At 44.2% G+C, this 114,581-nt stretch overlaps 3 protein-coding genes, 2 long non-coding RNA genes and 1 pseudogene across 9 annotated transcripts; 4 read left to right on the top strand and 2 right to left on the bottom strand.

The window, feature by feature from the left end:
* The first annotated feature begins 23,476 nt into the window (after positions 1–23,476).
* LOC137468520 (zinc finger protein 286A-like) lies at positions 23,477–26,487 on the top strand (annotated as a pseudogene).
* A 746-nt stretch (positions 26,488–27,233) lies between these two features.
* Positions 27,234–32,210, top strand: LOC137468655 (uncharacterized). The gene is made up of 2 exons (XR_010996084.1): positions 27,234–29,765; positions 29,814–32,210. It is a non-coding gene; the product is annotated as an uncharacterized lncRNA (long non-coding RNA).
* Positions 32,211–38,480: 6,270 nt separating this feature from the next.
* On the bottom strand, positions 38,481–75,726 carry ILDR2 (immunoglobulin like domain containing receptor 2). Of its 5 annotated transcripts, none has more exons than XM_068180530.1 (10): positions 75,568–75,726; positions 66,426–66,758; positions 65,226–65,345; positions 54,754–54,810; positions 50,264–50,410; positions 49,340–49,516; positions 44,107–44,223; positions 42,496–42,706; positions 40,862–41,555; positions 38,481–40,025 (listed from the first exon to the last, which is right to left on the bottom strand). In XM_068180530.1, the coding sequence occupies exons 1-10, from the start codon at positions 75,611–75,613 to the stop codon at positions 39,990–39,992; spliced, it is 1,938 nt and encodes a 645-aa protein (XP_068036631.1). In that variant the 5' UTR covers positions 75,614–75,726; the 3' UTR covers positions 38,481–39,989. The 5 variants fall into 5 exon arrangements, with proteins under 5 accessions (XP_068036631.1, XP_068036628.1, XP_068036627.1 ...); XM_068180527.1 differs by lacking the exon at positions 75,568–75,726 and adding an exon at positions 73,495–73,577 and having other exon boundaries at positions 44,107–44,220; XM_068180526.1 differs by lacking the exon at positions 75,568–75,726 and adding an exon at positions 73,495–73,575.
* LOC137468654 (uncharacterized) lies at positions 57,123–66,772 on the top strand. Its single transcript, XR_010996083.1, has 2 exons — positions 57,123–58,401; positions 64,511–66,772. It is a non-coding gene; the product is annotated as an uncharacterized lncRNA (long non-coding RNA).
* A 10,588-nt stretch (positions 75,727–86,314) lies between the features above and the next one.
* Positions 86,315–97,716, top strand: MAEL (maelstrom spermatogenic transposon silencer). Its single transcript, XM_068180513.1, has 12 exons — positions 86,315–86,479; positions 86,890–86,976; positions 89,050–89,152; positions 91,063–91,218; positions 91,696–91,737; positions 92,368–92,495; positions 93,233–93,287; positions 93,625–93,766; positions 94,383–94,445; positions 95,068–95,200; positions 95,416–95,494; positions 96,267–97,716. The coding sequence occupies exons 1-12, from the start codon at positions 86,342–86,344 to the stop codon at positions 96,380–96,382; spliced, it is 1,242 nt and encodes a 413-aa protein (XP_068036614.1). The 5' UTR covers positions 86,315–86,341; the 3' UTR covers positions 96,383–97,716.
* A 4,959-nt stretch (positions 97,717–102,675) lies between these two features.
* GPA33 (glycoprotein A33) lies at positions 102,676–111,709 on the bottom strand. The gene is made up of 7 exons (XM_068180511.1): positions 111,530–111,709; positions 108,174–108,325; positions 107,077–107,287; positions 106,375–106,533; positions 104,036–104,149; positions 103,461–103,584; positions 102,676–103,027 (listed from the first exon to the last, which is right to left on the bottom strand). The coding sequence occupies exons 1-7, from the start codon at positions 111,576–111,578 to the stop codon at positions 102,946–102,948; spliced, it is 891 nt and encodes a 296-aa protein (XP_068036612.1). The 5' UTR covers positions 111,579–111,709; the 3' UTR covers positions 102,676–102,945.
* Between the last annotated feature and the right edge of the window lie 2,872 nt (positions 111,710–114,581).

Below are 114,581 nucleotides of genomic sequence, written 5' to 3'. Positions count from 1 at the left end.
CACCCCAGCTCTGTTTGGAGTGCAGATCTCAGAGATGAGACCGAAAAGCCAATCCTGAAGAAACACTGTGAGCCAGTTAACTGGAGAGCCAGGTAGGGCCAGACACTTGGCACTTTTTGAGATGGCTTAAAGCGCACTGGGCATTGCAGCAAGCGCCACGATGGGTTACACAAACAACACAGGAACAGCAGGAACTGTCTCACTCACTGGAGGAAGTACATTGGTATGGCATTAGAGCCAACATCTGGATGCTTTCAGATGCTTAGCAGATGTGCTGGGGAATAACTACAACAGCTGGGTTCAGGATGCAGCTGGGAACCTCATATTTTTGTTTCTCTGGACACAGATATAGACACAGCCCCTTGAGGAAGCTCCACACAGTGGGTTCACATGTACACACACATTCCTTAGACGTGGGTAAACCCCTTGCATTGTGGTCTGCACTATTTTTCAAACAACCCGGCTATGCTTGAAAAATTCCACATTTTAGCCACTGGTTTGGCCACTCTTGCTTCTTATCAATGACAGCTGCACCTCACCTCCTGCTCTCAGTGTCCCAAACTTACAAATCTGGTTCAAGGCTATCACAGCAATATGCTGTCTTTATCCTATGTGCACAGGACAAGCCTAAATTGATCTAAGATGACACAGAAATAGACTTTTCTGAGAAAAGCAGTGAACTGAGTCTTCAGACACTCACAGTGCAGAGGAAGGGAGAGAGAAAAAAGTATTTACAGTAAGAAACACTTTCATTTCCTTCTGTGCTGCTGAAATAACACAAAGAAAATCTCTCTCAAATACCACTGCAAGACTGGGGCTAACCATCTGCCTCGGATGTGCACATTCAACTTCATTTCACCTTCATGCTTGAAGGGCAAGCTGGTAGAGCTTAGGGTTGCAGTGCTGTGGTGGAGACACGAGACAGAACAGAGAGCACATGCAGGGTCACTTCTGAACAGCACCCCAAAATGTCCCGAATCTCAGCAAAACAAGATGCAAAAGGGGTCTGCATAAAGACTAGGCCAGCAAAAGTTCACCTTCACTTCCAGCCAGCGAGAGCAGAGCCCATTTGCACATTTGCAGTAAAATCCCAGGAAAATACAGCCTTTCTGCTGCTGCTCTGTTGTCACAGAAGTGACTCTGCATGACTGTGACATTGCAGTGTCCTGCATTTTGTCTCCTTCTCAGTGACTCCAGGGCAAATGAGTACATTTATGAGTTCAATATTCCTGACTGCAAGTGCCCCATACATCACACAGTATATGAAGTCCCATTAGGCTTCTTCTGTCCCTCACATCCTCACTAGCTAAAAAAAAACCCAAAAGGAATCACAGCCAAGATAAAGATGACAGCACACACACAGTCTGTGTTGTCATCAATCAGCAGTCTCTTATAAGAGCAACACTCTCAAATTTCACATATAATGAAACTGTTAGATGAGATCTGGCATTAATTTCTAGCATTGGCTAATGAGTGCTCGCAGCACCCTTGGCTAGGCAGAGAATTCAGTTCCCCTTTTTATATAAAGACACAGAGTTTTGTGTGATTACTGCAGACAAAAAACACCTTGTAATGCTTAACAGAAATCACAAGTAGGAAAAGGGGGAAGGGAAGGTGAACCAAATAAAAACCCCAGGAATTTGTAGTTAGAAGGTGAACTAAAACCTTTTTTACTTGGTCAGCTGCAAGCTCACAGGGTCGTTTTGCCCCTTCATGCTGAAGGCTTCAATGAAGGGCAATGGAGATTCATTCCATAGATGGCATGAGGCCTTGATGGAACATGGGAGATGGGAAAACCTGAGCTAGCAAGTAAAGCAGGAAATAACCCGTGAAATATTATGGTGAAATCTGTACATATCAACTCTGCACATCTCCCTTTCCACAGGCTGGTAAGCAGAGGCAGCACACCTATTTTTACTGTCATTAATGTGTGTCAGTGCTCACTGGGGAAACACACAAGCCCAGATTCACTCAGAGGTAGCCAGCAGAGCTCAGCCCAGAAACTCAACACATGCAAACAGAAAATAGGCCTGCAGCTTCAGCAGTGGACCTTCTGTCCATCCATCCAAGGCAGGAATGGGGCACACACCTGAGAAATGCTTCTGTGTGGGGCAGCAGGACCCCAGAGACTGATGAAGATTCATATGAACTCTTCCTTTGTTACATGAAAATAAGCATAGCTCTCTGGCTAGTTTAAAGATCTTTCTTGATCATAGCAATAGAGATAGCAAGCAAAAATAAAAGTAAATGCTAATGTCAGAGCCTCAACTACAGATGGTATCTCCATGACAGGGACATCTTAAGAAACCCACAAATTAAGAAAAGTGACATTGCAGAAACATACTGAGATCAGAAAGGCTCCAGACCTAATTACAGACAAGGTACATGTGGTTTTCTCCATCCTGTAGTACCTCTGGGGAAGGCACAGTCCAACACTTGCAAGAGTCAGGGCCAATAGGAATGCACTCTCTTCTTCAGAGCACCCATGGATATATTCATCCTTCTCTTGCTAAGAGATGGAAGGAATGTCCAATATCCTACAAACACATACAGCTCCTCTGACATGGTTCTCCCAGCCTGCCCCACAATGACAAGTGAAAAAGAAGAGCCCATATATGGAAAAACTTCTAGAAATGAGACAATTTATATTTAGCTGTGTGCAGGGTGAAATGCTTTGCATTTGCTTGAAAAAAGAAAGGAAAAAAAAAGACCCAAACCAAATGGTTTATTATTTCAGAGCTATTCAGACATATGTGTTCAATCCTGTCACTACATGATCAACACTTAACTGCAGGAGCACATGGAGCACATTCCTCTTCCTCCCTGCTTTGTCTTGTCTCATTTTGAGGGGAAAGCAGACCTTGCTAAACCCCAGCTTGGAAGATGAACTTGGGAAATTTCACTAATGTTGCCACCTTCAAACTAATCATATGAGCATTATTTACAAAGGCAAAGAGATTTCACAGGTTAAAATTCTCTGCAAGATTCACTGAACAGTCTGAGCATTACATCTGCTGTGGTTAGGAGAAGATTAACGCCAGGCTCATTTAAAAAAAAAAATCTTCAAATACAGTGCAAAATGGGGACAAAAGCCACCAGAATAGCTTTAAAACCACAAGATTGCAGGTAGTTGTGACAAGGATTCCCTATCTGTCACATTCTAGCACATGAATAACCCAATGTGACAGTCAGAAGACTTGAAAAAGCAGCAAAAAACACACTTTGTGCCTTTTCCTGAAGCTTTGCTACCACACACAAGAAACTGCAGCCACTGATACCTGCAGCAAATTAAAGCATTCAAGAGCTTTTAAAAGTCTCCTTTAAGCAGCAGAGAATATTCTTTGGTTAAAAAAAAAAAAAACAACCAAAACCCCCGGGTCATTTAACTTTGTATTGCATTCTAGAAGTGCTTAGAAAATGCAGACATGTGGGATAATGGCTGTCGTGACAACAGACTGAAATTCATTGTAAAGGCACCAGAACAGCACTGAAAAAAAAATTTAGGAGATCCATAAACTGAAAGAGGCTGAAAAATAGTGTTTTATAGGATCAAAGCTGGAAACACAGCTTCAGCATGCCAAGTAGGACTTAAAAGAGAGATTGAAAAGTTCTTGGTCATGATACTTTTTAACAAGGTAGCTCTGGCTGGGGCCAAAACAGCAAATAATTGAGGCCTTTTATGACTAGATTAAATTTTTGCATACCCTGATATTGTGAAATGAGTAAGATTTTCAGAAAGTGCAAGCATGGAGGCATGAAATGAATGTCTGACCATGCTCTGAGAGCAACCCCTGGACCCACAGATCCAGCTGACACTCACCCCTGGTTCTTTCCTCTAGAACCCTTCTGAATACATATTTCTTTTTACCTCCTTAGAGACTGAAATCCGTGTGTCTTTATCAAACATTTGGATCTCAGGGTCTCCCCAGTAACACAAGTCATTAAAAAAAGGCAACAAACTGGAATGCTTTTGCAGCCAAGATTATGTTCATAATTGTGAATATTCCAGCCACATAACACTTGTGCTCGGCCAGTCTCAATTTATTTGGCCTTTACACCTCATATGCATTAAAGCAACAGGACTACAGGTACAGCATCTGGTCATTTAAGTCTCTGCACAAATCTTTGTTGTCTTTAATGCTTCAATTCATTCTTTCTACTTTCCCTAATGATTGAGGGTGGTACAGAGAACACAAGTTTTCTCTATTTGTAAGTTGTAGGCTTAGACATATCTTGGAGAGGTTTTGTTCAGTCATGTAGTGCCTTCCTGCCTTCTCCTGACAAAAAACAATCTCCCAAATACCCTCCCTTTTCTTTACAGAATTGTAATTTGGTTGGGCAGGCTTGATAGCCTTTAGCTGTCAAAGCAACTGGCATGACATGTGTATTCCAATTTTCCCTATTTGTACTTGCCATTAGCACATCATCCACACACTGCATTAATACAAAGTTATTGGTAAACTCTCCTCTCAATCTGCCTAGGATTTTCAAAAATAAAGTTGACCATCCTGCAAACCCTTGAGGAAATCAGGCAGACTTTTACTGTTTTCCTTCCCAGGTGAAGACAAAATTAAACAGATTCTGGATGCACCATTATACTGAAACAAGCTGGGCACAAATCAATGACTGTAAACATTTTGCATTAGCCAGTATCATGTTTATAGTTGTTGAAGTATCAGGAACTAGAGTCAAGGACAAATCTATAAAGTGATCTTCCATCTGGGCTTAATTTAGGGTTTTTTTAATCAGCAAGACAGGAGTATTACAAGGAGACTCACATGGGAGAAAATCCTCAATTATTTGTCTTATGCTTTCCATTACTTCCCAAGATAACAGGTACTATTTTAAGGAGAGAGGTTTGCCTCCCTGCATTTTGAGCTGTACTGGATTAGCTGACCTTAATAACCCACAGGACACCTCTGAGTTCCTGGGGTATTTCTTTCCCCCTTCAGTCACATAACCATCATGTTTTGGTACATTACCCACTGAGAGTCAGGATGTGAACGCACAAATTCCTTGTGGTGAGCACTGCAACTGTGCCTGAAATTGCGTAACAAATACCTCCTCACCAAGTCTGCTGGTGCTGATTCCAACAGCAGGAAAGGAATGATTATCAGAGTGTGGATGTATCTGTGCCATCGTGTCCTGGGTACAAAGGTACCTTTACCTTCTATTCATACAACATTTACTTTACCCTTAATTGTTGATCCTTCGTGGGGGCTTGTTAATGTCACATGAACTGTGCTGGTATCTAACAGACATGCCTTAACTTTCATCTCCAATTTTTTAATCTATAACTGGTTCACTAAAGTCCCCCAAGGTGATTACTTTTGTATCTCCTTCCACTGCTAGGGCTTGGGGGTCTGGTCTGATCGTTGTTCATTGCTTTCATTCAGCTCCCGATTGATTTGATTTTCGCTTTGTTGCTCTCATCGTTCCTGTCTCAGGATCACAGGACATTCTCTTTCCAGTGTCTTGGTTTTATTGCAGTAATCCTTTGGACTTCTCCTATTTAAATTTCCATTTCCCTTATTTCAATTATTACCCCTTTGTCCTGTGAAATTCCTGCCTTGCAAAGCAGCTCCTAACAAGCCAGCCTCCTCTTCCTGCTGTTTTCTCTTCTGCCTTATCTTAAACTCATCCCTTACATCACACACAAATGTTTCAATAATTAATGTCTCCTCCATGAGCTTCCCATGCCAGCCCAGAAAACATTGGTTAAAATGATTAACATCTGGGATCACTTGAGCTACAAATAAGGAGACAAGCAAAGACCCATTCTGCAGGGCTTCTGGGTTAATTTCACCACCAAATGAATGCCTTGCCAGCATTATTTTCCCTTTGTCTCATTAACCATTTCTTTAATCCTCTTCAGCAAAACTTTAAGGCATCTGATCCTGCCTTGGTCTGGTAATAGGAACTGTCTGGCTCTGCCCACACAGAGTCTGCCCATCCAGCAGACTGTTCTCTATTTTCCTGCATAATCAACACTTTCTCTTTATGGGGTAAATAGAGTTTCCAGAAACCATCAAACATCTGAACAAGAAGGGTCACATGCAGTAAAAATTCCCCCAAATGCTTACTGAGCCTTTCACTCCACACTCCTTCCTGGAGCCTGGGCATTTGCTGCTGCCAAACCACCAAATCTGCCAGACCAAATGGCACCATTGCTTCTGCCCCCACTGCTGCAGAAGGAATGGGGGACTTGCACAGCTGCTGAAGGGAAAGCAGAAGGTGCAGAAAGAAGAACAGAAGGAGTGATAGAGCAAATGGGAAGCAAAGGAAACAGAGACACATCTGCAGCTGCAGCAGCTGTCTGAGCTTGTATGCATAGCAGTGACTAAGGAGACGCCTTGGTTTTGTTCTCATTCTTTACCTTACCTTGTAAGACCAGCTTGTATAATGGCCATAAGATCCATCATGTCACCAATTACCCCAAACATGCCAAAAATCAGTCTGAGCTGGGAAATGGTCTTCAATATTAGCATTAAACAGGTTATGCGGTCACAGTTAAAACTGCCCACTGATGGTCCCTTTTGGTCTCTGCTCACAAATGCAGCCACAGCCAGACAGGTGTCTCGACACAAATCCAGAGTCCTTTTTCTTGACAACCCATGGGTACCCACCAATTTTGCTACAATTACTTCAGCTCTCTAATAATTAAGTACCTCTCATTAAGCCTTGTCTCATTTCCAAATTGAATGAATTATATAGAATTTCAGAAATTCAACTTGCCACCACCTCACCTCTTTCTAGTTGAGTCCCAGCACACTTCCTGTGACTGAAGTAGATGAACTCACCTGTCCCACAGATCAGACACTCCCCATGAGATGCCACAGTCAAACAGGGGATGAGGGGGTTCCATCTGGGTTAAAAATTCTGCTGCAAATTTGATTTGAGATGTTTGTCAGCTGAGGAAGAAAGGGACACAAGAACAGAACTACAAAGTTTTTATTTCATTATCATAAGACCCCCTCCTTCATCAGAAGGGATTTTTAAGGACTTTATAAACAACTAGAAAAGAAAGACTAAGCATGGTCATCTGACAGCACACACACTTTTGCCCTCTCCCCTCATGCTCAGGAACTTTACAGCACTTTCAGACATGCAGTTCTGCACTGCCTTTGCCACCCTGTGGTTAACACAGGCACAGCTCCAGACCTTCCCCTTCAACTGCCCAACACAAGTTGTTCTTTATTAATCCCTCTCTTTAGAGCAACCTGCCAACATTCCAACTCATGGCTGTTACTACCTCAAAATTCAGCAAGGATATTGTGGTCAGTTTTGAAAAGCTCAAAAGGTAAGAAATCTCAAAATAACACAGTCACCCTCCAAATCCTCAAATCCTGGAGGACCGCAGTAACTGAATTCTGCAGGAGAACAGCCATCAAACACCAGCAAGGACAGTTTGTAACCAGTACCTGCAGTTCTAAAGCATTTTCACCCAAACATCATTACAACTCCCCCTGCAAAGCATTCCCATAAGAGTCTAACTTGTTTTCCTCGGGTCCTCATTGATCAGTCTGGTGTTGGCAGGAAAATAATCAGTATGGGGACTTACATGATTGTAGGGACTAGCTACAGGATGCTCCATAAGTAATTATGGAAATCTGAGCTGAGTAACATCCTCCATGAGGAAGTATGTTGTTTAAAGCAGAAAGCAAACAAAAATGTCTGTTCACAGCTGAAGCCAAGTTTCCACAGTTACTAGCTTTGTCTATTTACTGAAAACTCAGAAAAAGTGTAAATTGAAACCTCAGTCTTTGCCACGTCTCTCAAGCAGAACATCTGAATTTCACTTCACTTTACCCACTACCTCCATCACTTCCTAGGACTACAAAACACAGCAGGAAAGGAGCCCAAGAGGACACATCTGTTCCCTAGACAGCCCAGCTCACACGTGATGCTCTAGTGTTGCAGTGCTCAGCACTCCCATGCAGGAATCTCTTCTGCCCACACCTCACACAGCCACCCGAGGGTGCCACCAGGGCCTGCTCCCTTTGCTTCCTGCAGATCACATCCTGGGGCTGAAGGGGGAGGCTCTTTTACCTCTGAGGTATCTGCCAGTGGCAGATATGAGGTCATTTACCTCTGTAGAGTATCTGCCAGTGGCATGTTCCTGCATCCTGCCTAGTCTGAGATGGTCTAGAACAGTCTCAGAACTCTTCCCATATCCCTTGTGGTATCAAAAGCATGAAGTATTCATCCAAGCTATTTCTGTGTTTTCTTTTTTCAAGACCATCTGAAAGAAGTGTTTCAGCTTTGTCTCTGTTAGATTCAAGAATGTGGATTCACCAATAAGTTGTGTAATTCCTTTAAATGTTTATGCTCCCGAGGGAAGAAAAACATATCTGCTCATTATTGGGATACATTCCACAGAGAGTGACCACAAGCAGGATTATTCCTTTTATCTCTTGTTAATTGGAAATGTTCTTCCTTTACTATATTTGAAATACTAGCCTGAAACCAATACAGAGAGATTTACTGTGAGTGCTTTAATATCTTACCTTGTAATAAAATAGTTTTTTTCATTTTAACAGCTTTTTTCCATCTCACATGCTTACACAGATGTTCCTCACCACAACAAGATGTGCAGGAGGGATGTTCAGGAAACCATATATATATTTGCTTTCTGAAATCTCCTACTACCTTGGAAGCACTGCCACACAGTTTTACAAATTATCCACTGGGAGCCTGCACACAGCCAGGGCTTGCTGTTGAGAAGGCAGCAGGTAACAAATGAGGTCCCTGAACAGTTCCCCCACCATAAGAAGGTCCATTTCCTTGTCAGGCTGAGGAAGCATTTTAGTTGGATTTGATTTAGAAAGAGAGAATTCTACTGGGAGGTCACAAGTCATAGCAAGAGTGTGTTTTGAATCAGTGTCCATCAAATATATTAATGCCTAGGGACACATCTAGAATATTGTCTTTGACACTGCAAAAAACTAAACCAGTCATTTTTAACAGCTTCCCTACAAAACTGGATCCTGACATTTGCAACAGCTGCTATGTCAGAAGCAGAAACAAGCACTATCCTTTTGTCATAAGTTGAATTTGGCATGTCTGAGTTATACAATTACTGCAATCTGAATGAAAATAACTCCCATACAAATTATAATTGCTTGCTTCTAAAAATCTAACTGCTTCTGGGCCAAGATTATTTTGTTCTGACTAGCAAAGATTCTGCCCACATTGAAACCACCTGCCATAAGATACTGGAGTCTTTTAGCTATTTCAAAATAAGATAGGACACATTTCAAACAGCTTCCTATTGGTCTGTTCTGTCTTCTCATCCAAAGTAGAACGAAAAAAATTCCCTGGGTCCCATCTCCAGGAAACCACAGCCCTGAAACCACAAACAGAGGGGGGTGTTGAGACAGGGAAGCAGGAAGGCAGAACAAGGAATAACACTCAAACTTCTGTGCCAGGTAAAAACCAGTAACACCTCACAGGCCAGGATGCTCAGAATAGGGAGGAGAGTCCTAATCAGTATTTTGTAGGTCCCAAAATCTCCACATTATCCCACTGTGGGTCAGACCTCATGAAGGCTAAGGCAGTTTTCAATAAGCCTTGCTGGCCTGGGTTGACCTCAGTATCTGTGTTAACAAATATTTTAAAAATTTCTAGCTGGCAAAGTCAAGCACTGTATAAAGACAAAAAAAAAAAATACAACAAGATGTGATGTGAAAGAATTTAAAATTAGCACCCAACAATTAAACAAGGAAGCTCAGTAAGAGCTCAGCACATTTAGGAGCTTAAATGGCTGGGTTTAATAGTCTAACTGTAACATCTTGTTTTCAGTCTTGTAGCAGAAGTATAAATGCTAATTGGAAGGATAACAAACCTTAAATCAAGAATATAACATGCAAGAGTCTCATTTAAATTATCACATGAGCTCAAAATGAACTGACATGAACTCTTGCCAGGGGAGGGTCACATTAAATATTAAAAAAAAAAAAATTACACCAAAAGAGTGGACAGGTATTGGAAAAAGCTGCCCAGGGAGGTGATGGAGTTGTCATCTCTGGAAGTGTTAGAGGCATCTGGATGTGGCACGTGGGAATATGGTTTAGGAGTGATTATGGCTGGTGCTGGGTTGAGAGTTGGACTGGATGATCTCAAAGATCTCTTCCAACCCCGATGATTTTTTGGAAAACAGAGGCAGCAGCTGCCAACCTCAACATATAATCTCTACATCATAACACAAACAAGTGTCTGATCCACGCAGCCCAACACAGAAAGACAAGGACTTTAGAGTGAGAATTTCCACCCACACACACACCTGGAACTTGCCTTGGAAGAGACAAAGTTGTGAGAGCTGCTGCACACCGTGGCCATGTGCCATTCTCCATCCTCTTTCCCAAGCACACGGAGCCCTTGTGCCCCATTAGGGAAGGCAGGAATGTTCTGGCCAAGCTTGGTGTTCCTGTGCATCCAGCACTGTGAGGACCTAGTTTTTGGTGACAGCTGATCCAAAAATGCTGCTCCAAGGTCAAAAAATAACAGCCACATGCTCTCCCATCTATCATGGACACATCACTGTGAGTTGAAAACACAGCACATGGAAAAAGTCACTAACAAACAGTTCAACACAATTATAGGCATCAGGCTGAAACTCTGGTGATGATGGGGGGTGAGAACGTCACCTGGGAGCGGGGACTTAAAAGTGAGAACTGGGATTCCCTTCCAAACCCAGCTACTGAAGTGTATGGTCTCTAAATAACCACTAAAGCCTGGCTTGTCCAAGTGCCACGCATTATGCACAGAAGGCTTTGTACCAGTCTTCCTCCTTAGCAGTTTCATAAAACTTAAATGAGAAATTTCTTTTAACTCCTGTCAAGATTTTTTATGAAATAAAGCCACAAAAGGCATAAACTGATGCTAAAAGGTATTACTGACAGCTAATGAACCAGCTATTTCTATTCCCTGTAAATGCTAAGACACAGCTCTCAACTCATACTCAATTAATAATATCTAATAAGCCAACTCTGTCAAATTATATTTGGTTTATTATTATTATCTTGCTAGAGTTTATTACAGTGCTCCTTCAAACATTAAATCTTTAAGAGGAAGCTGTAAGCTTAATTAATTAATATTCTATTTTTAATTGCTTGCCTTTTTCATATTCCAAATACTGACGTAATTCCATTAGCTGAGGTCTTTTATTTCCCAGTGGAATTCATTTCAAGCAGAAGCTGCTTAACAACAGCAAGTGCAGCATGCTTAAACACTTTAGGAACATAATTTTGTTTCAACCCAGCACTAAAATGTTGTTCTGGTCCTGCAGCTAATAAACCCACAAACCTAAACCTCTAAGAACACATCCACGCCAAACGAGATATTCCAAACCAGATTAGTATAAAAACATGCTGCTACTAGGGAATTACATAAATTTGCTTACTGTCAAAAATAACAAGTGCACACAATGCAGCCTGTAATGAATAATATTTAATATTTTAATAATTATTATAATATATGAATAATTATGAAATCATTTTAAAATAGGTAACACTTCAAAAGTGACCTTTTATTTGCAATTTTGTATACATTTCTTCATGGGCTTGTTCATCAGGTAACCTTCAAATCTCATTAACTTAGATCCCGTATTCTTGCATGCTAATTATTTCCTTACTATCATCTGAGCAGAGAATTTTTAGATAGAATAGCTTAATTTTTAGATAGAATAGCTTTCATTAAAAAAAAAAACACCTGCAGTTTCATCAATTGCCAGCAGTGTCTACTATGAACTTGTGGATGAGTTTCCCTTTTTTCCAGGCCACAAGTGTGACATTGGAGATTCGCATCGTCAGGCAATTTTTCAGAGCCAAAAGAAAACCAAAGGTGTAGCTGCAGGTCAGCCAAGTAAGATTAATTGCTGGAGATGGACTTGCATGTCTGGACTGGCAACTGCTCCTCTGGCCCTCAGCAAAAATCCTCCAACACTGCCAAAGCTCCTGTTTGTGTCGGGTCTTTAGCATCAAAAGCATGGAGATGTCTCAAAAAACCCTACATTACAGCTACCTGCAGCATCAGAGCTTCCCCCAAGGAAACTAAATTTATGTAAACAGTGTAACCTCACAAACCCAAAGCAGTGCCATGCATCCTCCTCAGCTTCCAGTTTTGCCTCCGGATGTGACAAGCCATGTGAAGCCACAGGAGACAGTGCTTTGCACTCCCTGATATGCCAAGGGAGCATATGTGAAGAAGCCAAACTCTTGCAAGTCTCTAGAGAAGCCCGTGGTTCCAACGCCTCTCTGCCAGCTGAGCAGTCACCTCAGGAAGTAAATTTATTTCTGGAGTTCACAGAATCTGATTCCCCAGCCTGACAGGCAGCCTTGCAGGAAGAAGTTTCCCTTTGTAGTACATGCACTGCACCAAGACTGCAACTTGAGCAGCAAATTATTGATTGAACCCGCCTTTGCTGCCTCCTGGTTTTGCACAAATCACTACCTTCAACAAGGAACAAGGCAAACTGCACGCAGGGCAGGGCTGGCACTCAGGATGAGCACCAAAACAGACAGAACTCCTGAGGAGGAGAACAGGCTGTCTCTCTGCTTGTCAAGCAATGCATTGAACACCAATCCAGCATGTTCATGGTCAGAGAAGAGCACACTTACAAAAGCCTTAAAATGAAACAAATATCAGCTGCGTCACAGTGACTATCCAAAAAAACCTACTTACTGTTGTTTACAGACACGGAGAAATGAGAGACAAATCTCAAAGGCAACCATCTGAAAGATTTCAGCCTGACTAAAAATATGTGTTACAATCCAATCAACAAGTCAAGCACCTCTCACATGCTGACTTCACCACAGCCTCCATAACTTTCATTGCTACCTTCATGGGATGTGTTTGACCACAGCTTTGTGGGTCTCTTTACTGCCTGATTTCTGCAAACATGGAGACTGTTGTGAAAACCACAGCACTTGGAAAACAAACCACCTATGATTACATATTCATAAGAAAAGGAGGGAAAAACCACAAACCAGCTCCTTTCAACACAAAAGAAATGAAATAGAATATTAAAATAGCAAGAAACAAGACAAAAAGCCAGCAAATGCAAGAAGTCTAAACCATGTGCAGCAACTGCAGAGATCTAAATGAACAGGGCAGTTTAATGAAACCAGATAAAAGCTGTATGTCTGTCAGTGCCATTGGCAGCAAATGTCATTCAGCTTCCCAAGCTCTCTGAAGGAGAGCAGCTACACCAATAATTAACATATTTTGCTGTTAACAAGGATGGACAGAGTGCAGCCTCAGAGGCACCTTCCCCAGTGTCAATCCTTGCACAACAATCTACACAAAGGCTCATGAAATGACCTCCACAAGCAGTGCATATCTCCAGAGGCACCAATCCATTCCCCCTCCTGCAGATCTGCTGGCAATGGCACAGCTCCTCTGCCTTCCTGCCACACTAAACTGGGGGTGGATAACAAAGCAAACTATCAGCAAGACCTGTTGAGCAGTGCTAGCTGGGGTTTTGGCTCCAGCTTTACACCAGGTTCAAAGTGGAAAGATGCTGCCTTGCAGCACCAGTCTTGCTAAAACCACTGTGCCCTTCATTACTGTCATGCTCTGAAGAACTGCGTGCCTGTACCCGTGCAGATGTTTGCAGGCAACCACGTCCAAGCTTCCTGTTTTAAGCTTTGTCTTGCTGGTTGGATCCTCAGGCAGGCATTGTGATTAGAGAAGGCTCAGGAGAAAACCAGCTGAGTAACTCCAGCCTCCCTTGACAGCCTCTGCTGTGCAAAACCTTCCCAGAGCAGTGGCCTCCAGTAGTCTCATAATCACTGTTAATCGTTTCTTCTCAGCACCCACAGACCACTGGAGGCCAGGTAATTTGCATGTGCTGTTACCTTTGGGCAGATTAGGCTGGTGCAGGCAATTTCAGGTGCACAGATGCACTTGGAACTTGTCAGCCCATGGGCTCCAAGTGAAATGGAGCTCCAACGGGACCCGAGGCCGCTCTCATTTTACTTTGCATAACACGATTACCCTGATGAGGCCGGGAAAATAAATATTTAAACAAATAACCATGCTAATATAGCTTAGTCCCTGGATCAGCCATAACCTAAAATGAAGTCATTGAACAACACACTGCCTGAGGAAAAAAATGGGGAAAGACTGACCCCTTCAGTACAAGAACGTCTTATTCCGCAGATATCATACAGCTTTCTTAGCACACCCCAGGACATCTATGTCCTTTTAAAAATGAACAAAGCAGAGTTAAAGCGATTAAAAACAAGTTTCAAGTTCTCTCTGGTGAAAAACAAGCTTTCAGATACAGATAACAAGCACTTCATTCGTGCTTCTCCTTCCAAGTCTCTCACAATTGCACACAACGTTTCCCTTCACCCATTCTGACAGGCTTCCCAATGCAGTTATCTGCCTGATGTCTTTCCATACACAGGACTACATCAGAAGTGCTTCGCTACTTCCCCAAAAACTGCTGGAAAAATGCATGCATACCCGTCACTTCCTTTTGCCTAACTTCTGCTGCTCAGCATGACCTTTTTGAATGTTTTCTTCTAAATACCTAATCGATGCTCTGACACAGACTGTGCATCCCCAATGAAACTGATTTCCTGATTCATTTAGCACAAAGAGAAAAGAATGAGAGAACTGACTCACAAATCAGCAAGTACAATACTGAAATCTGTCTGGGTATTACAAATACACTGGCAGACAACAGCAAACTTCATCAAAGCCAGACTCAAGGGACAATTGCAGGCCATGATCTATGATGTTTGCCTTCTACTAGAGGGTGTTTCATCCACATTCCTTAAACAAGCCTTTTTTCCTCCCACAGGCAAGTGTCAGTTAAGTAAGGGAGACCACATTATACTTCAAGCAGTCTGAAATGCCTCAGTGAAAAACAAGACTGACAACCACAGTGTTTTACTGCAAAACTTACACATTTTTAAGGGCACTTTACCCGTTATATGTTGAGTTCTCCCTCTAGACCTCTAAGATTACATTTTGAGCTTATTTAAAACTAAGAAATCAGTAGGTAGTATCATCTCCAGATACAGAAAGCTCGAGAAAGAAGCTTACTATATCATGTTCAGATATTTACAAGGAAAACACTCTTAAAAACAAATATGTAAAACTGTGATGTAAATGACAATGTAAGTTACAACATAAGAGAGCCCTGCTGCTGCAACCACACGGACACAAAGCTGGGGGGCACAACCTTTGGGCAAAGCCGTCAGGGCACAGCTAACCCCTTAGAAAGGTCTCAAAAAGGAAGCATCACTCAACAACTTGCCTTTCTTATGGGCAGGCCTTGACCTTCAGGATGGCCTTCAGTGGGACTCAGTATGACAGTCCTTTCAGTAGCTAACCATGCTTTCAGTGAAGAATTTCTACTAATATCCAATCTGAGCCTCCCCTGATGCAACTTGGGGCCCATTTAACCAGCAAACTATTTACACCTCGTCTGTCTTCTAAAGATGTAACAAAACTGAGCACCTGTTGAAAGACTTCTCAATGCAGTTTCCCTGGCTGCTTTTCTGGGGTTTCTCCAGCTTTCAGCCCTTAGCTGGTTTTGCAAGTGCATGACCAAAGCCATAAATCCAGGTAATGGGTAATTAGGCAATCAGGAACCGAGATAAGGGAGTCACTCCTGTAACAGACAAGCTTTTCTGGGGATACAAACACAGCCTCTTCTGACAAGATGCACCAGTGTGTTGGCCAGTGGTCCCAGGAGTCTTGGGAGCTGGCTCTGATGAATTCACACAGGTGTGCTCACTTGTTCTTTGTTCTCTTTAATATTTTTTTCCAGTTACTCAAAACTGGGAATGCCTTTGCTGCCTCCGGTTGATTCTCCTCCCCTAGCTGTTACACTCATTTATGTCTACAAAGGATATTTATTCCTTGAATTTTACTTAGGGGGTCTTAAAAATCACACAAGGACAGCTACTCCCTGTTCTGGGTGAGGGAAGGGTCCCTCTCAGATTCCTTACATTAACCTTCACACATGTCAGCTACAGACTGCTGGTACACAAGTGTGTACCTAGGAAATCTCCCAGTGATAAATCTCCTCAGGTTCATGTCACTTGCCAAAGTGGTGAACCCGGTGCACAAACATAACTTTGATTTTGCCTTTCATATGTAATTGGCCAAACGCAGAGTTCAGTTTCTTCACAAATGGAGCTCACATCATCATTTGGAAACGAAACAGGACATTAAAAACAGCAGGTCCATGGATGTGCACACATTTTCATCTGTTTTTATTTGGAAAATCTGCAATTTATCCAGTCTGGGTAAGCTTGAATCAAACCTAGCAAGACATTTGTGGCACCCCTTTGTTGCCCTCACCATGTGTCTGTAATCACTTTGATGGCCATCTCAGTCATAGTCTGTCATGGGTGTCCTTGAGTGTCCTGACAGAAAGCTCTTCTTTCTGCACCCATTTTTAAGGCTGCTAGTAGATTCACCTCAATGTAAGAAGGAAGCTCAAAGCAGCAGTTCTTAATCAAACACAATATGAACACCTTAAGATGGAATCCTCTCACAGTACTGGCACCTATTTCAGCGTGAGGAATGTACACCTTGAAAAATAGGGAAGGGGCCCTGAACTACAACAAAAATGGAACATGAAGTGGTGATGCTGCCAAGCATTTGGTGGTTTGCTTGTTCACTTATTTCTTCCACAAGCATATGTCTAGGTTAGGGTAGTTGCATTTTAGCATTGATACATCAACTGTTTGCTTTCTGGTTTTTCAATCAGTCTGGTGTCAGTTTGCTTTCTGCCATTTTTTTTCCCCTTAAATGCCATGGAGATGTGGAGATCCTCAGAACCTGACTGGTCATGGCCCTCAGCAGCCTGCTCTGGCTGACCCTGCTTCAACAGGGAGTTCGACTAGGTGGTCTCCAGGACTGCCTTCCAACCTGTGAGTCTGTAACTCCAATATCATAAACTACTGGGAGAGGGGGAAGATTTAATACTTCACATCCAAACCAAGGGCTGCCATTACCTGCTTGGAAAGCACTTAACTTTCTGCAGTGTTAACAAGCAATCTTCTCCAGGCTACGAAAAACTGCACGTGTTGATGGAGCCGAAATGCTTGGAATGGAGTTTCCTGTCAAACAGGCTTGAAGAAGAGTAAGACAGCAAACTGCTCTCCTTGTTTATTTCTCTTTTAGCAGCTCTTCAGAGAGTTGGTGCTCTCTGCATATAAGTGATTGATGTATCACTCCATGCCAAAAGTTTTTCCAGTGCAGGTGAAAACGGTTGATCAATACCTAAGTTTAAGAAACAATCTTCATTGGGCAGCCACAATTCTTCAAATGTCTTTATTAAACTTACTTCTTTCTATTTAGATGGCAGTTTTGTTCAGTGTAAATGAATTTCTATAAAAGCTGCTGGGTAGGTACGGTGTTCCTTTCAGTGCTACAATACCAAGAGAAATGCAAAGGCTAAGACTAGCTAGAGCTTGCTGCAAAATGGAAAAACAGTTCAGTACTTCTCCTTACTCTGTCATTCCCACCAGAGTTTTTTCATTGCTTTTCTCCAACATTGGAGTTCAGTCATTTCAATTATTTAAGCATCGTGAACTTTTTAGAGACAAAATACTTTTAACAATAAAAGCATAGAGATTTTTAAAACTGATATATTGGCCTTGTCAAAACAAAACCAAAAATAAAAGAAAGGTGATTGTTAAATCACTAGCCAGCTGAAGTTCAAAGTAATCAAAGACTGAAATTGCTCTGATGTTGTAAAAAAATGGAGCCAAGGCTTGATATGGTGGTGTTTCTGAACTATTACAGGTATTTTGAAATGCAAGATGGTTTTGTATTCCTTCTGTCTAGATTCAGGCAGTTTTATTTTAGTAGTGATGTAGTAAATGCTGGCTTGTCATTTATACCAACCAAGAGTTACTTTGTTTCTTTCCCTTTTCCTTGAAGTAGAGTCACATTACCCATTTGATACACTTCATTGCTTTACACATTTTCAAGACAGCCAAATCTTTTTCTGAAGATTTCTCCCAAATTACCAACTTTTAATTACTGCACTGTCTGCAGGACGGAGACAGTATGGTATAAAAAAAGTTCTCACATTTCAAAATATCTGGAATTGTTCAGAAACTGCTGAAATAATACACAGAATGCTGATTGGAAGAAACCTCTGGAATCCAAACTCCTGCTCAAAGCAGGACTATCACCAGCACCAGATCAGATTAGGCAAGGCCACACTCCAAAAACCTCCAGTGATGTAGATCCAGTAACGAGCCAGCTTCCCCTCTTGTCCTTTTGCATATATCCATACTTTGTCTGTGAACACAGTGATCTCCAACCCTCCACACTTCTAAGTAAATGTGCTGTATGGCACAAGCACAAAGAGGATACAGCAATGTGCCTGTCAGTTGTAGTGTTTTGTAAATTGATGGGGTTATGTTTTCCCTTTCATTCTATTTCAGTATTCCCATCTTATTTTGTTGATGACTGTTTCTCCATCTGCACACAGCCATGGCATCTAATGAGCCTGTATCAGTCATCACTTCTCCAACAGAACAGGTCTTTAATGCAAATTGATATTTTAACCTTAACAAACAAAGCCTCAGCAGGACAACACTGAACCCTGTCCATTTGTCTCTTACTGCAGTTCCCATACACTTCAGGGTACACAGTGACTAAGGTTGCTGACTAATTCACATCGCTCATGCCCTGCTAACAATAGCTTGAAGTGAAAAGGGAATCTGGAGGCTTCTGAATATTTTTCTCTTTGTTACCAGGAAAGATTTTCAGATTCCTGAAAAAACACCTTTTTTTTTTTTTTTTTTTTGTCATCCTGTGGGGCCTCAACTCATAGCCAGCCTGTTTTGTACCCCTGCTAAGCACAAACAATGCACCTGCGTGTTTTAGCTCCTAGAAAGGCTGGGTAATTTTCTGTATTATAACCTGGGAGCAAAACCATCACCCATAAACGCAGTGTATTCATCAGCTGGGACACCGAGGTCAAGGTGAAAAACGGCTTGTTTTTTTACAGCTTTGGGAAACCCGGCTGCTGCCTCATGCCTGTGGCCACAGGGTGGCTTCCTCTGTCTGCAAACCTGCTCACGGTCCTCGGGTAAGGTGGCAGGGAAACCCAAGTGTTACCATGCCTAAGCAAACCCTTTCCCACGTCACCTCCCGTGTAGGGAGAACAACTTCAGCATCAGCGTGGGAAGAACTCAAGCAAACGCACCCAAGCTCTCACATTTTCCACCACATTTCATGGAAATTCGCAGAGTCAAATTCTTTCTTCCCTCCAGGTATGTGTTACCTGGAGAAATCAAGAAGAGCAGGCACCACAATGTAAAAACATGTGTGAAAAATGCAGATTATATGGCTCTACGCAGATATTTACTATATGTATTATGCTAGGTTGGAAAGTTATGCTGTAGTAACATTTTAATAATATAGTAAATGTAGTTTTGTAATTGAAATTAAGCTTTAGTAGTTAAAATAGAAAATAGGTGTGTGTGGTATTCTTTTTGCTCAAGAGAAGGAGAAGATAATCAAGAAATTCTTCACACAGAGATAACAATTACAAAAACCCCTAAATCTTCCAGAGGAAAGGAATTTATGGCTTTCTTTATCAACAAAAAACCAAACTTCTCCAAACTCGACTTAGACTTCAAGGCGCCTGGGATTAACAGGAATTCCTCAACAAGTACCGGACGAACTTCTTGTTTTAAATAAATATATGCATATTCATGAAGTGATTTGTGTATGCAACAGGTTACCCCTCTTAAGGAGGGAATTCTTTTTTATCGGGGTCCTTCTCCTGGCTCACTTTTGTCCAGAGAGAGGTACCCAGCCCGGGCTGTAACTTTTTGCTGTTATTGTCTCTTTAAATGTCCTAACTCTAATTGTTTAATCTTTATTACTTTACTTGTATTAATTTTTTTTTCCAATTTATTTTTATTAAACCTTTATAAATTTTAAAAACCAAGTGATTGGCGTTTATAACACATGTGTACATTTCCTTCCACTGAGGAAACAGTGGCAAATATAAGGCAAATAATTCCAGAACAATGACTTGCTATATCTTCTCCCACCTTGCACAGCATGGTGTCCTCACAAGGAGCTCCTGTGTGTCCTGTTTTCTACCACTGATTAAGTACTATGCCCCCCCAGATCAGCTGCTTTCCTTTCTGCCCTGAAGTTAAGCCTGGCAGTAAGATGTCACAGCTCCTGCTTGTTCCGTGGTTTAAATCCAGTTGGAAATGAAACACCACACAACCTCTCGCTCAATCCCCCTCACTCCTCTTCAGCCCGGGGGAATGGGGAGGAGAATCAAAAGTAAAACTTTTAGATTGAGATAAGAACAGTTTCATGATTGAAAACGCAGTCAAATGTAATAATTATGGTAAATAATAATCATAATATAAAGGGAAAGGAAAAAAAAAAAAAAAAAAGAGTGAGCACTTGTTCACCCCCTTCCTGAAACCAGATTGGTCCCACTTCCAAGTAACCTTCCAAGTAACCAAGCTTATACGCTGGGCATGAGTTCTATGGTGCGGAATATCCCTTCAGCCAGTTCCAGTCACCCATCCCGGCTATGCCCCCTCCCACTTTGCTTTCGTGCAGCCCCTCACTGGCAGAACATCACACACACACGTCAAAAAAGGGAAAAAAAAAGGGGGGGGGGTGGGGGAAATTCCTTGACTTGGGATAAAGACGACTTAGCAGAAACCAAAGCACCAGTGTGCCATCAACATTATTTGTCACGCTGAATCCGGGTGGTGGGGCTGCGGGGCGGGGTTATCCCGGCAATGCGGGGGGATACCCGGGGCAGCGGGGGCTTATCCCGGGGATGCGGGAGGTTATCCCGGGGCTGGGGGGTGGTATCCCGGTGCAGAGGAGAAGCCCCCCAGGACTCCCCGGTTCCCGCCCCGCCCAGGAAGCGCCCTTTGCCCGCGGAGCAGGATCCGGGAGCAGCCCTGCAGGTAGGCTGGGCGCTGTCCCCGCCCGCCGGGATCGGGGTCGGGGCCGGGAGAGCCGAGGCCAGGCTTTGAACACCTCCCAGCGCAGAGCCTTTGTGTGCCGGCCCTGCGGAGCAAGGAGGCAGGAGACAGAGGAGGAGCAGCTTGTTCCTTCTGAGGCAGAAGACAGAGGAGGAGCAGCTTGTTCCTTCTGCCGCTGCCATCCCTGCCCGCTTGCGTCCCTTGCCGAGAGCGCAGTTCCCCCGTTCCCATCCGCCGCACAGCAAACGCCTCGCCCTTCCCAGCGCCCAGCCAGTGCTTCTGATGGCACCAGCTCCGCTCCCCGGCTCGGTGGGAAATCCTTGTCCCCCCCGCCACTTGTCATGGCCTTGCCGTTCTGCCTCCTGTTCCCCAGCCCTAGTGTATGATCAAGTGTATAACCGAGTCTGACAGCGCAGGGAAGGGGGCTCCCACCACACCGATGGGTGCAGCTGCATAATTAACAGCCTTCTGTGATTAAAAAAAAAAAAAAAAAAAAAAAAGTCGTCACCTTTTGATTGTACTGCAAGCATCATCTGTCCCAAAAAGTAGCTGGGGATAGGAAGATTTGGACGTGCCCGGCACGACCATGGGGAGAGCACTTGGCTGCTGGTGGCACATCAGGAGCACGGGAAGCTGAAAGGGTGGAGCTCTGCACTAGGATGAGGCCCATGACCCCCACACCTCGCTCCAGCCATGGCAGGAATACAGGGCTGAGGGGTCGGAAGAGAAATTGAGTAGCCAAGGTAAAGAGCATCCATTGTAGGACCCAGATGCAAAAACGAGCTGTGGCAACAATAAAGCCAAAGCCCTGGGAAAAATGTGATGTGTTTGCAAAGCCCTCGATGGAGGTCCAAATTGGGTACCCTTCATACCTTGTCTTAGTAAAGCTGTGGACAGGAACTTCACGCACACAGATGATCTTCCTGTTTTGGTTTTCACATTCAAGCAATAACTCAGTACACCCAAGGCTATTCTTCTGCTAGTAACAGATGAAATCCCTGCAGGAGTGTCCCTTCTGTTGATGCAGTTTGTGCCCTCCTTTCATGGGGACATGACTGGGACCCTGGGAAAGGAGGAAGTTCTTTCTTCCTCCTGACTACCCTGTCGTATAGAAGTTACCTGCTTCCTGCCATAGCAAATCTGAGCATAGCAGCAGTGTGTCTGTGACAACCTGAACTAGGAATTTTTGCAGGATCAGAAGGGAACTCTTCTTTCTACCCTGTCTGCCTGCTGAGATGCTCCCCAGTGCAGTGGTTGTTGGGCATTTGTCAGGTGCTGGTACCACCTCTGAAATGCTGATGGATTTGCTCCTCCAAAGTTCCTGTTTGTTGACAGCTTTCAGAGCAAAACCCTTCTGTTTGTGGTGAGCTGCCCAGGGGGGAATATCTGTGTGTGGACACGGTTCTGACTGCAGCTCTGGAGCGGGGGCTGCCCATCTGGTGCACCTTGCAGCATGTAAATAACTTGGGCTGGCTGTAAATAGCTTGGAGTGGCAAAATCCTGAGAGCTCCAGGGCTGCAGAAAGCAACTTCTCTTTATATATCAGCTTGGAACTGCTGGAGACAATCTGTCTGCACAGGTGGTCCACTTCAGCATTCAGCAAATACTTGAAGTAGGGACTCAGATTGAGGTGGTTTTTTAATTATTATTTTTGCTAAAGCTTTCATTTTGCTCATCTGTTTATGTTTTCCTTCATGATTCTGCAGCTCACAATTGCAGCCTTTCTCTTTTGCTTGCTCACTTCCTTCTGTTCAGCTTTGCCACGGAGAATGAAAGATTTCAAGACTGGTGGTTTTTTAATCCCTGGCATCTGAGGTACAAAACTGTCCTGTTCACCTGAGCTGTCTCCTTGATTCTGACACTATCCAATCCCTTATTCCCATCGTTAAATAGCTGCTGGTGGATGAAGTGGTCTGAGCACCCATCAGTTTGCAGTGTTTTGCCCATCTGTCCAGTAAGTCAGCTCCATCTGGAGCTTGAGTGGTTGTGCAGCATCTTTGAAGTGAAGAAAAAAAATAACCCTAAAGATTAAAAGCAGGCTGGGGGGAAGTAATGTCTTTAAAGCTTTAAAAATATTCCCATGAGTGCTCTCAGCTTTAGCTGTGGTACATGTCACTCCCTGCTCCTAGATTTATCCCCCCAGTATCCCTTCCCTGCTATCTTTGATTCTTACCTTTTAAAATAAAATGGGATCTTTATTACCATTATATTTTCCTTCTTCTTCTGCTTTTTTTCTGCAGCAACTGCTAATGCCAGCCCTCTTGATGCTAACTTCTATTGCTTACTGTTTGGCTGGTTTTGGCCTCAAAACAGTAGATACTGACAGAAAAATTCTTGTCTTGGGTGTTGGTGGCATTTGTAAGGGCAGCCTGCCCAACAGTTGCATTCATGGTGGTTGTTGGAGCTCAGCAGGGATGCCAGGCTGGGAAGTGACAGAATCCAGCTAGAGTAGACAAGACATCAAGTTGGTTTTTTGTTGGGTTTGTCCGCCTCAGCCTCAGAGTCTTGGGGGAGAAAGAAGAGATAGCAAATACAAAAATCAGGTTATGGTGTCTAAGAAGTAATCTTCTATTTAAAATACTTTTAGGAGAGTAATTAGACTTTTGGCTGTCATTATTGAAGAAATAGGTGTAAGTGTGGCTGGGTTTTGCTCTTTTCTGACACCTGTATCTATGATTACTCTCATCCAGTTCTAAGCCCAGCACGTCTGGTGCCATGTCCTGATGTGTATCACTTATCAGAAAAGGGGCAACCTTGAGTCTCCTTCAGGAAAAATATCTGACACCAGATGCCTCAGTAGTACACAAGATGTCCATAAATGTTTGTTGCTCGGTTGACTCCATTTCTTTAAGTGACCACTCTGTTTGTTCCTAATATTCAGCAGGGGCAGTAGATTTTAAGACCTCTTGCTGAATATTCAACTAAGATTGCTTTTGTTTGCTCCTGCAGGAAGAGTTCCTGGTTGCTGAATCTGATGTCACTGCACAGATGGACCAGGGAGAAGAGCGAGAATACAAAGCCTTGGAGGAGACACACATGGGTGAGGAGCAAATTATGTTAAGTTTATAGACACAGAGCAAGCAAAATGCTCTTTGGGCTGCCTCAGTGCTATTTGAGCCACTCTATTTTATGCAGGTCACATTGAGACTTGCTCTTTCCCCCTCAGGGAAGACAGCCTGCTTGCCTATGTCAGCTTGCAGGTAAGGGTGTGTAGGAAAAGGGAATATTAGGAATGTGTGAAGGTTTTTTGGGGATAAGGAGACACCTGTAGCATTGCCCTTGGCTCTGCTGTTCATGGCACATCTGCTCAGGGTCGTGTGATGAGGCTGTAGAGCCTCTCCAGCTGGGTTTCCATTTGCTCCCAGTCTTCCCTTTACTGCTTCTCCTACATGGTTCAAACAAGGCTCCCTAAGGTAACAGCTTGCCTGTTTGCTGTGCCAAATCCCAGTGGGAATCACAGCCATACTTTTTTTCCCAGGTGGTGAGCTGGGGCCCCTTCCAGATCACCTTGAAAGCGCGTATCTGCAGGACGTGTTGGCAGCGGGCTCCAGAGGAGGAGAGGAACAGTTTGGGGACAGCCATGGAAGTCAGTGTGGCTGCTCAGATGCCCGGCAAGGTGGCTGTGAGGAGGAAGAGGAGGTTAAGCTGCCCTGCTCTGACATCAGCCCGGTGAAAAGGCGGGCGAGAAGGGCGGCAGCTTCACGGTGAGCCCCTCACGTGGAGCATCCCACCATCTGCTCCGAGTGTGGCAAGGGCTTCAGCCAGAGCTCCCACCTCATCCAGCACCTGCGCTGAGTGCGGCAAGGCCTTCAACCAGAGCTCCAAGCTCCTCAAGCCGTACACGTGCAGCGAGTGCGGGAAGTTCTTCAGCGGCATCTCCTCCTGTCGGAGTCCAAGAATCCCTCTGGCTGCCCTGGCTGTCTCCAGACCCTGGCAGGGGTCTCGGAGACCCTGGCATGAAGTCAAAAACACCTGTGGCTTCAATTTTAGCCTGTGGAAAACTGCCAGCTCTGGATGAGGAATTACAAGTCACAAGGGTTTTAGTAGTGTGATATTTAAACTAACACAGGGTGGAAAAATAGAATTTTGGGGTTTTTAAGATAAGGGGTTCAGGGGACAAGATGGAGGGATTTGGGCATGTCCTGACCTTCTTCTTGTTCTTCTTGTCCTCCATGTCTTGCTGTGATAGTGACACTTTTCTATTGGTTTAAGATAGGGACACACTGTCCAACATAAATGTTAGGTATTGGTAATAAATTGTAAACATAGTGTACATAACTTTTGATATAAAAGGTAAACACCGCCCAACAGGGCAGAGCAGAATGCCATGGCTGCCTTGCTGAGAGGATCTCGGCAGGTCAGAGAGAAAATATTGTAGATAAGAAATAATAAACCACCTTGAAAAAGCAACTGGAAGCATTCCAAGACCGCTTCTGCAGCGACGTTCGGGCTAAGGAAGCAAAGACTCTTTTCGGATCTCTCTTGGGATCACTCTGACCTATAGGAACCCTGAGAGAGAAGAAATCCACACCACCTGCATCAAGCACTAGCGCATGCACACGGGCCAGCGGCCCTACAAGCGCGCGGCCTGCAGGAAGGGCTTTGGCCGGCACCACCGCCTCCCACAGCACCAGCGGGCCCACACCGGCTGGCGTGCGGCCCTATGGCTGCAGGCAGTGCAGGAAACGCTTCGGGCAGAGCTCTGACCTCATCAACCACACGCGCACCTCTCGGGGTCTGGGTGTTGGGATGACCCCAGGGTTGTAAAAGTCCTTGTTCTCCCAGCGTGTGCAGCCAAAGAAGGAGACTGAATGCGTAGGATTGGCTTCTCAAGGTTGTTTATTTTTCCTTATCTCTAACATTCTTTCTCTGACCTGCTGAGCTCTGTCTAGCAAGTCAGCCATGGCATTCTGTCCCCAATCTCAGGCGGCATTTACATTTTATACTCAAAACTACATGTGCTATGTTTACAATAATGTGCCAATATCTATCACTTATATTAGAGAGTGTGTCTCTACCTTAAACCAATAGAAAAGTGTCACCATCACAGCAAGACATGGAGGGCAAGAAGAAGGAGAAGGCCAGGACACGCCCAAATCCCTCCATCTGGTACCCTCTCAGCCCCATTCTAAAAACCCCAAAATTCTACTTTTTCACCCTGTGTTAACTCAACTATCACATTACTCAAACCCTTGTGGCTTGTAATTCCTCATACAAAGTTGGCAGCTTTTTCCACAGGTTAAAATTGAAGCCACAGGTGTTCTTGACACCGTGCCAAGGTCTCCAAGCCCCCTGCCAGGGTCTGGAGACAGCCAGGGCAGCCAGAGGGATGTCCTGGACTCCGATTCTCACCCACACCAGGGAGAAGCCGTACAAGTGTAGGCAGTGCGGCCGCGGCTTCAGCGGCAGCTCCAGCCTCACCAAACACACCCGCATCCACAGCAGGCAGCAGCCCCACTGCTGCTGCCGGTGCAGGGAGAGCTTTTGCCTCCAGCTTCAGCTGGTGCGGCACCAGAAGCACCACACAGAGTAGTTGGTGGAGAGGAGAAGGCTCCATGGATCATAGGAAGCTGGCTGGTGTTGGGAAGACATAAAGCTGCTCCCTGGACATCTTGGGCATGAATTTTGGTGGAGGAAGCCCTCAGAGCCTGTCCCTTTTTTTTTTCGCTTTTAAATTTTTTTTTTTACTTTGTGGTATTCACACGTCCTCTGGACAGAGAGAGACTTAGCTTTCTCAGGATTTTTCCTGAGAGAAGCTGTGAGAGAAGCAGAGAAAAGAATGATCAAAACAATTCGTATCTCACTTGCTGCTGCTCATTGTTGTGCACATGTGGAATGTGTTAGAGAGATTGTTTATCCAAGGTGATTTCTTAATTGGACACTGGTGAGGGTGATTGATTGACCAATTAGGTCACAGCTGTGTAGGGACTCGGTGGAGAGAGTCACAGGTTTTTCTAGTTAGTTGGTGATAGTTCTTGTTAGTGTAATATAGTTATAGTATATTACAGTATAATAAAGTAATTAATTAGCCTTCTTGTATCATGGAGTTCTGTGCATCATTCTTCCCACATCAGGCATCACAGCACCGATATTACTTTTTTGTTGTTGTTATTGGATTTATCCAAATCTGTTAGTGAGCACTGCCCAAACACTCAAGCAGGGACACCAGCCACTGCTGAATGAATTAAATGAACTAGAGCACAATCACTGTGGTGCAGTAGTTGTTGTGAGCCTCTCTTTCGGGGATGAAGAACATAAACGTACTTACACAGTATGGTACATTCAAGGACAGAGAGAACCTAGAGATGTTCCAAGGATCAGTGTCTTTTTTTGCTATGTCTAGAGAGGAGTGATTTTTATCCCAGAAAAAAACAGCTAAAAATTGTACCTGTTTTCTGAATAAGCTGCCTGTGTTTTCCCTCACAGTAAGGTCGCAGCCTGGGATCATTGCTTCCCAGAGAATCCACGTCTCCCACGTGCCAGCAGTCTTGGTTTTAGATGGTGTTTGCATCTATTTATTTGAAACCCCCGCAACGCTGTGCTGGGAGCCTCTGTGTGCATATTGTGGGCCCAGCTGATGCTGTTCTGGGACCATGTCTATGGAACAGTGTGTTAGCTGGGTTGTATCATTGTTAAATTGACAATTCCACAAATCATGCTGCTGTCTGACAGCTTAGTCCTAAGCAGCAGTTAACTAAACTAACATCCTAATAGGTGTTTCTCTCAGAGTCTTGTTTAGGTGCTTTTGTGGGTGGCACTTTATGAATGTTTTTATAAGGCTTTAAAAAGTATTTAGGATGACTTTTTCAATTGTGGTCTTTTAATTGTCTGATGAACTGAAAATGAACAGGAAAATGATGAACAGAAAAATGATGGCACTTGAAAAATAAGCTGTGTCAAACTGATTTTATATTAAATGTTAAACATTTTTTTCTTGCATAAAACTTTTGAATTCAAATACCATGGTTATGCATTGTTAATGATTACAAAAAGGTAATTACGATTTCTTGACTGATTCCGAGAATTTCTGTGAAGTTTTTGTGAGTGGTTTTGACAGTTTTAATAATTACTTTCGAAGGAACATGAGGGATGCAGGATTTTGAGAAAGCAGAAGGATCTGACCTCTGAAGAGGTCTTCTTCACTTTGAGGAGGAGAATACTACTACTGGAAGTCTGTCCTTAGTAGGAATTCTAGTTCAGGCGACTGCTTGTTACGGGGGAGGAGGAGGGAACTGGCAGTAATAACAAAGATGTTAATATCTCTAGCATGGAAGAACTCCCTGTAATGAGTGTGGCAGTATATACTGAAATGCCTGTTCCACCCACGAAGACAAATGGGAAGAAATCACTGTGTGCTTCAGGCAAGAAAACGAAGCCGTCAGATCTATTGTGCTACAGAATTTTTATTTTCAGCACCACACATGGGTCTGGTGCAAACAATGAGCTTTCACACAGGGGTGAGCTCCCAAATGGGGGAGATCACTTAGGGAAGAGAGAATGCCCAGCATGAACAGCACAGGATCCCTAGGAAACAAGCAAGCTGTGACCAGAATATGGCTGGAATTAGTGTCTGAGTAATGTGGATACATCTGTGCCTCCCTTAGCCACCAACTGCTGCCACAAAGGGCACAGCTTCTTGCTCCATTGGCAGCAGATCTGGTTTAAGTCATTTGGTCTCTACTCCTACCTTCTCCCTGAGAGCCTGAACTAATACAGTTGTGCTGAGTAAGTATTCACATGGCTGTGCTCTTAAGATCCATGAGATGATCCATGCTTTTTAATTGACAGACTTCTCAGAGTTCATTCCAAACTCGATTAGTCCAATCTAGACCACAGGCTCATGAGGAGTAGGGTATGTACCACTGAGAGGCTTGGGGTCAAAGAAAAGACAGGCCAAAAAAAAGTAAAGAAATCATATGGCCAGTATTGCAGTTAGCTCCCAAAAAAGACATCAATTAAGAGGTTTGTTGCTTTTCTTCCTCTTTTTTTTTTTAATGTTTCTAAGAAGGGCTAGACCTGAAAAGGCCTGACACATTGCCTTTGTTGTTTCTGCATTCCCAGCCCCATCAGAAAGTCCATTGCCACCAGAGGATGGAAACTACTATTAATTTTGGTGTTGTCCTTAGTGCACATGCTGTTACCAAAGCATTTATTTATTCTGAATGGTAATTCTGCCCCCATAAAGTGGCTGGAAAGATGTCTCTTGCCTCAGAGTTGGAGTTGCAGCCAGTTGTGTACATTTGTGGAATGGACAAAGCAAGCCCAGGGGGGTGACATTTACAGAGTAAAAGGTGCCAGGAGCACAGAAGCCAAGCACTATTAACCCAGGTAACTCTTCTGCTCTAATACTGTTTCTGTTAGTTTTTCAAACTAGGCACGTGGAGAAGTTGCTGATGGGCATTATCTGCACCCAGTAAGTCCTCACACAGGCACTGCTGCTGTGCACTCACTCTCCACTCCTGCCTGACAAGCCAGGGCACTTTGTGCTCTCTCTGTTCAGTCATTACAAATCCCCTGGTTCAGAGCCCACAGCACCCAGTTCAGCTTCTTTACATGTTAATTCAGTTCTCTTAGCTGGGAGCCAGGCAGAGTGGGAGAACTATGAACATCTGAGGACATTTTCTTATTCTCTGTTAGTCATTCATTGAGGTACAGGAAGAATGGGCAGCGGGCCATTTTGGGATCAGCCTCTTTCTAGAGATGGCAAACAAAACTGCTGTGAGGACTTGCCTGACTGCATGACTTCTCAGAGAGCTGGCTGTCATGTTCTAAAAATGCCAGGTTGCCACCTAACTAGTTGTGGCCTGGACAGTATGTTGGTTTTGGTTTATCTTATGCCCTGGTCTTCTAGACTTGTAGCTCTTGCTGCAAGTGCCCCCATGGACAGCCTTGTTCATCTGGCAGTGAGAGTGACTGAATGTGGGCTGTGGCAAACAATTTTACTCCAAAATATACTATATAGAGAGAATATAGGACACTAATACCTTATGCAGAGCAGATGGGCAGGGACAGCACCCAGGTTGACTCCCTGGGGCTGTATTACCCAAGGGTGAAACAACATAAGAGTCCTTATCAACTGAGTAAGATGATCGATGCTCATGGAGCACTTTTGTGTTGCCACTTGATGTGCTGAAGCACACCAGCATGTTACCCTTCCCTTTGCTTGAATTTAGTTAATCTGCAGGCAGCTGTTTTCCTCTTCCAGACTCTCCCTACTGGCTGCTTCACAAACACCAGTGTTCTCCCTCACTCACCTAAACAGTTTGTCCAGTATTTTGACCATTACTTTTTTGTTTTCCTATTAATCTGAACTAGTTTAATCATAAAATCAGGTGTAATTTAGATGCTCAAACAGGAAATCAGTTAAGCTTAGCTGCAAGGGCAGCTTTCTAATTGATTTTCTTGCAAGTAAGGTTTGAGCTTTTCACAGAAGTGTGTGGATCTCAGATGTTCCCAGCAATACTTGGGATGCTATCCACACTGCCTTTCAAAGATCTTTGAAGTAATACAAAACTAGGCTTCTGCTCTTCAAACACATTTTGAAATGTGTTCTCTGCATGCTGCACATGCTTGAGTGTTGAACTTTTATATAGACTTAGAATTCTCTTGAAATCCTCTAAAGCCCCTTGTTTTTGGGAGCTCTGTAACCCCAGGCTCATTGATATGATGAGAGAAGTTGGGACTCTTAGGAATTGTTTCATCTACAATGCAGCATCTTCTCTTAATTAAGAAGTGTCTCTCATCAGGATGACAGGCTGTCCATGGAGACCTCTTGATTACAGAGCTCTGCTACAGTAACTTTCCTTTTACAGTTATTCACAAGAACCAGCCTAGGTTGCATTTTACTGAAACTGGGGAGAGAAATTTTTCATTCAGACACCATACTGGCCTGAACAGAAGGCAGCCTCGGATCTCTCTTCTGAGGAGCAAAGACAAAAACTTATATATATAAAAATATATATTTCTATTTAAAGAGGGAAAAAAAAAGAAAAAAAAAAAAACCCCACCCAAACCCCAAACACATTTCATAATTTCCTTCCCCCAGTACTAATTGAAGCATACCTTAGGCTCAGAGGCTACTACCCACACAAATTCTGCCACTCTGTGCATGGGGTGAAGGCCTTTCAGTGCATGGGACCAAGTACTCTCCAAGCCTTGGCAGCTCAAGCTCCACAAAGATGCAGTTCCAAGTTGCATCAGTTGGTTCTGGCTGCCAGGGTTGCACATTGCTGTCTCTGTAAATTGGCTGCACTGGGGTGTGGTGTGCACTGTGGTTTTACCAATTTGAGTCGTTTTACTCTCTCAGAAATCCTGAGCACTTGATTGTGCTGAAAGCTTCAGCTCAAGAAGCTGGGACTCCAAGTTATAAAGAAAAGCATTCCAGGTACCAGGTCCAGACACCCTTTCTGTATGCACTCAGTAATTGTGGCCAAGTTCATGCATGAAGATTTGTAGGACCTGCATTTTAGACAGGTATTGCTCAAACTTTAACTGCATAGGCCTACTCTTCAAAGTCTAAGATTGCCAAAAATCTGAAAGAGAAATCCAGGGGGTGTTTACATAGCTAAGATAGCCTTCATTTTAGTGACCTCATCCTCCTTACAGAATCAGTGATGTGAAGATGAGAGAGGGATTGCAAACCCCTTGTCAGGGATGCTGTCAGCAGCAGGGCTGTTCCCTGAGGGCAGCCAAGAGCCAGCAACAGTAGATCCTGCTGGATTATGTCCTTCCCAACAGGGCACAGTCCTAGGGGCCAGAGGCCTCTGGGCATTCTCACTTGGCTGTCTTGCTTTAACCCATATTTGCCCCTACATGCTCCTGTCAGAGGTCCATTTGCAAGGACCATAGGTGTTTTTTCTGTCACTGCACATAAATTAAATAATGACTAATAGACATACTGGTCCTTAGGAAGGACACAACACTGGGCAGTGTATCTTTACACTTTTTACACACTTTACATAAGGTAAAGATTGTAGCTTTTTGTGCTACTGCTTTACCTGATCTCCACCCTACTGGATGTTAAAACTCCTTGCCAAAACTTGTAATTCCAAGGTGAGCAGGCCTGAGGCCTGTAGAAAGACACATTCTGGTTTTGCCAGGAAGCAGAGAACTTGGAGAGACTAAATTAATTAATGATGTAGCAGGCTCTTGAGTGTAAAATGCAACCAGTTGGAGCTCTGCCTCTCACTACCCTGGAGTACCTATTCAGAGACAAGTGCACGGAGTGATTTGTTGCTCAAAGAGAAGATCTGATAACTGGGACATGGAAATCACTCCCACCTGCTCTGGAGAGGCTGATGGAAACCAACATGACATGTAAGCAGAAAGGATTTCTGTCACACAGCAAGGACTAAATGAAAACACTTCACCTGCTGTAATAAGTGCTCCTGTGCTATTTGAGGCAATTTTTTTCAGACTCCTTTCTCTAATTCAGAAATGGCCCTGAATCACAAACCTGTACCTACAGCCAAGTGCTCATGGATAAGTGTGCAAGTTGCAACCAGGAATTACTGTGAGAGCTGCAGGGCACCTCTCCTTGGCTGGCACAGACACTTTCCCACCCAGAAGTGACTTCCTGCAGAGCTCTGAGCTGGGTGACCTCTCAGTGTTTCTGCTGTCAGCTATTCCTCACCTTCATTAGGCTTTAAGCTATGGATGGACACCTTTCCTGCTCCATGTTGGCTTGGAGACTTCTGCAGAGGGGGAGCATTGAGGGTCGGACAGAGGAGTGATAAAAAAGCCTGAAGAAACACTGAGCACTTTTACTGAGAGCACTGAGCACTTTTTTAGGTGGGAAAATAGAGGATGAGTGACAATTTTCAGAGCAAAGGGATGCTGTGCCTTGCACAGGGAAACACAGGGCAGAGCTGGGAGCTGCTTCTCCTGCACCTGACTGCTGATAACAGCTATCAGACACGATCTTAACATGTAAATGCTGTTTAGGTTACACTTACAAACAATGTGAGTCTTAATCCATTGTTTACAACACTGAGACAAGGATCCGAATGAAGTTGATTGTTTATGACACAAAAATAATCAGTCCAGAGTACTGCAGACCTAAGGACAAAGAGGCCAAAAGAAAAGAACATGTCTGTAATAAAAAGATACGTTTTCTGAATTTGAAAAAAAAAAAGGTTTTACATTTGCAAGAGCAGAGGAGAGTTTATCCTTTCTCTGAAGGAGTGTGGCTCCATAGGGTACCTGCATGGATTTTTTAATGAAAATGCTGGGCAGAATGTATTTTCGATGTTATCCTGTGAATGGTACGATATTTATAGAGGGTCTGCTGCTCCACTGGAAAATAATTTGGTTTATTGCCCAGTAATCAAAAAAATGGGTTGAAAACTACTCATGTAAACTGCTCACATCTTAGCAAAAATTGGGCAAATTATTTGCCTGCAGGATAATAAAAAGGCAGATTGGTGGGAGCTTTTCCTGCTTTTATTCTCCATGGTGACAACTCAAAGGCAATGACTTCAATGCTGTATGCATGGCAAATGTATAATGCTTGGTAATTGGGGATGTGGATGTCTACCAAAAAGCTATAAAAGTGTTACATTTTCATTATAGAGTATTGTTACATCCTTCTCCCCCTCATATTGAAAAAGTTCATTACAGGGAAGGACAATCTAAGTAAAATAACAGCAGCAAACAAAGGCACTCACTCAGTGTGTGATGGCTGGGAAATGGCTGTGGTAGGCAGCAACAGAGGCAGGAAAAAAGCCCAACCCATCTGTAAACAGCAAGAGAACTGTACTCCTGGGCCCCGGCTCAAGTTTCCCTGGACTGAATTTTGCTTTTAAGCCAAGCCTGTCAACTTCTAGTTCACACTTCTAACTCACATGCAAGTAATAGCACCTTGGAACTCCATTTGCTTTCTGACTCATTAAATGCTGCTCCTCTCTGCCACTGCTCTCACTAAGGACAATGAAACCTGAATGCATTTGCTCCTGCTGTTTGCACTCCACAACTCTGACTGCAGCTGCCCTGGGGTTAAAAACAATACTGACCCATTTTGAAATTATGTTCAGCCTTAATTTTTAAAATGTTTCCAGTAACACCCCTGCTTGGCCTTGAGAGACTACCTGGAGGGCTTGGGGTTTTGTTGTGGGCATTGTGTATTTTTTGTTTTTATAGGAAGTAAAAGTGCCTTTTTACAAAATGCCACTCATTCTACATCCAAACCGGTTGGAATCCCAAGGCACCACACTAAAGGCTGACTGGAAATAGCCAAAGGAAAGCAGAGGGGTCAGAGAGGCATTACAAGCATGACAAAAAATGACAGGCAAAAGGGAGAGGAGGTGATGGCCTCTCCTGGCAAAGGCCCCTGTGCAGGCAGGGGTGAACGTCAGAAAGAATTATAAAGGTCACAAGAGAATTTATATGGCAATCATGGCAGGTTCCTTCCTTTAGTATTAGCTAACTTTAGATTTCTGCTGTTTCTAATGCTGGTAAATCCAGCTGGCATTTTTGAGATCACATCAAAATGATAGCTGTTCCTTTACATTATGCAGTAGACACCTTCTCTGATCTTCCAGAAAATGAGAAAGGGACTTTACAAGCCCCAGGTGACATGAGGGTGGTTTCAACATCACAGCTTTTGTAGAAAGCAGCCAGCAAAGCCTGATGGAGATGCTTCATCACAGAGGTTTCTGGAATTGTAGGGGCAAATCTGCCACACCTGGTAGATGCCAAAGACATCTTTGCTCCTGGATTCTACTTTGCTCCAGTAAAAAAAGCCCCTTTTAGCTTTTATTTCCACATGTGCCAAACGCTGTACTTGGTGACGAAGAATGGATCCTCACCCACATCTTGTGTGAAAGCTACCTGGAGAAAAAGACAGCTCCATGCAGTTTCTCAATGATCTCCACATCATTAATATCATTTTCAGAATAGCCCAGGCATGATAAAAACCGTGATGCTGCATTTATGTACCTGGAACAGTTTGTGGCAAGGTTTGACAGCTGAAATATTTTGTGATTGCTCCTTCTCAGGGATCTCTCCCAGCAGCTGTCCTTTATCTCTCAGAGATGCAGCTCTGGGGTGCTGATGGCCACCCCTGACCCAACTCCAGTAACAAAGATGGGGAAAGTTACAACTCCAGTTCTCTGTACCATATGCCAGCACAAAGACCTGAGCAATCCTGGCTGCCTGTTTCAGCTCATAAATGTTGAGGGTTTCTCAAAAATTTAAAGTATTCAGAGTGCTAGTTTTGTTAATTTTCCATTTCAGTGGAAATGGAGTGTTCTGAGGATGTTCACACTGAAGCCACCCATTGGAACTTTTACAATGTACTTTAAAGGAATAATGGGATTGATGAGAAGTCATTACCATTGATATTTATTTTCCCATTCCATTATGTCAAAACCTTTTTTTTTCTCCAGTAGCCAAGATCACTTTTTTTGACAGTACAGCCAAATCTACTGCTAAAGCTTGATCCTGCTTTTGCTCTAGGGGCTCTTTTAAATTTTTACAGGATTGTCTCTCATTATCTGTTTTCTTAGCAAATCTCTGTTGTGATGCTGTCATTTTAAGACCACAAACCTCTCCATGTCCTTGACATGATCCAGACATTTGTATCTAGTAAGAAAAGGATTTTAATTTTATGCCAGCAATAAAAATTCATCCCTGGAAAACTTATAATTTAAGACCTCATATTAAGCAGGCTCATTATTTCCCAGTGCCAGCATTCTGCAGGTGTTCTGAAAGATGGCACAGACACAAACCATTACTCCTCTCCTGAAACAGGAAGCTCCTCTCAAGCTCTCTGTCAGTCTCTGGTCCCCTGCTCCTCTGCTGCAGGAGTCACAGGTCATTAGGGTTGCGTAGCTGTGCAGAGACTCTATTCATCCCTCACTTCTTGATTTGGTCCATTTGCTGCTGCTGCTGCAGACACATTTCTAATGGGAAAAATAAAGGTGGCCTGAGGACAGACATGATCAGTAACTGAAAATTCCTGCAGATTTGTACAGAGAGATACAAAATCCAAAATAGTAGAGCAAGGTTGCTGCTGCTCAGATCTGACTTCAGGGAATTAAGACCTCCTTTTTTTCTGCAGCTGAAACTTTTATCATCTGGTAAAACTCACAGAATCACTAGTCATAAAATCTTCAGTACTCTTCCAGGTACTTGGATTCAAGAGATGTTTCCAAATTCTCACAAACAGTTGTTTGTACAATTAAAACAGTTTTCTTAAAAGAATTAGCTTGCAACTACTTACTTATAATCTAGATACACAAATGGCAACTTCTTACACACAGTGTACAGATGCCCTAAAGTACCAGCACTGAAAAAACAAAACTGACTCAAATAAATGAATACTTGTATTTTTAATGCACAGAGCTCATTCCTGAGGGCTTGACCAAATAAACTACAGTGACTGAGATAAGGGACAGAACATAACTGAAATGAGAAGATTGTAATGCTCAGGCTTTCAGTATGATTTAAAATATAGAGGTATTCAGAGACTGTCAAACCTCTGCTTTGGCCCCTTTCTGGCATAGTCAGATGCACTTTCAAATTTCTATGTCAAGTGTTTCCTGGGTCTAAGGGAAATTATAGCAGGCTAAGCTGCCTTGGAATTCATGGCACAGGGATTGCCAAGGTTTTCAGACTAACAAAATATCAACTTACTAGAATCCTCATATGTCAGGAATTAAATGTTTGATTTAAAACAGCATGTAGTGTAGCTCTGTATACTTCCCAAGGCCTCAGAGACCTCAGATGGCAGACACCTGCCCACCTCTTGCTAACTGTGCTACAATTTTCCTAAGAACACAAAATTAATGGTAAAAAAAAGATGAAAATACTTAAAATGTTAAGTCTCTCCAGCCATAATACAGCTAGATAGTAAATGCAGTTGCTAAGTTGCTCTCCCTGTTTGAAAAGTCAAGACACTCAGGCAGTCAGATCCCCAGTGCTGGTAGAAGGGAAACATCAGACCTGTTTTAAAGGGATAAAAGAACAGGGCCCTGGGAACTCTTGACCAATCAGCCTCACCTCTGTGCCCTGAAAGATCCTCCTGAGAGCCATCTCAAGGCATATGGATGGGAGAGAAGTAATTAAAGCTGGCATGGCTTCACCAGGGACAAATCACACCTGCTTTCTTGGAGACCTTCTATGACAGAGTGATTGTGCTGATGGGTAAGGAAAATCCATCTGATGTCATGCACCTTGACTTCTGGCCTTTAACACAGTCCCACACAACATTTCATTTCTAAACTGAAGAGAGATGGGTTTGATGGATGGACTACTTGATGGACAAGGAATTGGCTGGATGGCCACATCCAGAGCATCAGTCAATGGCTCAGTGTCCAAAAGGACATCAGTAACAAGTGGTGTCCCTCAAGGGCCTGCACCAAGCCTGACACTGTTCAACCTTCCTTAATGGCACAGACAGTGGGACTGAGTGCCATCTCAGCAGTCTGTGGGTGACACCAAGCTGGATGATGCCAGGGATGCCATCCAGAGTGGCCCTGGGACAGGCTTGAGGAGCAGGCCCACGAGAAACTCATGAAGTTCAACACAGACAAGTGTGGGGTGCTACACCTGAGTCAGGGCAACCCCTGGTATTGATGCACACTGGGGGAAGAATGGACTGGGAGCCCTGAGAAGGACTTGGGGAACTAGATGATCTTTAAGGTCTCTTCCAAACCATGCTACAATTCTATGATTTTACAGTGGTGGATGAAGATTGGACATGAGCCAGCCACGTGGTCTTACAGCCCAGAAAGCCAACCATATCCTGGGCTGCATCAGCTGAGTGACCAGCAGGCCAAGGAGGGGAATTTCTCTCTGCTCCATTCTCTTGAGACCCCACACAAAGTACTGTATTCAACTCTGGGGCTGCCCACACAAAGACATGGACCTGTTAGAGCAGGTCCAGAGGAGGGAGACAAAAATGGTCTGAGGGGCTGGAATACCTCTTGTTTAGAGACAGGCAGAGGTCAGGACTGTTAAGCCTGGAGAAGAGAAGATTCTGTGAAGACCTTAGAACCTTCCAGTGCCTATAGGGATCTACAAGAAAGCTGGAGATGGACTTTTTACCAGGGCATTGATTTTCAAGTAAAAGAGGGTAATTTTAGATTACATACAAGGAAGAAATTCTTTACTGTGAAGGTGATGAGACACTGGAACAGGTTGCCCAGAGAAGCTGTGAATGTCCCATCCCTGAAAGTGTTGAAGGTCCAGCTGGATGGGGCTTTAAACAACCTCGTATGTGGAAGATGTCCCTTCCCATGGCAGATGATTGAAACTTTAAATCTTTAAAGGCTACCTCCTGCACAAAGAATTCTGCAATTCCACAATCGTATGTTCCTGCTGGCTAATTTCTCTCTGGCCATGAAAAACCCAGGACTGGCATTTCCAAAACTACAGTCATCACTAGAGGAGTGTGGGAGAAGAATGTCATCTTTTCATCAACTCACCTTCTCACATGAAAACTGTCATCAAATCTATGGAGATTATTTTTCCTCTCCCCTGACCATTCCTAGTGGTAAACTATCTGGCAAAGGAGTAACAAAGAAATTAATCTATTCTTTTTATGGAGAACTGCAGTGATGTTAATATACCTTTTGTTCCAAACAGTACTGCCAGTATGAGCATCTGAGGCCAGATAGCTTCCCAGATTCCCAGAGGAACAACAAAGATGTCATTTCAGAGGCTGATAATGTCCGTAACACAACAGGGCACTAAGTTGTTTCTAGGTGCAGTAGGGATCAAGATACTGGACCTTAAGATGATCCCATCGTCTTCCCTCACATGATGATTTTTAGCAGCTAAATAAATGACTGCATAATACCGTATGAAAACCAGAATGTCAGGCTTCCAAATTGTGTGAAGCACTCACTTCTAAATAAAGCTATTCCTGAGACAACAGCCACTAAAACCACATCCCAACCAAAGTGAATGGAATAGTTTTAAGTGAAAAGGGTGACTTTCAAGGCTGGTATCCATCCACAGTGCTTGTTCTTTTCCCACTGCTGTTACTGCTCTCTTCAGTAGTAGTTTCTTCTGGGAAACTATTCCCAGAAAGGAGTGATACCAGAGGCACAGGATGAAGGTCTGCAGCTGCCCTCTCACTGAGACTGTCCCCTTTTTGCTTCCTTGAAACAAAAAGGCCACTCACTAGAGTGGCAGAAGTGTCTGGTGGTGCTGGAAGCAGAGCACTGGGAAGGCTAGAGCACTGCTTTTAAAACAGTAGAGTAGGTACTCCAGCTTGAAGCTCTACAGGGGCACAGTTGAGCTGCAAGGAAATATAACAGCATCAAAACAAAACACACTTGGGGGCAGGGGGGAAACAAATCATGCTCTCATCACAATAAAAGCTACTTTGACCCACTTTCAAAACAATACACCAATCTCACCTTCAACTCTCATCACACAACGAACAGAACTAAATATATTGAACAAACCAACTCATAATTGTCTCTTTCCCCATTCAGCCCTTATCAAGGTAACATCAGTCATTTTCTTACAGTGTCTGAAAGGATGTGGATTTTCTTTCGTGATTTAGGGCCTGATCAGCTGGAGGCAGTCTGCAGTTGTAAGAACAAGGCCTCCTCCCAGCACAGAGGTGATACAGAAAAGGCTTTAAGTGTGAAGACAATTTTGATCCAGAGAACTGAGCAGACAGAGAGCAAGAGGTACACAGGCCTCCCTCTGCACATGGGACAGGGCAAGAGGCACAAAGGCAGCCTCACTTGTAGTTCAGGGCTGCAGGGAGGGCTGCAGGGGCAGTAGGGGTGTGGCTGCCGTCCAGTGCAGAATGGAGGGCACTGGAAAACAGGGTGCCAAAGAGAGCCCTAGCCTCATTTCCCTGGCAGAGTCCCAGAGCCTCTGAGATCGAGTGCTGTCCATGGGAGTCTGTCTCTTACAAAAGCCTCAGCTCCCCTGGATGAAACAAAAAATTGAAACAGTCCATGGCTGATGGCTGCAAAGGTTCACAGAGGCATGTCTTGCTTGTTGCTCTGCATCTTCTCCACTGCAGTCACTTCATGACATCCAGCCCATCAAAATGACAGGTCCACAACAAGTTCACACCACAAGGGACATCCTTGTTGGAAAATCATTCTGAGAGGAAAGAGAGAAGATTAAATGTCAACAGAAAAGCTCTAATTGGAACAGACAAAGGGACAGACAAGGCTTTGACAGAGACACAGCTAAACAGCAATAGCTTTGTCCACTCACAATCCAGTCCTCTCTCCCACAGCCAAGCTACTCTAATGTTAAGGTCTCCCTCATGGTGCAGCCTTCCCCAGATGAGTGAGATGGGGAAGATCCCCTTCCCCAGCAACCATGAATTTATCAGGCCTCACTAGCTTGGACTGTGGCAGGATGTTTTGCACTTGCTGGTATCCTGTGGGGAGGAATGCCTTTGGCATGAATGGCCCCCACAGGAGCCCATGGGCCCATACAGCCATGGGAGTCTGTGATCTCACCCCTTTCAGAAAGATGTCTCTTACATCATCCCCTGCTACCAGCCCTGTCCCAGTCCAGAAGAACAAGAGCCTCTCAACCCTTCCTTAACAAGGACCAAGGCCAAAGCAAAGCCCTATAATTTCTGTAAAGCCTGTGTAATTTCCCTACCACAATCCTCCTGAACTCTAGATAAACTCCCACCACCTTGGATTACCAGGCCACAGATGCCAAAGACATCCCTTACCTCCCCAGTCCCTGACATATCTGGCTTTCCCCTCCATCATGGATTCATGTGTAGGAGCTATTATCCTTTCTGGCTTCTTACCCCCCCTCAATTCTTTCCCCGCTTCCCACAGGGAGTGACACCCAGACTCTAGGTGTCACCCCCTCCTGGAAAACCCCCTTGCCCATCAACTCTGGTTAGTAACCCCTGCCTGGTGGCTCTCTGCTCAGCCTATTTGGACCAGGACCACCAGACATGGCCTCACTGTTTTCTTGGGGTCCTTTTTCCTCTTCTTGTCAGAGGCATTGAGGTAGGCCTGTTCCCTGGCCCTGTAGGAAGGGCCTCGGCTCAGCTCCCTCTCGCTGTAGGGAGGCAGGCTGTCCTCCTCCTCCTCCTCGTCCTGCTCGGGGGACGACGACTGCTGCGGCGGCGGCTGCGACTTCTCGGCTTTGTAGGTGGAGGGTGGTGACCAGGCGTAGTATGTGCTGCCTCCTCTCTGGCTGGGCTGCGAGCTCAGCTTCGAGGGGGTGGCACAGTGGTCACCACTCTCGTCATAGCTCCGGGATTTCCTCTCCAAGACACTGCTGAGGTAGGAGTGATCGTATTTCTGGCTCCCTCCGGGCGTCCGGCTCACCAGCCTGGGAAGGAGCTTCTCCTCGTGGGCCCGTCTCCGGGGCGGGCTGTAGGACCAGCCCCGATCCGAGTCCGTCAGCGGCTCCCGATTGCCCCTGCAGCGCTTTGTGTAGTATTCCTCCAGGGAGCTGTCCTGGTGGGGCAGCCCCCCGCCACGCCCGCCGTGAGACTCGGAGCGCTCAAAGCGCCGCATCTCCTGGCTGTCCGCCCGCCGCGGCCGCTGGCTGTAGGACTCTGCAAAGGCTGCCAGCTCATCCATGGACACGGCCGGCACTCCCACGGAGAAACTCTTACGGGACAGCATCTCCGACTTGGATCTCTGCTGGCTGGAAGAGGGAGGAGGTAGAGTTAAAGGGCAGGATCCAGCTGCACTTATCCCCTCGGCTGCCTGCACAGACAATGGAGGGAAACAGGCCCTCCTGGGGGCATGAATCATCTGAGCTGTTTTCATCATCTTCCATAGGAAAAGAATCTATCACATCCTTGAAACCCTGGGTTCTCTTTGCTGACTGTAAAGGCAGCTTAGTGCAGACAGCTCAGGTTCTTCGTGTCTAATGTTACCTGAGGTTATCCCCAGGGTGCACCTGCCCTGTCCTCCAATATGCAGGGCTGGACCTGCTTCTCCTTCATCCTAGAGCTTGTAGGTGTATATCCTGCTGAAAAACCCAAGAGCCCAGCTATAGAAGCTCACAGCAGGGCAGTTTTGAAGCAGGTTTAAAGACAGTAAGCTGGTACAATAGCCCAACACTGAAGGAAGAAAATCCCTGCCATTGCTTTTGGAATACTGGGCTGCTTGAGGGAAGGTTGTGCTATCTCTCTTCTAGGCACCAGAGTGCGAGTCCTTAGGCCTGGAGCACCTGTCTAGCTGCACCAAAGCAGGAGGGTGTGACTCCTATATAATAAAGCACACCAGCACTGGGAAGTGCTGGAGGCGTCAGGTACAAAGCTCAAGAGAGAGATTTGCACTTTCCCACTATGGGAAGGCTGGCTTGGTTCCCTATTGCTCTCACTTTTACATCCCACTGGGACTGGGGCTTGTACCTAGCTTTACCCAGCTGGGTAAGCTTCATCAGGCTTGTGGCAATCAGCTTCATTCTGACCTCATCTAATGACATGTCCAGATTTCCTATTTCTCTCTAGCCCCTCTCTCCTGCTAAGCAGAGCAAGGGCAGCAGGAAATAGGGGAGAGCTACCAGTCCATCTGTCCCTTCTGCTTTCTTTACCACTTTGCCAGATAGAGGTGCCCCCTGATGTGGTGTCCCTCACCTGTGCCAGTAGCTGTCCCGTTCATCCCTGTAATCAGACACGGCCTGTGCTCTGGAGGTGCTGCCGCCGCCCACGACTCCTGCCCAGTACTCGGCGTCACCGTCCATGTCCCCCGCGGGGGGCAGAGGCTTCCTCCGCGCCTGCCGGTAGGGCTGGCGGAAGTTCAGGTCCTCCTCGTGCAGCGAGCTCAGCTCAGAGACAGTGTTGTTATCTGCAGGGGAGGATGCAGGAAAGAAATGAGATGGGCATCGCCTGATGGCAGCCAGGCGGGGATTCTGAGGGTATCACAAACGGCGTGAGATGCCTGTGTTCCAGATAACTGACTTCAGCCTTCAGGAAGAGCTTTCCACCTGTGAGCTCCCTGCCCTTGCAAGGTGGTCACCAAGCTTGGTGGGACACCACTATAGCACAGAAGTTGTGCCACCTCCCCTTTTCTTGGTATGAGACACGCTGGCTCTGGAATTGGCCTGACTTGCCCAGCTAAAACAAAAGCAACCCCCTCAAAAAAAGATTAAGGAAAAAGTAAAAGTCTATCTGAATCACTGTCAGTCTCTACCCCATCAAGCACACTGACATCTGTAGGCCTGACATACCAATCTGCAGAGGTCTTTTTATAGTAAATCTTGTGGGTGGAGAAGACAGTGTGCTCAGCAGTGACTGTTTTAGAAATATATATAATTTGTTCGTTATGCCTAATCTGTACAGAGCTTTGATATAGTGTCATTCCTTAAAGCCCTTTCCTTCAATGATTTTCAGGATCCCACATGTCTGGTTGAAGTGAGCCTCTAGCAGTGCCTAACATGGGCTAGCTCCATGTGCTGCCCACAGGAGCTGAGCCCCCAGCCTGCCACTGTCCTCTGCACACAGCAGCCACAGGACAAGGAGCAGCACTGCCAGCCCTCCCCACACACCTTGTTCCCTTCTGCACCTCTGCATCCTAATGTGGAAAGATCCTCACTTGGGTTTGTATTCTGACGCACTTTAAGTGCAGCCTCAGCCTTTAAGGAAATAAAGTTTACAAGAGGCTATGGGAAGACAGTGAAGAGTTTCTTACAGAAGCTCAGTTCTGAGTTTGCACCATGTCCCTATTCAGCGCCCTACTCCTTCTGCAGGGCATCAGCCACTCCAAACAAACTTCCTGCTTCCTTCAAGCCACACTGTGGTCACTGCAGCCCACAAAAGACACTTTCAATAAAATCATCCCTCTCCTATTTTGCCATGCTGGGAATTTACTGACACCACACTCCGAAGAAATTGTAAAAACAATATCCCATCTATTATCACATCACAGGCTGTAGAAGGTATGAGTGGGACTTGGCTTTTCAGATGCTGATGATCCCAAAATTTAATTATGAGTGGACAATTTTCATGAGCTTTTCAGTATCCCTCACTTTGCTCTAAGAATGATTAGGTAAGCATCAGACCTTTAAAATTTGAACATACCTGTAGATACCTAAAATCTAGACTTTATCTGTCCCAACTAGCTTATCCTGGATATCATATTCTAGGGGCTGACCCTGAGGCAAACCAAGTGAAAATTTAACTATGAATTTCCCAGTCTTGCTTAGGTCAGTGGAAAAAGAAAAAAATCAAACCATGCTTGTTTCTCACATCGGTCTCGCATCCTCCTAGCCGGGTCAAACTGAGCCAATTCTTTCTCGACATAGTACAGCACCTTCATGGAGTCCCTGTCCTTGTCAGTCTGGATCCTGTAACCTTTGCGCACTGCTAGGGAGAGAAAAAGAAAACATTAGAGGAAAACCCATGTAAGAACAAGGAGCCTTTCCCACAACACTGCTTCTATAGTTGAGCTCACGTCTGCAGGCAGGTAGGCTGCGTCAAAACACACTGAGTCAGTCGCTGCTTCACAAGAAATTCGTCTATAGTGTGGGATGTGAAGTTGTAAGAACTTGCATCATTTTAGAAGTTTGCAGGAACAGCAAAAATGGTTTGGAAATGCCCAATTTGTACAACCCAGTGCATCCAGCGATGGACACTGAGCATGGTGGGACATCCTCACAGCACCTCACCCTCCCTCCTGTGAGACAGCCTTGCTCTGCTTTGCCCAGCTAAAACAAAAGCAACCCCCTCATTGCCACAGAGTGATTTCAACTTCCAACTCCCACAGATGATGGCAGAGAGAAAAGCAGAACTCATTTTTCCTTCCTCAGCACTACTGAAAATATTCATCATGGTATGGGAGAAGCAGTCCCAGCAGATCAGGCTTCCTCTAAGCTCTCAGTCTGCAGGAGAAGCAGGTGGCTGAGCATTTGGGAGCTGTCACTGTGCAAGACCACTCCATCCTCCCACCCCCATGAATTCTCCTCACACAGGTTGAAGAGCATGTGCCAGAAGCTCCAGAGAATATACAATGAAACACAAAGTCCCACAAAGCACACCACGCTGCTTTGAGATTTATACTGACTCCAAGGATGAGGCCAACCAGGTCACTGGCAGCTGTGAAACTGTCTGCTCTGTGATTTTTTACAAGCTTTACTTTACAGAAAGGTATATATCTTAGACATACATGAAATGCTTGACTTCTGGGAAGTCTGGACAGCTTTTTGACCTGTCCATGTGACTGTGTGTGAAAAAGAAGGCCCTATACACATGGAGCCAAAGTAGATTTAACTCTGGCAGGTTAGCTCCAGGCACACTTTACCTACTAACAACAGCTACAAACAGCCTGACTACCTTAAGGCAGGTCTATGATCAGCAAGCAGAGAACTCCACCCTTCCACTCCTTCTTTGAAGAAAATAAGGGTTTTATAGCAGATTATTTAAGAAAGGTGTCAGCCTGGAACTATTTCAGCATTGACAGAAATGCAGGTCTAGGTACAAGAGAGGACTACAACCCTCTAATGCAGCCTTATTAGAGAACCATCATAAGGACAATTCACTTAGCACTACAAAATGGAACCTGCCTGCCTTACATGGGGCTAACATGTTCCCTTGCAGGAATACTGCAGTGTTGCATGAATGCTCCTGCTGGAGAACAATTTCAACACTTGGACAGTGGTTATGAGCCAACCTGTTCCTTCTGTTTTATCCCTCACCACCACAACACATTAGGCTATTAACATATGGGTTTGGTAGTATGTCGCATAGTATGTGCTGTGTGGGCTGAGCACGGACTTGGCAGAGGTATTCTTAGGCACCTCTTGTCCCAAACTGCTGTGCATATGTCTCTGTGCACTAGGAAATAACCATGCTGTGCTTCAGGAATGGCTGTGCCATGGGTAGACTTCAGAAGCAAAGTGCTTTACTGCAGGTTTGGACTGCACACCTGTAAAATAAGTGATTATATCTTGCGATATTACCTTGTGTGTCTGCACTTGAGAATGGTATAGGATGTAAAAATATAGTAGAGGTCTATCAGGGTCCTTCTTTTAACATGCCTCCAGACAGCTCAGCTGACAGCAGTGTGTGCTTTATTATCCCTGTGAGTGAGTGAGAGCACAGTGGTGGAAATGCAGACAGTGGTTTACAGAACACAAGGAATCCTGCCTCTGCCTCCCAAAGTGGAAGCACAGCAGGTCTCCTCAAGTGAGGCTGCACTGACTGCCCTCAGAAATGACAGCTCTGGCTGCACTGCATGAGCAGCAAGGGCAGTTCTCCATTTCACCATCATGGCTGGTACCTCACTTCTGTCTGGTACTGTGCCAGGAAAGAGGCCTCTCGCTATTCTTTCTTCTAATGTGTGGACTGGGAGCTCAGCTAAGCTGCTACCTCATTTATACACAGGCCAGCAAACCACTCTGACCTTCTCATAACCTTTGGGGAACTTGAACAGGCAGCTCCCAGACTCTGTTTCCCCAGAGCCACTGCTCACACTGAGGCTGTGCCAAACATCTCTTTAGGCAACCTTTATAGCTCCTGGATCTGATGGAGAATTAGCTAGGCTTCATGCTAGCATCATACTAAACTTGCTATTGCAGCTGTGTATCAAAAGGCAAATTAATTTCTTGGTTAATTCTGCAAGCATCTAGAAATTAATTTTGATTTAAATCTGCAGAAATTATTGTGAACAGCTCATAAAAAGTATTTTCCACTACAGAGGAAGCAGTTTTGTCTCTGTGTTTGTTTATCAAATACTTCTCATAATGATACTAAATGTTCAACTTACTAAATTTCTTCATTATTCCTTCAGCTGAGAACCAAAGATATTATTGTTTCTTCCTCACATTCTTCATCTGTATATTGTCATAATCCTTTAATCGGGTCTGAATAATTTTAAGCCCATTTTAATTATAAAGAAATAAAGATGCAGAGATGTTGACCACATGTCCAGAACCACTCACCGAAGTCAAAGAGAATGGAACATTCTTTCATATTTTCTTCTCTTGAACAGTTCATAAATTTCTAATGTTTAATTTGTATTTAACTGGACACTATTTTTATTCTTCTGTGGGTGGAATCAACTCAGCCAGAACTGTAAGCCGTCTCCCTCCCCAGAAAGGGCAGCACTACTCTTTTTTCAGACAAGTATGTTTAGGAAGTAAATGATGTCTCATCCTTATACTTTTTCATGTTAAAGATCTAGGACCAAAAGCTTCCCTGTGTGCAGAGTTTAAAGGATCTATGCAAGAGCTTCTAGGTAACCACTGCATTTAAAATAGAGCATAAATCCTAACTTATGTGTTGTCAACACTCTTCTAAGTAAGAGAGCTGAATGTTTTGGGAGCTTTTTTCCTCCATTCAGCCCTAAATTTAGGATAGAGTTCCTAGGCTTAATCTGAGCTTTGTCACATGGCTTTTACATAACCCCAGGCAAATTTTCTAAATATCCTCAGGCCTGAGTTTGCTCACTAGATCCCCTCACAGGGGTCATTTATAAGCACAGAATCTATCTAGGGCAAAATATAACTTTAAGCCAGAATTACAGAATCCTCCAGTCTCTGACCTCCAGCACTTCCAATCCCATTTTTAAATGGACTTGACAGAAAGGTGGAAGTCCCAAAGATACACAGTTTCAGATCAGACCTACACCAGCTGTTTGGAGGACACAGAGCCTTTTTATTCTCCTTCTGAGAAAGGCTTTTATTATAAACTCAACCATTACCTGTTTTGTTTAGCTTGCTGCCTGGCCAACAAGCAAATAAGTAGCTTGGAAAGGCCACACAATGTTTTCTCTTCTACAGCCTGTCATTAGGGGATATTCTGGCATTGTGGAAGACCTTAAAAGAACAGAGTACAGGCTATAACATTCAGCTCCACAGTTCAAACACCTTGAACAATAGGTCCATGATCCAGACTAAGGGTTTGTCTATATTATTGCAAAAAAAGATCAATTTTTTTAAAAGCTTTTAAATTTTTAAAAATTTTTTAAAATCTCTGTTGTCTTGCTACAAAGGTTAAAGCTCTGTGATAATGTTTTTATTTGCCATATATACTATTTCCTGTCAAGTCCTGACGTGAGGGATTGAGTCCAGACACCTGATTTAGCTGCATTATATATTAAATGCATCCTTCTGTGTAAGGATCATGGGATCCTACGAGCCATTCAATTTGGCTACCAAATGTATCCTCTGTTTTTTATTCTGAACTTGTGCTCTGCTAGCAGAGACAAGACTAGGAGCTGTGATCTGACTCTTAAAAAATCCCTGGAGTTCCCACAACCAACACCACACTCTCTGTGCAATGACATTTCTCACAGGAGAAAAAAACTGAAGCATTGGGGTGTCATTCATCATTTTCTGACAAAGGTTTTTGAATTGGATACATTCTGTGTTGGATCAGTGATTGATTTATTTCCTATTTCAAAATGCTCTATTCCATAGCTCTGTTTTGATTTCAGTGACCAAAAAAAAGTATGATTGTTGAAAGAAAATACTTTTTGTAATTCCAAAAAGGTTGATATACTGACTGGGGCAGCAGAAGCATGTGTAGGGTTGTTCCAGAAGCTTAACTAATTATGCTACTTAATCTTGTCTTTTCAGATATGTTTTATCAACACACTGTCATGAGTTAATTTAACAACTGATACTTAGTGTGGTGCTTTGAAATCAGACATGTAGCTGGGTCAGTGATGACTCTACATTGGTGAGAATAATTTCTGCTGCAGAATATTTGAATTTAGACAGCTACTCTGATCCTGAAATGCATGTGGCTAAATAGCTGCCCTCTCTTCTCCTTGATGGCAGCTTCCTTTGCAGCAGCAAAGTGACCCTCCCTGAGACAAGAGGCATCACACTGAGGCTCTAGGTCTGACACTGATCCACATCTCTTTTCTAGTCAGAAGCCTTTCATCACTCACATTTCACAATTGCAAAGGCTGAACAAAAAAAGTGACCTACTGACTTCTGTAAAGTAGAGAATAGGGTCCAGCCCCAAAAGATCTTGGGCAGAAATACCAAAGGAATAGGTTACTTTGCCCAAAATGCCACAGGGACAGCAAAACATGCTGCAGCAAAAACTGCTGCCAGAGTCCAAGCAGTGCCCTACAGAGGGTTGGAAGGACAGTTTACAAAGAGAAAGAAGCTTGCAAGGCATCAGCTCTAAGGGGAAAATTGCCCCTGCCTCTGCTCTCCTGAAATCATCTTCATCCTTTTGTCCTCTGCAAGTGAACATCGGCAGCAGTAATGAGAGGGGTCCTGTACAGGAACTTGGCCTCCCATTCCATGCTGACCTAATTAGGCACCCACAAACTGACTCTGTGTTGATGGCCCTAGAAAAGTTAGACCACGTGGCCCTGCTGCAAATGTCATTGTCAGAGACAGGATTATAATGCAGTTTCCCTGTGTTTCTTCTCTTCACAGCACTAAATCAGTGACAATTGTTCCTCCCCTTCCCAGCCCTACTCCCAGTAAGAGGACTGAATGTTGTGCCTGGCACTGCAAATTACCATTTTGGCTTCCTCCACTGGCCTCACTTGGGGCTAATGGAGGAGGGTGTGACTTATCCATCAGCACAGCAGGAGATGGGACACCAGCTACAGGAACACTGGGAATGTAGTATGGACCTGGCATGGCAGAGACTGCAGGAGGGTACCCAGCTTTTGCTGCTTTGCCTGCTATATACACTGAAAAAGAAAAAGAACAAGAGTCACCATCACACACCAGCTCGCCACAGACCCATTGGACACATGGACAAAACCTGCACCATCAGCCCCACGGAAGACAATCAGACAAATAAATTAACAAGGACCAACCTGAATTTCTCTAAGCCTCAAAGGGTACTAAGGGGGGTTTAAAATATGCACTGCATATAATAATAGGGTGTGTAATAATAATGGCACTGTGAGATGCCCAGAAAGACACTCAGGGTGTTATAGCCAGCATTACTGCTGCCATGATTTAGTGGCAGTTCAGCTTGAAAAATAACTGATGACTTAAGCAGCAGGATGAGGCTCATGGAACTTGACAGATCTAACTGAGCCTGACCAGGAACCTTGCTGGGTTGCAAGGATTTTGCACTGTTGTAGAGGACAGCTGATTTGCATTGCCAGGAAGAAACCTCCCAAGATGCTCTTAGCTCTGACCCGCAACATTCACTGACACAACAACAACTTTGGAATGGGAGCATGACACTTTGGAAAAGCAGACACAGCTGCCAAGGCAGGGAGGGCTTGGGGAATTACATTCGTAATTAACTTTGAGCATTCAACCATTGAGTAATAGGTCAGATGCTTCACTCCCTAAGAACCAGTTCTTTAGCCAAGCTAAGTGCTCAGGGCAAAGGAAGCAATATTAGCAGATTCTCCTCCTGTTCTGCCAGGAAGCAGAAGTAGCAGGGCAGATTTGCACCAGGCTTGGACAGGGTCACTCACGCGCCCGGGGACAGCAGCAGGACTCAGGACAGCAGGGGCAGCGGACGTAACAGCAGCAGCTGTGTGGGCAGCACTGGCACCAGCAGATCCCCACCAGGAGGAAGAACAGGAACGCCCCCAGGATCACCAAGCCCACAAAGACCCACTCTGGAAAACAAGGGGAGAAAGGGAGATACTTACAGGACTGCACATTGCTGTGGAAGAGAACGTCAGCAACATCCTCCCAGCGGAGAGCATGGGGACAAAACACACAGGTGAATAACGGAAGTGAACAGACTCCCTGTGGGTCTAGGACTAGGTCTACTCCTCCTCTTGTGTCAAAGCAGAAATGGCACATGACAGTGAGAAATAAGCTACCAAAACGTGGTCCCTTCCAGCAGCATCTCTGGCTAGCTGAGAGGCGAGCAGCACAGAGGCAGGAGCCCTGGCTCCCCAGCCAGAAACCCTTCACCCCACAGCAGACCTGCGCCAAGGCCACAGGACGTGCTCCATTAGTGTTTGGACCTCATCAAAGACTCATTCTTCTTGGCCATGTTCATGCCCAGCTTATGTGTTTGTTCCCTACCCACATTCTGGTTTTAATGGGACGAACGATGGTGAAAAGCAGGCTATAAATAGCCCAGTAAACGAGCCAGGCCTGCCCCTTCGCAGCGAGGCCTACGCGCACAATTATTCTTTTGAATGTGCCGAACGCGCATCCTATTCAGGCACCACAGCCAGCCAGGAAACCTAACAACCACTTTTTTCCTCCCCCATTGAAGCCTCAGATTGATGTGTGCCAGGCCCCAAAAGGGAGCCGCTGAAAAACACCCTACAAGTGAAAGCACGCAGCAGCTGGCCCACAAAAACCAGGATGGGGCTTAAAGGGGAAGGGGAGGGAGAAAAGGTTTCTCCAACTTTGCTGCTGGAAAATGTGGTGGGAGCAGAGCTCAGCCTGTGCCAGGGCAGCGCCTACTGCTACACAGGAGTTGCACAGACTAAGGGAATGATCAGTGAACAGATACGGACCAAGAAATTACAAGACTCTGAGCATACAGGAGGCCTGGAGTCGGTTTTAAGTCAGAGAAATGCACCAAGCTATCTCAAAGCAAGACTGCTGGTGGGGAAAAGACTTCAGGTGTACCCAGGTGGTTATTCAACCACCTTGGAAAAATGGCAAAAAGCAAATAAAGACATGGTGGGGCTGCAGTGGGAAAGGGTTTATCCCCACTTTAGAGGAAAAAAAGAAGCAGACCATTATTTCCAAGCAGAAGTCCAGCATTCGCTAAAGAGTCTCCTGGTACAGTATTATTTGAGATGAAGAAGTATTGACACAAGGATTGCAATGTGCATGAAGAATCACACTGGAAAAAACAGTGCACTCCTCACCTGTGTTGCTAAGCTAAAATGTCAAGGAAAAATGTTTCACTTGGACCATTCAAAATAGAATTTTTCCTAAGTTCTTAATACAATGCAAAAATTAGAAGTGTCATTTTTTATCCATCCACAGTGTTCTGTTTGAACAAAAGTATGATTCTTTACTTTGCTGGAGTTTTCCTTAATTCTTTTACAAACAATTCCCCATTTTAAAAAATGCCATTTTAAATCTAGAATTTAAAATTTCCTTTGAAAAATGTCAGTCAAAGATCTGGCATCTACAAATCAACACTTCAGAAGTGTGAAGTGAATTTTTTTTAATCCTTTATTTATTTTTTGGCTGACACACATGAATTTCATTTAAATTTGCATTTAATTTTGGTTCCTATGGAATAATATTTTGGGGTTGAACTCACTATATGCTGGGAAAAATTCAGCTGACAAGTAAGGAAAATGCAGAAGGGAAGCATTCATGAATGGGAAAGCAAGAGCTGAGAGATTACTGACCCAGTCCCTCAAGTTCTGTGTCTAGCAGCTGTTTTGCTTAATATTTTAATAAATTACCTTGATATAGAAAATAAGAATGTGCTAAAATAGCATGACAGTAAGCAGTAGGGATGCATTGTCACTGAAGGCTGGGACATGTTATACAAAGGGCCAGTTGTCCTTGGGTCTAAAATAAGAAATGTGAAATGCAGTATTGTCCTGAATTTCAAAGTATGCAGCAATACTTTCAGTGTCACAGGTTCAAAGATAAGAACAATTTCTGTTCTGAACAGGACTTCACGGGTTGAAAAGAACTGAAAAACAAAAGAAATGATCCAGTCTACATAGCATTACTGTCACCACTCATGCAATACAGCCACCAAAAATGGCAAATGCAATCCTAGGCCCAATAAGGGAAGAATGTCCAGTAGTATTAAGAAAATATCAATGCCATCACACAAGGCCTTCTCTGCACTTGACTTCGTCTGAAGTTACTGATGTTATATAGCTCTGGTCACTTTTGCAGCAGAAAAGACAAATTTAGGCCAGAGCCTATGGAAAGCAGGGATTTATTTGAGGGATGAAGGGACTCTGGAGCCTGCCTGGCAGCAGGGGAGCTGAAGCCTGCTGAGTTACTCTATTAAGCAGGAGGCTGAGAGAAGATGTAGCTCCTGCCTGTAAATATGGTAGGAGGATAAATGCAGGAGGAAAAGCAGGTATTATAGTTAAAGATCTTACATAAATGGACAGAAATAGATGATCAGTGATGTAGAGAGAAGCTAAAAGAAGCCCATCAAAGAAAGTGAGCCAATGGGAAAGAGAAAGACCAAACCTTAGGTCACTCCTAAGCTTGCTATGCTTACAGAAAGATGAAATTACATAGTGCTGGGGAGAGAATGCAAGGTAGAGAGCCAGACTATCCTTTCCAGTCCTGTACTTCCTAATCTATGCCAATCTAAGCAACATCGTAGTGGCTTTTTCTTTGTTGTGTTCTCATCTTGTTTTCTGCAGCCATCATGGACACAGAGAAGGAGGTGAAACTGTACTGCTTGACACAAGAAGCCAGCCATAGCTATCCAGTGAAACTTAGATGTCAGATCTCCAGAGCTAATAATGAACAATTCACAACCACTACATAAAGGATAAAAGCCTGGTAGAGGAAAAAACAGACAGCAAGTTCATTAGAAGTGTATCTGTAGTCTCCCTGAAAATATCCTAGGAGTACAAAAGGGGTCAGATTAGTGTGTACATTGCACATTGCAGGATACTCACTCAGCATATAAAGTGGATGTTTGAAATCAGTGTCCCAACCATAGGGACCTGTGAGTCAGGATTTTACTTCACAGGAAGTTAGACCATTTCCTTTTCTGATGAGGTTAGGATAACAGCAAAAAGAGCCTGCTGGCTCTTCCTTTAACACAAAAAAACCCCTGGGATTCTACCAGTTCCCAATACAACTGTGTAATGCTGAGATTCACATGACTACCAAGCTGACATGCTCTGTGTCCTCACTGTCTGGAAACAACTGGTTTGTGCTCGCAGAAGTATCTGCTTTGCTTTACTCAGGTAACAGGCAACACCAACAGCTGTGGTGTGAGATGTGGTTTGCTGCTGCATCTTACACTTTCTTCTTGTCTACCTATGCAGTGAGGGTACCAGAAAGATAACTGGCCTACACACCATAATTTTATACTCATTCAATAAGATTCTAAATAACAGGGGGGGGAAGTGTCAGGCAATAGAGAATCAACTGTTATCTATCTATGCTGAAAAGACCAATCCCTCTCCTGCCATGCAGGAATTCTAGGGAGCTTTGGGTTACACAGGAGGTGGGTGAGTGTCTGCCTTCTCTCCATTTGCATCTCTGGGACAGGCTCAGAAATAGCTTCACACATTTATGTGGAGTTGCATTTTTGCACAAACGTGTGAAAGAAATGCTCCTCGGGCACCACCAGGGAATGATCAGATGACTCGAGGGCTAAATATTCTCACAGCTTTTCCCTTTCAAGAACAATCTGTTGCACAGCCTCTGTCTCCTCTACAAGGAGTGCCAGAACTGGTGGCTCTCACTAGTTTTGGCTAGCAAGGGATTTATCATGGGCACGGAGCTCTCACGTCAGGCCCAGCCACCTGGTGTTACCAAGAACATGGCCTGGCCATGCAGCACAAGAGGAGCTGTGGCACTGATGGGGTGCTAGCAATTGCTCTGTTCCCAGCACTTCCTGTGCTACCATCTGTGGTGATGGTGGAGCAGTAGCACAGGCCAGGTCTGGGGAGCTGAGTGACTGCACACAGAGCCACGCAGGGCTGTGGGATCTCCTAGGCTGAAGCACACTTTCCTCTGTGCTAGCAGGGGGGAAGCAGAGAGCTTGATAGAAAATGTCCCCAGAACAGCTCTGGCATTTCTGCTCTCACACTGATCCTGGCATGACATCAGCCATCTCTCTGTGCTGGCTCCCAGCATGGCCCAGAATCAGCTCTCTCAGGTCCAAACCCAGCACTTTCCCAGGAAGTGATAGGTTTTTCTCTTTAAATCCCCAGATAAAACACACGTACAAGTGAAACATACACCACATAAAGATGGTGCAGAAGGATAAACAGACAAGATGACAGAGGAATGGATGATTAAGGGTGAAATGACTGAATACCTGGCATAATCTCCACAGCAAAACTGGGCAAGAGATCAGCAAGCAGCCCTGTCCTGCCTAGAAAAGACAGAAGGAGGAGAAGAAGAAGAGAGGTTACTGCAAGAAAAACACACTCCCCAGCCCCTGCCTTAGCCTCCAGTTCCCTTCCTCATCAGCCCACTTGCACTCTGCGTTATGTGAATTCCTATCAACCACAGATGTCATCCTGCTCGATGCCTGGTGTCTGCCTCTGCACTTCTGCCATTTCTGTGTCCTTGCATTTTATCTTTATCAGCAGAGCTGGGGGGAAAGAATCTGGATCAGAGCTTCTTCAATCTAGGCACAAAATGACAAGAAAAAGGAGTCCCTTTAGCATGGTTACATGGTAACATCTTCCTGGAGTTATGCTCTACACATGCAAAAGCTCCTGGAAATGCACAACAGCCCTTAAACAAAAGGACACAGTTTATTTTTGAAATGCACTGATGTCATTTCTACGGATATGAAACATCTTTAACCCAAGGCTATTGATAAATCAGCCATGTGCTTCCAAAACTCGTGGATCCTGCTCTCCATGTAAGGCTCTGTGAGTGCACTGACAACTCCAGGAAAGGAGCCTTGAAAGAATGCTGTGCATATGTGCTAATTATTTAGAGATGCACGAGCATCTTGGTGAGACTGTGTGACAAAGGCCAACACCCAATGGAAGCAAACCAGCCAGGGAAGGATTTGTACAAAATTTGTGCGATCAGTTTGCAAAAGAAAAAGGAAACAAATAAAACAAACAAAACAAAACAAAAAAAAACCCCAAACAAACAAAAAAAAAAAAGGCAAGTCTACTTCCAATTTATAATTTACAACCAAATACAAACAAACTAACTAACAAACTCCAAGCCCAAAGGCAGCTTGGTGCCTGTTTGTTTTGGCACAGAATGTCTGGGATATTTCCAGCACACAGCCAACATCCTGCACAGTGCTCAGCTGTAATTTACACACACCTGTGCATTGGCAGAACAGCCCTAAGTGCAGCTGTGCTGTGGACTCTCCCATAGAGCCCCAGGATCATGCTGGGATTTTAAAAGACATGCAGATGGTGGGAGAGCTGCACTCTGAAGAGAGACACACATTGTGGGCATTACAACAGGAGCAGCTAAGGGTAAGCCAAAGCAGAAGTGGTAGAAAGCTACCTTTAACCTCCCCACATGCCCTCCATGTCCTGCACTACGCAGCACTCAGACACAGTGATGAACTGGATCCCAAGTTCCTCGGCCTCTAGTCTGTCCTTGAAGGTTATTACAATCAAATTCCCACCATCCGTTTTTTCTCAGTGCTTCAGCAGAGACTCTGTAGAGATCAAAAATCCACAAGGAAGCCTGCTGGAGCCATAATGAGTATACCATGGCTACAGGCAGTGCTTTGCAGCCAGTTGCAACTCATCAGAGCTGACTAGTACTCACAGGAACGCCCATCCTGATGAAGTGGTCCAGAATCCTTAGAAAAAGATAGCATGGTGATGCTTCACATAACTGCTCCCCATTTACCACTTTGAGGGAGGACTCTTGCCACCAGTTTGCTGCAACATTTTCATCTACATTTACAAAGAGTTTCATGACATCCCTTGCAGTCCATTTCCTGGAATGATCCAGTGTCCAAGCCGCTCACAACTAGCATGTTATGTTCCACGTGCATATTAAGTATATCCCTTATTTTGATTAAACAATATGCAATTCTTTTGCAGGCCTTTTGTGCATATGTGAACAGCACCCACATGAACCACATGCATGCAGAATATGGGCAGACATGAGCATGTAGCTCATCTCCCATGTGTTATTACCTCTGCACAAGCTCACATGCAGTCCTAGTGTGAGAGCAGATGCCACTGTACAAATTGCTGGAGGTACATAGCTAATTTAGGGCTTCTATTTGTGGTAAAAAAGGCAAGGAAATGACACCATTAAACGGCAGAAACTCCTTCTCAAATGGTCATTGACAAATGGGTGCCTGCTTTATTTTGAACCTACCTGGAAAGCTTTGAACCCTGCTAGTGCTGAGTACCTTCTGATCTCCAAGAAAAATAACATGTCCAACAAGGAAAAAGCATCCCTTAATATAACAGTGCCTGAGAACTTGGTAAAAACAAAGACAACCAAAGCAGCTCCTCTGTGCTACCCACAAGCAGCCAGTACTTCCCTGCTTGTGCAGCCTCACTTGGCTTGTCAGAGTATTTGCCTGGGGAATTTGCATCCGTGCCTTGCCAAGGGGACTCACAAAGCCCTGGGGGCCCCAGAGCCCCCAGCAGGGATGCACAAAGCCTGGAAAGACCCAAGGCAGCAGCAAACCCCACCACAGCTCAGCCTGAACTCTGCCTGCCTCGCCCAGCCCAGCTGGCAGCCAGCGAGCACAATGCCCACCCCTGGACTGCCATCCCCCAGCAGCTTTCCACTGCTCAGCCCCTCCCAGCCCCGGGCTGGATAAATCCCCTGATTAACCCTTCCCCACACCATTCCTTCAGGGAAGACAACAGGCTGAGGCTGCCCATGGTTGCCCCAGCAACAGGAGGCTCCCACCACTGTCCCTCATTGAGGGTGACTTTTTCCCCTCTGCTGCTGCTGCCAGCAACAAGTGGAGCAAAAATCCCCCTGTCCTGCCAGCGGGCACAGGGACACAGGGACAGGGCAGCTCAGGGGGGGCAGCGCTGCCACTGGCTATCACCTCCCACCCTCTGCAAGCCTGGCCCACACATGGGCACAGCTCAGAGCCAGGTGGTGGCCACAAAGGGGATCCCAGGGCAGTGCCCTGGTGGGTCACACACTGCCTGAAACAGAGAGCAAGGTGTCCTTTTGGACCCATGGCTGTATGAGCAGGCAGAAGGCAGTCAGAACAGCCATGGCCAGCATCCACCCATCTCTCCATGCCTAGGATGCTCCTTCCATGGGCTTTAAACTCACCTCCTTCTCTCTCATTTCTTTCAAGAAAGTTTTAAAGTGGATGCTGGGGCTAAATAGCAATTGGAGAAGAAACAATTCAGTAAAACATCCTGCCAAGAGACCATCTGGCCACACCACATCTGCACAGCAGCTCTGCCCAACCTGGGAAAGGGCTGCAGGCACTCCAAGCCATGGCTGGGCACCACTGTTGAGTCACAGATCTGTGTCCCCACCTGCAAGAGCTTTGTGTCCTCTGTGCAAGCTCCCACCACCGAGGGGATAGAGGGAATAGAGGGAATAGACAATGGCCCTGTTTTCCAGGGTTGTTCTGGGTGACTGTGTCAGAGCTAGGAGCTTGTCCTCATTCTGCAAGGATCTGGGACATGTGCCATCGCTATTCCCACCATGCTGCTGAAGGGTTTTACCTGCCCACAGTGGCCTCTCACCAGGCACCTCACACGCCCCAGGCCACAGCCAGCCTTGAAATGCAATGGAGCTTGCAAGCACCCCATCTGCACTGGCAGAGCACAGGAGGAGGAATGGGAGAGGAAAAGCTGAGGGGATGCAGAGCAGCTCCAAGAGGTGCAGACACACAGCAGAGGCCAGCGAGGACAGGAGTTAATACACAGGGAGGCAGGCAGACGACAGAGCAGTGAGCAAATAGCAGCGGAGCAGGGAAGACCTGGAGTCAAGCACACAATTAGCAGAGAGTCTGCAGAGAAGAGACACAAAAATAATTAGGGTAAGTGGTGCAGCTGAAAAGAACTGGTGGCATGAATAAAGTAGGTGCAGATGCAGTCAGAAACATGGCAATTGGGTAAATACGGGAACATGGCAAATACTGGCAGTTGCACAAATGTGATAAATATTGGGTAACTATGGCAGTAACTGCTGAAGTGTTTTCCTGTTTGAAGGCTGCTTCCACAGCCCAACCTGCTGCAGTGGGATCACAGGACACAGCAACTACAGCGGGAATTATTTCCTTCTCAGTGGTGGAAAACTTTGCCAAGCCATGCCACAGCAAGAGGCCCCTGGCAAGGGACACTGGCCTGAGGAGAGGCTGGAAAGCACAGGAGAGGAAGTGTGGCCCTTGTAAATCAGACACTTTTCCAAGGCAGCTGCTGTGAGATTTATTGGGGGAGCATGGCTCTGCAAAGTGTTCCTCTGTGCTCCCTCTGCTTGGAGTAAACTTTATCCTTTCTTCCCGTCCTTCTCTTCAATTGGACAGAGAAATAGCAGCAGTCCCTTTCGGAGATCAAAGTTTTAGCAGGCAACAAAGACCTCCAAGGAGGCTTGTTGCCATGGCTACCTTAGTAACCACGGTCTTTTAATCACACCGGTCTCCTTTGTGAGCAGCCAGCGTGTGGCTGTCGCTGGCAAATAAAGAGGAAAACAGGGGTAAAAAACCTTGGCAACAAGTAGCACTTCTAATCAGTGTGAAATAAACAACCAGGAGTAGGCTGGGCTAGGATGAGGGGGACTGGAAGCAGGTTGCAAAGGCGGCAGCACAGTGGTCTGGGGCAGTGCATCAACACTTTTCCAGGATTTTTAAGAGGAAGTGTGCCAATCACTTCCTTCGCCTGCTGGCACTACCCACCTTTGGTCACAGCTGGAGGTCAGTGAGCCCTCTCTGTGGAGCTGCTCACAGACATTTTCCCAGCTGAGATGTGGGCCAACACATCCCCAACACAAGGCCACCAGCACAACTCTGCCAACTCCTGTGACCGAGCACTGGCTCAGATGCTACTGGCAGCTTTTCAGCAAATCAGAGCAAAATCCTAAAACCAACATCATGCAAGGGAAAATTCTGCCAAGAACTTTTCAATCTCTGAAATCATGTCAAATTTTATTATACAGTCTCTCCTGGCATAGAAGAGACTCCAAACCTGGCTATATTTATACCAGCTATTGAGTCACTTTGCTGAGTAAGAACTGCCTTATTAGCATTGCACACCATACACAAGTGTCCCAGTGGAGATTTATCCTCTCTGAAAGTCAACACATGTCTCTATTAGTACATTAATTACTGTACAATATGCTGTGTGTATATGTATCTACATTCTTTACTTTACATTCTTTACTACTATTACTATGGGTGTGAGACTTTTTAAATTTTGGGTTTAGGCTATATGGATACTGGCTGATTATATAAACTGCAGAAGATGTCAGTTTACCAATGTTAGTTGCCGACTGTCTCCATAAATTAACACAAACCTCAAGTACTAATTGTTGTTATTTAAAACATAACAATGGGAGAAGCTTCAGCTTCTTACTTGGGGAATTTCAGGTCTGTCAGACTGACCTTGGTGCTCAGGAAGGTTACAGAATAGATGATCTTGAGCGTGACCACACGGCACATACAGGACAACCAGAGGATCAGAAGGATCCAGCATGGGTTTAGGAAAAGCAGGTCCTCCTTGACCAAGCTGACCTCCTTTTAGGACCAGGTGACCCTCTCAGAGGATGAGAGAAGGACTGTGGATGTGTCTTCCTGGACCTAATAAAGCCTTTGGGAGTGTCTCCCAGAGCATTTTCCTGGAGGAGCTGCAAGTGCCACAGGCTGGGGAAGAGTGGCTGGAAAACTGTGCAATGAAAGAAGACCTGGGGTGCTGGTCAACAGCAGCTGAACATCAGCTAGAGTGTGCCCAGGTGGGGAAGGAGGCCAATGGCATCCTGGTTTGGATCAGGAATAGTGTGACCAGCAGGAGCAGGGCAGTGATTGTCCCCTGTACTCAGCATTGGTGAGGCCCCTCAAGCCCTGTGTTTATGTTTGGGCCCCTCACTCTGAGGAAGGCATTGAGGGGTTGGAGTGAGTCCAGATAAGGGAACAGAGCTGGGGAAGGGTCTGGAGCACAAGTCTGATCAGGAGTGACTGAGGGTATTTAACCTGGAGTAAAGGAGGCTCAGCAGGGACCTTACCACTCTCTACAACTGCCTGAAAGGAGGGTGTGGAAAGATGGGTTGATGTCTGCTCCCAGGGAAGAAGTGACAGGATGAGAGGAAATGGCCTCAAGCTGTGCCAGGACAGCTTCAGGTTGGACATCAGGAAGAATTTTGTCACTGAAAGGGTGGTTAAGCACTGGAATGGGCTCCCTGGGCTGCTCAGGAAAGTGTTGGAGTCATCATCCCTGGAAGTGTTCAAGAAACAACTGGATCTGGTACTTCGTGCTACTGTTTCATTGAGATTGTAGTCTTCAATCAAAAGTTGAACTCAGTGACCTTGAAGGTCTTCTCCAACCTTAATGATTCTATGATTCTGTGATTAACCATCAAATAATATTTCACTGATACGCGGTTTATGTAAAATTAGCTGCTGAACTGGATGGAAAAGAAAGCTGGCAATATCTGTCTAGCAAAGTGCACGGATCACTAACCAAAGCATCAAACCAACAACTGGCATTAGTGGAGTACTTTCTGGCCTCTTCCAGAAACTCCTGGGGAATGGAGTTTTGTGAAAGAATGTCTAAGCTATGTAAAATCTCAGAATGCAAACATCACCAAGCTTGCACAGACCTATGTGTTCCAGGGTGCCCAGTTGTGCTGAACTCTATGTACAGGCACTGCTCTGTAGCCATTCCAGCTTGGGAAGGGAGCAGTGTGGCAGCTTCCATAGGTCCCTGCACCCGGTTAGTAAATTCTGGCTCTTGGGAAGGCTTATTGGGGTATATGCAAGGCCATGCAATGAAGCTGGACTGCTTCCTGATGTGAGCTGGTGACACAAAGCCAGAATGACACTGACACTGCACTGTACTTCTGGTTTGAAGGTTACTCCAGGCACACTGCATCCCTGCACTGGTACACGTGCAGTTCCCTTCAGAAAGGCTGCAATGAATTATTTTACTGAAGCGCATTGACATTCTCATATAAAAAAGCAATACACAGGGGCTACAAATAACAATATGATTAATAGCACTGTCTGTGTTTCAAGCAGGACATTAGCTGCCAGCTACTATGACAGAAATGTAGACTTTTCTTCAATTAAGGATTCAGTCTTTTAGATCCAATCACATTAAAAAGTTTAAAAAATAAAGTTTCAAAGGGATTCATTAGTGCAGCAAAGGTTCTCCTTTTCTAAAAAAACACAGGAGTGCCAGGAGTATTACTTGATTCCTGCTGTGGAATTTTAAGTTCTGCACTAGTCTGCAGCAGAAGCACAGTTCATACAGTTTCCAGCACACTACATCCTGTTTGGAGATTCCAAATGCCATCAAAATTCACATATACCAGAGAATCACAGAAAATTTTAGGTTGGAAAAGACCTCTGAGATCATCAAGCCCAACCTGTGACCAAACACCACCAGACCATAGAACAGAGTGCCACATCCAGTCTTTCCTTAAGCACCTTAGAGACAGTGATTTCAACACCTCCCTGGGCAGTGCATTCCAATGTTTAACCAACCTTTCTGTGAAGAAATTCCTTCTCATGTCCAACCTGAACCCCTCCCAGCACAGCTTGAGGATGAGCCCCCACCTCGCTACAACCTCCTTTCAGACAGTTGCAAAGGATAAGGTCTCAAATATATTTTTAAAATATAATATATGTGTAATAGTATTTTTTTTAATTTAAATTCTCTCCTTACTCTAGAGGAGGTTCACCACCAATCTGTTGTGTTTCTGAGACAGAGGTTGCCACTTCTCTTCCCTCACCGGTACTGATTCCCTTAGAGAAGATTAAAGTCCCTGACTAAGCAAAAGACACTGAAAGGTCTTTTCAGCAAAGAACATAATAAGCACATGCCTAACATCAGGTATGCTTTCCAAATCCTATCAGCTTTGCTGAGCACAAATTGATATAAATAAATGCTATTTTGTTTTTCTAAAATAAGCGTGACATGAGGACAGCACATGGGATTCTCTGATGCTACCCAGAGTTGACCAGCAATTCAGTGTGTCAACATGACACATCCAGGTAACAAAACCCCACATGCAATCCCATCATGACCCAAGCTCCCTGGCTACTTAAGAGGCCACTGAAGATCTCTTCGATCACTTCCCTAAGAAAAAAGGAAATACTTTGTAATTTGCCCAGGTTTTAGATTTTGCTCTAAGTCGTGATAAAGTGCCTTTTGATCATTTTTTCATGGTATGATTCGCTGTATAAAAGCAGGACCCTGCACTTTTAGCTAAACAAACTTCCATTAATTTATTGATGCTATTAGTATGATAGCTACCATTTTTGCTTCTCAGTCCTTTCATGATTTCAACATGATATTAAACTGCCCATTCATCCTGGCATTAATATGAAACCAATAGAATGGATATTTTCCTATTTCCGTTTCCATTGTGAATTTTCTGTCACCCCAAGATAACGTGAGTGGTAGAACCTCTGCTCTATTCAAAATTCTAATTTATGCTGAAATCAGGCAGCAACCCCAAAATAAGCAATGTAAGTTGTATCTGAGAGACCACTGTCAACAAGGAGCAAACAGCATTGTGCTCTGGGAATTGTAACTTCTCTCACACACTATCCCTCTGCTGCTCCAACCTCTCTAACAGGGAGTCTGGGTTCCACCTAAAGAGCAGCAGAACAGCAAACAAAACCCTTTTACCACACGTCCCCTAGGACTGTAAAATTGATACAACCTATATCTGTATTCAGTGTCTCCCTCCAAGCAATGGGTACAAAAAATATCCCAGAATATGCAGAGTATTAAGGAATGGTATTTTCATCACTGGCTGCTTCATCGTTTAGCCATCAATAGGGAGAGATAAAGGAAAACAAAGAAAAAATAACAGCAAAGGCAGAAGGAAAAGAAAAAGGTGGGAAGGGGAAGAGAGGGAAGGAGGAAAACAGGTAGGTAACCCTGGAATTGCACCAAAAGCTGGAATGTAGCCTCTACACAGGAAATGCAATATACAGAAGCTGCCTAACAGCATGAGGCAGAAGGAAGCCCACGACAAGTCTGCTTTCATGCTGCTGCCAAACTTGGCAGAGAACTGCATAAAGGGCAAGGTCAGACCCTGAGGCGGAACAGAAAAGCAGATCTGCTCAAGGGTGATGCAGCCTAAACTACATGTGTCCCCCAACATAACCACAAGGAATTGGGGGCAGAGACATCAAACCAGCTCCAGAGGAGGGGATTTCTGTGTTTTCTCCCCACAGTCTTCTGTACACACTGAAAAACCAATTCTTCCTGTTACCATGGTACTATTTCATCACTGGTGTCTGAGCACAGTTGTAGCTACACAAGAGGAAGACACCAAATCCTAGACAGGAAGGTGAAAAAGGGATAAAAATTCAGCAGCTCATCACTACAGAGACACAGAACCTCAGAAGAGGATTTTAACAGCTACCACTGCCACCTGCTAAAGATAACCTCACCTGAACTCACACAGGTTGATCCTGGGCATGTTACTAAGTGGCAGATGATAACAAAGTCACACTGTGGATTTACACAGGCGTGTGACACTGTTTTCTGGAGTGACCAGACTGACCTTCCACTCCAACTGTCCATTGTTTGGCTGACATTAAAGGGGTGAGGAGAGGCAATGGCACTGTGACAGCCACTCACCCATTCAGTCTGGTTTACTTGGTGATGACAACTACAGCTCCAAATATAAACACCAATTAAACTCTGACCTTTGGCAGGACATCAAGGGAACGCTTGACAGATGTGTTCTATTGTACACCTCCACAGATCACCTACACACTAGCAACCCAAGCTTTTTCATATTTCCATCACAGGAGGCACAGATCTTCACACACAAGAGCCATGGTGAGGTCTTAAGGTAAGTTGGGAAAAACTCAGCTTGGTCTCCTGGGGCATCTAGGGTTGAAGTTCTACAGCTGGCTCCAGGCATGTCAACAAAAGCCCCTGAAAGGCCCATTCCACTCTGCTTTTCTCCTCTAGCTGGAATGGCTGCTTTTCTGATCTTTACAGTGAGCTGTATCATGGAAGCCACCACTGAAAGCAAACCCTGCAAATAGGGAAGAAACCGATCCTGCTCAGCACACTGCTCAAAGGAACTTAACAGAAAAAGAGCCAAGCACACGCACCACAGAGAGGGTAGGTCCTATTAGTGGCAGTACCAGGTCAGGCCTGATTAGGATGACTGTGAAACTGCACCTCTAACTGGACAAGTGTCATCTGGCACAAAAAAAAATCTCCCAAACTGACACATTCAACACAGTGCTTCTTGACAGCCTCACAGGTCAGAAGAGTGGGATGAGGACTGCAAAAATCACAGGATCTGATGTCTTCTGGGTGTCTGCTGTTAAAAGACTCTGTCTCAAGTGCTCATTTTGCGGCAGGTTTTTTGTTTTATCCCTTAAAAACAAGGGTTCTGCCTTTCCATAGCCCCACATTCTCTGCAGTCATTTACGCCTGTGTAATGTGTGAGCAGTGTGGGTGTAAACATTACTATTCTGGTTTGGTAGCATTTGCCACCCACTTTGCCTAGGTGTGAATGACTGCACAAGGTGCAAGGCAATGGTGACAGTGCTGCAGGGACTGTTTTACATAGCTCTTACACCCATAGTAATACAGTGCATGGGGATGGAGAGACGGCAAGGAGGAAAGATGCATCAGGTATCTGCTGAAAAAGCAGCCCAACAAGAGGCCTCACCAAGAACAAGCAGCTCCACTGATTCTTCATTCTTGCCCTCCACATCATCAGGTGTGATAATAAGGCAGTAATAGAGGCCACTGTCTCCCCACATCAACTTCCCGATTTGCAGGTCTGCATCTGGAAGGCAAAAAAGAAAAGTCAGGTTTTCTCTCCAACACTTACAGGAAGAATGGAGTGTTGAATGCACTGGGTCCATCTCTGTGTCCCAAATCCATTTCCTTTCTAAGAAGAAGGGTTAACCTTATCCAGAATATCACAATATTCAGGAAAAAAAACAAGCAGTCAGGACTTCTGGCTGTAGGTGGGAAAACAGATAATGCTGCAGAGGCAGCTCACCCTGCAAGTGCCCAGAGCAGAAGGGGTCATGAATGTCTCTCTGTCCTTCCTGTCACCTAGGGCAAGGTCCCAACACTATTCATGTCATGGAAGAAGGGCTTAGACAGTGTGTCCTCTACAGCACCTCAGTCATTTGCGAAGAGGTTATACAGAGACAAAGGAAAACACTTCCTCTTGTGAGGCTGATCACACGCTTTTCACACCAAGGAGTCTCCACTTCTGGCTAGGTGGTCTCCCCAGTCAATCAGACACCTTGTACTTCCGAGGGACAAGGTCTCTCACACAGCCTTCCAGACAAAAATGTTAAGGACCTTGCCATCCCTCATCTCCACCCAACCTGACTTCAACCCACAGAAATCTCTTCCTTTCACTCTGCCCAAAGCTGTGTAGTTTTAGGTTCATGACAGAGTAAGCTGGTGAAGTCTGTGGCTGAACAAACATGAGGTGTAGGATAATCTTGGTATTTCAGAATTAGGAAAACATCAGTGGCATTTACAAGGAAGAAAAACCTATCCCGCAGAGACTGAATTTGTATCTCTTGCTGCCACCACTTTGCTAAGGAAAATCTATATACACAGCAATATGCAGAAGTCAGTAAAAAAAGCTTCCACTTCATGGAAGGGAAAGAAGGATACTGTATTTGAAGACCTACATGGAGTAAATTAAAGGGAAGTGCCAAAGTAAATTACATTTGGATCTAGGATTGGTTGGCTGAATCCTAAATGTCTGACTTACAACAGTTCCCTTCCCACAGCCTTTTCTGAGGGAGTCAAGTGAACAATTACTGCCAGACTCCAATATCCCAAATTGCTGAGGGTCCATTCCAGCCCCCACCAAGCATCACCGGGGTAGGAGAGTTACCATGCACAATGCTGACGTCTCTTTCCTTATAGAAGTCTCCTATGGTGACGGCAGATCCCTGCTTGGAGGCCACGACACGGACTGTCCTCCTGCTGTCCACACAGTCCAGGTAGGGATCCCAGTCCAGGTTCCTCTTGCTCATTGTTTGCAAACCAGAAGTCACCATACCCAGAGCTTCTCCCATCCGGTCCTGGCAGTAGGATTTGTACCTCCACTGTACCACAGCTGGTTGGGTGGAAGAAGTAGAGAAATGGCAGCGAAGCAGAGCAGGCTGAAATAACATGGCCACCTTCTTCTTCTCTGGCACAGTGACCTGCAAGCCTTCCACCTCAGCTAGAAGACAAAAACATGAGTATCATATGCCTTGGCACTGCTTGAAGAGGGAGCTACTGCATTTTATCACAGCATCTTTCTCCCCACATAGATAAAATTGTCCATCTGTTTCAGGTGCTAGGGTGCAACACTCCTTAATGTATGTAAGCACGGATGTTGGCAGCAAAAATAAGTTTGCTTTTTCATAGCTTAAAGTCACAAAGAAAAATACAGAATTATGGGGCTGAAGGCTCAAAGGTAGCATCCTTATGCTATAGAAGCCCTAACACAATGGTGTGATGATTCACAGCTTCTGAGGCAGGTTCAAACATAAGGAAGAGGTATTTTAGGGATGGCCATGCTCCACTTGTACAGCAGGTCAGCCAAGAGGCCAGATCCTGAGTTCATGACAATCCCACTGCAGAATAAGTCACCTCCCTCCCCATTTCAGTGGCATCACACCTCCTCTTTACAAGTCAGGCAACACACAGTGCGTGGACCAGCACATTCTGCACTGGTGCCCAGTTAGTGCTGCCTGCTTTGCCAAACTCCAGAGATGCACAAAGGAGTGGATCCAAATCACAGAGCTCTTCCCAGGGCTGGCAAGTAGCACTGAGACAAATTGGTCCATGTGGGAGGTGTGGAGAAAAAGGGCCCAAACTCTCAAGTTTTACACATTCCCAGGGAGGAGAGGGATCTCAACATGTAATGTTTATCTAGCAGCTGACAGGAGAGCTGCAGCCTGGACCTGATGCATTAAGACCTGATGCATTAAGAAGATGCAGGGGACTGCTGTTACAGCCCTGTGTAGCTGAGAAAAAGTCAGTGAGCAATGTCAACCTTCTAGAGAGTGAGGCACTCCATCTAGCCACAGGGATATGGCCAAAACTCCCCCGCATGCCCTTCGTTGCTTCCCTCCTTGTGCTGCAGGCAGCAATGTCTGAGAGCACTCACATTAAAACTGGAAAAAGGGAATCAGGTTCAGTATGGAAAATGCTGGTGCTACCACACACCTCACCCAGAGCAGGTGGAAAAGAGGGAATACACAGGGAAACAGGGAAAAAGAGGAAATACAAGGAAACATTCAAGACAACAAAGGAGAAGAGAAAGCGTACACATCTGCAGAAGGGACTGGTGGACTTGGAGAAGGTTAGTGAGGAATGAAAAGACTGAGGACAAAGAGATATCAAGAAGCAGTAGAAAAGAAGAGAAAATGCAAGAAAGAGGGAAAAAAAGAGTAAGGATAAAGTATCAGAGCAAATATAAGAAGCAGGATGATAAGGAGGATGACAATCAGGAAGCTTGCATTCAGTTGGAAGAAGCTGGAGGAGTCTCAGCCCAGGTCAAAATGAGTACAAAGGGCTGCAGTCAGGTTGCAGGAGATTCAGAAATAATGTAGAGAAGAGAGGAAATGGAGTCAGCAAAAATAACCCACCTACTCCAGAAAGCAGAGATGAAAAGGAGATGGAAATTGGCAAAAGAAAGTGAAATGACAGGAGATATCTTTAGAATGGAGGGGGGAAAGGCATAGACTAAAGCACTGGAGCTTGAAGCAGAGAGCAATAAATGCATCAACTGTATAACAGCAGGCATGAAGAGACAAGGTCAAGCTGGAGACAGCTGGAGACCTGAAAAGCAAGAGTGAGCAGAGATTGCATGTTCAGGATTCAGAACCAAAGGAAAGTGAAGAGGCTAATAAAACAGTGAATATTAAATTCAACAAGTTATCACTGTCTGCAGTGATACACTGTCTGCAGTGAACTGTAAAGCACAATGAAGTCTATAAATCCCAGTTGGAGAGGAAAAGACAGCATGGACAGAACCTAGGGAAATGCTTATTTCAGAGAGGCAAGGTGGTCACTGATACTAACAGTTACTGATCTAGGCAGGATTGGACCTTGGGGACTACTATGAGCACAAGGGTGCTCTGGCAAATGCTATATTATTCATATAATGAATGCAGGACACCGTGCACATTGTCCTTGTGCCATGTGGAAGTGGCACAGGAGGTTATCAGTTTTGCCAGAAGTGCCTGGACCCAACTCTAAACACTGAAGTGTGGCTGTTCTCCAGAGTACCACCAAGCACAGCTAAGGTCTCCCACAGGACAGGCAGGGAATGAGGCAGCTCCTGCACTTTCCCGAGACACAGGCAAAGAGATTATTCAGGAAGTGGCAGCTGGCACATTTCTGCCAAGCTTCCTTTACCCAGGGACCAAGCATAGGGGCCATGTGGCACTAAGGGAACGCCACCACTTGCTTCTCAAGGTGAACCAAGTGGTGATGCCTAATCCTCTCCTCTCCAGAGATTCACACTTTCTGGGAAACATGAAGAACACCTTGAAAAACCAATGGGTCCAGTCAGACCTGTGTCTGGCAGCTCCATGACCCCTCAGAGTCTGAGGCCAAAGCCAAGCATGTGGCATGAGCTGATCAAGTGACTCATCACATTACCTCAGCTTCAGGGATAAAGCAGTGACACACTGAATATTTCCATCTTTCCCTTGTGAACCAAGTATGATGCTTAGTTAACACAGTGCTCTCAGCTAACCATGCACCACAGCCCTCCTTCCCTGTTAATGAGATTAGTGAGTTTGGCAAGCCACGGACTGCTTTAATAAATGATTAGCTGAGCTTTAGAAAATTCTCATCTGACTAACTTTCCCCACCCTACCCCCATGTGAATGTCTATATCAAGAAAAGAAAAGCAGCTTTTGGGAAAATACAGGAATTATTTTTCTACCAAAAAGCATTTTGGAGATGCGCAGAAAATTATCTGACATCTTCTATATCCTATCCCAAGCTCTTTATTAACTTCTTAAGTATTATTTTCGGATTCCTTCCAGGAATAGCATTTAAGAGCAACACAGTGCCTCAGATTGGGAGACTGGAACAGAGGAAACTTTAGATCTATTTAAGTCAAATTATATATAATTATATATGGCTGAATTGGGAAATTATACACCTGTTATTTCCTCTGCCAAAAAAGAATTGCTGGAATTGATTCATGTAGTAGGTCACTGCTGTAAGAGTGTCCACCAAAAAGGCCACCAGGATGTCTGACTGCCTGAAGACAAGATGGTGGCTTTATACTGATCAGTCACGTCCAGGCACAGGAATTATAAGACTTCCTAAACTTCAAGAAGAAACCGCTGACCTCAAAATATAGTGTAGCCAACACAAGAAAAGCCTCAGATGTATCACAGGGCAGAACTCCGAGTTGTTAATACAGCAGAGAAAAAAAAATAGTGAAATATGTGAAAGATTATGAGAAGCTTAGTGACAGCACTATGGTAGCTCCCTAGTTTAATACAAATAGGACTAAAAAGAAACTGAATTGTGTTGTGCTATGTTTTGACTGATGCAGACAGAGCAAAATTAGCCTTTACTTCAAAGTCATGACGGAAATGCAATTCCTGCACTCTAGAGAAGGAACCTGTTCATTGTGAATTTCACAATGTTTCAAGTTCAACAAGAATAAAATCTAGCTCCTGGGAATTTCATGACTACATGACTGTTTTGCTTTCCTCCCTTCTTGCTCTCCTAAACCCAAAGAAAAAGGTCTGAAAATATTAATCAATTGCATCTTATAAACACTGTTATCCTTTCTCTTAGAAAATAAAAAGAATCCATGGTTTTGTGGGTCTGTACAAATATATACACACACACCCTCCCGGAGAAAGAGCTTAAAAATAATCACACTTCCGAAACATAATTGTATGGGGTTTGTCTGTTTTAATTGGCAATGTGCATTTGTCTCCTTGCTCTGATTCCTTTCCTGAGCTATCCTCAGATTATGCATTCAAACTATGCAATCAACACTACACACAAGCTACCACTAATACTTTTCACTGGTGATTAAAGAAAATTCCAGGAAGCGATTACAGAGGGGATATTTGTAAGGGCGGGTTTGAGCCTTGTGTGCCTGATCTTCCTAAGCGCCTTCCCTGAGCAAGAGAGAAGGCAATTGAGAGGTGATAACTGAGGCTTTTGGTTTGCCACTGACATCCAGAGAAGCCTATGCCTCCCTGAGATGAAACGAATCCCAGGAAGATTTAACTTCATTACACAGCCTCCAGGAACAGAATCACAGAATGGTTTGGGTTGGAGGGGACCTTAAATATCATGTAGTTAGAATAAAATTGATCTGAAGCACCAAACCCTGGAAGTAATGGCAAAGCCAAATACTGTTGTTCAGTAGAACATGTCTCAGGCTGCATCCTTCTGGAATACACAAGACTCACGTCCAAGAGAAGGAAGGCAGCACACATTATTCTTCAAGTCACATGGGTCTCCCTATCTGTGCATGTATCTCTTCTCTTTCTTTGCAATTATTTGGCTCATGCTACTGCTTGCCTGAGGTAGTACAGCTGATTCTACAAAACTACAAAAATTGCATCCTCCATTTTCATGTACCTTTACATGGAATGCCACAGGAATGGCAGTTGTGCACACAGGAGAATGGAAATCACTGGGCCCTGAACCAGGCACCTCAGGAAAGCTACTCCTAGACTTCACCTCCGGGCTTTGGCAGAAAAGCATCTGTTCACTGGTAAGCGACAGTGCCCTTAGGGTAACTTACACCACTTTCCAAATAAAATAAACTGTTGGGCAAAAGTATCGTTGGTTTTGGCATCTTGGATATTATGTATCATTTCAAAGTCCTCTCTCTCCCCCACTGCTGAATACTGGTACACCATTCATACTTTCATATGTGGATCAAGCTTGAATCAGGAAGCTATGGGCTTTGAGACCAGAAGGTCAGAAATTATAAAGAGATGTGCAAACAGATGAATGGCAAGCCAGTGGATCACTGAGATTGTATTGAACAGGTTTTTGCCTACTCATGTTGGACTACATCCAATCCATGCAGTTTATCAGCAAAAGCCATCACCATCAGATTATGGCTAGTGTTTATGGGAAATTAATTGGACGCCTTGGTCTGGTTCCGATCAGACTTGTGTTCTTAGCAATTGACCACTAATTGTCAACTTTTTTTGGAAGCAAGAAACCAATGCCTGAACAAGCCAGCTGCAGCTGAGCTGAAAGCATGGTTCTGTTTTCAACAGCTCCATAGCAAAACCAAGAATTTCAGCTCTCCAACTACTTAACCTGGAAAGGGGAAAACCCAAAGCAGCTGCAGAAGAGCTTGGCCCTGCACAGCCAGCACTCACAGCACAGAGCCTCGACACAAAAACACTCCATATAGGACATCCCAGGCTGTGCAAAATGACTACAGTAGGCATTGGATTATTCCTTGCTCTTACCCATTCTCTGTGGTGTTCTTCCCAGGCACCCCTTGCTCCTCACTTCATTCTCTTCATCAGCTTCCCTGTGCTCCTTACACTCCTTTACCACAGCCCCTTTCACACATATACAACAGTCACCCTTGATGTTCTCAGGTGAATTATCTCAGCTCTGGCCACCAGATCAAACCCACCCTGTCTTACTGCTGTCTGAAACCTGCTACAGTTGTCAGATGCCTACTGATCTAGACCTGGTTCAGCATCCCAGAAATCATTCCCAGAAATATCGCTCATCAGAAGCCTGAGAACAAAGCAAAAGAAATGTGAAGAATCCCTCCAAGCCTTGTAACACCAAGCCATAATACCCGTCCTTGGGATGGCATTGGGATTTCCACTGCTGCCAGTCTCACTCAAGGTGACCTCACAGGAATAAAAAGTAAGAAAAACATGAGATTTCTTCCCAGTTATGCTACACTTGCTATGCTCTGTGAAGCCAGGCAAGGGAAGTCAGATGAACACTTTAAATCAAGACAAGTAAAAGAGTCCGACCATTTCCCTGCCTTCCCAAGAAGTGTGGTCAGCTGGCCAGAAACAGCAAAGACACAGCTGTGCTCCAGCATGCCCCCTCTGCCTGCCCTCCTGACCTGTGGCTGGGAAAGAACAGGTACAGCAAAAGTATGCAGGGACTGAGTACTGAATTACTGGTGGAAAAGCACTTATCAGGAAGATCCCATTTTAACATGGACAGTCTTCTAATTGTATTTTTTCCATGCTTAGTCCAAGCTGTGAGGCTGGAAAAATTTGATCTGCTTGTTCTGTACTAAAACTGGAGTTCAGTCACCAGCACAGCACTATGCTCTTGTTTCAAATGCATTAGAAATTACAGTATTAATAAGAAAATGGTAAACACAAGGGGAGGATTCATTCCAGAATCAACTGCACATGGTAATTTACAAGAACAGGCTTTACACAGAGACTAAGTATACTTGGCAAATTGTATCTTCTTTTTATAGAATGAGAGCACGGTCCCACACATATCTTAACCTGTGTGACCTCACAGGAAGGAATAAAGAACGACCTGCTCTTCATCCATTTGCTGTTGTTATTAAAACACTCGCTTCAGGCACGTGGGAGAGCAAGACAGGAGGGGGAGAAGCCAAACTAAATCCATTGTACCTCACACAGGATTTTTTGAAATTTCTGTAAGAACTCACAACGGGCAAAACCAAACAAAAGATAAATGCAAGAGCCAAAAATTAAAGACAAACAAAGGACAGAGATGAATTACTGCTGTGAGGAAAGGGACTGGAAGTGCTGATTAGAAATTTCTCAGCCGACTTTGAGGAGGGAGGAGGGGAGGGAAGGGAATGAGAGCCTTCTCTTTCGTGCTCCCTTTTGTCTCCCTGCTTCTTCCCCATCTTGCACTCTGTCCCCTGGCCCCTCCACCTCCCAACCCCCACTACTCTTCCCCAGAGTGGAGTGTACCACTCTGGCTGGATTAGGGCTCCTTACCTTGATGCAGACCTTTCATTCCTTTGCACAGCCACTGGGGAGAGGAAAATCTTGAATCCATGTTTGCTAGCTAGCCCCCTCTTCCTTTTCTGTGCATACAACACACACTCACCCACCTTTGCATATTTGCTTTCTGTCGGCTGTGAAAAAGGACATCAGCACCTGATTTATGGCTGGCAGCAGTGGCTGGAGGAGGCTGGAGGGGAGCAGGCGAGCACTGACTGCCTCCATCCCTCAGCACACAGCTATGGATAACCTGTTGCCTGCCAGAAGCCTGTGCCTGCCAGCTCTCCACAGCACCAGCAGCACGCAGTCCTGTCACAAAACCACAGGGCTAGAGGAAACTGGAAGGTCTTCCCACTGCAGCCCTACCTCTCTCTCTGCATTGACCCTGCATGCTCCAAACAGTGCTCGCTGCCAAGAATCGTGAACTGCCCTCAGTGGAAGGAGAAAAGTGTTAACAGCCCGGTCTTTTAGCTCGATAAAAAAGTCCTGATTAGCCTGACGTGTCCAGATAAAGAAGCTCTTTAAAAAGAGGGAGGAATGTAATGTCATTACATTACATGTACATTAGCTACACCCTGTTCTCCTTTGCTGGTCCTTGGATGCTATTTATCAGCACACTACTGTAGATAGTACGAAAGGAGGGGCAGCTGTGGGTGCGCTGGCACTCCAGACCAACTCACTGAAGTGGGATACATTTGGAAGCAGCCAAATGACAGGGAAGGAGGAAGGGAGAGAAAGAAGGGAGAATGAGCTGGAAGCTGCTGAAGCCCCAGATGAGGCCGTGAAACCCTGGAAGGGAGCAGTAGGCAGGCACCGGTGTTGAGGATGACTCAGAGTGAAAATGCAAGGAAAGGGGTGGGTGGGTGGTGGGAGAGAGGTGTTATGACTAAAAAGCCGAATTTACTGCTTGTGAATCCTAAATCTGAATAGGAAGAGGGAAGAGGCTGAGGTCTTTCTTGTGGGATACATAGGTGACAGTGGGAAATATATGTCAACCCAAGTATGTCTGTTTCTTCTTTCAGCCTGTAACCAGCCTGCCTGGCTAACAAGGATCCTTGGCTAAGTCATCCTACTGCAGCTTTTCCTATAGCCTGCTGCTCCTGCCTGTGCTTGGTTGCTGCACCGGCTCACAGGAGGCAGATCTTGCTCCTGACCTGACACGGCTTTCTCTTTCTCTCCGGTTCCCGGCTGCCCCGCCGCTCTTACCCTGCTGTAATCCATTCCCTCTCCTTTCCTCGCTGCCCAGCTCTCAGACCCAGCCCCTTTTCAGCTTGTCCCCCCTGCCCTCTCCCCACCACTGAGCCCTCTCTGCTCGTCTCTCCGGCTCCCCTCCCCCTGCCCTGGGGGGAGGACTTGCCCGACCTTTTCGGGAGCCGGCGAGGTGAGGGGTGGGCGGCGAGCTGGGCTGGGGGGCAATCCCGTCCTGCGCTCGCGAAGGCCTGGGCGCAACTGCACCGTCACGAGGAAGGCCCCCCTAGAATTCTGCCCTCTGGAAGACGGGGCAGAAGCAGGGCAGCCCCCTCCTCTCACACCTCTGTTGAGACGGCATGTGCGGGCAGGACACCGGGTAAAGGAGAAGTTCCTGCAATTGTTCCCGGCACGGCACGGGCGGGCGGGGGGAGCCGGGGGTTCGTCGCCATCCCTCCCGCACCGCGGCCAAGGACACTCGAATAGCCCCGGGCCGGCTGCCCCTTGCCCGAGACGAGCGCTCTCTCTCCCCCGCGGCGAGCGGGGGCCCAAGCGCCGCCGGGACCACGCGGAGAGAAGAGAAGAGAAGCGCCGGGGGCCGCTCGGACCTGCCCCGCGCCCCGGCCGGGCCGGAGGCACCGGCTGCCCCCCACCCCCATTCCCAGCCCTCTCCGCGAAGTCTCCGCAAACTGCACCGCGGGACGCCCCCGAGCAGCTGCCGGCCCCAGGCCGGCTCCCTCCGAAGCATCTCCCCAAACCACCACCCCCCCACCCCCCCCAGTTTTCGCCCTCAGAAAAAGCCGCGGAGCCCGGCGGGCTGGGCACAGCGTGGGGACGTCGGGGCCACCGAGCCACCCGTGCCCCCGCCCGCGGCCCTACCTGCGATCCACAGCAGGACGATCCATCCCAGGACGTGCCCATCCATCTTCCCAGTGGTCCAGGCGGCGCGGGGCGGCGGGAGAGGCGCGGGGGCGGCCCCGCTCGGGCAGCCGCCTCCCCGCAGAGCCGGCCGGGCTGGCGGAGCGGGCGCGCCGTGTGGCTCCGCTCCGCTCCGCTCCTCCCCCGGGCCGGCTCCCCGAGGCCGCCCCCGCCGCTGTCCGGGCTCGGGCGGGGGGCGGCGGCGGAGAGGGGAGGGGGACGCGCCTTCCCGAAACTGCTTGTCTTCCCGCCCTCCCTCCCTCCGGCAAAGGCGCGTTTCGGTTGCCTCTGCCGCTCCTCAGCCTACGGGCACCCCGGCACGTCCCTCTGCAACTCCTTCAGCCCCCGGCATTGCCGCTTCTTAGCGGGGTTCTTACAACTTCTCTAGTAAGCGCTTGAAAATGTCCCCGCCGATCATCTGTCCTCCCCACATTAGCCAAATGTACACCTTGGGAAATGAGCGTAGACGGTTCCTGTTCTAAATTTCCCTGGGGTTTCCACTTCCAGCACGGGCACAGCAACTAATTATTGTAATTTTAGATAAAGGAGTATAATTTTAGATGAGGAGGTGTTCTGTCTCTTAACAATGGGCAGCCGAGTTGCGGGGTGTAAAGTTTTCGTGCTAACACGATACTGGAAAGGGATAGGAATTTTGTTTGGTTTTGGTTTGTTGAGGTGGGTTTTGTTTGTTTGTTTGTTTGGATTTTTTTTTGTGAGAAAGGGGTCACATACAGCCTTAAATGACATTTTAGAATATGGATGTTGCTTAGAAATTAAATGGTCCTGGCCGCAGCAAACCCAGTTGGATACACATTAACTGTACTTAAAACTTTTAAAGTTTCTGTGAAAACATAATAAGTCCGTGGAATTATTCATGGGCCTAAATAGCTGGCTAAAATAGCATCGTGCTTTCTTTTGTGGCTCAGCACCGGAGAGAGGCACAGAGTGCAAAATGGCACTCCCCATTCACAGCATCCAGCACAGCTTCCCTTTGAGTGTTGCTCATCCTCAGGCACTTTTCTTACGGGGTTTGGCTGGTGTTTGTAACCAAAGCTGAGATGCTGCAGGCATCAGTGATCCACATGAGAGATGGGACTAGTCTCCAACTTGGTCTCATCTGGAATCTGCCAAAAAAAAAATAAACGATTGTGATTTTTCTAAAGCAAAGTGCTTGGTTTATCCTGCTGCTGAAGGCAGGGTACACAGGGACACCTGCAGTAAATCTGCACAAGCTGTGTACATTCTAGCAAGTGTTCTTCAGCTGCTTGTAGATTCCTCATCATTTCATCTTTCTGACTGAACTTCTCTACAGGCAAGATAAGCTTTTCTTTAAAAGTGCAAATAAAAAAAGATCAATAATTTCTGAAGGAAAAACCAAACCAGCATGTTTGCTGTGATAAAAGATGTGTTGAAACATCTTTGGTTGTTTTCAGACAGGTGCAGTCCCTCTGTTACTACAGCTAAAATGGAATTAAGCAAGGAGACGATCCTTAGGCAGATGATCTGGTTTTAAGTGTTTTATTTGGAGCCATTCAATGTTATTTAAAAATATTTTTCACATGGAAGTTTATTTTTATTCAACATTGCTTTAAAAAAATACACCCCCACCCCAATTAGTGTCCTGATGTTCCTCTGACAGGATATATTATGAATTTAACTGTTATGCAGTACTAGCTAAAAGTTATTATTAAGAAGTCCCTGTTACACTAAATAATGTATACATGTGCAGCAGTGCTGTTCTCCTTCAGCACACATCTGACACTTCACTGCCTTCGTGCATACTTGCAGGTGGAAGACAAGTAGAAACTCTCATTAGGGGCACAAATTCAGCCTCCAGCAATGTGTGGTTCCAGAAAATTCAGATGGAACTATAGGACTTTGCATCAGCACAGAGCCTGCCTCACCACTGTTACCTCTCTATAGGATATAATCCATGAAAGTTTGTATGGGTTGAAGTAAGACTCCTAAAAGGTAAATACAAAGCTTTTTTTTTTCTCCTTCCCCTAACCATTTTTCCTGATATCCCCAAAATTTCAAGTGAAATCCTGCTTCCTTGCCTTTTTGTAACTTAGCTGGCCAGGATTCGGAGCCAGAGTTTCCTGAGACAATGCTGATATTGATATTATCTCATCTGTTTAACACTGGGAGCGGTACAATCCCTTATGCGTCACTATTGTTAGCTACTACTGGGGTTTTTTGTTACTTGTTTTTGTTGTTTTTTTTTTTTTTTTAATATACTCCAGCTTTTGCAAATAAATTTGGCATGCATCACTTTTGCTAAACTTTTGACTCAGGACAAAGGAAGGAAAGATTTTCAATAGAAGGAAGCACCATTGTTTCGCATGTAACGTTGGATTTATATCTGCTTTGAAATTCTCATAAAGTTATTGTAGGGTCCTTTCTTACTTAATGTGAGCTGTCATTTGTATATATCCACCTAAAATGGATGCCCAGGCCCTGAAGAGATGTTCCAGATCTCTGTAGACCTTTGATCTCCTGATTGCAACATCCGAGCTGGCTTAATAGTTAATGTTGGGATGTTGTCTTTCCTTTTAGCCCAAGACAGAAAGCTGCATGGCTGCAGTTAGCCCCACTTCACCTTCAAACGGCGGGGAAATTCCTATGCAATTAGGCAGATGGCTTCAGGCCACAGCCCAGCAGGGATTCTCTGTCCTTTAAAAAAACAACACACTGGACTTAAACCTCCATCTCCCTCAGTCACTTGACAACCTTGACGTCGGATGAGCAAATTCCCAGTGTTTGCCCTGCGTAATTTAGTCCCAGGCAGAATCGGAGGAATAGCACACTGCTACAACTGATTTCACTGCTGATCCCGTGACTCCACCTGAGGGAGTTCTCTAAGCCGTGGGATCATGAACAAATTCAGCTGAACAATGGGGAAACAAACAAACAAATTTTTACTCATGCTGTAGCAGCTGCTGGCTCTTTTCTCTCCTTGCCAAGTATTTCATTCCTCCCTCCCTCGTCCCATCTTCCCGTACCAATTTTTTATGGTCGTTTCCTCTGCTGATACGCAGAGTCAGCTTTTTAAGTTACCACCACGTGGAACGATTTACACCAGCACCCTCAGTCAGAACGGCCCATCTCGGCAACATCCCTGAAAACCCGCTGTGCTGCATGAAGATTTTCATGCCGTTCAGCCCCCTGGATTTCCCTTGTAGAAATTTCCATAGAAACAGTGATTTCCACAGCTTTTCTGGGATGCCATAATAGACTCAGCCATTAGACACTGCTCTCTTGGTTTAGTACTGAGATCAGCACGTCGCAGAACTTACTGGGTGACCCACCATCCGTTCATAGCGTTTAGTGAGTCTCTTCAGGTAGCGACTGAGTAAAACTTTTCCTCGTTTGCTGTGTTACACTAGAATCCCCTATTAATCCTTGATAGCTTCACAGCAAGACACAGTTGAAATATATTTACTCTCTATGTTGTTTTTTTCCCAGCTGCCTGGTTACATTTGATAGCGCAATAATACAGAGCTTTCACGTCCCATTAGCATCAGGAGTGAGTGATATGTATATATAAACTGCTATTGTTTTTTAATCATTATGTTTGTGCCAATAAATGTTTAGAATATTTAATGGAGAAATTTGGCTTTCTCACTACAATGAACCTTCAGGTCTGTAATATAAATTCAGCATTAGGAAGAGCCCAAGAAAACAGCACCCTCCTATAGTATTTACTCCTCTGTATAAATTTCCTATGCTGCTCCTGACTCTTTTTTAGACACCAAAAATCACAGCATGCCTTCGTTACAGAGTGAACCTGAAATTTTCATTTAAAACACTAATGGCATGTCAGCAATAATGTTTTGTGAAGTTATCACATAGATAAAGGATCACAAGTGAGTCACCCCAGCTCCCCATCTTTTGTATGTCATTATAGGCAAAAAAACACAATAGGACAAATTCTGCTTGCATATCTACAGATAACCTAGGAGGTAACAAGCTGTTAAGTCCTCTAAGTTTTTGGCTGTAGAGGAACTGTGGGCAGCACAAATACCTCCAGGGACTTGGAGTTCACAACCTGGAGTTTAGAGATTGTTCAATCCAGCTTTTCCAATAAAATAGGCCACATCACTTCACCACAGTACATCGATTAGTTTGAACTACAGCCTGTATGTTACAAAAACAGATTACTTTGGGTGGGAAGGGACCTCACCCTGCCCTGAATTTAATCTAACTTCACTTTCTAGTAGTGCCAAGTCAGAGGGCAAGGCATTCTTAAGGCACTGCTGAAGAGGTAATGGCAGGCTGTGACCAAAGCACCCTTAACATCCTCTCAGGAAGTTCAACAGATTGTTAGTTTGTTATATTCTTGAGCTAACAACAGAACTGGAGAAAGCATCCCAGGCCCAGTTGTTAAAAGCATGAAAGCAGAAGTATTGCAGCGTCATCATCCCTCCTTAATATTTATTTATCCTTCCAGGGATAATGCTGGTAGTCTTTTTGATGTAGCATCACTTAGAGAGCTCCTCTTTGGTTCATATTCCACTCTCTCACCTACCTTATTAAGTATTCCTTCAATCTTTGTATTTTTTGCAAATAACTGTGATGACTACATGTTTTGTTGAAAGCTGCCAACAAGTATTTAGTAGTATGCAGCCAAGAAACAACCTAAGAAAGATCTTAATAAAAAGTGTGTTTACAATTCCTCATTTAAAATTACATTTTGAGATGCCTTAAGGTAATGCTTTAACCAGGGAATGGATGGTCTTTGTATCATAAATCTATATGCTTGATTCAGTGTTGTGTGGTCGAGTCACATGCCTCGTGTGTCTGAATGCATTACCTTTAGTAACCACACTTAATATCTATTTGATGCAATTACAAACCAATGTGACAGAATGTATTTGCTGCAAACCCATGTTGATTGGCATTAATTACATTACTTTTCTTTCATTCATTATTGAAGCAAATCCTGTACCAGTGATTCTATACTTTTGCCTGGGATCCTTGTCAGTCTAACAGGTCTGTAATTACTCAGGTCATCCTTCTCAGGGCCAGATCCAAAACAAGACTTTGTAAAAATTTTGGTACCTAACATTTAGTACTCAAATCTAAAAAAAAAAAACCTCATTCAGCAGCAGATTGAGACTGAAAGCACACATGAACTGTCAAAGTTGCCTAAAGGCTTACAGTTTTCCTTCTCTGCATACCCAGACAGTCCTGAGCACAGAGATGTCTAATAAACACCCAAGGCAAGACTTTAATACATTTGGGATGTCACAGCCAGGTCCTTGTTTCCTACCTAAAAACCTGGTCTGATTTGATGTTAAGGATTTCCCAGACTTTGTCCAGGATACTTGGAACAATGTGTGATTTCAATGGAGCCCTGGCATTAAAGGTGTTTGAAACTGATGGCATAGAGGGGATGCAGGTGTAGCACACCTGGGTAGCTGGTTGCCATGTACCAGGTTTAGTGGTCCTGCAACTTGCTGATCAGCAGGGTTACAGCACTTGCCCAGCAGGTCCCGTGCATCCCGCAATTCCATGACCTGCTGCACTGCAACCCCCAACACAAATGCTACCATTTCTGGAGAGAAGACAGAAGCATTATCAGCTCTCATTTGAGTTCCCTGAGAAACCTGGAAGAAAGGTGCTGATACCACCCATAAGGCCTGGTCCAGGACATTCTCAACAGCAAACTCAGGAAACCCTGCATGGGAACAAGGCAAGGTGAGTTCTTGTAAAAAGACCTCCTGACTCCTAGGTGTACTAAGTTATATCCTTGATCACATAGGTGAGGTATAAGCTACCCTGCACTCTTGCAGTCGTGGTGGCACTGTTCAAAAAGAAACCCAAGATTCACTAAGTCAAAAGGTCAAAAAAGAAAGCTGGCAGCTGCAGCTGACTGGCTAAATCATTCACCTGGGGAAGGGAGGCCTGCAGGCTCTCATCCCTGAGATGTTTATGCATTACATGTGAAACAATAATAATTACTGGTCTATATTTTGTATCATCCTCCAGAGAATTTGTATGTTATAAAATCTCCATTACCAGGCTGAGAAAGAAATCAGCCGTGAGATTATGAGAAAAAAGCTAGTCTCCAAAGCACACAAAGGAGTGCAGAGGGACAATGGCACTTCAGTGGTTGGTAGCCCAACTAACACCCTGCCCTGGGAGGAGCCCACCAACACCCACCACAAAAGCTCATCAGTGGCCCATTTTCACAAGTCCAAAGAAGTACAGGGACACAATGGCTGATGGGAACCCTCAGACAGGAACTCAATAAAGGAAAACCATTCCAGGCTCTTCCTAGGGCTGTCCCAGGAAATCCTCGGCCCCAGAGTGCGGACTGGAGCCTGTCAAGATGAGTCAATACCACAGCAACTTTAGGACTGAGGGGGACTGTATCCTACAGATTTAGGACTCATTAGGGGATGCAAGGGAAGAGCATTTCAGGATTGCATAGGACTCCTGTGGGATGCTTAAGGAAAAAATCCAAGGCAAAGAAAGAGAGAGATCTAGGTGATTTGGGAAGGAACAAGTAAGAGAAATAGATGGAAAAGGGGATAGAAAGAGCCAGTTGTGTGTGAAGAGTTTTCTGAGTGATGTGCTTTTCCGTCATGCACACTGTGTTCCTGTCTTCTTATCAAATCCCTTATAACTTATTTTCTAAGTAAGCAACTCTGTTTTGGGAGTGTCCATGTGTATGGGGGTCTGGTGCCAGCCTCTAGTCTTGCCATGGGTGGGAGAGTCCATGTGCCTGGGCAGTGACTGGGCAGACAGGAGTAAGCCGACTAAATGCCAGCACCTGGAGTGGGACTGCAGGTAGATAGGGCCCCTATGTGTCCCTGGGGCCAGGAGCTGGAATGAGTGACTGTCTGGGTGCCACCAGCTGGGCCTGGACTGCAGGCACTGGTGTGGCTGGGTGCCAGCAGCTGGAGAGCCCCGAGGGAGTGACCAGGATTACTGTCCCCTAAAGCAGACCAGCAGCCAGAAGCCCTCATGTCAGCGGTGCTAGGAGGGAGGGACCATGACAGTTTCAATCCAGCTGGACTTCTCTGTGGGAAGGTGGTGTACCCTGAGAGCCAGGGAGGGGTAGAGGATGGCTCATCTCTAGAGGGAAAACCACAGGAGGAGCTGGGTTAGGCTGGGAATACATACTTGACCTCCCTTCACTTGGACTTGGGAGTGTGGAGTTGCATCAGCCTCGCCTCTCCTGGGCTGATGGATCTGGCCTGATTCCTTCAACATAAACACCAAATATTTCCCTTTGTGGGGGAGTGCTGTAGCCCCAGACCAGCAGGTAAGTGGGGAACAGCAGATGTAGTCACTGCCATGCTTTGTAGAATAACTTTGCTCATTCATTCTGACAAAAAAAAAAAAAAAAAAAAAAAAAAAAACTTCAAGGAAAGATTATAGCCTTGAATCCCAAATGAATGAAAATACCTTACTGGCAGAAAAGTTCCAGATAGTTTTTCTGTCCATACAGTACCAGGGTATATAGACCCTATTTTGAGATACTGGCAAACTCCATGCATTGATGGAAAAGCACAGGCTGGCAGAAGAGTTCTCTGGACCATTCATACTGATTTATTTTGTAAATTCCGGAGCTGTGTTTCTAAAGCCAGGTACAGAGGACTTAACGTGTTGGCATATCAATTAACTAAATTAAGTGCTTAAAAGAAACAACAAAAAAAACTCCAAGTAACTGGCACAACATTTGTTATCTGCTGGAAGGGCTCCAGTGGTACAAATGTTATTTTCAAATCAGTGTAAATGGTCCAGAATAGTCCTTTGCCTGCTAAGTTAAATGGCAGACAAATGAAGATTTAAAACATGAGTTTCTTCAGAGGCACTGGGCTCTCCTCAGGGCCCTAGGGAAGAATACTGATGGTATGATGCTCTGAAAATGATCTGTTTTTTTAATCTGACCCCCACCCCACACAGGAAAATCCTTTCTCTCTCTACTGCTTATGAATTTTATTTTCCAACCACACCTCTAGCCCTAGGAGGGCTATCACTGGAGCCTTGTGTTTTTCAAACAGTTGATGCACACATTATCTGAATTTCTTTAAAAGGAAGGGCTGCTGAAGGGTGGGTCCGAAAGCTGCACATGAGAGAAAAGAATATGATGTGAAGAAAAATAAAACACAAGTGCACAGATGCACTCCTAGCAACCACTCTTACAGTAATATAACAGCAAACACTTGCCTTTCTGCCTGAAAGAACTAGGCTCTGTGCAGATGTTTATATTTACAAGATACAAGTCCTTTCTTGCAGTCTTTCCTCAGAGACTTAGCATTAATGTATCTGGAACTAGACTGGAATATAAATTATTTTCCACAGCAGTAAAAGTGACTTTAAAAATGCTTACCGTGAGGTTACATCATGATTTTCTACATTTTTAACAATGTGATTGACTCCTTCTGTATGTTTAACAGCAAATTTCCTAAGTGGAACACAAACCAAACAGTTTCACAAGATTTGAGCAAGACAGAACTGCCTCCAGAATGAGCCAGCATTTTTTAACCCTCAGAGAAACCAGCCACCAGGGAGATGCAAGAGCATCTGGTCTTACCTGACAGCAGTTCCAGCATTGACAAACATAATTAGCTAAGTCAAAGGTTTAAGCCTGAACCTCCTTTAGAGCTGAGCAGACTGATAAAAGATGAAAAAAAATGGCTAGATTGAGGAAAAGAGGCAGATTTTTCCAATGATTTGGAAATGCATCGATGTGTTTCATCGCTGTTTTTATCCTCATGTCTAAGTTTATAGTAAATTCAAGAAGATTCTGGGATGGAGAATTGCAAAGAATCTTCCATGTCAGCGCTGTACCATTTATTTTCATGGAGACTGGATAACTCCACTGAAGATGGCTGCATGAGAAGCAGATGGATGCTGAAGGAGATTCCCCAAAAGACAGGAGAACAGCAAGGAGTGTGGGAGATATCACATGCCCTGGCCAAGAAAAAACAGGCCAGAAGTTAATCAGGGCCTATGCCAATATTACCACTTCAGTAACCCTGTCTCATATCAAATGTAGGGTCCTCTGTTCTAGGCAATCAGATTTCTGCAAACTGATTAAACTTAGATTTAAAGCCAATTGTGATTATTGCCCTGCTAGCTTCTCTTTATTTTTTTTTTTTTTTTACTATGGCCAGTGAAGATCATTTGATTTTTGAGAGAGATCAATAGAAACCTTGAGGCAGGAAGCAATTCTGTGCCAATAATCAAGATGATGCAGATCAGATTATTTCCAGCTTTTATTTCATCTGAACTGTGGTTCCCTATGCACTTTCCGTGAAGGAAGTGTCAGTTATGTCAACAAGATAGATGAAGGGAAAAAAAACCCCAACAACTACAAAAAGCAACCCAAAACCACAAAAAGAGAGTGTGAACAGCAGCCTCAGTTTTGTGTAACATGAGCTCCCAAAATAATTTTTAATAAACGAGTTTGCCCTTCCAAGTGCACACATGCCCACTTACCTCCTCCACTTTCCTGCCATATATCTCAAAACTAAACCCAGGGCTCTCACCTGAAGTTGGTCTCCACTTTTTCCCCTTTTCCTTCCTGACCCTGGTGCAAGCTCCTGCTCCCATGGGGTATTTCTTATCCCTCAGCACCCAAAGAACATTAAAAAAAATAATTTAAGAAAAGCAGCCACACCACACTCTCATCAGGACCTGCTGTGAGGTTGTTGTCCACAAAATTCAGATTCACCTACGTGGTGTGCAACAAGCCAATAATTACACACTTGAGAGAGACATTGATGATTTACTTATTTTGGAGTTGCACAAGCCTGGGTGCTTGGTGGTATTTCACAAATCAAGCATAGCCCACTGGGCTTTCCATGCCATTACTTAGACACAAAAACGCTGTGTTGTTAACCTCCCAAGTATGATTGGTAATAATTACCATAGTTACATAGCCCCACCTGACTCCTATGCGTGCTCAGGGGAAGGGCCTTCACCTAGGCTGGGATCTTTTTGACCTGGAGGTGTGATTCTTAGTCTTGCAATGAAGGTAGTTCACCTATATCCAGGTATGTTTAAGAGGCATCTGGATCTGACACTGGATGAGGTGGTTTTGTGGTTTAGGGGTTACGGTGATAGTGCTGAGTTAGACTGGCTCATCTTAAAGGTCTCTTCCAACCCTGATTTTAGGATTCTACAGGATGCATGGGCTTTAAACCTTTTGCCAAGTTGGCAATATATACATCAACACCTCGATTTACTTCATCCATAGAGCTTGTTTGCTACAGAATGTCCTTGACTAAGTGGTGCTAACCACTTACCGGGTTCTCCTGACATACAGTATCTTGTTTTATTTTATGAAAGACAGGAAACCTAGCTTGGATATTAGAAAGGAATTCCCTACTGCGAGGATGGTGAGGCACAGGAACAGGTTGCCCATCCCTGGAAAGCGTTCAAGGCCAGGCTGGACGGAGCTCTGAGCAACCTGGCCTGGCAGAAGGCGTCCCTGGAACTACATCATCTCTAAGGCCCACTCCAACCCCTTAACACTCTATGGTTCTGTGATCCTTGGGGCTTGTTGGCCACTATCTGTCCCACTGGGAACTCTCCTTCGTGGCTGGTAAGGAGCAGGCAAAGCTCAAACCCGGGAGCAGGGCGCAGGCTCGGCTGGGCCGCAGGGCGCCGCCCTGGCCGCCCGCGCTCGCCGCCGGGAGGCGCGGCCGCCGCCCAGCCCGCCCCTCATGAGGCGCCGCGCCGCGGCCGCGTGCGGGCAGCGCGCTGCGGCGAGGCCATGGCTGTGCGCGGCGGCTGCTGCTGCTGCAGCGCCTTGTCGTGGTTCGGGCGCGACCAGCTGCCCGAGCTGGAGCGGCGCGGGCTGCCCGTGGCCCATGTGGCGGACGCCGTCCCCTACTGCTCCCAGGCCTGGGAGGTGAGGGCGGAATGCCGGCGGGGCCTTTCCTGGAGGGTGGGCTCGGCGCCGTTTCAGGTGTGGCCTCAGGCGGCTGTGCCGTCCTCCCCTCAGCGCGGGGACAGCTCAGGTTCGTGTGCCGTGGCGGGGTGGTGGCACCCGGCTGGCAGGAGTAGTTCCAGGAGGTCTCTTGTTTGTGGCTTGCCCTCACTCGGAGGTACTTCACCTTCGCCGTGCTGGGTGTTTGTAATCCAGGCTTCCGGCGTTATTAGGAAAAAAGCGCCTGGGAGTGTTTGAGTCAGTCTTGGCAGCCATCGATAATGTCCTTTGGACGTGCAGGAGTGATTTCTTACACGTGGAGTTTGTTGGTTTGTGGGACTGCTAGAGGGAAGCCGTACGAACCTTTTTATAAGAGCTGATTTTCCTTGAAGTCCCTGACAGAGGAAGAGAAGGCAGTGTATGCAGAGAAGGCTCGTAAATGGAATGGCAAGAAACGCTCTCAGAAGACAGTAAAGGAGGTAAATGCTGACAATGGAACACCCTCAGTAAGAAGGCGGAGTAAACGATACCGGGCTCTGTGTGCTCAGTTCCATAGGATGTTCCAGCTGCTCTCCACATCCTCCAGCCTCTGGAGGGTATGGCTGCAGTACTGGCACATACCATTATGCGGGTTATGCAGGTAATTGTTCTGGTTTGAATTGAAGGTGAAGATACTTTATACCTCTTCAAACCATCACAGCTTGTTCCTTTTGGCTCATTTACCAAGTAAAATGTAGTTCTCTAACACCCTAGCTTTATGTTTAACAGTATTTTGCAGTGCCTGGCTTAATTAAAAATATATATACTGTAAATTGGTGTTACTTCTTGTTATAGGTTCGTGTTGGTTTTGCTTTGTGGGTGTCATTGGTTTAGGCAGTTCTTGTCTGGTGGCCTGAAAGCACGACTTAGAGGCAGCTGATTTGTTGTTCTGGAGGAGCTGTGTAGTGAACCAGGTCAATGAAGTGTTGTGGCCTATGCACAAATAGAATAATTACACCCTGCCATTATTTTTAGGTTGGTCGGATATGGGAGGGAGTAGTAATAATGTTGTGGAGAACAATATAGAAGTTGGCAGTTGGGTTGAGTGTGTGTGGTTGTGTCTGAAATGGTGCAAAACAGATGATTTCTGCTATTTACTGCTTTGAAAAGGTGCTTGTCCCTTTTGTTTGTTTCTGTCTCTCTTCCTCTCCAGCACTTCTCTGAAGCAGAGTTACTTAAGAGTTTGAATTATGTGGGGTGTCAGCTAATTTTATTTCATTTCGGTCTTTGTTGGTAGTGTAAAAACTTGTGTGTCCAAGGAAAGAAAGTCACATTTACTGTCTGAGTAAATGAATAATACTGCATTTACTTCTTAATGCTCTATTACTAGATAGTGACTGTAGACAATGAATTAATGGTGAGAGTAAATTCCAGGACTTCAAAACACTTATGTGGTGATAGAGGGAATGACAGGATGGTCGTAGTTTGGAGTAACTAGTAAAAATGGATTAGTTAAATTAGTCAGTCTAGACTAGAAGGGAGGTGTTAGCAATGTTTTCTGGTTTTGAGGGCCTGTGTGTCTGGGAAGAAGCTGTTTAAATCTTGTGTGGTTTAGCAGGCTGAGCGTGTGTAATTAGTGAAACTCCGTTTTTATATGTCAGAGAGAACTAAGTGAAATGGAAGGTAAGTCACAAATGGAGGCTTCTGTGTTTCCTTCCACAGGCTGTAGCATTTTAGAAGATTGTAATCAGGGAGAGGAATGAATAATTGCTTTACCAGAACAAAGATCACCATCCTTACTGTATCAGTGGAAGTAGGCAAATATGGATATATGAGATTATGTGCTCTCATTTTATTAATCCCAGCCCAGTACACAGACAGCCACAGTCACTTTGTTTAGTGAAAGCCCACGTTCCTCTTTTGGAGGTGGCCAAAGCTTGCTTAGATGGGAATAATTCCTCATTTTGTTTTAAATAGTTCAAACTGATAATCAATTAACTTTGGCTGAGATGGTTATCTGCAGTCTGGGTACCTGGGTGTGGATATTATTCCCAATTTGTGTTTGAGTGATCAGATTCTGTAAGGCTGCCAGGTTTCTTTTCCTATTAAAAGCTTATTGTTCATGAATGGATTTTCAGAGGAATCCAGTGACTTCCTTAAGGCTTTATCAGCTTTTAATGAACCTGTTTCCCAGTCAAAGACACCTAACACATGTGCCAGGTGCTTTTTTTCATAAAACTCATGGAGAAAAGTTTTAAATTCCAGTTTGGAGAGTTCCTTGCCTGGTGGTTGAATAATAGGAAAATACTCCTTTTTGGGTTTTTTGTATTACATTTTGTAAATTTAGCTGTAGTTCTTTAAAGCAGTAATGGTTTGACAAAGGTACTGAAGAGAAATCTTGCTTTCCTGGCCTGCAAGTATGCAGTCACTTTAATATAATAAACTTTTCCCCCTAACCACAGCTATTAGTGGATATTGCATTTTCCTCTGATATAAGGAGCTGAAGGACTTTATTTGGGAGGAGAAGACTTGTTGTGTTTTTTTTTTTTTTTTAACTTTCTCATCTTTTCTAGACTTGTAATGTGCCTGATCCAGTTCCTGCTCCTCTGACCACAAAGCTGCCCAGTGCTACTCCTTTGCCAGATGCCTCTGCTCTGTCTTGGAAGAATGATCAGGGTATGGTGATTTTAAAGCAGTTGATCCTGGTAGATGAGAGCTTGCCCTTTGAGGATGTTCTCTCAGTGGTACCTGTACAAAGAGTGTTTGCATTTTGCTAAAAGCCATTTGTGCCAGATGTTTTACACTACTGGGCTACTGCTGTAAAAGGCAGAGGGACATTAGGGAAAATGGTGTTCCCCCCTCCAACCTCCAAGAATTCTATTCTCTGTTTTTTAGCTCAGTGGGAGTATAGCCACTAACAGTTTCTTAACAGTTATTTTGAAGTTTTTAAGGAAAAGGTAATTTTTCAAGTCCTACATTTATGATTTGACAAGGTCTAATCCAAGTTCAGCATACAAGAATACTTATACTGATTTCAAAGGGTTAAGAATTGCTAGATATCAACGTTCCAAAATTGTATGATAGAGGTATTAAATAAAACAAGGGTCTGGCCTCATTGGGAGAATAAAAGAGGGAATATGCACTCTGTCAGTGCCTTTATAACATCCTGACTTGCTTCCTTATTGGAAGAACTCTAGAAAACTAAACCTTTCTGACCTGTACCCTGTCTTCAAATGGTTGTTTTAATTAGAGTTGGGTAGTTAACACATTTGTAATCTTCTACCCAATGAATATGAAGTTATTCTGAAAAATGATAAAAGGTAGTGCTTACAAGGTAAGTCAGGAAGCCAGTTCATATAAGCTGTATCTCCTGTGTGGTGAAGTCTCAGCTCCAGCTTTTTACCTCAGTCTCTTGAACTGTTTTCATGTTGTCATGGTTATGGGGGATCAAGAAACAGTAGCTCCATAAAAAGTGAAATGCTTATTAGTGCCCTCTGTGCCTGCGGTCATGCTCCCTTGTCATTGTGATGCAGATTTGATTGGGCTGATCATGCTGGCTGGCTTGAGATGGCACATTTCTTCTTTTAGCTGAATGATAAAGGATAATTGAGATACATTTCACGATGCTGCTCTTAATATTTCTCAGTTAAATTTCTGTATGGTTCCCTGGAGCTATATCCATTTTTTCATAAGGTAGGAGAGGCATCTTTCCTATGACCCCTGAGCTCGTACAGTTTAAGATCCACATAAGGGAGCATGACCATTCAGGCTTAGGGCAGCTGGTGTTAAATGTCCTAAAGTCTGGCATACAAAATTATTTATGTGTAAAGACAGTTACACATCTCTAGTAGAGCAAGTAGGACTTTTTTGATGAGGGGCAATAGTTAAGAGTAAGGATTAAATAGCTCTGTTAAACTTCACTGAGGACATTGTGATGGTCATGAATAGAAGGATTAAGGTGTGTTGTAAAATATTTGTCATAGTTGGATACTTTAATTAGTAAATCATAAATCTGTTCCTTAACATGCGTGTTGGGTATTCTTGCCACTTTCTTCGGGAGCTCATTTGGTGGAGGAGAAGCAATCCTTTTAATTAGCAGACTTCTCATCTTCTTGCCCCACAGGATTACTACCAACTCGTTTAAGTGGTGTAAGCTGCCAAATTTAGCTTGTGAGGCTGTTTTGCAGCTACTGATTTGTTTTTTCCCTAACCTTATTTTCTGAAAGTGCAAAGAGACCTATCTTGAAAAAGAATAATGGCTCCTGTTGGATTGCAGGCCTCTTAACATCGTGTGGGTTTGGATGTTGGCTTTTTTTAGTTGTTTGTATTTGTTGGGGTTTTTGCCCCATCTCTGCACACAGTAGGATCTCTGGAAGGTGTCCAGTGTGCCTGAATTCTGCATAAGTGTTGTTATCTTGTCATCTTGGATGCAGAGGAAGAGCTGTGTGTTTTGCTTGGTTGTTACCCTTCTTCACCCAGTCATAGGAGAAAGTTCACCAAAGCTTTCCCTGGATGAGGGGAGACCAGCATGGCTTCTGTAACCTCTGGTGCCTTGTCTGAAGATGGTTTTGTTCTTTTTCTTTCAGATATGGTTGCAGACATCTTCTACTTCTTGGACATTTACAGCTATGGGAAGCTGCCACCCCACTGTGAGCAGCGCTTCCTTCCCTGTGAGATTGGGTGTGTCAGATACTCCCTACAAGATGGCATCATGGCTGATTTCCACCACTTCATAGATCCAGGTGAGTTCCAAGAAAGTCAGAAGTACTGGGGTGAGAGGGAGGCTTTCTGGGGCCACTGCTGCCCAGGTTAGACTTCTGGTATTAAGCCAAGTTAAATTCTTTATAAATTATAAATGGTCAGATTTCTTAAAATATCAGAGCTGTGCTGAGTTGTTTCTGAAGAGATCTAGTGTCAGAACTTCATGTAACTCCAAAAAGGGTAGGCTAAATCCAGGAGGACCTGCATGTGTTTGTGCTTTATATTTCATGTCAATGCATGTTTCTCTTAGCTGAACCTAAACACACTCTACAATGTACTTTGTTTTTTTTTAAATGCATAGAACTGAAAAGAACTTTTCCAAAAACAGTTGTGGCACTTTTACAAGGGAAGATGAGGCTGTTCCTTTCTGTATGTGAAGCCGTGGTGTATAGTGGAGAGTTAAGGGTCTCTCCTTGGTGGTGTTAGATGATGATTGTGCTTTCTCCTCTTTTTTGCAGAAGTACCACCACGTGGTTTTCGGTACCACTGCCAGGCTGCCAGTGAGTATTAATGGAGAAAAAGAATGGTGTGCAAAGGTGTGCAGTTTTAGACTCAGCATATCTGACCTCTGTCCAAATATTTTGTAAGTCTTGATGGTCTTTGTGTGTATCTTCAGCATGAAGTGCTAATTAACAACAAGGTAACTCGAAGATACTACTTCATATTTAAAAGTTATGTTTAGCAGCTTGGCATATACTAACAAAATTAAAATATCTACACCATTGTTTTGTCTGGCTTGGCCTGCCTGTTTCCTTTCTGACTCTCAGTAATGTTTATAGACTGCAGTTTGCTTCTATTAGGACACTTCCTCTCCTTGTGTACAGAGGGAACAAACTTGGCCCGTGTTTTCCTATGTCTAATACTTGGATAATGGCCTTTTAAAAGGGGCAGGAGTGTGAGTGTTTGCTCACAGCCCAGAGCTGCTGACAGAAGCAAGGTTTTGGTAGCTTAAACACAGACCCTGTCTGTGGAGAGGAGTGTATGTGTGTGTGCATGCATATATATACACAGAAAGATAAAAAGGAGGAGGGAACTGTATCTCTTAAGGAAACTGGACTTCTCACAATTTTGTGTTTTTTTTGTTGTTTTGTTGTTCTTTTTTTCCCTGTCCCCCTTCCCCCCTCCATTAGGTGATGAAACCCATAAGATCCCTATATCTGGATTCCACCTTCCTCGTTCTTGTTATGCAGTTGTCCTACAGGAACTCGCTGAGTTTGCCCAGCCAGCCAGAGGTGCTCAGCCTCGCTTCTTCTGCAGGGTATGGCCAAGGTCAAAGCTCTAAATCTCCACTTCTGCTTTCACCCCTGTTGGATGATTAAGGCGACAGTTCACTCTAAAACCTAATCAGTGTGCATATAAGTGGGGAAAGACACTTTTTGCCAAAGTGTCCCAGTTCCATGCAGGAAGAAATGGCCTCTAGAAGCCAACCTTTTTATAAAGCAGAGACCTAATTTTCTGCCTTTTTATTTTCAGCCTGCACTTCTGGCTCTAATCTACTGATGAACAGGGTCTTTTGTTCTCTGACATTGTTATGACTTTGGTTAAGGGCTCCTAAGATTTGACTTAAATTGGATGTGCTCAATAATAGTCATAAATCCTGCTTTTTTGAAAGGATATTTTTACGTTTTCATTAGTCTTTTCCCCATGAGAATAACACATGTCTCAACTTTCATTTTCCAGGCAACAGAACAAAATGTTAGGATTCAGAGGTGTTTAAATTTCATAACAAGTTTATTATGTTTCAATTCAATTCAAACCTAATCTTAATCCTTAAAAAGTAGGGAGGGACAAGATACTGGGCTCCACCTATAAATACAGGTCTCTGAAGAAGTTTGCATTTGGGTCCTCTTCAAGATAGTCATTAGGGAGATTGCATTCAGTGCCACAAACAATTTTGGTATGGAGGTGACTTTTTCAGACCTGGACAGAAGTCATGGAGGTGTCAGAATTCTATACTGTACTCCTTTGAGATGACAGAAATCTTTTTTCCTCCAGTCTAATGACAGATTCCGAATTAACTGGTGTCTTGGTCGAATGGCCAGCAAAACAGGTAGAAAATGGATCATTTTTGTCCATCCTTTTCCTCTCCTACCCCCAGAAATAAGGGCTGTATAATCATTGACAGCTGTATTTGTCTGAAAAGCATATCTGAAAGTTTTCATAAAAGCTGGTTCTGATAGCTAGAACTCCTTTGCATGCTCCTTCCTCTTCCTTTCTCCCACCACTTTCTAGGAAGCCAGGTTTTATTAAAACCACTGGTGGAATATCTTTGTGCTTTGATGCTATGATAAGAGGCTGGGCAGTGAACAGGGACTGACTGAGAAATGAGCTGAGCAGGATATTCAGTGACTCCTGTTCTCCTGGCCTGGATTTTCACTTAACTGTAGGCATTGAGAGCCACTGGGAGCTTTTTGCAGTAGAAGACCTGATAATGAAACTGTACCAGAAGAAATACCAAAAGGAGCCATCCAAGATCTGGGTGTACAGAAAACTGGATGTCTGCCTGTGGGATTTCTCCAGTAATACCAGGTGTGTTGGGTGGCTCTTTGTGTAAATGTGCCTGCTTTCAGATTCTTCTGTGTTGGTACAAAAAGTGATATTTGCTTGCAGTACTGCAGGAGCATATTGGGCGAGTATGCAGTTAATTTAGAAATAGACCCTAGTGCTTCTTCTACTAATTTAAGAAAACAGCCAATCATTCTGTCTTAAATTTCAGTAGATTTAAAAAAAAAAACTATGTAAATTATTCCTGGAAGTCTGCTTGGAATGTGGATTTTAAGATCCATTGGGTTCGTTTGGACAGGAAAGTGAGGATGTTTATGCTATGAGGAGCTATTTCACATTAATGGGAAGCTTGAAATGGTTCAAATGGTTTAAATTCCATTTGTCTCTTAGGGTTCTCTTTTCTCCCTGCCCCCCATCTCAGCATGAAGCAGATTGCCTGATAAGCAGACCTTTAAGCTCTGCATAAACTACTTAGGGCAAAGCTATTGAACTATGTGAAATTTTAAAGGTACTGCATGGTCACTGCAACAAAAAGATACCATTTTTAATATTTGTTCCTGTTCATCTGGCCAGACCAACTGTTCTTGTTGATTAACAGTGTAGGTGCTTCTGAAGTAAGCCTGAGCTTCATTTCATGTAGGTGCAAGTGGCATGAGGAGAATGATATCATCTGCTGTGCTCTGGCATCCTGTAAGAAAATGAGGTGAGTATTGCTTGTGGAGTTGACTCCAGAATGATGGCTTTTGTTTTGTTAGCACTTCAATGGTGACAAAAGTGTTAATGACATTAGAATTCACTGTTTGACTTCAGAGGTATTCTCAGTATGCTCTGGCATATATGTACTTTGGAAACTTCTATACTGCCTGACATATAATGTAGATACATAAGATTCTGTAATCTTTTTTAGTGGGGAGAAAGGAAAAGTAAATGGTTTGGAAACAAGGAAATGCCATTTATGATCTCTGTTGGCAGTAGTAGCACTTAGAGAGACACTAATAAATAGTCTTTCATTCAAAAACCTCATCATGGACTGCTATGCCCCCCAAAAAAAAGTTGCTTTTCACACTTCTAAGCGCTGCATTTGATAATATGGGGAAGCAGTTTGTTTTTATTTCATATGTAGTTATACAGCAGACTGGTGGTCTTGGAAGGATGCAGGGATGCTGGCATAAAGTCCTTCTGCCCTCTGGTAGCTGTTCCATGCATCTCAGGCTTTGGCTACTTCCATTTGCCAGCTGAAGAGCATAAAATGCTGTGCTTCCACACATCAGCATTCCAGCTCTCTTAGCCAGACCTTTCTTGTTTTCATTTTTTTCTTGGTCTAGTTACTGCATCAGTAAATTGTTCACTAGTGTGTATGGAGTCCCACTAACAGCAGCTCACCTCCCTCTGCAAGACTGTGACTGTGATCAAAGCACAAATACCAGGATTGTGAAACAGGGTGCTGGACATACCCAGGTCAGATTTTTTTCAATTGATACCCTGATTTATTTCCAGTTGCCAATTTCACATGAGCTGTTTCGTCTGTGGATGCGGTCCTTTGTGACATATGTTGGGCAGACTGGTGAACTTGCAGGATTTTGACCATGATTCATGGGTTTGGTGGATAATGGTGTATGTTTCATGTTAGCAGATATATGTACTTTATTTTGAATATTCATTTTTTCATACAGAAAATGAAAGCTGAGAGTTCTGAATGCGACAAACCTTCGGGTTCTCTAAGAGAGGATCGATTCTTTCTCCCTTCTAATTGTGAGTTTGAAACTCTCACATTTTTTAAGCAGAAAGAGCTCTTTAAGCTTAATCCAGTTATTACTTTTTCAAGTTTCTGGGCTTAGATGTTGCCTGTAAGGGGTGTACAGCTCTGTGTGAGCTGTGCTTATTATTTGTGTGTGGATTTCACTGAATTTCTGAAGGCTCAAGCGGGAAGAGCTGGCCTTTTCTTACTGGCCATAGTCTTAGGGTCAAAAACATCTCTCAAAATTCAATTTTTCTTAGAAATGTTGCTCTCTGACTTATGCTTTTCTGTTACATGGAGCCATTCCCATGCCCAGGTGCTTTGAGGCAGGGCCATTTTTAAAATACTGTCCATAGTCTTAAATCATTGTATGTACAGACTGAGCTGGTCCTTGTTGCTAATGTTCTGTCACAACTCAGTTAAAAGTCTTCTCTTTAAAGTCACTTTTTGCAGGAAGGATTTTTTTTTAACTAGAAGGCCTCTGAGCTCAGTTCATCTGGGCATTTTGTGGCTAACTTTCAGAGGAACAGAAACAGGTTTGCAAAATAAATAAGAATTCTGAGTTTGCAGCTTGATATCTTAGGCATAAGATTCATGCCGGGTTAAACTCTGTTCCACCTGGAAATCATGATCTTGTGGTCTTGGTGCTTGTGGAGGACACAACCTGCCTGACTTTTTGTATCAGAGCTGTTGAATAGGTTCAGCTCCACAGCATGAAGAGCAATTCCATTAATTTAGGTGAGATTTAAAGCTGATTTGATGTGCAAACTGTATTTAATTTAATAGGTGATGCTCCATGTGGTGTGAAGACCTCCCCTTGTGGAGCAAGTGTTGTACAAGGAAGAGGAGTTATTCGATTGCTGAGAAGTGCATCTGTTCTATCCAAGTCTTTCAGTAATTGAAAATCTCTTTCACATCCAGGACAGCTGTAAATTCTAATTTTCTTTGTTTCCCTAAGATAACTAGTAGTTTCTCCAGACTGCAGTTTTTCATCTTCTGTGCAAACCTTGACAGTTGAAGTTCTTGTTAGAATGATAAAACTATTGGGTGGATTTAAAGAATCTTGTTCATTATCTACAGGAAGACTTACTTTGAAGGGACCTGACAGTCACATCTTTAAAACTGCCTGCTGTACTAGTTGTATTTCTTAATGAATAGAGTGCAAATTGAAGATTGATTAATCAATATAATTGAATTAGAACAATTCTTTAGTGACCAGTGTGTAAGCAACTTAAACTTTTTGCTTTATTTCTGTTTATAATAACCTTCCCATGTCCTGCATGTGGAAGATGGAATTTCAGTGTGTAAGTCTTGCTTCAAAAACTGATGCAGGGGAGAAAGCATTGAAGGTGTGAAGGGCTGCCCTAGGGGAATTAATTAAAAGTCAGTAGTCCCAAAAGTTTGCTGTAATATATCAGTTTTAGCCATGAAAAATTTGAGTGGTCTTTTCAGGCAAAAAAGCAGATTTTGTATAAAATGTCTTGGAAGAAATATTGTGGCAAATTTATCTATCTGTTCATGTTCTTAGAGGGACAGGCTGTATTATATACGTCAGGGACAAGTACAGCAGAGATTTTTTTTTTTAAATTTGCATCAGTTTTCTTTTTAAGAAATGCATGTCCCTCAACCTTAGAGACTGAAGAGAAGTGTAGGGGTTGTTTGTTAGTTTTTTTTTTTTGGTTTTTTTTTGTTTGTTTTTTTGTTGTTTTTTTTTTTTTTTTTTTTTTTTTTTTTTTTTTTTTTGTGTGTTTTTTTTTTTTTTTTTTTTTTTTTTTTTTGGTTTTTTTTGGAAAGAGTATCAAATTCAAACTGATACATTTCACAAGAGTTTAGCCCGGCTGGGTAGATACCAGTCATAATTATTTGAAAGCACATAAGAAAGTGGGACGCTGTCTTGGTATTTTCTAGGGAACTTAGATGTTCCTTTTTATGGAGGTAGTGCTTGGATTAATCCCCAAAACATTGTCTGAGCCTTGTGCTTAGTCCATGAGTCTCCTAAGCAAGTGATTCTGAGAAATAAGAGCTTTTTTTGTTGAGTTGTTCCTAGATTTTGTACCAACAGATGTCCAGTTTTGAAACACTATTTCCATAGCAACTAACTGTGTGAAGATTTCATTCCTTGTAGGTACTGAAACTCAAGATGAGGTGGTTCGTTCTCTTGAATAAGGAAAAAATCCAACAAAACAAATGCAAGCAAAACCCAAAATGCAGCCAAAATAAGAGGTTTATTTGAACATGCTGATCAGTGTGTCAGAAAAGGCCAAGTGCTGGTTTAGTTGGAAACCTGTTAGAGCTGTTGTAAGTCCAGTTGAACCCTTTCTTCCAGCGTTTTAGGATCACTGAAGCATTTCTATTCTTACCTAACTGTTCACCTTTATCACTGAATTTCCCCAATTGGTTCTGTATTTCCTTCCTTGGAGGCTGCTGTCCTACCTGCAGATTTTCACCAAATAAGGGACATTTAATCTCTAAGGCTGAAATTTACCAGTGAAGCACCCGGGAATGTTGTAACAGTCTGACAGTGTCTATCAAGTAGTACTAAAGGCTTTTCTGCATTTGTATGGAGTTGTCCACGTTCCTTAACTGGCTGCCATTACTGCATTGATATTTCATAATGTACAGAACTATTGTTTTTTTTTTAAGTATTTTCAGAGTTTACTGTTGCAATAAAAGTTTGTTTTGGTTCTTATGTAAGAGAGAATTCATTAAAAATAATTGTTAAAACACTTATTCAGTGTTAAGTACATAAACCTCAGAACATGTTTTACTAAGCTTAATGTATTACATATCAGGACTGAGATAAAGAATGTGAACGGAAGTGGGAAAATGCCGTTAGGATTCCGTGACATATCTGTACCTTACTACCTGTAAATTAAAATAGCACTTAAGAAGGAGAAGATCTAATTATGGGCTGTAGGGAGTGGGTTGTTAACTGGGGCAGAAAGTGTCTTACAGTAATAACCAACAACTCTAGAGGGGTTTTTTGGTAGTGAAAAGCATAAGATCCATGCCATTAGAATGAGTACACTAACTTTCATTATAACTGTTATGTTATCAGAGAGTGTTTGCTGTATCTAAGGTAGGATGGATCTTTATTGTGTCCTTAGCAATATGTCACTTGTCCAAATCCTAAAAGAAGCAAGGCAGCAATTTGGGGGATTTTCTGTGTGGAGGCTCTGTCAGGTGTCACTCTGGAGGAAGCAGTGCTGTGATCCTGGATCAAACAGCAGCAGCTGATAGTCAGTCCATGGGGTGTGTCCTGTGCCAGCTGCCTAGAGTGAGGTCCAGGCTGAGTCATTCCCTATTAGGAAACTTGCTGCCATTTCAGGGATTCTGGGTCTCGAGCTGTCAGAGTCAAGTGGTGGTGTGCTGAAGGTCAGATTCTTCTGAATAAGTTCTTGTTTTGAGTGAATGAAAACCTCTATTCTAGGAAACCCTGTTTGGATTTTCTTGTAAACAAGTTGTGTTTTTTCTTTTTTGAGAAGTTTTTTTAAAAATTGCATAATTTTCAAAGAGAGACTGTGCTTTTGGACCTGTTGGTTGAATTTAAAAGTTCTAACCCTTTCTGCTAGCAAGAATTTCAAACTTTGCCCAAAAGTGAAGTCACTCAAGTATATGTGTGAAACCGTGTTTATTTTCTGTTTGATAGATAGAAGTAGCTGCAGCTGACTGCAAAGACTTTAACAACATAATTCCTTTTGGCAGAGTAAATGTACTGTGGTGGAGCAGGAGAAAAACAAGTTTGTTATCTAGTTTCTGCCCTCCTGATGACTTCTGCAGGATTATCATCCCTCACTGTCACCCCAGAGTGGCCAGCCAGTAAATTTTATTGCAATGATTTAGTAAAATGAAGAAATTGGCAAACACTTCTATTAATCTAACCCTGTATTATCTCTGTTCCCTCACTTTTCCACGGTTCTGTCTTAGAGGCTCCCATTAAACTTCTCTGCCATTTTCAAATAATTCCCTTCAATCCCTAGTGAACAGGTGAAGCACAGCAGAAGTTACAAATTCCCTTATTTTGGGCTGCAATAAATTCAGTAGTAGCTCCAACACATCCAGAATTAATCTTGGAGGTTTGATCATTGTATTGTGAACCTTATCAGCCAGAACATTGCCTTGGTGTCTTTCCTGGAACAGTTGGTAGAAATAAACAGAAAAGGAGTGCAGTTGCTCTAGCAACAAGGATGGTGAGATAATTAACTCCTGTCTTCCTGACAAGTTGTGAATTGTGCACTGTGCTGAATCTTGAAGTGGGCTGTGGCAGCACCAGCCTTTGTGTGTCTGTAATACTGGAAATACTTCCCAAGATCCTAAGAGGAGTGGAGAAGGCAGTGAGAGCAGATCTTGGTGGTTGTGTGGGAAATGGGGAGGGGTAGAATTCCTGGTGCCAGCTCTCTGGGGTAAAGGAGCTTTAAGGCTGGCAGTTCATTAAGGACAGTGTCTCCCAAACACAAGAGGAATGCAGGGAGGTTGATTGGGAAGACTCTCGTCTTCTCAGGGATCTTGTGGCTGCATCCTGGTGCAGGTTAAGGGAGGGAGAAGCAGGTGTGGGCTACGAAGGAAGAATCCATAAATACTGGCCAGGGCTGTAGGGATGTTGTTTGGAAAGCAGATCTGTTCTCAGGAAGGGTTCAGGGAGGAGACCAGCAGCAGTGGGAGTTCCAGAGCCGGATGTACTGCATCCCAGGATGCTGAGGAGGCTGACTGACACATTTCGAGGCTGTTCGCTCGCCTTTGGAAGGTCACAGAGCACAGGGAGTCCACAGCACTGGGATGCAAACACTGCACCCATCTGTCTGAAGGGTGATCTAGGAGAGCCTGGGCTGCTCAGTTCCATTGCACTCCTTGGAAAAATCATGGAGTAAGCCCTCTTGGAATGTGTTCTTGGGTACATGAAGGAGAAGTGGGGGACTGGAAAGAGGCAGCATGGATTTGCCGATGCTAAATCATGCCTGACCAGCCTGTTTGAGCTCTGTGTGATAAGTTTGTGAATAAAGTTGAACATAACTAAATAGTAGTTTGCTATTTGCTGTGTACAGAATAAAGTAGGAATTTACTTTTCTCCCTGGTCATACATTTTCTCCCTCCTTCCTGCATTTTGAGGGAAGTGGTTATTGAAGTTCAGTATAGATACATTAAATCTTTGGAATTAGATAAGTATCACTAGCTTAATTTATCTTCCCTCCAAATTCATTAATGCTGGTTTAATTTTGCATAAGGTTGTGGCTATACGAGAGGTAACTCTTGGAGTTAATCCGTTTTCAAAAGACATACAAGACAGGCAAGAAATTAATTCAGTCACAGGAAAACCCTGGAATAAGGCATGAGTTAGAATATGTGTATTCCTGGCTGACGGAGTAGAACAAATTGGTTGAGGAAAAACACATAAAGCATTCTGATAAATGCACTACTTCCAAGGTATTTTAAAAAAGGTAAAAAATGATACAGCAATGAATTATCTCAGCCATGTGCTATCGCTTAGTTGATTTCTCAGTGCAGAAGTGAGCTTAGCATTGCAGAGCTTGAAGTAGTTCTGTTTTAAATGTTGTCAAGTTGGACACTCTTGCTTTTCCTCTGCTAGTTCTTAGGGAATCTGCTTGCAGAGAATTAAATTCTGTTTGGGGGTCATTTTGTAAACTCTTCTGTATTCTGTGGCTAGTTTCTTTAGACAACTTAGTGTAGTTGCTTACTGCTGATCTGTATTTTCCTTCATTCCTAAAATGACCATTGAGCAAGTGTTGAAGACTTCCGCTGACAAACAGCAATTCAGCTTCACTTATCCTAAAAGTGAAGAGTGTGGGACAGGTAGCAGAGTGTTACAATGGTTTGTTTAGTGGCTGCTGCCAGTTTCTGGCTATATTCTGGTGTTATTCTGCTGATAACTTTCAGGTCCTTTTGCTGGACTTTCCAGTTAAGATCTTTGAGAATCCATACTGTTATTCCTCTCTGTTATTCCTGGTGGAGGAAACAGGTTGTGCTGACTAATGTCTGTAACATTTATAAAAGAAATAGCTTTTGTTTCACAGTAGAAATGTGCTACAATGGTAATTAGATAATTCACACTATCCTTGCTTGTTACAATGAGACTGGAATACATAGCAGCTCTGCTTCTGAGCTATGCACCGATTTTTTAAATCTGCCTTCAGCTTCTCTGTGCAGTGGGTTTTTTTAGCCATCCATTTTTGCAAAGTTTTCTCATGTATCATGAGAAAAGGTTCTCAGAATGTCTTGCATTTCAGGTTATCCATTGCCAGAGAGATTTGGATTTGTGTGTTCTTTGTAAAGAACTCCTGTTGCTGGTCTTTGCAGTTGTTATTACTACAAATGAGTAATTGTATTTTAAGTATTATGTAAAACAAGGGCAGCCAGAAAGCAAGCCAGAATTACAGTTCTGGTAGGGTGGTTTTCATAGTTTGATATCTAGAAAATATTGGTCATGTGTGGGAGTATGGCTGTTTTTTCTTTAAAGCTAAATTTTAGATATTTATTACAGTAACTGTTTGGGGGTAAAGTGTATGTGGGAGGCATTGCTGAAACTCCCAAAGTTGAAGATGCAGTAAGGAGTTTTGAAAGGATAAATATTTTACTGCTAAAGTATCTTTAAAAAAAAAAAAGCTTTTTAAATTAAGGATGTACTTGCCATGTACATGCTCTCACGTTGTCATTTTTTCAGAAGCAGCAGGAGCAGTGGACTATTTCTGACTTGCCCATGCAACAGTCAACAGGAAAAAGTAATGTAATGAAAATTAGGAGCTCTGGGAGCTAGAAATCAGAAATTCAGGAGTCTGACAGTAAATAGGCTACTAGAGTGTTTCTAGTTCTTATCAGCTGCCCATCTAAGTTCTTACCTTATCTGTGACATTATTATGCACTGTTCTCCCAAATAGGAGACTCACTGGTCATCAATGGTTTTTTTTTTTCCATATATTTATTTATATGTGCATGTATAATACATACAAAAACCACATTTAATAAAATGTCTTTAAAATCATCTTGTTTCAACCTCCATAAAACCAGTTTCTGTATTGGACAATGGTGAAAGCTGTGACATTTGCATGACTCAGTAAACAGGAACACCCTTCCTTGATGAAATGCAGTTGGTGACTTTCAAACCTTTTGTGGCTCTGGGGATGCATCAGCAGCTCTGTTCCTCTGTTGTCCAAATAGACCTGACTGGTTTCTTTTTTCAGAAAGTTGGAAGTCTGGAAGACTGCTTATTTTTGGATGACTGGGTGCAGCAGTGCTCCTCATGCATTTTTCTGTTATGAGAGTGTGTGTTAGTGCTCACTGTACATCAAGCACTTATTTCCAGGCAAGCAAGAATGTTCTCAGAACTTGAAGGCAGAGCCTTTGGCTTTCATTTTATAATTCAACTTCTTGCAGTAAGAAAGAGGGATTGATTTCTTTTCTACACTTAAGTCTGTGCCTCAGCAGATCCTGGAGATGGCAGTGGTTTCTTCATTCATTCATTCTCCATATTCTCCCCTGTGCTCTCATGCCTTGTTGGCATCTGCCTGGAGGGTTCATTTCTGTCTTCTTGCACCCTAGAACATTGTTCAGGAGTAGAGATGTTAATCAAAATCAGCCAGAATTCTCGCTGAAGAGATTTTGTGTTAGGGTGCTTTTAAACTGCTCTAAGCTGATCTAGAACTGCACCCAGCTGAAGTCCATGACTTCAGTCTTGCTGGTGATGCAAGAGGTGTGGGAGGTACTTGGTGTTTTTTCATAGTGTGTGTGCTAATTCACATCCAAGGTTTGAATAATTTGGTTCTACCCAGAGACACAAAGGTGTCTGGGACTCCTGAGCATCTCCCATGAGGAGAGATGGGAACCACTGGGGTGGACACTGAAAGGAGAAAGCAGTGCATGCTTTCCCAGATTTTTTTCTCCCTAGCTTTCCACTCCATCTGTTGATGCTGGAGGGAAAAGGAGAGCCCTTCATCTGTTCCGTTCACTGCTGTAGGGAGAGATACTCACGTCATCTCATAGTCAGTGTCCTTGCTTTCCCGGCAGCAGCAGCAATAGGCAATGATCCCAATCACCACAATGGCAGCAACAACTCCCCCAATGATGCCAGCATACAGAGCTATGTTCATGGATGCTGCGTGGGAAGGGAGGAGTTAGCAGGGGCAATGATGTCTAAGGGGATCAGCACAATCGCTGCACTTCAAACCCCCCCCACCAAACAAATGTGGAAGCCACGTTTGTTCGACTACAGCAACTGGAAATAATTCTCTACTGGGTAGTACAGGAGCAGTTAGCTACTGACAGGGAGGAGCCCCTGGATCTGAACACATGCTCTTCTTTGTCTATAAAGTTTAGTTTCAGACATTGCAAATTCAGTGCTGTCTGACTCTACAGAGCTTTTGTGTAATTTTTGGACTAACCCAATGAGTTAGTAAATGCTCTACCAGCATGTAAACCACTGGAGAGGGTCTCTCTTAAAGGTGTGCAGAAACCAGATGATAACATTCCCCTCCTTTAATGCTTTGACTCTGAGCTAGGATGTTCTCTCTGGTACTTCTCTTCCCCAGGGCAGCCCCATCTCTTACGTGGCACAACGCTGACTGTCATGTTGCAAAACTCCGTTCCCACAACGTTTGTTGCAGTGCAGATGTAAAAGCCAGAGGTGTCTGCTGAGATGTTCTTCAGAGTTATTTGTTGCCCTGTTGTGAAACACAAATCAGGCCAAAAAAGATAAGAATTAAAGTAAGGAAGGAAGTGGTAACAGCAACCCTCCACTTCCAGCCCAGGGTGGCTGGAGTGATGAGAGGTTATTAAAGCTGATGGATTGCTCTGTCTTGCTTGGGAGCTGCCATGCTCATCCCTCGGTTTTAGAGTGATTTGTGGGAGGATAAACAGAAGTGTGCTGTTTTGATTACAGGGAACGTGTGGTATTTGAACATTCCTTTTAGAAAGAAAATTGTAGGTGGATGGTAGAGAAGTGTCAGTGCTTAGGGAAAGCTTTTTTTTTTTTTTTTTTTTTTTTTGGCATTGGATTTTGAGACCTGTCAGATGCCCAAATCAGGACCTGGCTCTGAGAAGTGGCCATCTTGATGAATTAACTTGTTCAACAACAGAAAGCTCTTCAGTCCTGCAGCTCTTAGGAGTTCAGATATCAATTATTTAGCAGTGGGGAGAAAAGTTTTCTAGTCTGGGAGAAGCCACACAGGCTGTGTAAATAAACAAAGAAGATCCCTAGTGACAGGATGGCAGTGATGCTGATGCTTTCTGTCCAGCTTCACACAGCTCAGAACCACAGGCTCAGCTCTGTCTGCTTAGGCAGTCAGTTTGTTTGTTACATCTCCAGCTGATATGGGTATGTGTAGTCCATGCTTTTTGTTTGTGAGAGAGGTCCAGATCCCTGCTCTGAAAGCAAAAGACTGGATACTTTCTAATGACTTTCCTGTTTCCCGGGGATCTCACTTTTTTATATTTAGGATTTGCTGGCACCTAGTGCCAGATAGTAGAAGAGCATGCAAACTGAGAAATGACAGGCCATATGCTTGCTTGATTTTTAGTTTTTATTTTCTTTCAGTCTCTACATACTACTCCTTGTATTTACTTGTCTCCCTCCTAGTTTTTTGTGTGGTTTTTTTTTTTTTTTGGTGGGGGGTGTATGTGATGTTTGTAGCTCTCAAAATCTCAGTCTAGAAGTGGAATTTAAATGCTTCTGATAAAGCAGAAGTGAGTGGAATGGGGAAAAATGTGGGTCAGGTACTGTGAGCTCTGAAGTGTCTCCTGAGGTAGTTCTGCATGCTTTGCAGCTGTGGGACTTGCTTAGCACAGAAGGAAATTACCTGTAGTGACAGCAGGGCACCCAGCCAGCCTGGGGCACCTGGGGACAGTCAGCACAGAGCTTGGCCATGGATGCTCCGATGAAAGCAGAAATGAGGTGGGAATGGGCCGACAGAGATTCCTGTCCCAGGGAAGAACAGGGTGACAGCAGAAGTTGCTGCTATGACAAGTTCCGCTGTGCTCAGGGCTGTGTGTGATGCGCTGGCACCACTTAGTGGCCAATGAAATGAATAAAGTTCCTGCCCCTGGTGATACATATTTTATGCAAGAATCAGCTGTGAGTGTGGAATATCCTGTGGAGTCTCATCATCTTTAGTTTTCTTCCCTTAAACCAGGAAGGGTAGGTACAGACACTTAGTCTTTCCTGAAGCTGGACAGGCCAGGAAAAAAAATTAATGAAATATATCTGAGTCCTCTGTCATTGATACACTTAAGAGAGTATTAAACCCTCATTTCTGTATAAATAGTTCTGTCAAGGTCCTGTCAGAGGACAGGACACCTGTAAAGGTGGAAATTCAGCTCCTTTTTCCTTCTAGATTCTAACTTGAAATGAAAACAAATAAAATATTAGGGCATGTGTGTCAGTCCTAAAGAACCAGAAGCCTTTTTCATGCTCAAAGTAGCAATGGTGTAACTTTCTCATACCCCCTTCCTCCAGGTGAGGGGTCATCTCTGGAAGAAAGCTTCCAGAGCCAGCTTTTGTTTCCTTCAGTTTAGAAACAGATCTGCTTCTTGTCAAGCAAGCTGGGATGTAAAGACAGTTAGAAACTCAGTGTTGTTCCTCATGTTATGCCTTAATCCCAGCAATTGAGAAATAATTGTTTCTGGCTGCTTCCAGAGCCATGCAGCTTTCTCACTAGGGGAGAGATGAAGTTTAAGTCTTTCTGACCATTCTTACTTCAGGTAAGAGTCCTTTTCCCCCTGCTAAGTTACTCCTGAGCATGTCTTGTATCAAAAGGACAACTTTTCAAACTCCTGTTCAGAGAACATCCTAGAATAAGCCTTAAGAGTGTTTTTGTATTTGCATTTTAAAATCTTTCCATCCCTCAACTGCAGAGATCTCAATGCCTTGATGCCTTTAGATTTCCCATACCTTCTGTGTATGGTAGCAAACGGGGCTCGTTTTGCACATTGAAGCTTTTCCAGGTGTATCTGGGTGTTGGGGAGCCCTCGTGAGAAGCACAGGTCAGGTTGATTGTCTGTCCATATTCTGGTGTCCCCAGAATCTTGCATTCGGGCTTCGATGGTGCAACTGAAGGAAAAAAAAGAGGAATTGTATTAATCAGAAGCAGTTTCTTCTTTCAGCCCATTTGCATCTGTGGGTTTTATTCTTGCGAGCAGAGGCTGGTCTTCACCTGCCACCTTCTTAAAGGAACTAAAAGTGAGTTTGGATCTAATCTATTTCTCCCTTTTTGGCACTGGAAAGCCAAGAAGGAATTGCAAGATGCTTTTTGGGATATGCCTGATCGTGTTAGGTGACCCATCCTTTGATAACTGGAGTATGACAGGCCACAGGGGGGATGAGGAAAGCCCTGTAATGACGCCTGGGTTATTAGGAAAGTGAGCTGTACAGCTCTAAAGGCTGTTTTCTACAGCCAGCTGTCTGAGGGAGTTACGTGCTCTACGCATCCCAGCGTCCTTCCATAGGAGTAGGAAAACACCAAAGGTGGAATTGGGGATGACAATTTTTTTTTTTTTTTTTGCTATTAGAAAATCTGTTGTTTAAACCAATGTGGACATTATAGGAAGGGTAGGTGTGTCTGGCAGGGGTGTGGCACTGCTTGTGTCACCTCACCGAGGACGAAGAGATCCAGGAGCGCGGACTGGCGGGGGGGGTCGTCCCGGAGGCGGACGCTGCAGACATAGGTCCCGTTGTCCTCCATGGTCACGGCACTGATGGTGATGCTGATGTCCCCGCTGGCAACGTCGCCGATGAACCGGATGCGGTGGTCGTAGCCCTCCCCATACTGCACGAGCCCATCGAAGTACCGCGATACAGCGTCAACCTGGCACAGAGCGAGGGGACAGCATCAGCCTCGGTTTCTTCTGTGTGAGTTGGCCTTCTAACTCCATTAAACAGCCCACTCTTAAGGAACAACTTGGAAAAGAGGACCTTAAACTGCAGCAGTTTGGGAAAAACCCGAGAGAAACGTAGAAATTCTAAAGGTTCTCTGTTTCTATCTGGAATCCCCTTCTCACACCTTATCTGAAATCAGAGACAACTGATTTCTTTTGCTGGGGTTTATTCACCTTTCCTCACCACGAGGAGAGGACAGTATGAGACTTGTCTGAGACCCATGTCAGTCAAACTGCCCTATGGTCACACAGACTCTCCCAGCAAAGATATCCAGAGAAGAAACCCTTGGCAGTTCTTGCAAGGAGCTCTCCAAAGGCTGCTTCCCCTCTCAGTAATTCCCAAGCAATCAAGGAGAACTTTAAAAGTTTCTTAACCTTCCAATACTTCAAATGGATGTAGGAGACCTCAAGAATCTCTCCATGTACTGTTATCATCAACTTCAAACTTTTTAAATAGTATCAAAGATACGTGTATTAGACATACACATTTATATATATACATGTGGTTTTAGAAATTATCTGAGTGTTTCACATGTTTTAATAGATGTAAACCCCACAGTACATACAATGATGTATCCTCAGTAAACAGCTGTAAGACTAAGAGAGAGGAGGAAGCGGGGGGGGGCTTGCCTAGTGTTGTGCAATAGATTTGAGATAAATTGCCTCTAGACTCAGCATTTCTGTTTGCACAGTTCTGGAATTTAAAAAAGTCTGGAAGAAGTCTTTTTCTTCCAACGTCCATTCCCACTCACAGCTTCCATCTCCTGCCCCTTCTTGGATGCCCTCTCATCTGTTTCTTTATGCAGCTCAGTTTACCTTGCTATTGATTTTCTTCCAGACAACCAGGTCTCCTCTGTCAGCAGCTGAGTTTGTTTTAAAATTACAGTGCAGGGTAGCATTTCTTCCTCTTGCCACTTGGATTTGCTTCTCAGGTGCTTCCACAGTGAGGGCGTGAGCAGACACCAGAACTAGGAAGAGAATAATCGCTGCACTCGGCAAAAATAACAACATCTGGATCCCATGGTAGTCTCTTTGGCTTCCTGACATGCCACAATAACCCCTCATTCCCTGTCATCCAGGACATTCCCCACTGAGCAAGAAGTGATGTGTGCTGGAGCTGATTGGCTCTGGGAAGCTGCTGCACAGGATGGCTTAGAGCTAAACTCTGCTCTCTGTTCCTTGCTTCCCTCTTCTTCACCTACTCATATATTGCCATGGAATTTAGAAAGATGCTTTATTTTTTTTTCCTGAGCCCTCCTTCAGTGTGACTGACACCCTTTGACAGTTCAGAATGCACGAGGGAGACAGATAAACAGATACTACAAGTGCATCAGCAGTCTTAAGGATTCAGGCTAAACTAACAAACTGATATTGTCAAATTTCAAGGATCAGGAAAACTGTCAAATAACTTGCCTCGATCCAAATCCATAGAAAAGTGACATTTTGTGCTAGGGAATCAAAACCTGTTCGTGTTTTTCATCCCTGAAAATAGAAAAACCTAGAAAAGCAAACAGTGGTTGAAAGAAACAAAGGAAGAAAAGCTCTTAGTATTTTTTAAAAATGAGTAAAGTAGTAGTCACCTTTTTTCAAGAACTCCAGCTCCTGCCTCTGGAGCACAGGAATAGCTGAGAGTTGAATAAAACAGAAATCCTTCTGTGCCCTGGGGAAGCATGCAGGGCACAGGGCAGGTGTTTCTTTTTGCACGGAATTCCCTCTGACTTGCTCTTAATTCATCATATCTTATCATTGCCTGGTGGGCAGGTCTTTGTTATTCTCAGAATTGAGCTGGACATTTATGTCTGCCCTGCGATAGGTGACCTTCATGTCTGCAGGAATCCATGGTTAAAAACACCTGCTTTCTCCTAACAGTTGGTGTGGGTTCTGCGTTTGGCGGTCAGATCTATAAGGAAGTGTAATGTATAAGGGAGAGAGCAAAGGATTTCTAGATTGTACCTGCAGTTGCAAACTGGTTTTGAATACCCACTTTTATAGACAGGAAGAGCACACAGCCCCCACTAGGTTGGAAGCTGAGCATTACCACATCCTTGACTAGGAGTGAACAAGAGTCCCTTAGAAAATAACTGTGTTAGGATTCAAAAGGTTGTGTTGTCACTGCCCTAAGAACCTGGGGTGACAATTCAGATAATTACACAGGGTGCCATGGGACAGTTGGCACAGGGACCTTCTTTTAGTCTAAATTTCCACCTTTCTGTATGCTCTCAACAACCGGGTTGTTCTATGGGCTCCCACAGTTCCTTAGTGAGGTGTTTTCACCTCTTCCTCTGTGACATGGCAGGGGTGGCTTCTGTTCTCTTGGGGATTATTTCATTTACAACTGCTGACAGTTATGAGAAGGAAACCAGGGCAAAGTATTTCTAACATGCTTTTATTGCAGCCACTCCCAGATCTTTCCCTGCTCTGGAGCACCCAGGGCAAGGCCCATGTTTGCATAGCCCCGGGGCTCTTTCTGACTGCTGTTTTCATGTGCCCTCCATATGAGAGACACCTGTGAAAGCTTTCTCCTTGCTTGTTGTGACTGGATAGAGATGCTTTCCTGCATTTAGGAGAAAATCACCACTTTCTGTACTAAGAGATGGAGCAAAACCCATTTCCTGATCTTTTTGTCACTCAGAAACTGCTTCCACTGGGCTGGGGTTCACTGACAGGTCATAAATTCAGCCCTGAGGCAGAGAAGAGACCACCCAACCCTAAGACTTCTTTTCCTTCTTCCAACTGGATGAGTCAAATCCTACAATAAATGAGATCTTTTCCTTCCAGGCATATTTGTTACAGAGTTGGGGATCAGCTGAACCCAACACTGCATGTGAGGCACAGCCTGTAACACACTTATTCATCTGTTGCTGTCACCCTCACATCCCACTGCTTCTGGTGCTTTTCATTTGTCACCCACATCTCTTTCTGCATCCCAGAAAGAGCTTCCCTCTCTCAGGGAAGCAATAGTTTCATTCTGGGATGTCACTGATCCAGGCTGATTTCCTCCTTCCCACTGTTTCACTCCATAGTCAGCACATTTGAAAGTTGTGGTTTATTCTTCAAAGGTTGGGGTTTTTTTCTGAGTGGAAACAGAAGCTGTTGAAAATGTGGCTGAAGGGAAGGGAAGCAAATTCTGAAAGAACTCCAAAAAAGGAGAGAGGACAAATAGCCTACATACTACTAGAGAGACAATGTCTAGATTTAAGCCCTAGAGTTGCTTTTTTTGTGTGTTATCACTTTGTGTGTTTATAGTATTTTAAAAAATGTGAGAGACATTTTGGATATTTATAACATTGTTAAAAAAATGAAAAAGGTTTTATCTCCCTCTGCTTAGAGATGCGTACAAAGGAAGAAGAAAACCAAAGTGACATTTCTACTTTCACATTCCTTACTGAGTAATTAACAGAGTGAAGGGCAATTAATACAATTACAGGAATATTTTGTTTACTGAAATAAATTGAGATTCTGATCAAGCAAAAAAAAACCAAAAAAACCAGAGCTTTATTTTCTTCATTTTACGTACTTATTTCTCTCTGAAAAATTCCCCATACTTAATTTGCATAGCATGGAAGGTGAGAATAATGAAAAAGGAGACTGAATATCAGTGGCATTGCACAAATTACATAATGATCATCAAACCATGACCCAAGTCACATTTGTTGCATGTGAAGCCCATCCACTTTTTCTGATCACTTTGAACTTTGTGAATTTCCTTTTTTTGGGTCTTATTGTTGAAGTGAGGTTTTCAGGATTTTTAGTTAAAAAAACCCCAGCAATTCCCATGTGCGTAGCTTGGTCTGAAGCCTGGAATAAGGTGTAGGAACATTGACATAAGAGTGTGAGACAGGATAAAAAGCAGTGGAACTGAGACTTCCAGAGGAGGAAGTTCCTCCTTCAGAGATAAATATCTTATTAACAGAAACTAAGAAAACTCTTTATGAGAAATACTTCCCAGCTTCATGAAGAACAGCATTTTCTCCCACCCCTAACAGTTTTGGGAGAAGCCTGTGTGTGTGGACATTCAGCACAGAGATGGTACACACACTTGTCTGGCCATAAACACAAAGGAACCTTCACTAAACAAAAAAGAGACATACAAAGTGCAGTGCAGTCCTTGTACTTTGTAGTGCTGTTTCCTTCCACCCAACCCTTGAGGACATAACCAAATTAGTACTCACTTGCACTGAAAATGAGCAGCCCAAGTCCTTTCATTGCTGTCCCCCTCATCTCTCCTTTGTTTCACCTCAAAGTGCTCTTCCTTGTAATCTCCAGGAGGCTGGGTAGGTAATTGGCTTTCCCTGAAGGTCTGCTTTGCAGTGGCATGGCAGGTTTACTTCCTCAATCTCTTTTAAAGTGCTTCTTCCCCAGCCTGCCCCTCCCCCCCATCCAGAATGACAAGCCGTATCACCAGTAGGCTTTGACATCACTTACTGCTCTCTGTAAACTTGTGAGCTCCTTCCCAAGTTGTGAACTTTCTCCCACAATTAAATGGCCTTTCCCCTTTTCTCTCAACATGCAGGTGCGTGGAGCAAGGGAAGGGTGTGGTGGGACTGGGGGTGGAGTGTGCAGTGCAGCTGAAGTCATGCATGTGATGACAGGCAACTAGGGGAGGATAAACCTCATTTGTCTTAAATATTTATTAAGGAACAGAGTTAAAAGTTATTAAAGTGTTTCACAATGCAGGCTGCAGCCCACATCCAGGCTTTAAGGACCTGAGGGGCCAAACTCCATTTACTCTAAAGACTCATACAAATACGGAGTTTATGGGAGTTGGATGATTAATGGGTTATGCAAATATAAGTGAGATGCATCTCAGCCAGGTTCTTACTCTCTCATGGCCACTGTTCCACTGCCCAGTGTGTGGCTTGCACAGCAGCCACAGGTACCAAAGGTTCTTCTCCCTCTCTGCTGCAGAAGGCTGGATAGATCACCCGGCCCGTGGCTTGCAGCACTCTGCTGACAGGTCTGTCGAGGCATGGGCACTGCACAGCCAACACTGCTCAAATGCTCTGGGTGGGCATTTGGAAATCACAAAGAACCGCTGCTATAATTGACTGAAGAGTAAAAGGGGGACTGATGGCAGCTGATGCAAACATCTGGCATTAGGTTTAACTGAGGGCAGTGTGTCTTCTAAACACTTCACTGCCACTAGGCAGCAAGGGATGTGTCCATGTGGGATAGTCATCTATGCTCTATTTCTAGCCATTTGAGGGACAAAGTCGATTTTATGGTGTGAGTGATCATTTCAGGCATCTAGAAGGGGACATCATGTTCTTAGACATCATTTTGAGATTAAATTAATCATATAATGCAGTATATTATTGATGAACTTTGTTGAGGATTTTGAAGGAGGCTTGCTCAAAAGTAGTTGTCTACACTGGATACCTGTGTTTAGTGCAGTAAAGCAGATCAGTATCTTGCTCTTGTGCTGACTTCAGGCTTGTGTGGTAAATCTGCCAGAAGCCATGCTGAAGATTTGCCTTTTGGTCTATATGGCAGTTGTTCAAAATACCTCCAAGACAAGGAAATTTAGGAGTGACTGGAAATCCAATCCCTCTGATAGTAAGGACCATCTATCTGTACTTCTGTGCTTTATGCATAACCTCAGTTCTCTTCAGACTGTTAGCACAAAGCAAAATAAAGCACATAAAAGTACAGAAACTTTATCCTTCAGGACTATTCCAAAAGAGGACAGCCAGTAGGAAAATTCATCCTGTTGTGTCTCATCTTTGACCATCTGCAGGAGATGGCAAGGAACCTGCAAAGAGAAGGGGAGACATTTTCCAAAAACAGTTTGTTAACTAACCTCAAAATGTTAACTGTAAATTACTTGAGGTGTAAACAAATCTGGAGCAAGCTCAGTAGTCTCTTGTCTTTGGAGCCCACAAGGATGAGGTTCCTCACAAGGATGAGTTTCTTAAGTGTTTACCTCCATTAAAGACTGCAGAAAGAGACATGCAGCTTCCACTTTTGATTTTGCTCCCATTTAATATTTTGAGTCTGATGAACAGAGGTAGTGACAGAAATGCTATCACTGTACACCATCTGCCCACACTTCCAGTGTTAGTTCTTCATATAACAGCTTCACATAACCAGAGGAAGTTAGTAAAGTGCAATGATTAAAACCAGCTTGGTCAACTTGCTGTTATCTTCTTCACAGGATCCTTTATACAACCTCTCTTTCCTCCCTTCTTCCCAGTAACTTCAAAACCCACTTGACTGATTTCAGTTGAATTTGATGGACAGCTGGCAATCTTAAAGATGGGAAGTTCTTTCAATGTCATAAAAATCAGTAATCCAAATCTGCTGGGATAAGAGAGAAATCTAAATGGTACCTCTTAGGCATTAGTACTTGTCTTCCATTCCAAGAATCTGTGGTTTCACAACGTGATGGGTCTCACCTTTTGTGCAGCCAGGCAGACAGGGAAATATGGTAGAGTGAGTAGTCACAGAGACTGCTTCATCTCATGTTGGCATGAAAGTGATTCACTGGTGGGGAGATTTTTACCCTCCTCTGTCAGCCACTCTGATGCATCACAAGTAAGTAAGTTGGCACTGAGATGGATTAAATTCTTTTGTTTTGGAGACTTGGCTAAGACTGGTTTCCTAGGTATCGTGGAGAGCATATGCTTCAGCACCTGATACTTATATAAATCTGATATTAAGATGCTTGTTTTAGATGCTCTATATTTTTAGCTTTTTTTAGTTATTAAAGCCTAGATTGGGAAAGATATTTAGGCACTTTTATCCTGTCACTTTTCCCTGACAACTTTCATTGGGGGTCTCAGGAGCAGACTGCTTTAATGTGGGCAATTTTAAGAGATTTTTTATTTGTTTCTGGGTTGATTTTCTTTCCCTGTCTAGCAGGAGCTGCCAGAGCTCACAAGCATTGGCACCACAGCTAAAAGAGCTGCCATAGGTACCAGCAACACTGCCAAAGCTTTCAATATCAGCTTCTTCATCCCTCACCTGTGGGCAATGCACACCTTTGAAGTATTATTTTTGCTGATGGCTGCAGCTCTGGGGAATCTTTTTGCTGATATATAGGATTTTTAGGGGATATTATTATGTTATTTAAACAAAACTGCCATGGACATGAAAAGCTTTAGAATGAAACCAGGGTGATTTCATTGTGTTGACAAAAATACACACTCTGATAAGACCTGCCTGTGAAAGCCAATGAGGAATATGCATAGGTAGCAGCATGCTAACACTATAAATCTTTGCAAC

This window comes from Anomalospiza imberbis, chromosome 2, assembly GCF_031753505.1.
Source record: "Anomalospiza imberbis isolate Cuckoo-Finch-1a 21T00152 chromosome 2, ASM3175350v1, whole genome shotgun sequence".
Classification (NCBI taxonomy): domain Eukaryota; kingdom Metazoa; phylum Chordata; class Aves; order Passeriformes; family Viduidae; genus Anomalospiza; species Anomalospiza imberbis.
Note: the sequence above shows the minus strand (reverse complement) of the source record. Positions and strands in the feature narration are given on the sequence as shown.

What these genes read in the sequence shown, in the direction of transcription:
- ILDR2 (XM_068180526.1), bottom strand. Translation starts at nt 73,555, where the DNA reads ATGGATTCAAGATTTTCCTCTCCCCAGTGGCTGTGCAAAGGAATGAAA. An exon ending in AGACGTCAGCATTGTGCATG is followed by an intron (nt 65,346 to 66,425) that starts GTAACTCTCCTA and finishes TTTGCCTTCCAG; the next exon opens with ATGCAGACCTGCAAATCGGG. An exon ending in CTGCTGCTGTCCCCGGGCGC is followed by an intron (nt 49,517 to 50,263) that starts GTGAGTGACCCT and finishes TTTCTTTTTCAG; the next exon opens with TGTATATAGCAGGCAAAGCA.
- MAEL (XM_068180513.1), top strand. Translation starts at nt 86,342, where the DNA reads ATGGCTGTGCGCGGCGGCTGCTGCTGCTGCAGCGCCTTGTCGTGGTTC. An exon ending in GATTTCTCCAGTAATACCAG is followed by an intron (nt 93,767 to 94,382) that starts GTGTGTTGGGTG and finishes CATTTCATGTAG; the next exon opens with GTGCAAGTGGCATGAGGAGA. An exon ending in AGGGTGCTGGACATACCCAG is followed by an intron (nt 95,201 to 95,415) that starts GTCAGATTTTTT and finishes TTTTTCATACAG; the next exon opens with AAAATGAAAGCTGAGAGTTC.
- GPA33 (XM_068180511.1), bottom strand. Translation starts at nt 111,578, where the DNA reads ATGAGGGGGACAGCAATGAAAGGACTTGGGCTGCTCATTTTCAGTGCA. An exon ending in CCTGGATCTCTTCGTCCTCG is followed by an intron (nt 106,534 to 107,076) that starts GTGAGGTGACAC and finishes TTTTTCCTTCAG; the next exon opens with TTGCACCATCGAAGCCCGAA. An exon ending in GACACTGACTATGAGATGAC is followed by an intron (nt 103,028 to 103,460) that starts GTGAGTATCTCT and finishes ACAATGTTCTAG; the next exon opens with GGTGCAAGAAGACAGAAATG.